The sequence below is a fragment of the Lissotriton helveticus genome, chromosome 10, assembly GCF_964261635.1.
Source record: "Lissotriton helveticus chromosome 10, aLisHel1.1, whole genome shotgun sequence".
NCBI lineage: Eukaryota > Metazoa > Chordata > Amphibia > Caudata > Salamandridae > Lissotriton > Lissotriton helveticus.
The window spans coordinates 691,681,314-691,825,492 of NC_136071.1; the positions used below are offsets into that span (position 1 = coordinate 691,681,314).

The 144,179-nt window shown below is 43.5% G+C and overlaps 1 protein-coding gene across 1 annotated transcript; it reads left to right on the top strand.

The window, feature by feature from the left end:
• Positions 1 to 43,635: 43,635 nt before the first annotated feature.
• Positions 43,636 to 85,654, top strand: LOC144784082 (uncharacterized). Its single transcript, XM_078662771.1, has 2 exons — positions 43,636 to 44,419; positions 85,515 to 85,654. The coding sequence occupies exons 1-2, from the start codon at positions 43,636 to 43,638 to the stop codon at positions 85,652 to 85,654; spliced, it is 924 nt and encodes a 307-aa protein (XP_078518897.1).
• The last annotated feature ends 58,525 nt before the right edge of the window (positions 85,655 to 144,179 follow it).

The window sequence follows — 144,179 nt, forward strand, 5'->3', positions numbered from 1 at the left end:
GACTTGCACTGCCTTGTGTTACTCCAGATTTACCTTGTCAAGCAGGTAGCTTTACATGGCTTGGTAAATTTGACTTAAAGATTGAGTCACGCAGGGTGATAAATCTGTAGTGTGTTTATCTAGGTACCTATATTGATACTCCTATTTCTGACCCTTGTCCGGTTATTAATTCACTAGTGTCCATACAACGGCACAGAAACCCGTTTTCAGATTAGGTCATAGCGCATGCTGTCACATTAAGCAAGCACTATCCCTCCAGCCCCCTAGAAAGCACACCGAGTTCTCAAAACAAACCAAACCTCCAACAGACCTGGGAAATCCCCCGCAGCTATTGTTTTGATTTCGCTCGAGAACTCCTGAAAAGAATGTAAGAACGACCAGTCCTTATGACATTCTTACTGATGTCTTATGTCCATCCTTACGTCAAACTCGGCACCTTTCAGGTATAAATATACCGACGCTGCCCTAAGCAAACACACGGTGGTGTCGAGCTTGGAGCAGCGCTACTTGCCGGAGAGCCCAGCTGATGCAGAAAGCCCACGGACGCTGCCCCTCCCTCTTTGACGCGCTGAGAGAGACGCTGCCTTTTCTCCTGCCGAGAAATCCAGCCTCCGGCATTTCCAGCCGCCCTCGTGGGTAACTGGGATATCGAGTCCTGAGACTGAGATACCAACCCTCCAGCCTTCTAAATCCCAGGTACTGAACTGACTAACCCCTTACAGAGAATTCTTGAGTCAGATCCTTAGCAAAAGAAACTTAACTTAAACTGCTACTTACTTACTCCCTCCCATGTATTAGGCTCAGGTCAGGTACACCGGGGTAGGCGTAGTTAGAAGCACCAGTTGAGAACGATCAGTCAATGTATATATGTATGTATATCTTTTATCCATTTTAAGTATCATATGGCTAAGAAACCATATCAATGCTTTTACAGTATTATTTTATAATCCTGTTTTTACTGTATGCACTTTACTTAACTATAAGTATTGCAATAATAGCGATTCATTTCTCTTGTATGAGAAAAGAGACTGATCAATAAATAACATCTTTTTATTGACACACGCCCATCTCTTATTTCTCTACAAACTGGTGAAACTAAGAATGCACGTACTGACTGAGTAAAATAGTTGTCTTTGGTTTTCACACGACTCTAGAGATATACTCTTGATCAGGGAGAGCAAAGTTGTCATGTTCTATGGTTGTCTTTCCAGGGAGGTTAAACTCCTCCTTGCCTATTCGAGAAAGTTTCTAGTGAACTCTGAGCTAGCTGGCACACATAACTTTAAGTCTAATATCGTCAGTAGAAGACCTAGTTAACCACAGTCCTACGTCTATACTATTGAAGATATTATTCCAATGCGCAGAGCTTATTGGGAAAATAGGAACTACACTACATGGCGCCCAACGGTTTGGATAGGCGATAAATCTAACGCAAGACATTAGATTAACTCAGTCGTGCTTTTTCACACAGACCCCTTTTTTCCCATAAATCTCCAAAGACGTCTGGAGTGGGTGAAAGGTTAAATCCGCCAAACTTAGTAGGAGGAGACTCCTATGTATAGTTTTTGGGTTATTCAACGTTGAAGGATACAGTGTTCCAAAATATTGTGCATCTAATCTTTGTTTCCGTGGAAAACCTGATCTGCAACAAAAAACCTTCCTGTCAGTAAAATGTCAGACGGTGAAGGAGATAGGGAGACAGCTAGATTAGCAGCTCAACTCCTAGCAGAAGACACAAGTCTCCTACAGCAAGACCCGGATGCAATACTCATCCTGGTCAGCATAAGAAAAACTATAACTTTAAAACTTATAGAAAATGGACTAACATCAAGAGGTGGTACAGTCATATTCGTAATTGAGGTACACGAATATCGGCAGACAGAGGTATTCTATTCATGGATAAACTTTCCAGCAGCAAACGCTGTAACAAAGGAGTTCCACTATTACAAAATAGAGGAACTGATAGAGATCGCAGGTCACCCGACCAATAATTTCACCACTTATGTTTTCGGGCCCATATACTTCAATTCATCATATACATTGATCAGATGACCTTACAATCTACTACCAATAATCATGAGTCCCTTTCGATTATTTCCAGTGTACCCGACTTACCATCCACCGTTACGGGTACCTATAACCACGATGGGTCAGGGAGCTAGCTGTAAAAGGAAAGGCAGCAAAGTACAAAACCCAACATAAAATTACTTTGATATTTCATCAAATGACCACGGACAACTGGGAAGTTTTAAGAATTTTATCTAGAATTCAGTTTCGGAAAATCATAATGTTTACAGTAAAAACAGTCAATAGTCAGAATTTATACTATGGAAACAGTTTTCATGAATATGAATGGGAAATAAGGAATCCTAAACAGCTATAGTAAGGGTGAAAAGTGAAACACGTTATAACTCTAGTAAAATACTTCAGTCAAAGTTATAAGAGAAAATTATAGACCACATCAGGAAATTGCAAACTGCAATGGAGAAAATGATTTCTAAAAGGTAGGGTAACATAGGAACACGCTATGAAATTAAATGCAAATAACTTTATGATATGCAATGGTTGCAGAAAAGCATGGAAAATTATCATATGCAAAGGTATGTCTTTATTGAAGCAAAGACAGAAAATAGAAAGGTGCAGTTTAGAGTTTTCGGCAAGATATTTACCTAGACTGGTGTGAAAACCAACCCTGGCCACGGGTCAGTTAAGGACAGGAAATACCCCAAGGAATAGCAGTCATCAATGGGACAGCAGGTGCAGAATGGACACCCCAGGACAGGACAGGAAACCCGGATTAGGATCAGGACAGGACCACCAGGATACGACCAGCACCCGCAGTTCGGAAGCAACGCCTGCGCTCCACCCTCTCTGCGGCTGTCAGTCGGAACCCTGATTGGGTTAGCGAACTCCCCAGCAAAGTGCTCCGCCAGCACTTAAGGTTTAGTAAAACCTTAGTCTATGGTCAAATTCGGACAGAGTGCTCCGCAGCGCTCTGTATATTCAGTCACCTATTGAGTGCGTTGGGTCAGTGACAGGTCAGCTATTCGGACAAGTCGGACAATTTCTCTAGCTAAACCTAGGCTAGATATACTCTTTTGGGTCAGTGTACCACCCCCAAATGTTGCAAAGTGTCAGAATCCCCAAATTTCGATTGGTCCTAAGGTAGGATGGGTTAACACACCAATCAGAACAGACTTTTCTAAGGCCTAATCTACATGTTTTGGTACCGCCTAGCAAGATTGGGGTTCTCATGAGACATGCCAGTGGAATATAATGAAATGTTAACAATTGTTTCAATATGGGTACAGACAACTCCGTCCTGCTGGGTCGCAGGTCACTTTCTCAGGAGCATCTTGCCCGTCTCTGCCAGCTGGCTGAGTTCCACTGTTCAAGGCTGAATTTCCCTGGCTGCATGACCTGCGCAGAAGGGACCTTCAAGATGGTTCTCGGCTCGGTCAGACCCTCCAGTTATCGTGGTACATGAAAAGTAAGCGAAAACAAATTAAAACATAGAAATAAATGAATGTATTACATATCATGATCTCACACTTCAGGTTTATCATCATAATAATATACTATGCGATTAAGGGTAAGTGCTACACATAACGACACGCTGAGCAACAGCACGAGCTTCACCTCGTTATCACATTAAGCTGCCATCTTATGGCTATTATGCATGCGCACCCTTTCCCTCCAGAACTACCTCTACGTAAAGTCATGTGAGTATGACTAACGCATGCGCAGAAGCGAAAATTCAAGCAGCGGCCATTTTAGGTACAAGGGTTAGTTGTATTAGTAGAACACTAGGCAAGCTTCACTAATATACACGCATATCAAAAAATAAAGGAGATTAGTAAAACGTACAATTTGTTTATAGGGTTACAACAGAATCGAGGTTCATGACTCGAGCAAGTCGCGAATGCGAAATCTTGCTCTATCAGAACCACCGGATGAGTACACCCCTTTCGAGGAGGTGGAAATACCACTCAAATACCAAGAGCACCTGCTCTGGTTTAAAGGCGCCCTAAAACATAATAATCACATCACCAGGCTCGGTCCACTAGGTTAGACCAGGAGCAACATGGCCGGTTCTAGCCGGCTACACACCACATCCAGACATTGAAAAAATGTCGAAACCAGAACTTTTAGCACAGCTAGAACAACTGATTAAAATACACAGACAATTAGTCCAATATGTAATGCGGACTTCAACAGTCCAACCAACTATTAAAATTCCACAGCTGACCCCTCATCAGGGGAACACAAATAAAATAACACCACAGAACATACAGTCCTGTCTAGGTAAAGTACCCATTAAACGGGAACAAATTCCATTCTGGTTAGCACAGAAAATCACTCAAATAGAGGCGGTATTTCCAGATACCACCCCTGTTGAGAAACACAGAATTCTGACTATCTGCCTTCCAATGGGGATCGTACCACATGTGGAGGACTGTGACACTTGGGGTACAGTCTTTGCTTCCATTTACACAAAAACACATGGTGTACCGTCCATGTCGGTAATACCAGAAGTGCTAAAACAGATTAAAATGAATACGGTCCAGAACCTGATTTAACTCTGGGTATGAAATTACTGAAAGACTTTAAGCAGGTCTCGGCAATATTACTAGCAAACATAAAGGGGGTAGCAGCAAATGTGGCAATCCGCCAAAGATTGAAGGAAACAGATATAGCAGACCAACCATTTGAACTTGCCAGAATCATAGAAAAATCCTATGAAGAACTAGGAAGAGATAGTTTGGGTGGGAAACCAGTGAAACCCCAACTAATTGAAAATCCTGAAAAAGTATTTATTAACAATAATCTAAACACTTCAAAAAAGAGCTGGGATGGAAATAAACAATCCACTCCCAAAGAAAAAAGATTCCAGTCCAGAGGAAGGTCTCCTCGGCGGAGAGAAAAATCTCCGGACCAAGGACACAAGTCTCCCCAGAGGGAGCCCTCTGAGAAAAAATACAACCTTAGAAATAGGGATAATTTGAAGAAACCTGATAGATTTCAAGATATTGATACACGTCCCTCTCGATCTTTTCAGACATCCTCGCAGAAATCGGAAAGAAGAGGACGTTCAGAACACAGGGAAGAGCACGTCAAGTCCAAAGACAAAGAACCTGCTCATCAAAGTAAAAAGTTACAATTTCCAAAGAAGAAGGTAGCCAGCATTAAAATAATCAAACATGCCGAGGATCCTGAGGACTCAGCTGAAAAACGGAGAGTGGGCTCAGACAATGTTAGACAGCGCAGCAGAAGTGAGCATAGCTCGCAAGATCCTGATGAATCATCTGGAGACAGTGGACACGAATGAATACATTCAAGTGGAAACTGCAGATACCAGAGTTAGCAAACCTCATAAAATATATGAAATAACTTTACGTATAGAGGGAGATAAGACTAGGAAAATAAGGGGTCTATTTTGGGATAATCTCTCCAAGGGCTATGACATCCTTCTAGCTGAAAAAGACTGGCCACCAGAGTTTGTCAGGGAGTGCCCTCATGGCGAAGAAATGATTATGCCTGCCGCCTTCTCAAATCATATTCCAATTCATAAAAAATATACACTTGCAAGAAAGTGGGCAGTAGCCCAAGCTCCTGCATTATATAAAAACCATGTGGGATGATGGGATGAGGACTCTCCTCCTCACAAAATCCAGTTAAAATCTCAACCAACTGCACAGAGGCAGTACCCAATTAAGCAAGAAGCTAAAAAACAGGTCAGGGAGATCTTAGATCAACTTGAATACCAGGGGGTGATTGAAACATGCACCTCACAAATGAACAATCTTTTGTTTCCTGTCTCCAAACCAGATGATTCATATCGTCTAGTTTTGGACTACAGACACCTTAACTCATGCTGCAAAACGTTTGCAGTACAAAACTCACACAGTGCAGCACTAATGAATAGCATAGTGCGCAAAAAATACAAAACAACATTAGACGTCTCTAATGGATTCTTTTGTCAAAATATAGCACCTGGAAGCAGATATTTGACCGCTTTCTCAATAAATGGCTCGCAGAACAATTTCTGTTGTTTGCCCCAAGGGTTCAAGAACAGCCCAAGATTATTCTCAGCGAGAGTAACAGAGATACTACAAATATATGATGATGAGGCATTATCTTATGTCGACGAAATCTATCTAACAAATGATGACTTTGATACTCACTTGAAAAGAGTGAACACCATAGTACTTGGGTTCGCAGCAGAGGGTTACAAATTCAACTTCAAAAAGTCAAGAATTGCCCATCTGACTGTCCTATTTTTAGGATATGAATTATCAAGTGAAGGCAAAAGCCTGGCAGACAATTTCCTGGAGAAATATGCTGTAATCCAAGCACCAAGAACGCTGAAAAACTTACAATCAATTCTAGGTTTCCTAAATTTCGGAAGAACTTACATTATAAATTATGCAGAGAGGGTTAAACCCCTCTATGATCTAATAAAACCAGATTTTAAAATAATCAATTGGACTCAAAAACACACAGAAATTTTGAGATCTTTACAAACAGACATGTTAGTTAAAACAAAACTACAAACACGCGATAACACACGCAACCTTGTAATCCGAGTCATCCCAGGAAGAGAAAGATACCAAGCTGGCGGAAGACGGATTACAGTCAGAACAGCAGAATCAGCCTTTGAGGCATTAACAAGCCCATGTAATTTACCTACAATGGCACTAAATCCTAAATGGATACAATGGGAAGATTCTCTTGCTACAGACAGAGTGAAATACTATTTTTACCCGGAAATGAAAAAATTGAAAAATCTAGAATATGAAAGTGAATATCCTCTGCCAATCGACATTCTGCCCATACGACAGTACGCCTGTATAATACATACAGACGGACATGCTCAACCCTCAGTTTGGGGAGAGCAAGCATACAACGCCACATGCGAGATTGTAAAAGACATTTGGCGAGGAGGTAAATTGAAACCTCTGTTTATAAAAACACACTCAGTGGAAAATAATTCAGAACAACAAACTGAAATAATAGCATTAAAAATGGCGCTAGATAATGCCGATCGCGAATTCCCGACACTAATAGTGTGCGATTCGTATTACTGCGTCAACGATTTACAGAAATGGATTCAAAACGGTTACAAAGATGACACAGGTGCAACTATAAAGCAAAAATCGCTTTGGGAACAAATAGTTCTTTTAAAGAAAGAACTACCAAAGACTCACGTGATACACTCACTGAGTCATCAGCGTGATGGCGTTCACGTTGCAGGGAATTCATTGGCTGAGACAGCCACAGCGGAAACAACTAAATCGGCTTCCGTAGCTACAAAAAAGCGTTCAGTAAAATACATTGACGGGGAAACAATGCTGGCGGTAAAAACGTCATCAAAAGGCGACTGCTCATCGCTACCCATCATGTATCCACTCAGTTATACATACATAATCGATGCAAACTCCGTTCCTTTTGCTCGAATCCCTGGAGTGGGGGATAGAGTAATTCCAAACATGAACAGGAGAGTCTTGTTAATAGCAGACGCACATATGGGTGAGGGTCTTAGACACCTTAAACTTAAGGAATCTCTGGAAGAATTACAATCAACATACTGGTGGCCAGGAATGAGCCTGGAACATCACCTATTCGCAAGAAACTGTCCAAACTGCAACAGAGATCGCAGTGGTGACCGAGACGGTGTATTGCCATGGCGTTTCGCTCAATAAAGGATTAGGCTATCGACATAAAATACCCAGTATGAATAATGCGTCATATTAACATGTAAAGACTATTTTCACTTAAAATTTAGACCACTGGTAACTAAAACACAATCTCTAGGAGATTGTACAGCTCAGCGAGCTGAACTACTAGCATTCAAGATGGCGCTTGAAAATACCGATCGGGAATTCCCCACACTCATAGTGTGCGATTCATAATATTGCGTTCAGTCTTACAATGAATACTTGCAGATCTGGGTTCTGAACGGTTTTAAAGATGCAAAAGGTGGCACAATCAAGCATAAAATGCTTTGGGAACAAGTGGTTCTTTTACAAAAAGAACTACAAAAGACTCACGTGATACATACACTGAGTCATCAACGTGATGGCGTTCACGTTGCAGGGAATTCATTGGCTGATGAGGCCGCGAAGGCAGCTGTGCAAGCGGCTTCCGTAGCTGCCATCACCCGGTCAAAAACAAAAATAGACAGCGAAATATTACAGACTGTCTGCGCTACGGTAAAAAATGCGATAGAAACACTCCCGAAAGGCTTTCCAGTAAAGTACTCATACATAACTGATGCTAATAACGTTCCATTTGCTCGAATCCCTGGAGTGGGGGATAGGGCAATTCCGAACATGGAACATAGGTTAGGACTCATTATAGCGGCACACGAAGGGCTTGCTTCTGTACAAGCTGGCGTTTCAGCCACAGTATCATTATTAAAACAGAGATACTGGTGGCCACGAATGAGGAGACAAACTAGGAACTATGTTCTAGAATGTGAAATATGTCAAAGAATGAAGGTATCAACAGTGAAACGACCAGCCCAGACACCCCTTCTAATCTCAGATAAACCATTAGCCTGTGTTTACCTGGACCACTGCGGTCCCTTACAAAGGGACGGCAACTATAAATATATCATGGTCGCAGTGGATTCATGCACGAGATTCATATGGATGTGGCCCCAGCGATCGGCTGACGCCAGAACTGTTATAAAAGATTTGCGAGTCTTTATCGGCACATACGCAATTGGCATGCTACATTCTGACCAGGGTCCTGCTTTTAGCTCTCGAGCTTATAGGGAGGCCATGACCAGTATGGGCATTGGATTGCGGTACTCTTGTCCCTTTCATCCTGAGGGAAACGGAATTGTGGAAAGAAAAAACCGTGACATAAAGCAATCTATAACAGCAAAGGTATTAGGTTCGGGAGCTGGGTGGGTCAAACATTTAATAAGTGTCCAACGTAGTCTTAATAATCTGCCAAAAAATTCTCTAAGAGGTCTCAGTCCGTACGAACTATTGTTTGGGACTAGAATGCTAATCCAGGACCTCGATAGTCAAACTTCAGTGGTTAAAGAAAAATGCTTTGATATCAAAGATCGTTTGGCTATTTTACAGGACTTAAATGAAACAAGAAAAGACCTGAGCAACATAAAGTTGAAACAACAGCCAATAACCACTGAAGAAAAACCACCTGTCCCAGCAAGGCCTGTCTGGATTCCAAAAATCGGGGATCTGGTCAGAGAGAAGATGGCGGTGAAGAAGGAATTTGGACCTTCTTACAGAAAAGCAGTTCCTGTCTTGTCTGTCAACGGGACAAGATCAGTAGTACTACCGCCCCTTGCTGGTAAAAAGGAGAACCGAGTTGTATCCATCGACCTGGTTAAACCACAACCATGTGGCCAATAACAAGTAGTAGGCCAAGTGGACTCCCAAGAAGTAGCAGAACACCAAAGTTTGCTACAATCACAGAGGTTCGAACTGAAAGACTAATCACACCTGATAAACCTACAGTGATTCAACAAGGACTATGCAACAAAGCAATGGAACTTAAACCTCTTGAAACCCAAATCAAAGCTTTACATCAAGAAATTCCATTCTACAGTGATGTAACCACATACTATGCTAATGAAACAAAGCAAATACCTAAAGCAAAAAGGAATCCAGAAGCAATTGAAACAATTGACAGAACAGCATCCGGCTACTTCATCAACTTCGATGATTTTTCTGAGGATCTGAGTGAACCTGAGGAACAGCCGACAACAAAAACTTTTAAAGACAAAGCAAAGGAACTCTTTCATCAACTAAAAGAAACCTATCTGATTTCTCCATGGATTGAAATTTGGGTGTCACTAGGTGTATTTGTCCTCATACTTTGGCTCATCATGGTACTATGCTTGGGACATTTCATTGAGGGAAAATATGCTACAATGGACACAGCAAGTCAGAATATCAACTTGGTCCTGAAACCACACAAGTCTTCACACATCGAGAAAAGAGAACTTTCTTCAGTGAACTTCACAGCCAATCCTATACCCGGTGGGGTAGCATGGGACAAAACTGATTACGAAATATATGGTCCGGTTGAGCTCCTGAAGTATCCTCATCAATTCAAGATTTCATTGAGTGACTTTGTAAAACCAAGCACATTCGCTGATGATTGGGACTTTGAAAGTATTAATGATATGATGTCTGATCTCGTGATGTCAGCTAAATTTACAGAACATGATTATTTGCAAGGTTCATCTAATTACGATCAAATGTTTTGTTACAACCATTATGGTAACCATTATCTGCATAAATCTACTCAACCTAGAAATGTTTTACATTTTAACCAATGGGAACATTGTGCAACTCCACCAAAAGGCAGTTCAAAGACATTTTTTGATAAATATTTATACTTTTCAGGGTTCAACACAATTAATGCAGAAACATTTTATTTCAAATTGTTAAATAAGACAGGAGTGAAAACCATGCTTACAAACACAAAATTGATATATTCGGACTCATTTTTTGAAAAAATGAATACATTCGGTTTTGATTTCTGGAACAATAACATTGAAACAAAAACGATCTGGGGCACAAAAGATTGGCAAGTGCAAGGTATAGAATCATTATTTAGAGCCTGCATGATCCCAGAACAAATTATATTTTTGAATGACACAATTCAACAGACTACCTGTCTTGGCCTAGCAAAGATCAAAGACTTAAATAAACCGTCTGTTCCAAAACCAGCACCTAACTGTAATAGCACTACGGATGTTGAGATAGACGTATCCCATATTTTAAACCAAAACAGAACACATCCTGATTGGAAACAATGGTTGATCTGGCCCACAGACACAAATAACTGTCAAGACAGATTCCTGAACAAAATACAGGGGTTCACATTGACCAGGCCAGACCCAAGATACTCCCAGAGACAACATCCATGGATTGTAACTACTTACAGTGTGGGGAAACTCTGCCTTCAATGGCTACATACATCCACACTGTCAGAAATTAAGCAACACTTAACTTTACTAAAAGAAGGTGCTGACTTGCGTGATTTCATCATGGGACCACGCAAACAACGTCAAAAACGTTTCATAGCGGCCTCTATATATGCAGCTTACAACGAAGCTTGGAAAGATACTCAAATTGAGACAGCAGAAAAAATACGGGAAATTGACCGTGTTAATTTGGAAAAATCACTTTCTGTTGTGGACAATGGGTTAATGACTCTGTCTTCCAGAATATATTCACTGGACAGTATTGTATCTTCTGCAATCGATATAATAGAACAAGACTTACTGATGTTGCAACACGGTCAGTCTCAATTACGTTCTATTGTACAGCTTGGCTGGACGTTACAAAATCTGCGTTCAGGCTATGTGAGTTGGCGTTTAATCAACACAACGTCACTATTTAATATCTTTAACCTTACTGATAAACAAATCAGTTTGGCACAAAAGGGTGCTGACTATACAATTCTGAGCATTGAAAAACTTGAGAGATTACCATTGACAATGTCAGAACGACCTGTCATTGAATGGATAATACATGGGATAATAAATATTCAGATAACAACTTTCCAGTTTCGATACTGCCAAAAATATATACAGGCAGGCCAGTATGAAAGGTTGGGTAAAGGATACGTTAAGTCAACATGGAACTTGCCCTATACACACACATGTGTCAGTAATAAAGGACAGAGTGTATTTCTTAGTGGTAATAATTGTGAAAAATCACTAAGTGGCATACTTCTGTGTCAGGGTATAAGTTTGCATGGGGCCTGTGAAGGGACTTCAAATAACCTTTCATGTCACCAGTTAGGCACACCTACAACACAAATAGAACCATTCTATAGAAGACTTTCGAACGGGAGTTACATTCTAATTGTAGATCACAGATGTTGTGGCCTGCCAGGAAAACCTTATCTTGTAAGCGTGACTTCCAGGGTCATGTGCTGTGAAAGAGTATTGTTCCCGAATGATGCTCCAGACAGGGAGGGAAGGTTATGGCCCAGTTTAAAAATCTCCTACAGACGCCAACCCAGTTGACGTCATCAAAAGAAATGTATGATCTCCAAGTTGCAAGGACAACGGCAGAGATTCATTCAATGTTATCAACAAATTGCCCCCTACACTTCGCAGAAATGCTGAACGAAATCTTAAATATTTCTGATACAAGTGGTATCGCAAGTGTATTTAAGACAGTTTTTTCAGGAGCTTTAACCCCATTCAAAGCGATCCTGGGTATTTTTCCAAATTTCGTCCATTCCATCTTTGGCGGACTTCCACTCCTGTTGGGACTCGTAGCAGGCATTTTATTCTTGCTACTCTTGCTTCGTTATGGCAAGCCATGTCACAGACAAGACTCCAGCAACAATGGAAGAAACGATCCTAGCTATCCGCTACCGGGACCGCATAACTAAAGTCCTTGGCTTAGCCCGGCTACGAGATCTGAATATGACCTGGTTTCTTTCATTCAGACCCATCTGGCAGAATTGTGTTATGCCTGTATTAAGGTGCATGCTATGCGGCGAAGAATGCGTGTTGGACACCTGTCTTACACTACAATCGGAAGTACCATTGGATGCAGATACTTTGTTGGGTCCAGTAAAGGCTCATGCATTGTGCTGTCCCCAGCGGCTACCTATCCTGATGACGGCATTCGTGGAGACTTCACCTCTACGATTGAAGGGTAGTGAAGTACAAGATGAAAGCAGCATCGACCAAGTACGACCTTCTGTAAGTAGTTCTGATCGAACCATCATTGAAAGCAATCATGCGCATGACTGCATGGTAGCGACATTTTCCAACCTAGTCGAACTTTCACCAGAAGCTGTAGACTGTTTTTTCGAGAGTCTGTCTGAAATGATGTTTTCACCGGAACAGAGAGAATGACTTTAAACAAACTTGCACACGGCGTTCCCAGAACTCTGAATTTGGCCTTCAGTCTTTTGAAAACAAAGTGACTGTTAACTATTTTTTCTCTTCTCCCCTGAATAGCAAAAACTTTTTTTCCAATTGCAAAATATTTACCTTTTTGGCACTTATCTTCTGCTTAAAGTAAAACTATTCTTAGAGAACAGAGCTTCTATTCTTAGGAATTCTAGAGACGTTACATTACCTCAACCTCTAGCTTATATGCAATTAACTGTATTTATATGTGATGAGATGGTCTCGCAATTTTTTCTGTATCAAGAGCCATTTCATGTGTAATTTCGCTAATCAATCATGCTGATATAAAATTTGCATCTCCTTTTTGAATGATTATACGGCTTGAATGCATACAGTACCTATACTCATTTCGTGCATTTCGTGCATTTCGCATACGCCATTTTTTCAAATTCAAATACAAAAATTTTTTTTTTATGTATTTTGGGGTGGTTCGGTATACACATGCACTGTTAGTTATGTTTACTACTGCTTAGGTTAGTAAATATGTACATAAAATCGTGGAGTGGGTGTAGTGTGTTTATCTAGGTACCTATATTGATACTCCTATTTCTGACCCTTGTCCGGTTATTAATTCACTAGTGTCCATACAACGGCACAGAAACCCGTTTTCAGTTTAGGTCATAGCGCATGCTGTCACATTAAGCAAGCACTATCCCTCCAGCCCCCTAGAAAGCACACCGAGTTCTCAAAACAAACCAAACCTCCAACAGACCTGGGAAATCCCCCGCAGCTATTGTTTTGATTTCGTTCGAGAACTCCTGAAAAGAATGTAAGAACAACCAGTCCTTATGACATTCTTACTGACGTCTTATGTCCATCCTTACGTCAAACTCGGCACCTTTCAGGTATAAATATACCGACGCTGCCCTAAGCAAACACACGGTGGTGATGAGCTTGGAGCAGCGCTACTTGCCGGAGAGCCCAGCTGATGCAGAAAGCCCACGGACGCTGCCCCTCCCTCTTTGACGCGCTGAGAGAGACGCTGCCTTTTCTCCTGCCGAGAAATCCAGCCTCCGGCGTTTCCAGCCGCCCTCACGGGTAACTGGGATATCGAGTCCTGAGACAGAGATACCAACCCTCCAGCCTTCTAAATCCCAGGTACTGAACTGACTAACCCCTTACAGAGAATTCTTGAGTCAGATCCTTGGCAAAAGAAACTTAACTTAAACTGCTACTTACTTACTCCCTCCCATGTATTAGGCTCAGGTCAGGTACACCGGGGTAGGCGTAGTTAGAAGCACCAGTTGAGAACGATTAGTCAATGTATATATGTATGTATATCTTTTATCCATTTTAAGTATCATATGGCTAAGAAACCATATCAATGCTTTTACAGTATTATTTTATAATCCTGTTTTTACTGTATGCACTTTACTTAACTATAAGTATTGCAATAATAGCGATTCATTTCTCTTGTATGAGAAAAGAGACTGATCAATAAATAACATCTTTTTATTGACACACGCCCATCTCTTATTTCTCTACAAACTGGTGAAACTAAGAATGCACGTACTGACTGAGTAAAATAGTTGTCTTTTGTTTTCACACGACTCTAGAGATATACTCTTGATCAGGGAGAGCAAAGTTGTCATGTTCTATGGTTGTCAGAAACTAAATCCCTTCTTGTCTATCCAGGGAGGTTAAACTCCTCCTTGCCTATTCGAGAAAGTTTCTAGTGAACTTTGAGCTAGCTGGCACACATAACTTTAAGTCTAATATCGTCAGTAGAAGACCTAGTTAACCACAGTCCTACGTCTATACTATTGAAGATATTATTCCAATGCGCAGAGCCTATTGGGAAAATAGGAACTACACTACAAATCTGGGCCACAATGTCCACCTTTTGTATCCCAGCCTCCATGGTGCCTTGACAACAGTCACAGTGGGCAGCACTCAGCAGTAACAATACACTGTTAAGGCCTCTTTATTTATTTATTTATTTATTTATATCATTTATAAAGCGCACTGTTACCAACCGGTGTCCTGGCGCTGATGTGATACTCCCTATGTTACAAGCCTCCCGTCTAGAGTGTGAAGAGCCATGTTTTTAGATTTTTTCAGAATGCCAGCAGGTTCGTACTTTGTTTTAGGTCCTAATGACGCTTCGACCCCCCCAGCGTACCCTCCTGATGCGGGCTGTCTTAATCAGCCCCATGCTAGCCGACCTAAGTTGTCTACCTGGCTTATACCATTGGAACTGCTGCTGGAGAAACAATTTACCCAGTCCATCTCCTGCCTTGTAAACTATGCACAATGATTTGAACATAACCTGTTTCTGCACAGGGAGCCAGTGCAACTTCTCCAGTTCCCGGGAAACAATGCAAACTTGGGCAGTCCAGCAATGAGACGGGCAGCAGCATTTTGCAGGACATGCAATTTATTAAGCAGCCCCTGTTGGGCCTCCAGGAGTAGACTATTGCAATAGTCAAGGCGGGAGAGCACTAATGCCGACACTACCGTCTTTTTGCAACCCTCCGGTAAAAAATTGAGGATCTTCCTAATGATTTTCAGGGTCCAATGGATAGAGGAAGTCAGCGCCTTTACTTGTGGTATAAAGGAAAGTTGATTCAGAAAAGGGGGTGGTGATGAACAGAGTGTCTGAATTAAGCAGACCACTCTTACCCAGTCCAAAGATCAGGGCTTGATCCATTGCCGTTATTTAGCTCACTGCCCCATCCCAGCTCAGAACCTGGCTATATGCAAATTAGTCTGTCCCTGGCCCAGTGCATCATGGGAACAGGGCAGACCAAACTACCAAGCCAATTCTTCACCAGAAAGGAGACAAGCTTCCGGGGACCGGTTTCTGCCATTTCAGGCGTCGTCGGCCCGGCTTGCTTGAATCCTGATGGAGCAGTGAGCAAGGGACTCATGTCTGAGTATACCCTTCCACGCTTATGGTGGACAAAATGATTCAGAAAAGGGGGTGGTGATGAACAGAGTGTCTGAATTAAGCAGACCACTCTTACCCAGTCCAAAGATCAGGGCTTGATCCATCACCGTTATTTAGCTCACTGCCCCATCCCAGCTCAGAACCTGGCTATATGCAAATTAGTCTGTCCCTGGCCCAGTGCATCATGGGAACAGGGCAGACCAAACTGCCAAGCCAATTCTTCACCAGAAAGGAGACAAGCTTCCGGGGACCGGTTTCTGCCATTTCAGGCGTCGTCGGCCCGGCTTGCTTGAATCCTGATGGAGCAGTGAGCAAGGGACTCATGTCTGAGTATACCCTTCCACGCTTATGGTGGACAAAATGATTCAGAAAAGGGGGTGGTGATGAACAGAGTGTCTGAATTAAGCAGACCACTCTTACCCAGTCCAAAGATCAGGGCTTGATCCATCACCGTTATTTAGCTCACTGCCCCATCCCAGCTCAGAACCTGGCTATATGCAAATTAGTCTGTCCCTGGCCCAGTGCATCATGGGAACAGGGCAGACCAAACTACCAAGCCAATTCTTCACCAGAAAGGAGACAAGCTTCCGGGGACCGGTTTCTGCCATTTCAGGCGTCGTCGGCCCGGCTTGCTTGAATCCTGATGGAGCAGTGAGCAAGGGACTCATGTCTGAGTATACCCTTCCACGCTTATGGTGGACAAAATGATTCAGAAAAGGGGGTGGTGATGAACAGAGTGTCTGAATTAAGCAGACCACTCTTACCCAGTCCAAAGATCAGGGCTTGATCCATCACCGTTATTTAGCTCACTGCCCCATCCCAGCTCAGAACCTGGCTATATGCAAATTAGTCTGTCCCTGGCCCAGTGCATCATGGGAACAGGGCAGACCAAACTACCAAGCCAATTCTTCACCAGAAAGGAGACAAGCTTCCGGGGACCGGTTTCTACCATTTCAGGCGTCGTCGGCCCGGCTTGCTTGAATCCTGATGGAGCAGTGAGCAAGGGACTCATGTCTGAGTATACCCTTCCACGCTTATGGTGGACAAAATGATTCAGAAAAGGGGGTGGTGATGAACAGAGTGTCTGAATTAAGCAGACCACTCTTACCCAGTCCAAAGATCAGGGCTTGATCCATCACCGTTATTTAGCTCACTGCCCCATCCCAGCTCAGAACCTGGCTATATGCAAATTAGTCTGTCCCTGGCCCAGTGCATCATGGGAACAGGGCAGACCAAACTACCAAGCCAATTCTTCACCAGAAAGGAGACAAGCTTCCGGGGACCGGTTTCTGCCATTTCAGGCGTCGTCGGCCCGGCTTGCTTGAATCCTGATGGAGCAGTGAGCAAGGGACTCATGTCTGAGTATACCCTTCCACGCTTATGGTGGACAAGATGATTCAGAAAAGGGGGTGGTGATGAACAGAGTGTCTGAATTAAGCAGACCACTCTTACCCAGTCCAAAGATCAGGGCTTGATCCATCACCGTTATTTAGCTCACTGCCCCATCCCAGCTCAGAACCTGGCTATATGCAAATTAGTCTGTCCCTGGCCCAGTGCATCATGGGAACAGGGCAGACCAAACTACCAAGCCAATTCTTCACCAGAAAGGAGACAAGCTTCCGGGGACCGGTTTCTGCCATTTCAGGCGTCGTCGGCCCAGCTTGCTTGAATCCTGATGGAGCAGTGAGCAAGGGACTCATGTCTGAGTATACCCTTCCACGCTTATGGTGGACAAAATGATTCAGAAAAGGGGGTGGTGATGAACAGAGTGTCTGAATTAAGCAGACCACTCTTACCCAGTCCAAAGATCAGGGCTTGATCCATCACCGTTATTTAGCTCACTGCCCCATCCCAGCTCAGAACCTGGCTATATGCAAATTAGTCTGTCCCTGGCCCAGTGCATCATGGGAACAGGGCAGACCAAACTACCAAGCCAATTCTTCACCAGAAAGGAGACAAGCTTCCGGGGACCGGTTTCTGCCATTTCAGGCGTCGTCGGCCCGGCTTGCTTGAATCCTGATGGAGCAGTGAGCAAGGGACTCATGTCTGAGTATACCCTTCCACGCTTATGGTGGACAAAATGATTCAGAAAAGGGGGTGGTGATGAACAGAGTGTCTGAATTAAGCAGACCACTCTTACCCAGTCCAAAGATCAGGGCTTGATCCATCACCGTTATTTAGCTCACTGCCCCATCCCAGCTCAGAACCTGGCTATATGCAAATTAGTCTGTCCCTGGCCCAGTGCATCATGGGAACAGGGCAGACCAAACTACCAAGCCAATTCTTCACCAGAAAGGAGACAAGCTTCCGGGGACCGGTTTCTGCCATTTCAGGCGTCGTAGGCCCGGCTTGCTTGAATCCTGATGGAGCAGTGAGCAAGGGACTCATGTCTGAGTATACCCTTCCACGCTTATGGTGGACAAAATGATTCAGAAAAGGGGGTGGTGATGAACAGAGTGTCTGAATTAAGCAGACCACTCTTACCCAGTCCAAAGATCAGGGCTTGATCCATCACCGTTATTTAGCTCACTGCCCCATCCCAGCTCAGAACCTGGCTATATGCAAATTAGTCTGTCCCTGGCCCAGTGCATCATGGGAACAGGGCAGACCAAACTACCAAGCCAATTCTTCACCAGAAAGGAGACAAGCTTCCGGGGACCGGTTTCTGCCATTTCAGGCGTCGTCGGCCCGGCTTGCTTGAATCCTGATGGAGCAGTGAGCAAGGGACTTGGATCTAGCCCTGATCTCTTGACTGGGTGAGAGTACTCTGCTTAATTCAGAGACTCTGTCCATCACCACCCCTTGTTGTAAATAATTTTGTCCACCCTAAGCGTGGAAGGGTATACTCAGATGTGAGTCCCTTGCTCATTGCACCATCAGGATTCAAGCAAGCCGGGCCGAAGACGGCTGAAATGCCAGAAACCGGTCCCCGGAAGCTTGTTTCCTTCCCAGTGTAAGAATTGGCTTTTGTAGTCTGGTCTGCCCTGTTCCCATGATGCACTGGGCCAGGGACAGACTAAGTTGCATACAGCCAGGTTCTGAAACTGGGATGGTGCAATGAGCTAAAAAACGGTGTTGGATCTAGCCCTGATCTCTTGACTGGGTGAGAGTACTCTGCTTAATTCAGAGACTCTGTCCATCACCACCCCTTGTTGTAAATAATTTTGTCTACCCTAAGCGTGGAAGGGTATACTCAGATGTGAGTCCCTTGCTCATTGCACCATCAGGATTCAAGCAAGCCGGGCCGAAGACGGCTGAAATGCCAGAAACCGGTCCCCGGAAGCTTGTTTCCTTCCCAGTGTAAGAATTGGCTTTTGTAGTCTGGTCTGCCCTGTTCCCATGATGCACTGGGCCAGGGACAGACTAATTTGCATACAGCCAGGTTCTGAAACTGGGATGGTGCAATGAGCTAAAAAACGGTGTTGGATCTAGCCCTGATCTCTTGACTGGGTGAGAGTACTCTGCTTAATTCAGAGACTCTGTCCATCACCTCCCCTTGTTGTAATTAAAGAAAAATTGGTCATCAATGAGAACTCCTAGGTTCTTAACCTTAGTTACAGGGGAAGGAGGAGTTCCCATTTCTTCCGGCCACCACCTGGGACTCCAGAAGTTGACGTTTGAGCCAAAAAGTAAGACCTCAGTTTTGGAGGAGTTCAATTTTAGGCAATTTTTTGCCATCCAAGTGCTGACAGCTGTCATACAGTCCTGAAACCTGGCTGCAACAATTTCTTCTCTTCCCGGGAGCAACGATACAACGATCTGAATATCGTCTGCATACGATGTTAAGTCAAACCCGTAAGATCGGATCACCGGGGCCAGAGAAGAGACATAATTATTAAATAAAGTGGGGCTTAGGGAGGATCCCTGCGGGACCCCCCCCCCCGGGAGTTCGAAAGGTCTTGACTCAAAATCTCCCATGGCCACAACCTGGACCCTATTCACAAGGAAGGCCTTAAGGATTCTTAGAGCTTTCCCCTGAATCCCGCAGTCCTCTAAATGGTCCACTAGGATGCTATGGTGTACCGTATCAAAGGCCGCGGATAGGTCGAGGAGGACCAGGGCCGCCCGGCCCCCCGCATCCATTGCCTTCCTGATCTCCTCCGTGGAATTAATCAGGGCGGTCTCGGTGCTATGTCCTTCCCTGAAACCATGTTGAGCATTATCCAGGCCCTGAGAGGATCGCAAAAATGCGCAGAGCAGGGAGTTCATAACCTTCTCAAAAAGTTTGGCTGGCAGCGGCAACCTAGCAATGGGCCGATAGCTGCTGGGATTGGCGATATCCAGAGAGGCTTTCTTGAGCAATGGGACAATGGATGCCCGTTTCCAGCATGTAGGAAAATCGCCGATTTCAAACATATGGTTGAAAAGTTTAGCTAGGGTATCGGCTATTGGAGTGGCTGCCAGTTTTACCACTGACGCCGGGCTGGGATCGAGGGACGATCCCGATTTTGTTGAGTACAGCAGTCATTTGATGTCCTCACAGCACACTGAACCAAACACAGAGAGTTTTACCTCCTGTAGGTTGGCAACGGCGTTTCTATGAGAGCCATCACGTAAACACTGTTCGACTTAAGGCTCAAGTGCCGTGAAAATTAGTTCCACTTTGATTGAAAAGAACTTAGCTAGGGCCTCACAGAGTTCCAAGCTCGGTGGAACGATCACTGACTTGGGGGTGGCCAGGCTGGAGACTGTATCAAAGAGTTCCCTAGGTGAGTTCCTGGCCCCCTCGATACGATTGGTAAAATATGAGCACTTAGCCTTCCTTATCATGTCTTTGTAAGTTCTTTGGCTGGATTTAAGTATGACTTTATCCTTCTCATGATAATTTGTCTGCCAGTTCGGCTCAAGCTTCTTGCAAACTAACTTGCAATCTCTAAGTCATCAGTGAACCAAGGAGCTGAAGGAACCGTGCGGGTGGTGCGGCATTTTTTTGGCGGGGCTACTATGCTACATGCCTGATCAATCCAATCTGTGTACATGGCGGCAGCTCTATTCACATCCACTGGCAGAGCAGTCCTAGAGGATTCCAACAAGTCCTCCAAAGCCTTGCCATCCACTTTTTTCCAGGCTCTACACGTCCTAGCTATTTTCCTGTCCTGTCTTGCCTTATGCAGCGAAGGGCACAAGATGTTAAAAAGCACAGCGGCGTGGTCAGTCCAGGACATGGGTTCAGTTTTAACAAACCTCAAATGCGGATCGTTCGTAAAGACCCCATCCAAAGTGTGTCCTGCGAGGTGCGTTGCCCCTGTAACCACCTGAGTGAGTCCCACCCCATGCATTACCTCATATAGTGCTAGAGTATCCGGGTCTGAGCTGCCCTCTAGGTGGAAGTTAAAGTCTCCCAGGGCTATAAAAGATTTGCCACATAAGGCTTCCTCCAAAATATTGCCAACCCTTTCGAGGAACTGGAACTTTGTACCGGGTGGTCTATAGAGGAGGCAACCCTTAAGGGATTGATGATTGGACAGCGTAAGCTTAAACCCCAGGGCCTCGCAAGTCTCAGAAGCCACCGGCTGAAAAGACCCTTTGATAGAAGCATGGTAGATAATCGCCAGATCACCTCCCCTTTTCCCAGGTCTATCCAGTACGAAGCTAAGATAATTAGGTGGGATAGCTTTCACTAAATCAGGCCCAGACGCAGCATCCGTCCAAGTCTCAGTGATAAAGGCGATTTTTATCTCTTTATCCTGGATCATATCAGCGCACTCTACACTGTGCTTTACCAAGGATCTCACATTAATCAAAAGACAGTTAGTATTGCTCGCCCCCCCCCTCCCCTATAGGATGGGGGATGCTGGTATAGGCCTTAACTGATCCACAGAGGATCGCTGGGAGACCAGACTGACATGCCAGGCACCACCGGAAACCTGCCAGCATATCCCTGTCTAGCCTCAGACTAATACAGTTCCGCTTCCTACCTCTAGCATTCAAAGTCAGCAGTTGGTCTCGGCTGTAGACCCTACAAGGCCGGGGTCCTATGGCTTGTCAGCCAGGGGTAGTGCCGCTGGGCGCGAGTCCGGCGTGGACGGGCGCAGACGGGCTCGCCTTTGGCGCGCCTGCTGCGCCCGCCGCGCGGACGGAACCCCGTGGCCATTTAAGGGGGCGGGAGGAGGGTGGGAGGCTGCCGACAACTAGTCCAACGACCTGCCAGTCCCCCCAAGATGGCGCTTCCCCGAGGCACCTTCCGTGTCAGCGCCTAGTCGGCTGCACGGGTGACAGGGGTGCTAGCAATCGGATAGGTGAGCCCAAGAAGAGTGGTGCAAGTAAATAAAAAAATCTGGTGACTGCAGATTAAAATCAGCAAAATACACAACATCTTTTAAAAACACAGACTCCCAGCCTAATCCCCCGGCTTTCTGCCTCAGGGGAGTATCAGAATGAGCGCGGTGTTTCGAGCGCGTTTTAAGTCCCCGGGAGGGCCGGAGGCTGCCGACAACTAGTCTGCCGACCTGCCAGTCCCCCCAAGATGGCGCTTCCCCCTGGCACCTTCCGCGTCAGCGCCTAGTCGTCTGCGCGGGTGACAGGGGTGCTAGCAATCGGGTAGGTGAGCCCAAGAAGAGTGGTGCAAGAAAATAAACAAATCTGGTGACTGCAGATTAAAATCAGCAAAATACACGATATCTTTTAAAAACACAGACTCCCAGCCTAATCCCCCGGCTTTCCGCCTCAGGGGAGTATCAGAATGAGCGCGGTGTTTCGAGCGCGTTTTAAGTCCCCGGGAGGGCGGGAGGCTGCCGACAACTAGTCCGCCAACCTGCCAGTCCCCCCAAGATGGCGCTTCCCCGAGGCACCTTCCGCGTCAGCTCCTAGTCGGCTGCGCGGGTGACAGGGGTGCTAGCAATCGGATAGGTGAGCCCAAGAAGAGTGGTGCAAGTAAATAAACAAATCTGATGACTGCAGATTAAAATCAGCAAAATACACGATATCTTTTAAAAACACAGACTCCCAACCTAATCCCCCGGCTTTCCGACTCAGGGGAGTATCAGGCCTCTGACACTGGCTGGCCTCTGGCGAATCTAGCAAGGGCAAGAAGGGGAGAATGTAGGGCTTATTCTGGCTTCACAGCCATAATGCCACCAGCTAAACCGTCCACACTGTCTAACATTGCAGCTGATTTCATAAGGTCCTTGACAGTTGAATGTGGCATGCTGGAACCAAAGCAACCCCTAGGGGCCTTAGAGAGTGATGGCAGTGGCAAGCCTAAAAACCCTCTTCATACTTCAGGCCCACTGAAGCAGTTGTACAGTGATATATGCTTTGGAATGGTTTGGATTACAGACCAATAGAGCGCAAGACAGAGTGAGTGAAGGTGCAGAGAGGGTAGAGGGCATCACTAAACCCTTGCCAGCAATAGTCACATCAACTGCATGCCACAATTTCATGTCTTTAACATATAAAACACTTTTTCTGTCATTTTGTCACCTTGAGATGCACTTTACTGTCAATTACAAACGCGATGCATATGAAATACACCAGCGTAGGACACATTTTTTATATCCAAGTATATTAAACAATGAGGATCATCTTTCTCCATTATGACTGTAAGTGTTTAAAGTATGAATTATTTATCCGTTTCCAGGCACCATGCACATTTATTTGTGGTGCTGCGCTGGGCTGAATAGATAAAACATCTTAGATACATGCTTTACATATGCCAGAGATTAACTTGACAAATTACGTGGTTGAATTTACAGAAATAAAACTGTCTGTATGATACAGCAGATTAGGAAATAGATTTCCATGCAGTAAGAGTTAATGATTATCCAGAAGACAAAAGTAATAAAGTAGAAAATGCATTATATTTTAGAGTGGTAGAATTGACTATTTCCACTCCAAAGAGCGGAACAGTACGGAAAGACTTAGACTTCGGAGGGGTAACATTTATAATTCCACTCCAGTCTGTGCAATAATAGGGAAAGCGTTGGATTTTGGAAGGGTGATATTTACTATTCCCACTCCAGTGAGTGCTACAGAAGGGAAAATGTTGGACTTTCGAGGGAAACTACAAGAATGCTGCAAAGGGAGGTAGTAATTGCCAGGAAATGGATAGTTTCTCGTAGTTCTGAGCAGGAGAAAAATTTCCCTAGCACTGTTTCCAGTGAATAGAAGAGATAAGCGCAAATGTGCTCATCACGATATATACAAAATGACTGCTGGGGGCATAAAATAGAATACAAATGGGATAAATCTGAGGCCCTATCATGGCTCAATCAATTTTGAGTGGGAGAAGAAGCACAAAGTGAAGCAGAGTTATTTGGTATTTCAAAGAATAATTCAACTATCTTGGAAAAATAAAATTAACAAAATAGTAAATAATATATTTACAGGTATCACTCCTTTTAATTTGGAATACCACTTTTGCCTCGATTTACATACCTGAAAAAAATGGGGAGTTCCTTTGGATTTTCACCCAACGATGATAACATTCTAATTAAAATGGGAAAAGACATGCATATTTTTTTGTGTACCATATTGGTTTGATCGATATACAGACAATACAAGCCACTGGGAAATGACACATGCGTATGAAACTAGCAACAATGGGTACCCTAGAACAAAAAAGGCACTGGCAGGAGGGTGGCCTAACTACAAATGCTACGGTAAGCATGGATTTGTTTCTACGTAAGGTATTGTATTGTATTGTAATTGCATTTATATTGCACTTACTACCCCTGACGAGGCGTCAAATCGCTTTCTCGGCGAGTAGCACGCTACTCCGGGACCGATTGAGGATTAGTGTTGAATTAGTATAGTGAAACATGCAAGTACATTTTAAGTGGTGGATAGGTTGGTCAGTTATTTGGATTCGGAATGATAGCAGAAGGATAGAGGAGGACAAAGGTTTGTATTTATATAGCGCTTGTTGACGTATGCTATTAAGGAAGCCTACAAAGGATTAGTGGTGAATTAATATGGTGAAATATGAAGTAATTTCAGTGGTGGATAGTAGTCAGTTACTTGGAGTGAGAAGGATAGTGGAGGGATAAAAAGGGGAAGAAAGATTTGCATTCATATAGCACTTGTTACCCCTGATGGGTGTTGAAGGACTACTGTTGAAAATTAGTATAGTAAAAAATATGAAGTAATTTGAGTAGTGGATATGTTATTCAGTTATTTGGGTAGTATATTAGTATAGTTTAATATGGAATTTGAGAAGTGAACATGTTAGTCTGTTGATTTCGATTGAAAAGGATAGTGGCGTGATAAAACAGTGAAGGATTTTTTTGTTTGTTTTTTAGGTCTTAGCAGTAGGAGGAGGCTTTTGGATGAGTAAAAAGGAGTTTTGGAGGGGAGGACTCAGAGGGAAGAGTTGAGATAGGTTTGTTTTAGGAGATCGGTATAGTAAAAGAGGTGTCCGATGATGTAAGGAGGGGTAGAGTAGTAGAGAGTCTAGAAAGGGTTATTTTGGCAATCATAGCAGTGGTATGGGGGTTTGGGATAAATGAGAGAGTGGATGTAGAGGATATATTGATAGATGTAGCGGATGAGAGATAGGGTAGTGCATTGGAAGGAGTAGTAGAAGAAGTTTGAGATGAGTTAGAAGGTTGGGCTAGAAGATATATTGAGCGAAGTATAGGCTGAGAAATAGGGTAGTGCATTGGAAATGCTAAATTAGAAGAAAGTGATAAATGTATAGATCCATAATTACATTGAAGTATATAGATACATAAAGGAGGTAAGTATATGTAGATTAAAGATATTGATAGAGGCACAGGATGAGAATAGAGTAGTGCATTAGATATGGTTTTTCGGGAGAAAAGTAACAGACACACAGATCCAACTACATGGAAGGTACATAGATGCACAATGGAAGTATGTACATGTAGACAAAAGATTATTTTTATTTATTTAGTACTATTATTATTATTTTTTCTCTCAACAGCATAACTATTTTACATGTTTATACAAAGTAATACACAAAGATAGGTACATATCTATAGTGAAAACAAATGCTTGGATAGAGAGGTATATGCAGTAAATTTCTGTTTGCATATGGTGCTTATGTGGGGAAGAGCAAAATCTTGAGTAGTTTTCTGAAGATAAGGTGGTTGTCGGTGGACCTTATGTTGGGGGGTAAAGAGTTCCATAGTTTGGCTGCTTGAACAGAGAAGGATGTGACCCCCATGGTTTTTTTCTTGTATGGTGGGATTTTGAGGCAAGATGCTCCTTTTGAGCGGAGGTTCCTTTGTTGAATGTGTTTGGTGATTTTATTCCTGATGAAGAGTGGTCCCATTCCATGTATTGCTTTGTTGGTGATACAAAGCAGCTTGTACGTGGATCTTCTGGCAATCGGTAACCAATGCAGGGCTTTCAAGGCAGGGGAGATGTGGTCTCGTGGTTTGATATGCTAGAGTAGTCTGGCAGCCGAGTTCTGAATCCGATGTAGTATTTTCATGGTCGTTAAAGGTGATCCATGGTAGAGGCTATTGGCGTAATCAAGTTTGGACAGAACAAGGGAGATGGTAGCTTGGACCTTGTGTGGAAATCCCAAATGAGGGAAAATTTGTTGCAGTGTTTTTATAGTAGCAAAGCTTGATCTTGCTAGTTTATCCACTTGGGTATTCATCGACAGCTTGGAGTCCATGGTCATTCCGAGGTTTCTTACTTCCTTCAATACTTTAGGCAGTGATCCCAGTTCATCAGGCCATGCGGCAAGCGGATTGTAATGTTTCCAATCGCCACATGTGAGTATTTCAGTTTTTGAAGCATTCAATTTGAGATGGCTCCAGGTCATCCACAGATCCACGGCTCAGAGTCAGCTGAAAATTGGTGATTTTCCAATGTCTTTGGGGAATTCCAGTTGAAGGAGTATTTGTGCGTCATCTGCATAGTAATAGCACGTGAGGTGACATTTATTGATCAGTACTGGTAATGACTTCATGTGGATGTTAAACAGCATGGGCGAGATGATAGAACCTTGAGGGACACCTGCTTTAGTGGAGTACGGTTTGGACGAGAAAGGTGGGGTATGGATGACATTAGTTCTGTTTCGAAGGTAGGACGCGATCCAGTCTAGAGCAGTTTCCTCTATTCCGGCTTCATAGAGTCTTTGTTTCAGAGTGTCATGGTCAACCGTGTCAAAGGCAGCTGAGAGGTCCAAGAGGAGTAGCGCAGCAACCCCATTGTGGTCAGCTGTATTCTTTAGGTCATCCCAGATGGCAAGAAGGGCAATTTCAGTGCCTCTTCCCGGAGGGAATCCTGTTTGGAAGTCTGAAAGTATGTCATTCTTTTCAATGAATTGTGACATCTGGGCAAACACTGCTCTTTCTATCAGTTTGCCCAGGAACAGTCCATTTGTAATGGGTCTGTAGTTGTCAGGGTTCAGCGGGTCCAAGTTATTTTTCTTCAGTAAAGGGCGTATGTATGACTTTTTTAGTTCTTCTGGAAATATTCCAGTAGTTAAGGAATTGTTGATGATTCTTCTTAGTGGAGTGGCAGCAGAGGTTGTTGAAAGAATTGTCTTGAAAGTTTGTGGCGGACAGGGGTCAGAAGGGCTGCCAGCAGGCCTGCTTGCTTTGACCAGGTCCATAAATTCATCGTGTGAGATGTGTTGGAAGGAACGGAGAGGCTTGATTAGAGCCTTCTTGGATTGTTCTTTTGTACAAGGGTTAGTGCTGGTGCTGTGTTTCTGTTTTAAGTATGATTCCAACTTGTCTGCTTTGTCCATGTAATGAATTGCCAGTTTGTCTGTGAAATCTTGAATAACAGGATGAGTTCCTTCTAGGCAATTTGATATGCGAAATTCATTGAGTATTTTATAGAATTTTTTATTTGCACAATTAGCGTTTTGAATTCTGTCTGAATAGTACCACAGAATATGTTTCATGCAATGGATTTGATTGTGTAGTATTGTTTGTGAGAGAAGGTTGCAATGTAGAGGGGGTTTTCTTAGCTTTTTTGATAGCCGACTTGTATAATCTGTTAATTTTCTGTAGGTGAAGTTTGTCTTGTTTGGCGTTTATTTTGAGCCAGGTCCGTTGCAGTTCTCTAATTTGTTGTTTTATGTCTTTTATTTCTATGTTTCTCCAAGGCGCTTTTTTATGTTCTTCTGTTGTGTGGTTTTGAGTGGTATCAGGATGTCAAAAGCTTCCTGTAGCCACTCATATAGATTTTGAACATAATTTATGGTTTCCAGATTTGTACTGGCTGTTAGTTGTGTTTCCAAGTGTTCCAAATTGAGTTTGTTCCACGGCCAAAAGGTGGATGGATGTAAGGAAGTTTTAGGTGAGTCGCTTAGCGTTGTTTTATGTTGGAAGGCAAGCAAGTGTTGGTCTGACCATATGACTGGAGTTATAGTTTGAAAGGTAACAAGTTCAGTATTAACAAAAATTACATCTAGGATATGTCCAGCGGTGTGTGTGGGATTGTGGACAATCTGATGCACGTTCAATGCGTCTAGGCCGGTGATTATAGTTTTTTGGATGGGTCATATTGGGTTTATCAAACCAAATGTTAAGGTCACCCAGAACGCATAGGTTGGAGTGTATTGTTATCAGATTTGAAACTGTGTCTGGAAGTGCATCTGGGAATGTTGCCTTGCTAGGTGGAGGTCTGTAAAGGAGCTGGAAGTTACAGGAGGAAGACGGTGTAGGATTGCATCTTGTTAGAAGAGCCTCACAATTCTTTATGAAGATGTTGTCAATTTTAGTGATATGTATTGTTTGCCTGAATACAACAGCTAGACCACCTCCTTTTTTGGCTATACGATTTTGGGTGATTATTTGATAGCCTAGAGGAATGGCTTCATGCAGGACTGGAGCCATATCTTCTCCCAACCATGATTCGGTTATGAATAGTATGCCTGGTTTTGCATCGGTGAGAAGGTCGTACATGTGATGCTTGTTTTTGGAGAGGGATCGAGCATTTATTAGTAGACAGTTTAGTGAGTGGCATTTGGTGATAGTGGGGCTTTGTTTCGTAGAAGAGTGATCAGTATTGTGTGGGTTTGTAGCAGGTGTGTTTTTAGTGCTGGTATTAGCTGTATTAGCTGTATTAGGATAGCAATCGTGTAGCTCTTCTGTATCGTGTTCCTCATCCAGCATGCTAAGAAGGCATTTTGATGGGTCTGCATGTATATGTGTTTGTGGATGTGGATGGTGTGGGCTGGGTATTGCTTAATGAGAAAAAAGGCAGCATGTCTGACCCTAGTCCCGACCAGTCTCGAACAGGCTTAAACAGGCAACTGCCCTTGTCCTCTCTGCCCCTAGCCTCAACGCCCGGGCTGAGACGCCCTAACCCTGGCCTTTTTTATAGCCCTAGTAATCAGGTGACCCCTTCAGCCAATGGGAACCCTATCTCTAACACTATCCAATCACAACACTAGCCCTAAAATCTAGAACCAATAGGAGACCAGGACCTTACAGCCAATCTTAGCCATAGTCCAAGCACCCAGTCAGTTTAAAAACCCTGATCTCTACGTCCAATAAAGTCCCTAGCCCTACCAGTAGTCCCAAAACAAGTCCATGCAACCAATGGCCAGGTAGCCCTAGTCCCTACTTCCAATAGAAAGCCTAACTCTACTCTAAGACCCACACCTAGTCCAGCAACCAATCACACAGAAGCCTTATTCGCTACTTCCAATTAAAGGTCTAACCCTAGCCCTAGTCCCACCCTACTCCCAACAACCAATAAAATAGGAAGCCCTAGTCCCTACTTCCAATAGAAATCCTAACCCTAGCCCTAGTCCCAACCCTACAATGATTAAATCACAGACACAGAAACCAATCAGAAGCCGCAAATACCCAACCAATGAGGACATTAACCCTAATCCAATAGAAACACCAGGTACAACCACCATTCAGTGTAGACATGTACCAATCACTAGCAGACAATATAGGGTCCCAGCAACCACAGACAAGGTTTGCTGGCCAGGGAGTTGGAAGCTGCTTCTCCTGTTCAGAATCTCCTAGGAGACAGACAGGCTCAATCCACACTTTGGACTTCAGCAGGTAAGATTCTGCTTCCATGTTGATAGTCTTGTTTTTACCTTCAGTGTTGTCTGACCTATATACACTAATCCCCATGGACAACAGATACTGTAAATGGCGGTACTAAAATCGAATTAGTATATTGTCTAAGCAAGAGTGTTATGGTGCCATATTTAAAGAACTCCTTACAAATGGTGGTAAAATAATACATGACACAATACCCATATCGTAAATGACCTATTAGGCAGGACAAAAGTTGTGGTGGGCTAGCAATTATCTACAGGGAGTCGCTGAATTGTTGCACGGCTCAACAATGCAAATTGTGAGAGTTTGTCCTTTTCACTAACACTGTTGTCCACCTTTTCCCTATCTGAAATTTTGTTCATAGACCCCCAGGCTCATATGCTTAATTCCTTAACGCTGTGCCAGAAGTGGTGGCAGAGCTAACTAGAGATAAAGCCAAATTCACCATACTGAGTGATTTTAACCTACATGCAAATGACACAAAAGAGAGTGCCTCTAAAACTCCTTTACAGGATATGGCCTCATCACAGCTAGTACAGCTGATGGATGGTCCCACACACGGGAAGGACGATACCATTGATTAGGTGATCAGTAACATGGATACTCTCCAGCTTCAGACCCCTCTGCCCTTATTCTGTTTGGTAAACAGAATCAAGAGACGTGGTACTGCCCTATGTATTTGGGTTAAAGGCTCATACGGAGTCCAAACATTTTCTTCAATGAACAAAACTCTGAGCTCACTTTCAAATAGGGGCCATTCAATGAGGGTTCAAACACAAAATACAAAAATACATCATTTTATTTTCATATATGATTCTCAGTCAAAAAATATTTTTATACAAAATTTGCGATAGTTAGATCACATAAAATTCAGTGACGCGCCCCAGGTATCCCATTCATTCTTCCATCCTTTTCACATCAATCTTCTACACTTTCATCACCCATACAAACACTCATACCTTCTTCTTACATCAAGTACACATCATAAAATAATACACTGGAATTGTCCTGCAACATCAACTCAGTGCATCGCTGGGAAGAATGTTGATAGTAGTGGCAGGATCGAATATCAACACGCCAACGCGCGTTTCAGTGCTCGGCCCGATCTATGGCCGCACCTTCATCAGGGCATATATACAGTGGGACACAGGCAGGGACTACGACAATTCAAAGAAATGGCCACTCTCAATGAGAGCAGTCACCGAGAGAACAGTCTGGTACACAAGGTGGTTCTTTTAATTCAACAACAACCGATTTCGTCAGGTAAGTAGGGTTGAAAGGGTAAAACCTAGTAATCAGTACGAGAAAGGACTTTACAGAGCGTAACTAGCTAGCACCAGCAAGGTCTCCGGCTAAAATGAATTTGTTTTCTTTTTATCCTTTTTTTGTTTTATTTCACCTTTCCTTTTTTTGGCAGAATAGTATTTTTAGAACCGTCACATCTATAACACGGTAATCCGGGCTGCAGTAGGTAAAGCAATTAAAGGCAGTCACGGCTGGATAAATACCGGCATGCGAGCGACGCCTCAGGAAAGGTCTCTGGTCGGTTTTAAGTTCTCACATAAACGGAGCGTCAGTCCCCGGGTGTGGTTTCCGCTGCGAGCTTATTCTGTTTGGACCATTTTACGATCTTTTTTAGGTTCCTAATGCCCTTATCAACTCCATCTTTCCCTTTAATCAGGCGATTAGATCGCACCTGGCATAATCTTAATGCAGAAGAGTTGCAATATGCCTTGGGAACCTTATCACCAGTCTTTATAGAAGATGCCACTGTAGCAGCTTATCATTTTAATTGATTGATCACTGATTCTATTGATAGAGTTCTCCCAAGTAGATGGAGAACAGTTGCAAATCGGACACATAAATCCCCCTGTTTCAATGCTCACTTATTGTCTCTGAAAAAAGGATGTAAACAGTTGGAGAGAAGATGGAAAAAGACTTTTAATCAGTCAAGTAAAGTGGACTTTAGGAAGTCTGTTAGGCTTTACCATATGTAAATCAAAAAGGCTCAAACGACTTTCTTTTGCACCAAACTCACTAACTCCTCTAACTCCCCCAAAGGCATTTTTAAAATTCTTAAATACATCACAGTGCCACCTACACCATGCTGAAGGGTGAATGCTTCTGTTGAGCATAGTAATGATTTGGCACACTCCTTTCAGGGTAAAATATTGGACATCTACTCCTCTTTCCCTGATAAGACTCACTCGAGGGACGTTTCTCTTCATAAATCTCTACCTGAGCTGAAAGCCGGACATCTCTCATCTCAGAGAACCTTGTTACAGAGCTGGTAAATATGGTAAAATCAGGTACACCCAATAACAAATACAAGGTGGTGAGTTGCACACCTTCACTTTTGTGAACTCCCATTTTCATTGTATACCTTAATAATCGTACTCTTTCAATTCAACATTGTAGACGTGCTCGCTTGCTCCATTGTCCATCCAATTGCGCAGCAATATAGTAAGAACATTGGAGCACCACATTATGATCCCCATCAAACTGCACAGCCAATCTCAAAACAAATCCACTTATTCCGCAATTTTTTCCATTATAATTCATCCACTTTATCCTTTGTTTTCTTCAATTCATTTTACTCATTTTTTTTCCATTCAGTATTATTCAAAATAATCACAGGAATGATGAATGTTTCCACATGTCACGCTTTATTGGACATCACCCAATGCATTTCGGGAAAATCCCTTCTTCAAAACAGCTGTTTTTGCCGATGGAATAAGCAGGAGCATTTTGCTGTTTTTACCGCGAAATAGAAAGGAACATGGTGAAATGCAAATGGCAATTTTGATAAGCGGTTCACTTAGAGACAGATTAGTACATGTCACAATATACCCCTGAAGAAGTGATTTTCCTGAAATGCATTGGGTGATATCCCAAAAAACACGACATGTGGAACATATTATTCTACCAGTCTTCCCTTCAGTTCTGAAATGCCTCAGGATTCTTACCTAAGCCCCACTCTCTTTAATCTGTATATGCTCCCTCTTGCTAATCTCTTGCAATCGTTTGGATTGTCATTGGTGTCTTATACTGATGGCACCCAGCTGGTCATATCTATCTTACCTGACGAGACATCTAACCATTTATCCCTGACTTTGTGCCTTCAGGCAGTAGCCAGTTGGATGTCCAGCTGTAAATGAAAACACAACGAGTACAAGACAGTAGTTATGGTGCTGGACAACAATTCTCGGGGCAGTCTCCAGAGGCCCATTCTAGAGTGTCAAAGTAAGCTGCCAACCCCCACAGGCCCAATAAAGAGCCTGGGGGTATGGCTAGACCCCAAGCTTACGATGGAGCAGCAGGCTAAAAAAATCTCTGTAAATTGCTATGACATCCTAAGATTACTGAGGAAAGGTCTTAAGCTCCTCTCTTTGTTTCTGCAAAGCCTGACTCTGTTTCCAGGAAGGAATGAAGAACATGGCAGCCTGCATGAAAGACAGCTGCCTGAAGCTCAATTCAGAGAAGACCGAGGTCCTCATCCTCGGACCCTGCACCTCTGCCTGGGACAACACCAGGTGGCCTTCCGCCCTCTGCAACCCACCCACCCCTAAAGACCATGCACGAAACCTCGGCATCATCCTCGACTCCACCCTCTCCATGAACGGCCAGATAAACCGTCTCCTCCACCAGTTTCAACTGCCTACGCATCCTCCACAAGATCTTCAAGTGGATCTCCCACAACTGCAGAAGGACCGTCACCCACGCACTTATAACCAGCAGACTCGACTACGGCAACGCACTATGTGCCGGAATCAACTGAACCCTCCTACACAGACTCCAAACCATCCAGAACACCGCAGCCAGACTGATCCTTGGGACTCCGCTCCTGGAACACATGACCCAACACCTACAAGACCTCCACTGGCTCCCCGTGGAGAAGCAGGTCACGTTCAAACTCCTCACCCACGCCTACAAATCCCTCAACAACATCGGGCCCAAATACCTCAACAAGAGAGTATCCTTCAACTTACCCAAGAGGAGCCTCCGCTCCACCGAAAAACGCCCCGGCAGAGATCCCCCGCACGCGCAGAAACAGAACTGGCAGAAGAGCCTTCTCCTACATTGTGGCCAAGACCTGGAACAACCTCCCTGTGAACATCAGACGCTCCACCGACCCTGCACACGTTCAGGAAGGATCTCAGGACTTGGCTCTTTGACTGATCCGGAGCTGCTCCCCCCTCCCTAGGGCCTTGAGACCCTCATGGGTGAGTAGCATGCTTTATAAACCCCTGAGTGATTGCTTGATTGAAAGCCTTAAAGACCCGGCTATTTAAGCAATAGTGTCATACCTGGGCTGTTCTACGGTAACTGTGAAAGCGCTGGGAGGCCTATTGGTAGGCATGCGCTATACAAAAACTGTAGAATATTACTTTATTGCGGTCCCAAAGGGAGGTGATGTCCATTGGTCTTGGTTGGTATATGTTTGCGTGTACGAGATGATCCTTTTAGTTATTACTTTTCATGATAGAGAACATCAAATAGACCTGTAGGAATGCCAATAGATTATATCAAATACCAATGCTTGCAAATCATTTTTAAAACGGAATTACTTTGAGTACAATAAGGAGTCACACACTATCCTGTTCATTTCCTTTTTGTTTCTGTGATTAGTAGCTCCTCACCAGGGAAATACCATGCCCTTTCTATGGCCCTTCTGACTGTTAGACCTGGCATCATTGGCGTAAGTCTCCCTTCCATTTTTACTGATTGCCTCCTCTGTTTTTGATATGTTTTGCTGGTTATATGCTTTGGGCACTGTGCCACTGCTATTCAGTGCCACAGTGCAAGTGCGTGCTCCCTATGCTAAATTGATGTACTGATTAGTGACTCCATGATTGGGTTATTTGATTTACTTGTTAGACCCTAGTACAGTGCACAATGTGTGCACAGGGCTTATAAATCAAATGCTGCTGGTGGGCTTGCAGCACTGGTTGTGCCACCCACAGAAGCAGCTTGTGAAGTGTGTTTCAGGCCTTCCATTGGAAGGCCTGTGTGCAGTCTGTGACTGCCATGTCGACTTGGCAAATGCACCCACTTGCCAGTCCCTAAACCTTCCCTTTTCTTCATATCAGACACCCCTAAGTAAGGCCCATGGGCAGGGTGCATTGTAAGTATAAGGTAGGACATGCTCTGGTGTGTGTAGCATGTCCTAATAGTGAATTACAGCTATTTTAGGTTTTCACTACTGCAAGGCTACCTGTTCTCCATAGGCCAGAATGGGCAGTTAGATTATTACATCTTATAATCCTAACTGACTCAGGGAACATGGTAGAAATTCGAATTTAGTATGCCTGAACTCAGAATGATAAAATACATCTTTTAGTAAGTTGGTTTTAATATTCTGTGTTTGAAAATACCACTTTTAGAAAGTAGGTATTTTCTTGTTAAACTATCCTGGTCTGCCTCTGCTAGGTTGTGTATTCCTTGTCTGGAGTTTGAGTGACAGGGATGGGGGATTCCAGGAGGCATAATGAGTCAGCCCAGTGGTGAATATGGAGATTTGCATCTAGATGGAAGGGAGGAGTTGCACCTGGGGCCTGAATAAGGCTGGGCCTTCCCTCCACAATGCTGGCTCCACCCGCTGGGGTGCGGCTGATGTCTCTGCCCTGCACTGTGAAAGAAGAGAAGGAATCATGTCAACAAAGTGCTCCAGGACTGTGCTTTCGCTCCACAATGCTGGCTCCACCTCCTGTGGGGCGTCTGATGTTTCTGCCCTGCACTGTGAAAGGAAAGAAGGAGTTGTAAACAGAGTGCTCCAGAAATGGTTTGGACTGGACAAAGGCCCCTCTGCCTTCAGAGAACAAAGGGAAAACAGTATAAATATTGGGACCCAGATTCAAGAACTTTAAATCACTTCTGGGAACAAAACAAACCTTTTGCCAAGGAGAAGAACCAAGAAGCTGCAGGAGTTTGGACTGCCCCTCTGCCCGTGTGCTGTTTGCTGGGTTGGCCTTCATCTCCAGCTCCCCTCTGAATTTCCTTGCTGAGAATTCTAACTGCCGAAGCCTGCGTGTTGCTGGGTGCTGGAAGCACGAACAAGAAGAAGCGTGACGCCTCCGCAGCTGAAACCGTCGCATCGCTGGAGAAGCGTGCCACCGCCGCATCTCCCAGGAAGCGTGTCTTCGTCGAAGCTGCCTGCTGTCGCATCACCGGAGAAGCGTGATGCCATCGAGAGGGTCGCCATCGCATCGCCGGAGGAGCGTGTCGCAGGGCCTGTCGTGGCTCCAAAGTACAGAGTCTTTGCAAGGCTGCCATGGCACCTACGCATCATCGTCGCATCGCCGCATCAAGGGCTACATCTTCTCGCATCGCACCAGGATTGTCACATCGCATCGAGGCGCCATCTTGCGCATTGCAACCGGGCCGCAGGCCGAAAACCTACGCATCACTCCCGCATCAGTAGGGATCTGCACAAGCATTGAGGTGCGACGCATCATCTCCCCCGGAGGACGGAACCGACGCATCTCCCTTTGCGAGCCTCTTGTTTATTTTGCGTTACGCATCCAGGTACTTTTGTGAGAACTGTGTCGCATTTATCATCAACTTGAACTAAGCAACTTTTACCATCTTTAAGTCAATCTTAAGTACAGTATTGTGGATTTTTGTCGTTTGTGTGAAGTCTATATAAAGAATACTTATTTTTAGAAAACCTGTGTGGTGTCCATCTGTAGTGTTTTCACTGTATTACTCTGTATATTCACAAATGCTTAACACACTGCCTCTGAGATAAGCCTGTCTGCTCATGCAAAGCTACCATGGGGGCGAGCATGGGTTATCTAGGAGTGTAATCCCCTTATCCTAACTTAGAAGTAAGGGTCCCTATTTGGACAAAGGTGAATACCATTGCCAACTAGAGACCCCCAGATCTAACACTGACCCTTTTACGTGGATAACTGCATTCAACTACTTTTTGACTCAATATTTCGACTTCCTTAAAGTAGGCATGCTTCCATTTGCAGTTCCTATGGATGCATATTAAATGGTTATATAGTAAGCCATCCTTGAGTGACTTAGGATGCTAACTGTAATATTGCATTAGGGTATTGTGCTCTGTTGGCTTGCCTAACAGTACTGTTCCTAGATGACCCTCAATGCATACAACTGTCAGGTCCAAGTAGGGAACCGAACTTCTGCTGTATTTGGATGTAATTTGTAAATCTGGTGACTTTGGGTCTAATTATAATGTCGGCGGTTTGCAGTCTGTCAGACATCTGAGGCTGCATGCCGACCGCCAGACTAGGATAACGGTGGTCAGAGCGCATCGGGTGGGGGGAAAGACCGCCACCTCTGACAGGCTCAAGGAGCCCGTCGGGGTGGCTGTAGGAATCCTATTCCCTACAATGGGGCGATGCCTGCAGAGGCACTGCTGTAGGGATTAGGATGTTCCTTTTCCATATGCCTTTACATGGCGGTCTGACTGCGATGTAAAGGCAAATGTAAAGGGAATTTGCGGGCACCTAACAGGTCCCTCCTCCCCTGTCGGCCTTTGCTATAGGGCCTGGTGGACACATGCGGTGCCCCTCACAAACCTCCATGCACCGTGTGCCAGGCACCACATGGTGCATGGCACACGGTGTATGGATGTTTGAAAACATCCCTTTCTCTATAGCGGTTTGTGCTGTTGCCCTTCTCTGAGCCGCAGAACAAGCCACAATAGAAACAGGCAAGTTTATGACCACCTGCATGCCAGTCGTATCTGAATTGGGCTGTCGGGACTGCTGACTCCTTGTCGGACTGCCCCGTGCCCAAAACAATGGCGGTCGGACACTCGTCTGACTTCCATCATAATGTAGACCTTTGTGTTGGCCCAAGTAGGAATTTCATATAGGTTTTAATAATCCTCTTTTAGGATATAAAAAATATCATCGATAAATCATTGACATACATGGATATCATGCATTAAGGAGCTTCAGCATTGTAGAATAAATCAATACAAAATTGCAAAGTTCAGGGTGAAAGAAGTCACAATTGAAGTCCACTCAAACTTTTTTTAATGCTAGAGCAAGCAGAGAGATCTTAAATTTAGTTGGCATAAAATCAGGTGCTGTTCTAGTGTTCAGGATCACAGTCATAACTTCACTGCCTGTAGTCAGGGGAATAATGGTATACAGAGATTCAATGCCCATAGATACCATAAAGTCCTATATGATATCAAAAGGCATGTCCTCGATAGTATTGATCAAATCACGACCTTTGAGGTATACTCAAAGAAGCATTTGTTCATTTATGCAATTTCTATCTTTTGGGGTGTCTCCTTCTTCGAAACTTCTTCTCATCTTATGCATTTGTTGTTGATTCCCTTAGGGGTACTGTTAACAGACTCTTTCCCTTATTTCCCACTTGCTTTCCTCTGTCATATGTATAGCTCACTAGCATGGTCAAAATGCCAATATGGTAATTGTGCACCCCTTATTACCAATACCCTAAGTAATGGTAATTTCAGAATGTGGAATTTTAGTTTTATTCCAAGATATCCCCTTTGGAGTCTAAAGTAACATCACAGATCAGTGCTTCTGCATTTTATTCTCAAATTCCATGCTGAACTCTGGGGACTATTCTCTCCAGTTCTAACAGGACATATTTGTCACCAGAAACACCTTCAATAGATCATCATGTGGTAATTCCGCATAAACAAATACCTCATTCGTTATGATATTGAGGTGTTTGGAAATTATTGTCCCTACCCAAATCAGTATTATGAAGCCACTCAGAATGAGAGCTATAGTCTGAATTCCACATTCATTTTTCTTCAACATAGGCAAATGTCAACTCGTTGTCTCCTCATAAATCTTTAGTGCTGCTGATGTTGTGTGTGTCTTCACAACTCTCCTTTGATCTTTCTTTATGTATTACCACCAACTTATGTTGAAAGAAAGCAAAACTATGGGCCTCATTTACTACAAAATGACGCAGCACAACGTCACAAGCCATTTTGCTACGCCGAGCTACATTATTTTAAAAGCAGAGTGATGAATTGTATTAACAATAATACAACGCATCCGGGTGCTTTCCTCTGCATAGTTGCACAATTGGATGCCATGCACCAGCACAGGCACCCACGCATCATGTTGCAAGGGTGCCTGCATTGCAGGGGTGATTGCTTTTGTGCAGGAAGGGAAACCTGGAATGCCCTTAGGGCATGTCTGTGTGCCACATGGCACACATGCCTGTATTTGGGGTGCTAGAGGGTGTCAAAGTGACACCCCATGCACCCTTGTTGGAATCGGTATTTACCGAATCGGTAAATACCGATTCGGTAATGCCCATTGATTCCCCTGGGCTTCAATGCCCATAGGAATCAATGGGCATTACCGAATCGGAATTTACAGAATCGGTAAATGCCGAATCTTAACGATTCGGTATTTACCGATTCTGTAATACCTACATCCCCCCCCCCTCTATTTTACCACTTCTTAAATACCGAATCGGTAAAATTCGGTATTTAAGAAGTGGTAAAATGAAATTACCTACATCTAGGCCTTAAGGGCCCGATGTAGGTAAATCTTTTTTACCACTTCTTAAATACCGATTCATACCGAATCGGTATTTAAGAAGTGGTAAAAAAGAGGAGGGCAGGTGTAGGTAATTAATTACCGAGGAATCGGTATTTACTGATTCGGTAAATACCGAATCGGTAATGCCTATTGATTCCTATGGGCATTGAAGCCCATAGGAATCAATGGGCATTATCGAATCGGTATTTACCACATCGGTAAATACCGAATTTTGCAAGGGTGCAGGGGGTGTCACTTTGACACCCTCTGGCACCCCAATTACAGGCATGTGTGCATGTGGCACACATACATGCCCTAAGGGCATGTCTGTGTGTCACATGGCACAGGTGTGCATGCACATATGTGCATGCACACCTGGATTCGGTATTTCACCACCCAATTGGATTGGGTGGTAAAATACCGACTCCTAAAGGCCTGTGGCACTGTTTGCAGTGCCACCTACATGTGAGATTTACCGAATCGGTAAAATTACCGATTCGGTATTTTACAGAATCGGTAAATTTACTGATTCTGTAAAAAAGGTCCACTACATCTCAGTGACCCATTTACCGGTCGGTAACGGACGAATTCGGCCGTTCCGACCGGTAATGGTCACCTACATCGGGCCCCAAGTCTGCTTTGTCTGGCCTGCACTGGCTTCATGCCACAAAGACATATTTGTAAATATCTCTGTTAGGACCATGAGTCAATTTATTTCACTTGTCCTCTTTCTTTAGCTAAAAGAAAATCAAAGTTCCTCACCACCAGCATTATCTGACATCTCAACAATGGCAGTGTAATTTTTTCCAAGTCAAGAAAAAATCAGTTTAAGCCCAAAGGCTTTTGTGCAGCTACCACTAAACCATGGAACTCATTTCCGCTTGAGCAGAGATAGAATTGCCATATTATGCCCTTCTAGACACAGCTCAAAGCCAGACTCTTCCGATGTATTCAGTAATCAATCTGAGTTTGTGTATACATTCTCTGCGTACTCACTATAGTGTCATGATGCCTTGGTATACATGCACCAATAAATAACTCCTATAAATGTAACTAACTCTTTTATTTCATTGACATATGCCTTCAACAAGACTAGAAGCACTGGAATGCCTTTAAATTAACCTCAGTAAAAGATTTGTGAATTCCTAGTCCACAGCTGACTGAGGTTCTACTTGAAATCAAGCCTACATATTAAACGTAAATGTTATAATTCGCTCCCAATGGTGAGTCATTTATTTAACTAGGCTGTGATCTTCAGTCTATTGTAAAAAGCGGGAGCAAACACATAGATAAATGGAATTGATGTGCTATATTATTATTATTGCTTAATAATATTTCTTCACTGTTTACTGTTATACCAAACATTACAGGATGGAGGAGTTATTAACAGGCCAGTATCAATACGATTTTTATCAAATGATTTCTGCTATTGAACAATAGCTAAATATTTAATAAGACATCTATTCCCCTCTCACACACCACTGATAGTCAGTTTTTCTGTGCTCATCAATTATTATGCCTGTTGCCAAAGGACAAATTATTGCAAGTTACAAGTCACTTCAACACGTCTTATTTGAATATGTGCAGCATGTTTCCTCGTACGCCTGGACAAAAAAGTTGACTTGCTTTTAACACATGAGCTCATAAAGTGCCCAACAGCAGGATACAAAGATTTCAGCAACAGTATGCCAATAAACCTCAAAAGCAATGTTGGCAGGAAATTAAACAATTATCACTCTCAACAGTAACAAGCATTGGCAAAGCCACTAGGTTTCGCCTATGCAATATCTACTGGCTTGCAGAGCGGTGCGAGCCGCTGTGCTACATAGCTTAAAGTTAAAAAAAAAATATGATGTGGCCTGAAAATGCGTCACAGCTCTTTCTTTTTAAATTATTATTTTCCATATAATACATATGTAGTTTATGTTCTTGAACAAATGCCCATTACAGGTACCAGTGTGTCACAGTGTAGCTAGTTGGAACACTGAGCATGGAAATGCTGTGGTGTTACAGCCAGAGCCACTGACTTTGGAGCTGGGAAACCAGGTTCAAGTCTTAGTACTGGCTCAACAACCTGTGATTCTGGGCAAATCATTTCATCCCCCTGTGCCTGTAAACATTAATGTGTCCTTGTGTAATGTAACTGGTGCTCATGTACAGCACTCCAAGTCGTTCTGGTTGACTTTGAGCTATATAAAACAAGGTGTGTGGGGTGGGGAAGGGGCATGCAGAGACAGGAGCGAGGTGGTGGGAGGGACGGGCAAGCAACAAACAGAATGCAGAAGCTGGAAAGTAAAAACAAAAAATTCACAAGTACAAACAAGGTAAATTTGTTACTTTCCCTGTGCTTAATATGCAGTTTATGTTCTTGAACAAATGCCCAATGAAGATAACATCATGTCAAAATGTAGCTAGCTGGAACACTGAGCATGGAAAGTCTGTAGGGTTACAGCCATAGCTACTGACTGTGAAGCTAGAGAACCAGGTTCAAGTCTCAGCGCCAGCTCAAAATCATGTGATTCTGGGAAAATCACTTAATATCCCTCTAAAAATTAATGTGCCCTTGTGTAATGTAACTGACGCTCGTGTTAAGCACTCCACATCTTTTGAGTCTACTTCGCGAGATATAAAACAAGCTATGATGGAGGCAGGTGGGAGGCAACTAGTGACGGGGTGGGGAAGGGGCATGCAGTGACAGGAGCGAGGTGGTGGGAGAGACAGTCCAGCAATGAATGGGGAAGGGGCATGCAGTGACATAAGTGAGGTGATGGTAGGGAAGAGCAAGCAACAAAAAGAATGCAGACCCTGGAAAGTAAAAAATAAAATAAAGTATTTTACAAGTGCTCGGCAAGTGGAAGTACACAGGCCACTGGAAGCAGTACTTGGGCCAAGCTCAACAGCAAGCACTAGGACATGAAGCCGAGCAGGAAGCTGGAAGCAAGAACAAGCGCTGACCAACAGGAAGAAAGGAAACAAGAGTGACGTGGGAGCCAACCAAGGGTAAGAAAAGGTAAGGAATGGGCAGGCTCTACGATTCTTTTTTTTGTTAGAAGAGATTTTACAAGCAAGGCGGTAGAGTCATGTCGGCAAACCCCAAAAAGGACCCAAAGCAGAATCACCAATGCTCTCAGCAAGTAGTTTACAAATTTTCATTTGTGCCTCAATGGTAATTCTTGAAATTTGAATTTTATGGCAAGACCGGAGGCTCCTATTATGCATTTCTTATCTTGCAAATTTATTACAGCAGCCAAGATAAGTGAAACCACAGTTCCCAGAGGGCCAGGCGACAACTGGGCCATGGGAACGGGAAAAAACGATAACTCAGTAACCAATCAGCATTAGGAACATAGATAAGAGACCAAACTGACTGCGCAGCTTCCTCTTTTCTTTCTGCTCGCAGTCAGATAAGTGTCTCTTATCTTTGCTCCCAGTTTTTTTTTATAACTGCGTTGTACTTAATAATAATTTTACTGTGCTTACTGCCTGTTGTATTTGGTGCTGCGCTGCTTCGCCTTGTGTCTAGCGCTTCACGCGCTCCTTTGTTGCTCTTGCTACGTATTTCGCAGCCCCCCTCCCCCCCTCGCCCGGGCTGGTGGTTTCACCCGGCGCTGTTGCTCGCGCGCGTTTTGCGCCTCTTTCCCACCTTTCTCTAAGGCTTCCGCGCTCGTCCTCTTCGGAGCCCGTGTCTGCAGCCTGCCTTCTTGCTTCCTGGCTCTTCCTTTGGTGCTCGACCCGCCCCCGTCCACGCCCCCCTACATGCCCCCAGTGCTCCTTGTTCATTTTAACCCCTGCCTACCTTGTTTTTCTCTGTGGCTATGGAACGTGACAGTTCCTCTGAAGAGGTCCCTTCCAAAGAGGACGGTGAATCTTTTAAACAAGATTTGAATACATTTATTAACAATTCTGTGGAGCATGCGGTTGAACTGTCTATGAGACGCATGTCAAAAACTATGGAAAATACCATGCTCAGTATGATGTCCAATGCTCTGGCCCAATCTGCGGAGGATAGCAGAAAACGCAAGGTGGACAACTCTGCTTCAGTTCGTGCTCCTAAGAAAGCGTCATTTTTGACCAGCGAGTCTCCCTCGCTTATGACTGAGGACTCAGTGCCTCCCAGGCCTCCTGGCAAGGAGGGGTTTGTTGGCTCTGAGGGCAAGAGAAACAAAAGTCAAAGCGCGCAGAGTCACCAATTAAAAAATTGGTTTGGTCCACCGTCTTGGACACGGATGATGATATGGCTGACGCTGATGATTTGTTTGACCTTTTCGATGTTGTTGACCCCCCTCCACTCCTTCCAAACTTGCCAAGTCTGATTCCTTCACTTTTGAACCTGTTTTCGACTCTGAGGGCCTCCCCATGTTTGATCCCTCCTCCATTCACCACCCCAATTCCACTGAATGGCTCCCCTCTCACCACGTTGGGGAATATATCTTGGCGCGCCTGCGCCTTCCCCTGGAGACCGAGGTTCGGTCCAGACTCAAATCTGAATGTCCTAAACCAGCCCTTCCTGATAAAATCACCTTGGTTCCCTCCATAGATCATCCCCTTCTCACGTTCTTCTCCAAATTTGGCAAGGACCCCCGTAAAGGGGTAGATAAGGCATGGTCCACGTGCCAGGACAAACTCTTGGATATTGTGGGTCCTCTGGCCCGGATCTTTGACATGGCGGAGTCCGCCCGCTTGGAAGGTTCCGACCTATCTGCTGACGACATATCGTTGTGGGCGCAAAGGGCCTTTTGCCTTCTAGGTAACGCTAATTCGGCCATTACTCATGAGCGTCGTAAAGGCCTCTTGACTAAGTTGGATCCAAAACTCGCCAATCTTGCCCCTATGGATCCCGGCTCCAAAGCCAACGGTCTTCTTTTTGGTGACAACCTGGTTCGTGACCTCAGCAGGTTAATTTCTACCTTTGCCTCTTTGGACAAAGCCCAACAGTCCATCAAGAAGGTCTTTACTCCTCGTGTTTTTGGACGGGCCGGACGAGGCAGGGGCCGCTCTTCCGGCTGTCCTTATAACCAAGGCTCCAGAGGTTCCTACGGTAACAACCAGGATTACAAGCCACAATTCTACCCACAGCGAGGCCGTGGCTTCCGTGGCAGAGGACAAAAAGGCTATCGCAACTCCAACTCCAACCAGCAAGGTAAGCCCTTCTTTTTCCCCTCCTGTAGGGGGTCGCCTTAAACTCTTTCTGGCAAAATGGCACACTATAACTTCAGATCCTTGGGTCTTAAACACTGTTCAGGGCTATCTTATAGAACTCTCTTCTCCGCCTGTCCAGAACTCTTTCCCTCCTCCTCTCGTCTTCTCCTCCCTTATGGCCGATCTAATCTCAAACGAGGTCAACTCTTTACTTCTGAAACAAGCCATCCGCATTTTCCCCTTCGACTCCTCAGGCTTTCTAAGCTCCATTTTTCTGGTACAAAAGAAAAACAAGAAACTACGTCCAGTAATCAACTTGAAGTGGTTCAACCAGTTTGTGGTGTACCGTCATTTCAAAATGGAGACGATTCTTCATCAACGGGACACTCTTCGCTCCGCGGATTGGATGGTTCGTTTGGACCTGCAGGACGACTATCTTACTGTTCCTATTCACCAGTCCCATTGGAAGTTTCTGCAATTTCATTGGTCAGGAGTGACCTACTGTTTCACCTCTCTTCCCATTGCTCTATCTTTGGCTCCATGGTGCTTCACAAAACTATTGAGGCCAGTGATCGCCTTTCTTCGCTCTCTCGGGATCAGACTCATCATCTACTTATCTAAACAACAGAAGAGAAAGGGCGAAGTGAAATACTCTCACACCCCTTAAATAATCAATCGAAACAACTAGAGAGTATTGCAATCTATAAAATACTTAATTTTGATAGGAGAAACGGTGTGATTAATCACCTACACCCCTAGGTGCCACATGCAAATCTAAACCAGTGTGTCAACAGAAAGGTAGTGAGTAACCCAGAAGGGAAAAATGGGGACCCTCAGGCACCCACACTAGGTAGGTCGCCGTTTGTCTTCATCGGGTACCCATCGTTAGTATATGTAAAATTACTACAGAAAGTGCAAATTTAAAATGAGAATTGATCACTCCCTCAACCAACAATTTTAATGGAGAGGTGATTCGAACTCAATTAAAACCAATGTGCTTAAACGGACAGTGCAGAGTTTAGTAAATTTGAAACCCCGTGTCCTAGAAAACGGTCGACATGTTTCAGCTTTTATGGTCTATTTCGACCCAGCATTCCTCAGGACCAACAAAAGAAAGACAAAGAAACTCACCCAGCGAGGCAGTACATCCCCTAAAACTGCCCACTCACGTTGGGTGGATGTTCAAAAAACGCGTTTTTACCAACTTATGTCCGTTGTTTAGGTAAAAAGACTCAAATGCGTTACCTCTGTTTTCTAAGGATTATGGAATTCTTTTCGTATTCCAGTCTTATCCTACGTTTAGTGAAAGACAGATTTTCTCAATAGGATATTGTTAATCCTACAGGAAAAACCCCATGAGTCCGTGGTGGAGGACTTCTTCACGTCAGCGTTAGATTGCTGATGACACCCCGCACTTCCACCTAATTCTGGCACAACCACGGCTCGAAGAACAAAACAACGGACATAAGTTGGTAAAAACTTGTTTTTTGAACATCCACCCAACGTGAGTGGGCACTTTAGGGGGTGTACTGCCTCGCTGGGTGAGTTTCTTTGTCTTTCTTTTGTTGGTCCTGAGGAATGCTGGGTCGAAATAGACCATAAAAGCTGAAACATGTCGACCGTTTTTTAAGACACGGGGTTTCAAATTTACTAAACTCTGCACTGTCCGTTTAAGCACATTGGTTTTAATTGAGTTCGAATCACCTCTCCATTAAAATTGTTGGTTGAGGGAGTGATCAATTCTCATTTTAAATTTGCACTTTCTGTAGTAATTTTACATATACTAACGATGGGTACCCGATGAAGACAAACGGCGACCTACCTAGTGTGGGTGCATGAGGGTCCCCATTTTTCCCTTCTGGGTTACTCACTACCTTTCTGTTGACACACTGGTTTAGATTTGCATGTGGCACCTAGGGGTGTAGGTGATTAATCACACCGTTTCTCCTATCAAAATTAAGTATTTTATAGATTGCAATACTCTCTAGTTGTTTTGATTCATCATCTACTTAGACGACATTCTGATCTTGAACTCAGACAGACAGTGTCTGCTGTCAGATTTACAGACGACTCGGTCTCTTCTCCTAGACCTGGGCTTTCTCATCAATGTCGAGAAGTCGGCTCTGACTCCATCTCAGAACACGGAGTTCTTGGGTTTCCTAGTGGACTCAGTAGCTGCGTCTCTCCGCCTTCCTCTTTCCAAGGTTTCCAGAATCAAAGCGGAGACTGCTTCCGTCCTTCAGTCCTCTCTTCTGTCTCTCAGGTCCCTGGCCAGGATCGTTGGTCTTCTCTCCTCTTCCATTCAAGCCATCTTCCCAGGTCCTCTCCACTATCGTGCTCTCCAAAGACTAAAAATCAGACATCTTCGCCAAGGTCTTGCCTACGCAGATCTCGTCGCCCTAGATCTCGAATCCCGCAACGAACTTCAATGGTGGATAGACCATTTAGATGCGTGGAACCCGCGCACTATCTTCGCTTCGGCCCCAGATCTTGTGTTAGAATCCGATGCCAGTCTATCAGGTTGGGGCGCCCGATGTGGTCCGATCTTGACTGGAGGTACATGGTCTTCAGAGGAGTCCAAATTGCACATCAACTGTTTAGAGATGCTTGCAGGTTCCTTTGCGATTCAAAGCCTGTCAAAAGACAGAATCCGTTGTTCCATCCTCCTGCGTATGGACAATGTTTCTGCGGTCCGGTATATCAATCATCTTGGTGGGACCAAATCCAAACCCCTAGCGGATTTAGCGAAAAGCCTGTGGGAGTACTGTCTAGCTCATCAACTTTCCCAAACAGCAGAGTACCTCCCAGGAGACCTCAACTCAGTAGTGGATTGGCACTCAAGGTTCCTCCGAGACTCCAGCGATTGGAAGCTTTGTCCCTCCGTTTTCCTTTCTCTTTCTCACAAATGGGGTCCCTTTTCTATCGATCTATTTGCTTCCCGGCTCAACTCTCAATTGCCCCGGTTCTTCAGTTGGCGGCCGGACCCTTTGGCCCTGGCAACGGATGCCTTCCTTCAGGATTGGTCTCGTCACCTCAACTATGCCTTTCCCCCTTTCCTCATGATCAGCAGGGTACTTTCTCAGGTTCGACGACAGTCCACCTCACTATTGTTGGTTGCTCCCTTTTGGCAAGCTCAGATCTGGTTCACCTCTCTTCTAGAGATGGCGATAGACTCTCCAGTTCTTCTCCCATCTTTCGAGGATCTTCTTCTCAATCCCCAAGGCGATCGCCACAATCTCATCCTGGACAACTCCTTGACTCTGTCGCCCTGGAAAGTTTCCGGCCTTCCCCTTCTAACCTCCTCATTTCACAAGAGGCTGCTCTCTTTATCAGCCAAGCCTGGGCTCCTGGAACTTCCAAGGCATACAAATCCGCCTGGTCTCTTTGGGCAAGCTGGTGTTTGGAAAGGAATATCGATCCCCTTTCAGCCCCTTTGAATTTTATCGTTAATTTTTTGGCTTCTGAAGCCAGTGCCGGCAAGGCTTATTGTACTGTCAACCTCTATCGTTCAGCCATTTTGCTCAACCACGCCCAGATCGATGGCAAACCAGTTAGCGCTCATCCTTTGATCTGTCACCTCCTCAAAGGTGTTCGCTGCTCCAAACCTCCATTGGCTAAGTATACCTTTTTATGGGATGTTTCTGTGGTGCTTAAACTGTTTACGGACTGGCCCGAAAACTCTGCCTTATCTCTCAAAATGTTATCTGCTAAGCTTACTATGTTATTATGCTTAATATCCATCAAAAGAGTTTCTGATGTTAGAGCTTTAGATGTTTCTTCTCGTCAATTTTCCCCTACAAGTGCGTTGTTCCAGATTCGCAGACGAACCAAGACTAATTTAGACTCTGTTTTTTATCCTTATTTTCCTGCTCACCCCCAGTTATGTGTAGGACAGTGTTTGAAGGTGTACGCACAGAAAACAGCTGATCTCAGAGCGCCCTCTTGTTCCCAACTCCTTATCTCTTTCCGAAAGCCCCATCTTCCTGTGTCCTCCCCTACCCTTGCCAGGTGGGTCTATTGGGTGATGTCCCTTGCCGGTATTGACGTCTGCGTTTTCGGAGCGTATTCGGCCAGGGGAGCCATGGCTTCCAAGGCCTTTTGGCCTGGCTCCCGCTTGGAGGACATCCTGAGATCAGCCGATTGGTCCAATGACAGTATTTTTCGTATGTTTTATTGTAAGCCTATTCATTCGGTAGCTTCTGATGTTATTGATATGCTTTGTACAAGCATAATAGGAACCTCCGGTCTTGCCATAAAATGTAGATTTTCCTAGTTGTTATGACGGAAAGTCTTAATTTTATTAAAGACACGGGGCGAGTATTATCCCGCCACTACACTACTAACATGTGTTCTCCCTCCCTGCAGCGAATCCGGCCTTGCCACCTGCTTCATCATAGGAGGTCTTCTCTCCAGCTGTTTCGTTCTTCACCCTCTTGGACTGTCCCTCCGGCTCTTCTGGAACCTTATGCGGATACCCACGTTGGACTGATGCCCTGGCTCCTTTTGGTTCAAGATGTCTGTTCCTGGACTTTGGCGTTTTCTTTAATTTTGGCTGTTTTTCCTTTGTTTTCGAATGTTATCTGACAAGCTCGCCAGCAAAAAGAGGAAGCTGGGCAGTCAGTTTGGTCTCTTATCTATGTTCCTAATGCTGATTGGTTACTGAGTTATCGTTTTTTCCTGTTCCCATGGCCCAGTTGTCTCCTGGCCCTCTGGGAACTGTGGTTTCACTTATCTTGGCTGCTGTAATAAATTTGCAAGATAAGAAATGCATAATACTCGCCTCCGTGTCTTTAATAAAATTAAGACTTTCCGTCATAACAACTAGGAAAATCTACATTACCACTATAAAGAGGGGATACAAAGGAATTGTGAACTGACTTCACGTTGCCTAGGAGATCACCCAGGAATTCCAACTTTTCCCTCCTCTCAAACAACCTTTTCAAAATACAGATGGATCTTCTATTTTCCTGTTACTTTCTCTTGCACTCTCACGTGGACAACAAGCAAATTTAGCTTTGTGTCACTGGAAGGAATGCAAAATTGGTGCAGTGTCAGATAACCTTACATTAACTGAATGTCTGTGTACAATTGGATGAAACATAAGCATCTTTATTAAAAAATGTTCAACACAACCACCTATCTGCATTGCGCTAGTAGGAAAGAGCAGTGCAGAGCCTTATTTACTAAACATGGCCTGCAGCAGTTTTCTTACTATGTGGTGGCACACAAATAGGCTGCCTAGCATCACACACACACCTTTGCAGCATAGTAAAGAGGTGTGTGCATGATGTCTACCACAGGTTTTGTGCTGGATGGATAGCATATGGTTAGACATTTTTTTATAACATTTCAAACATGGAATTTGTGCTATACAGTGCATACATGTAATTTATGAATTTTCGGAGAATGTAAAACATTTCTCCAACTTTGCGCCTGCCTTAAGAATACATTATGTTTAGTTGTAAACAAATGTCTGCAACCAGACCCATGAGAGGTAGCATCTCATTGGCAGCACCAAAAACTCAAGTACCACTCATGGAATGTCCCTTGACACAAAGGAGCACAAAGCACTCTTGGGGCATATCAACAAGGGCCTTATCTTCACTTTGTTGGCTTTAAAAGCCAAAAAAGCGGAGATAAAACTATCGCCCTATTTACAAGTGGGTGCTAACATGCGCTGATGCATGTTAGTACCCACTTGTAAATAGGGCCTTTTTCCCGACGCCTCGCTTTGCATCTCTAATGAGATGCAAAGTGGGCATCACTGGGCAGTACTGCTTGTAAATGATCGCTGATGTGCACATCGCGATATTTACAAGGAGGCCCACGCATTTTAGCAGACGTTGGATTTTGGCGAAAAGCTTGGTTTTTGCCAAATACTAACGTCTGCTACAATGCTGACTTACATATACTTTACATTGGGGGTGGATTATGCTAGTAAGACCACAGGGTCATATCAGCAAGGTTATCGCCGTTTTCCATGGAACATCGCTGGAAAACCAGAGATGTTCCATGGAAAACACCGCTATCGCTGAAATAATTATCGCCATTGCGCTATGCGTTGTTAATACAGTGCTAGCATGGCGATAATTTCCAGCGATAGCTAGCGATAGAAAATCTCACGCCAAGCGAGGCCAGTGATAATTATCACTGCCGCTTGATAATATGCCATTCTTATTTGCTACTTTACGAGCACTTTACTGCGCAAAAAAAGTGTCACACTTGAAAGTAAATATGTTGTGTTGCTATGTATCACTTTGCATGACTTTGCAGCAGTGCAAAATCTTGATAAATCTACCTCTAAATGTTTCAAAAGCCAGCGTTCTCCTGCTAACGCCAGAGCAGTTAATGAACTCGTGATAAATAACACTGACAAAATCCCTGAATGTTTTGACCAAAGGCATAATTCGCAGATAAGTAAAAAATCCCAGAACTTTTTTTGTGTGATATGGGAATTAATTCTCAGACAGAGATCGTAGACGAATATGTTTTCCAAGAGAGTTAGGTGCACTTAAAGTCCAACCAAACCACAATGTTGCGATTGAGTTACTTATGAATTCTAAACTGTATTCTGGCAGTGTAACTATGCTAGCCTTCCATATAACACAGTTCAGCAGCTGCTAGCCATCTAGTACTTTCCGACTTCGTTTTCGGAAAGAACATTGGGACTCTGTTACCCTTTTTTAACAAAGAGTGCTGTTGTTTTCTGTTACCTCTTGAAGGTGGTTTGTGCTATGTACAAATATGTCCCCAAACTGGTAACCACCAACTTCAGTAAATAAAGTCACTGACTGTATACCAGCACACACTCTAAAGTCCACTAGTCAGTTTCACTTACATGATTCTAAATTTAAATGCAGCGGTTGAGACGACCACATATTGTCATTTCAAATAACTAAGGTTTTACTTTTGCAGTGTTTTTTTTATACTGAAGTTATCTGTGCCATTACAGAATTTACTTTGATATGTTCTCCATATAAATCAAATATGACATGAAATACATATATTTCGGCATCTGTGCATAAGATGATTTTTCTCATAAAATATTGCTTTTTTTCATCTGTAGCAACACAGTCTTTTAATTCAAGTCAGTCCTTTACAGTTATAAAGACAAATGTGCTATTAATTTTCCTTTGTTTACTTGGTTCCATAGCATAATTGAACATCTTGCCTGTAGACACGAAACTCATCTTGGTATGGATGGTCTAGAGAGAACCTCCACTTCGAAAGAAGTTTATCTATCACCACTCTGCTCTGGATCACGTCAAACTCATGCTCTTCATAGGGGCACATTGAAAATGAATGCTGCCTGGGGATAAAGGACATGAAAGGTCCCATGTAGTTTTTTATTCAGTGATGCCTTGTGTTTGAGTATTGTGTTAGTGCATGGGTCATTGGTACCTCTTAAACATTCATATACATTGAGTATTTCCTTAGCCCTGCTGTGCAGTTCGCTGTGTTTGTGATAGTGGCAAGTCCTTGTCACTCCACTGTGGCTGTGCATGAGATGGGAGTCTTTCCTTCCCGTCTCATTCAATTTAAGTTGCCAGCTTTGTAATCACATTTTAGAGTGTCTAGTGACTCATGCCAAGACACCTATAAGTAGTGCAGGTGTTATAGTTAAAGCTCTGGCGTTGTGCCTGGCAAGATGCGCTGCTCTACCTCAGCAGCCTTTTCCTTTGTTCATTCACTGGCATGTTGTTAACTGACAGAGTGTGCCACACCTCTTTAAAACATACTCGGTATCCTGTCCTTAATGCAGAGTGTGCCCTCTGCCTGTAATTATATTGTGGCACCTGTCCTTAACATATTCTCTGCTCTCTGGCCTTCATGCATTCCTTGCCACCTGTGCTTATTGTAAAGACTGTGCTTAAAACAGCTTTTCCACCTTCCCCTAATAGATACTGTGCCTGCCGCCCCAATACACAGAGTGATCTCCCTCAATAGAGAACTGCTGCCTATCCTGAACATGCAAGCTGTTGTGCCTTTCCCTATTGCACACTATGACATCTGTAACACATATTAAAAAATGAGCACAAACTTAATTAAGAACATTTAATGAATAAGTGAATATAAAAATATTTCTAATTAAAATATGATCTAAATATATAAATAACGATGTATACAATCATTTTCAATAAGGTCTCACACTAACCCCCTTCAAACCTAACAAGACACATCTGCAAATTAGTAAATAACTGTAGAACATTTACATTACATATTAAAAGTCACACAATAGTCTTAAATAATTTTTGGAAAAAAATCAATTACATTATTACATAGTTAAAAGCCAATTAAATATTTATTCAACATAAAAAATAATTTAAAAACAAAAAATGATCATTAAAATACCTTCCTACTCTATTCTCCTACAATGCGAACAGCCTACTACTAAATTATGCATTATTAAAAGGTACAAATGTAACTCAACATTAAAACTTATAAATTATACAAAAATTTAAACATATATTACAAATATCGAAAAATAATATAGCTAATATAAAATACATTAATTAAAAGACAATATGTAATGCAACTACTAAATGATATATACACAATAGTTTACAAAAATATGTTATATATACATTAAAAACAATATTCTTACCTTCTATATTGTGTCCCTTCAAATTTTTTCTTCGTGAGTTTTTGACAAGATATTGTTTCACCACAATATTTTTTAAACAATATTTTGGTCATTCACCTGGTGCTATGAAGCCATAGTGAGTCTCACATGCTTCTCCCTAGACTGACAGCCATCTTGAGCACAGTTTATTTATATAAGCTGTGTGCAAACTGCAATCCCTGCTTGCTGTTCCATATTCCTGAGTACGTGGCGTCAGAAGAGCCAATAATTGAGTGTTTGATTTTGTATCCGAGAGGAGCAGCCTTCCAGGGCAAGACCATTTATTGAGGAAATGATTCACGGATTATGGTTTATGGTGATTTTGAGGATAGAAAACATCAAAGAAGACTTAGATTAGGTTGTGACTTTCATAACAATTGTCAGCACCGTGGTTAAGTTAGAGAAGCATACTTTTGGTGTGCAACGTTGGACCACATCAATGTGATTTTGGAAACAATTTACAAGTGTGACTCCCGACATAGAAGTCAGACATCATTGTGGGAGGATGGCATATTTGGAAATAAGTGTGAATTCTGGCAGGCATGCACTTCACACTATAATGAGACTCTGTCCATCAAACCTGGAAGTGCAACACACATACAGTCTCCATATTTTTCAGGTCTATACAAGTAAGAATGTCAACAGAAGTCACATAGAACAGATAAGTGAGTAAGAATTATAAGTTAGATATAAACACACCCTGGCATAAAAACAAAAATGCTTATATGTATTTTTAAAAGTGGCAGTGGTAATAGAGTGTATATATGTATCTATGTTTGTTTCTCCTCATTAGTAGAAGGCGTAGAGGGACTCCATCCCAACTCTCTCAAGTGCAGGCAACTCACAAGGAAGAGTGTCAGATATTTTTTGCAACATTCAGTTGCACATGGTCCAATGCTTATTTATGTCAAGGAGTGCTAAAATGTTTAAGTTCCTTGATCCACATCCTTAGCTCCAAAAAATAAAATTTCCCATCCAGGCCTACTAGAGGGCTTTCTATCTGAATGATCAAAAGCTCCAGTGTTTTCTTCTCATCCTATTATCCTTTCACCCATCAGTCACCCCCTACATCGCAGAGGGGTGGACTTTTCAGACTGGTTAGAGGTGTGGGTTCGCTGCATCGCTCCCACAAAGCCAAGACTCAAATACAACAGGATGGCAGAATGCCGCCCCCGTTTCACCTAAAATTATCAGAAATATTTAATTAAAAGAACATATGATAATGAAAATAATTATACGTAAATGAGGATAATTAGATCAAGGTATCATAAATATTAACTATTAAGCATCCTCACACAGGACGTGCTACATTCTGAATGGCCCATGCCATGAGAATAGTCCCCTTGATTTCTATGACTGGTTGAATTTCTTTTGCAGGTATTAACGATTATGTGAAGAATGTTTTGTCCAGTGGATTCAATATACTTTCACAGATATACTGTGCCTTTTACTTTTCTGTTTATTTTGTTTAATCAAGTGACTTTCAGCGTTTCAATTTTTCACTTTCTTTTATGCTGCATTTCCTTTTGCTTTTATAATCATGTTTTCTATTTGCCCCTTTTACTTCTCGTTTGATTGCTTTGGAAGTGCTTGGAAACGTTAGATTCCTGCACCATTTTCCTCCTCATGTTTTGTTTACTGTTTGGCCATGTTATACATTTTTTTTCATGCCAGGACTTGTTTCATGCCATGCTTAGGATAGTGGATTCAGTATTCAAGGGCACGTCCTCCTGTAGAGTTATTGTTCTTTTCATCTCCCTTCCTTTTAAATTATCCTTTATCCATGTTGAGCTTACTGCATGTTTGAAACATCAGAAAAGCCATCAATCACATGCAGATTTCTTCCGGCGATCCTCTGAACACAATGGCGGAATATATGCAGCAAATTACACTGTATTCTTATGGTTGCCATTTTATATACAACATGTATGACATTCTTCATTAGGTTTTATGACCATGGTGGAACATTTCATTCTTCATGAATGAAGAAATATGTTTTCAGGCTGCTTTACAGAAGATAACTACATTATCGATTACTTAAAGTGATTAAAAAAGGTTTCTATTACACTCATTTAGTTTATTGGTGGCCATACCACAATTTAAGTAGTAGTAGAGTGCCGAAGGTCCTATTATGTACCAAACATTGCTAACAATCTCTATGCATAAAATCCAGAGTTATTTTGAGATTCAATAATTAGTCACTCTAGATGTTTCTTTAGTTTCAAGCATGTTGCTGAAACTTGACAAATGTCTTATTCCTAAAACACATATCAAAAATCTATGTTATGTTATGTTATGTTATGTTATTCAGTTTTTGTATAGCGTACAGCTACTCACAGGGAGTGTCCCGACGCTTTCCACCCTCAACTCATAGGAAATAACACAACACAGCTAAAAACCAACAACAAACAACGCAGAAACAGTGAAAAATTAAAAACCAGACTAAGAGTTAAAAAGCCAGGTCTTCAGGCCCCTCCTAAACTGGAGCAGATTGACAGTACTCCGAAGAGAAAAAGGAAGCAGATTCCAGAGCTGGGGGGCTCTGCAGCCAAAAGACCGCCCTCCCGCACGGGCCTTTCTCACCCGTGGGACCACCGCTTTAAAAAGAGCTTCCGAGCGGAGGGAACGAGCTGGACGATAGAAAGATAATCTCTGCTGCAGATAGCCCGCTCCTGAACCATGCAAAGCTTTATGCATCAGGGTCAAGGATTTAAACTGGATCCTCTTCCTGATGGGGAGCCAGTGAAGCGTCTGGAGCAGGCCAGAAGCTCGTGCTCGTCTCCCTAAGCCAAAGATCGCCCGGGCAGCAGAGTTCTGCACCACCTGTAGGCGCTGGACCAGATAGTCAGGGAGGCCGAGAAAGAGAGCGTTGGCATAATCTAGCCTCGAGCCGACCAGAGCCTGCACAGTAATCCTCCTGTGCTCCTCAGATAACAAAGGCAAAAATTTGCGGAGCATTTTCAGTAATCCGTAGCAAGTGCCGGCCAGGCCAAGAATGTGAGTTCGGAGCGACAGCTGATTGTCTAGCTTGACGCCCAAATTTTTGGCCACCACGGAGGACTGTGCCGGAGGACTCATGTCGGGCGGCCACCAATGCTGCCACTCTGGATCGGCAACGCAACCAAAAAATTAAATCTCGGACTTGCCTGAGTTGGCCCTCAGACCGTTCCGTTGGAACCAGTCGAAGACCAGCGCCAGGCAGTCCCGGATTCTCTCTCCCACAAACTCTTGATCTTTCCCGCATGTGAAGAGGAGTTGCGTGTCGTCGGCATAGGAGACGATCTGGGCCCCATACGCCTCCACCAAGGCGGCCAAAGGGGACATAAAGATGTTGAATAATGTGGGGCTCAACACAGAACCCTGTGGAACCCCAACTCCCAATGGCGGCATCTCGGCGGAGCTCTGGGAAACCCAGACCGTCTGGCGGCGGCCTTCCAGGAAAGAAGTAAACCACCTGAACACCGTCCCCCTCAGGCCGATGTCATAAAGCCTGGCTAGAAGCGCCTTATGGGGAACGGTGTCGAAAGCCGCCGAAAGGTCTAGCATGACCAACATGGCCCTTCCGCCGACATCCAGAGTCTCCCTAATGATCTCAGTCACCTCTAACAAGGCTGTTTCCGTACTAAAATTAGGACGGAAGCCCGACTGAGATGGATGGAGCAGATTATTAGCTTCCAAAAAACTAGAGAGAACCCCATGGGCATGCTTTTCCGTCAGCTTCGCCAGTGCAGGTAGCAACGAGATTGGCCTGTAGTTCGCCAAAACTTCGGTGTCAAGGCCCGGTTTTTTTAGGAGGGGGATCACCATCGCTCTTTTCCAAGAGCTGGGGACCCGTCCCTCCCTCAGGGAGGCATTGAGGATGAAGTTGACCAGAGGGTTCACCACTGCCGCCATCCCGGCCAAAAATTTAGCAGGGCAGGGGTCAAGTGGCGAACCAGATTTAAGGTTGGCCAACAACGTAAAAGAGGCCTCACTGGAAACAGTGGGGAAGTCGAACAGCACCGCCACCGAAATCTGCGGCAGTCCACAATCCAGCCTCACACCACTACCTCCATCCGGTTCCTCCGCAAAGGTGGCCTGAATGGCCTTGATCTTATTTGTGAAGAAACCAGCGAGATCGCATGCCCAAGCATCCGCCGAAGCTGGTGGGGGCGGATGGGAGCTGGGGATCGTAAACTCCCTCACAATATTAAAGATCTCTTTGCAGGAGTTCGCAGATGCCTCTATCCTCCTAGCCAGATAATCCCTCTTGGCACCGAGAATGTCCCGATGGTAAGTCTTCAACACTGCCTTATAAGCAAGTTTGGCCTCCCCATCGTACATCAGGCGCCAGGCCCTCTCGGCCACCTTGCACTGCCTACGAGCCGCACGGAGCGCCTCCGTAAACCACGGGGCCGAATGCCGGGCCACCGAGGACCGGGGGACAACCTTGGGAGCAAGATCATCCAACCGATCAGTAAGCCAACGCTGTAGAGTCTCCGTGTCACTCTCCAGGTCGCCCGAGAGAGGACAAGGGTGCTCCAACAGCGCCTGCTCAAGCAAGGCGGGAGTTATTCTGTGAAGCGCTCTCGAGGCCGGTCTAAGCGAGGTAGGCGCTCTGTGAACCGGACACGCACGTTCCAGCACCAAAAAACTAATCAACCAGTGATCAGTCCAGGGCATCTGCAGAGTAGCAACCTCCAAAAGTGGAACCGATGAAAACACCTGATCCAGGGTGTGCCCCTTCTCATGTGTAGGCCCTGTCACGCATGGAATAAGACCAAGCGGAGATGTAACATCCAGCAGTTTGGCCGCATCAGGGTCATCCGCCACATCCAGGTGGAAATTAAAATCACCGGCCACAATGCTGTGCTGGGTGGGCCTCATTTATGAGGCTGTGCGTCACTTTTACGCCGCCGGTGCGTCACTTTTTGTGACGCACCAGTGGAGTAAAAATGTACCTTGTTGCGCCATATTGACAAAGTGACGCATCTAGGTAGATGTGGCACTTTGTAAATCCCTGCGCCACGTTATACCTGCGCCAGGTATAATGTATGCAAGGGGGGCGTTTTGACGCAAGAAGGGGTCATAGAAGTGACGCAGTGAAATCTATAAGATTTCACTGCGCCATTTCTTGGCCGCTAATGCGTCAAAATCTTACGCCTGCTTCATGGCAGGCGTAAGACTGACGCAGGCACTAACAACATGGGACTTGCCCATGTGAGAGTACACATTGCTGGAGTTGCGTCACTTTTGTGACACACCCCAGCAATGCGTCACTTTTGCACCTACAGATACGTCAGAAATACTGACTAATCTGTAACTCCTTGCGACATGATGCGTCATATTATAAATATGATGCATCAATCATGTCGCAAGGAGTGCGCACTGAGAAGTGACGCATCGCTGCTTTCACGCAGCGATGTGTCATTTCTCATAAATGAGGCCCTATGAATGGCAGCTTTCTGAACCCTTTATCTTCAGAAGATCTCAAAACGGTGGCGTAACAGTTAGTTTTCTCTCACATTAATTATGGTGTTGATTTACCAACTGGCTTGCCCAGTAAATATCAGACATCACTGAAAGAAGTCATGTGCACTGTCAAATGATTTTGTCTCCAACGTACACAAATATGGCAACATCACACCCATCTGAAATGGCTCATGATTTTTTTTTTCTAGAGTTTTGTATAGCAGCGAACTAGACCTGAGACATCGGGTATCAGAGCGCTTTACATAGCACCAGTTTCGTTACAGAAGGACGCATTCATTTTTGTTCGGCATGGGGAGATTAAGGGGCATATTTACAAGTTCTGGCGCATCTCTGCAAATCAGCAGGGATGCGCCAGAACTGATGCGTCACCCAATCCCCTCTTTGCGCCACCACAGATGCGCCGCATTTACAATGCGGCGCACCATGGTGCAAGGAAGGGCAGATGCGTGACGCATCTTGTGGCGTACGGGCGGCGCATTGCTGGAGTCGCGACGCAACTCCTGCAATGCACAGGGGCCACCCATGCATAACATGGTGCGTCACTCCTTACACCTGCTTCAAGCAGGCGTAAGGATTTGTCGCAGCAGCGTCGTAAAACTGACTCAGTGAAATATTGTAGATTTCACAGCGTCAGTTTTACGGGGCTTTCCTACGAGGGAACACCCACCCTGCGACAGAACGCCCACATGAAACCTGACGCAGGTTTCATGTGGCGCAGGGCTTTACAACGTGACGCATCTGCCTAGATGCGTCACGTTGTAAATAAGTCGCAACATGGCGCATTGTTTACGCCGCCGCTGCGTCACAAAAGTGATGCAACGGCGGCGTAAAAGTGACGCAAGGGGCTCGTAAATCTGCCCCCTGGTGATTTGACCAGAATCACAGGATGTTGCGCGTCGTTGTCGAGACTCGAACCCGGTTCCACAGGTCCGAGGTCGACTGCTCTAGCCGTAAGGCTACATATTATTGAGGTAAGATATTCACAGGAAGCAGCCTGTCAATCATATAAGGCATTACACATTGCACTTAAACATCTCATCGTGTTTATCAAGTAAACAGGCTATATGAGGAGGCGCCTGAATGGTCAGATGCACATAAAACAATTGATTATTCCCCCATCTTCAAGAGCACATTTTCCAAATATCAAGCTTGCTCAGGTAGCAGCCAAAATATCTGGAATACGTTGCCTTTGTCCAACGCAAAATACGCCAACCACTACAACAAGAGAGAAAACGACGGGGGACTAATGCTTCTGCACCTCACGCTAGTTTCAAAATATGGTACAAGTCCAGCACAACAAGCAGGGGCATCAGTCGTCAGGTGACGCCTCGGTGATATCTATCCAATACGCCAACCACATTTACTTAAGTGCTCTCTAATAAAAACTTGATGTCTCAATGGGAACAGGGAACATATTTTCCGGAAAAGATTGAAAACCTGGCTCTTTCAGCTCTGAGATTTGCGTACATCATGACCCTCTTCTATAGTGCTTCTTTCCTTCCAGCCTTTCTGGTTTCTGGACAGTGGTGTGAAGTGTGGGGAACCAGTTGGTGTAACCAGACACTTTATAAGTGGTTTTAATATTATTATTACAAAGAGTGTGTGCAAACTGCACACAAAGTTTTGTCACAAGCCCACCCACCATTTTGTGATGCAACTGCTGTACTATTGAGTGGCATCTCAAAATGCACATTCACGGGAGGCCACACATCCTGCTGGTTTATAAACACTTATGAGGCAGGGTAGGATTTTACAACCCAGGAATGGCTTTGAATGTAGGAATGGAGGGGTGCAAGGAACAGCAGGCCTTCATCCCTGTGTTGCAGTTGTGACAGGAAAACTCTTTTTAGATGGGCAAAAGGCTCTTTTTTTCTTTCTTTTAAAAAGATTTTCTGTTGAATTATTTCCGCAGAACATACAGTGGTTTTCCCCTAGGATGGCAGTGATGCATCCCAAAGGGCAAGCAAATTAGAAATTACCCTAAGTTAGATGTTGCTATCTGATCAATGAATTACATCTGCAGTAACAGTCTTAAATTATTGATACATACCATTGTCACGCCAATATAAAAGGCTAACACCTGTTCTTTGCCAACTTAAGCCCCTTTTGAGAATCAGAAAGACTTTTCTGACTTAGGGCCATATGTATCAAGCTAAATTGCAGCGTTTGCGATCGTAATTTAGCTGTGTGCAATGTATCACACAAAAATCCACTCGCAAAATAAGGAATAGCAAAATTTGTGATTCCCAATTTTGCAAATGTATTGAAGGAATCGCAAATTGTGAATCCTTAAATGCAATGTAAGAGGCACCAAAAAAGTGGGATCTGGCCTTAAGGAATCGCAAATTACCACCAACTTCAAGTTGGTGGTAATTTGCGGTTTGCTTTAAAAAAGCACTTTTTTGATTTTTTTAAAGTGCCATATGTCGCACATACATGCCTTAGGGCATGTATGTGCGCAAAATGTGCACAAATGCATATTTCAGGGGTGCAACAGTGTGTCCTCTTGGCACCCTTGCAACTTTGAAATTGCATTCTCAATTTGCGATTCTCTAATTGCTAATCGCAAATTGAAATTGTCTTCCCATTCATTCCTACAGACCTCCTAGCCTATAGGAATGAATGGGAAGGTATTTCTTATTTGCAAATCTCAATTTATCTCGCAAATAAGGAATATGTAGGATTCGCACAGTTTTGAGCAAATCCTACATACATTGCATTTTGCGATTCTCTAATTGCGCTTTGCAAAAAATCGAAATTAGAGATTCGCAAAATTCGTTTTTGATACATAAAGCCCTTAATCTCTACACCATCTTTTATGTTTTATCCATTCTATCCTCTGCTTCACTAACCATTTTTGTAATGCTTCCTTTAATTTTAATTCCCTACATCTCCTGTCTCTGCTATCCCCTGTGCCTCATCACGTGACTCTCTTCGCCCTCTGCCATTCTTTAGAGTTGCAATTGCTTTGACTACAGATCAGTGAGGAAATATTAAGGGGCAAATGGGTAAATACTATACTATTTATTCCACTCAGGATAGAATGGGTAGGGTATTTATGTCTTTGGTATAGTGGATCCCTATGCATAGGAGGTCTGTGGGTGAAACTGCAGTGGGGGCTCTATCAGATGCCTCTAGTAGTTAGCCAGGGTCAGAAAGGGAAACCCAACCATATGGTCATCTCTAATGGCTTACTTCTGATGCTCTTGCCCAGGACCACATAGCTCTAGGCAATGATGTTCTTATGGTCACAACACAACGTACACCAAAGCTAGGCCCTCAGAAAGCACAGCCACCTCAAGGGTTAGACTTAAATTTGTAGCAGCTTCTTTAACTGAGGGAGGTCGGGTTCAGATGTCGAACAAAGAGGGAGGAATTTCATAGTAGGGCTGTTGCTGTTGAACAAGCTCTGTCTCTCATATATCCTAAAGAAGATGTTTTAGGTGTGTTTTGTCTGGCGTAATAGACTTTTGTTTATGTTAAACAATACACACCTGCTTAATTAATCACTGTCCAGGGCGTATTGGACGATGCATGCATTTCTCAGTCAATTGATCAACCAAGAGTGTTTGTGGCACTTTCACTGGATATATGTAGGAACGTAATTACAGCATATTTGTAATATAAGTCCTGCAATAGGATTTTGTGATAAAAAAACATATAATTCCCCCAAAATACAGACTTTGCAACAGAAAACCCCAAAGTCTCAATGCATAAAATGGACATTGTTGAACCTGGCCCTTTTTGCAGGGCTACCCCCAAACGTTTTCCCTTCCTCCTTCTATTTTTGTGGTCCTCTTTTGTCGGCTTCAGGTCCCTGGGCACTTTACCACTGCTAATCTGTGCTAAAGTGCATGTGCTCTCTCCTTTAAACATGGTGTGCTGGGGGCGTGGCTAGCGCCCGACGACGATGGCGGCTTCTCCTTAGCTCTCCCGGGAGGCGCAGAGAATGGAGAGCCCGGCGTGACTCCTGCCAACGTTATTTGCCCCGAATGCTACAGATTTGGACGTCGGATGCTATGGTGATCTAGAGGGGCACCCTTGGTCATCCTGCTGCACCCTTTCAAGGACTTTTTATTACAAGTGAGTGATGCGCTGATTTTCGGAGTTGCGGCCGCCATGTTATAGAACCGCCGACGGAGCTCTGCTCCTAGCGGTTCTACACTGAAGCAAGACTTTCCGAATTTTATTATTGCCGCCTTATTCTCCTGCCTGCGCATCGTCATGCCTCACTCAATTGCCCCAAAAATAAAACTTCGCTGAACTTAGCGCTTTCCTCATGCGCTATGGATTCTTTCTCCTCACGACACTGCGGCCATTATCTTCTCAGCGCTGAAGCAGCTTACTAACCAGCTTCACTGCAGTTGCTCCTTCTCATGGAATAAGCGCTTGTTGGTTTATTTGCTCCTTCTCAATAGAGCTTATTTTTGCTTCACAAGTGAGTGTTGCGCTAGGTTTTGGAGTCGCTGCCGCCATTTTGTAGATCCGCCGACGGAGTTCTGCTCCTAGCGGTTTTACATTGTAGGGAGACTTTATACATTTAACTACTGCCGCCTTATCCTCCAGCCTGCGCGCTGTCATGCTTCACTCATTTGCTCTACTAATATGGCTTTACTGAATTTAGCACTTTCCTCATGCACTCTGGATACTATCGTTTCAAGATGCTGCAGCCATTTTCTCTTCAACGCTAATGCAGCCTAATAACCAGCTTCACTGAGGTTGTGCATTTTTCCTGAAATAAGCGCTTGTTGTTTTACATTTACTTTTCAAGACTGCTAGGGTTATTGTTCCTCAAGTAACTTTCCTGTCATGGTGGACATATTGACGCTACCCTATAGTGCATACTTGTTCTCAAAGTTATCTACATAAATATTTCTACCCTAATGTTTTAATAAGCTTAACAGAATAACTTGCCTTATTATATGTTCTCTTCATGTAGTGCTTTTCTCTTTTATATCGGCTGCCATGCATTTAACTGACTTCTATTTGTGGTTCACTTAATACTAACTCTATCCTACAGCATTAAGTTCTATTGTAATCGTATGCCTGTGATGTTATCCTCCGTTCTGAGGGTATTTGTTTCTTTTTGGCATTTGTGAGCTACCACTTCTTTCTTGCAGGAGGTATTTTTGAATTCACTAGCTCTATTTTGGTGGCACCTTTGCCTTGGTTCCTAGGTACCATTTTTGCTGTCATGCTCCACTCATACTTATGTTTTCATTTATATTAGACAGCCTCATTTGGTCGCATACCTGTTCTAATATTTCGTAGTTTACTGTGTTTGTAACTGTTCATTTTTTCTCTATATTCTTGTACTTATTCATTTACTTTATGGGTAGACTATCTAAGGATCTTTGTAAGCCTCCTCCAACTCCACGTAAATTTCTCCTTCATACAAGTTCTAGGTATCAGTGTCTCGAGATGGATGACTCCCTCGACACCTCTTCTAAAAGCTCCTCTTCACCTTCAGCTCCACAAACGGGTGGAGCTACTAAGGGTTCAATTAAAAGACTGAAAAAGGATACGCCTTCTCCTCCCAAAGGAGGAGGAGATTAGGGCCCTGCGCCCCTTCATTGAGGAAACTAAAACTACTCTTCAGTTGTTATCTGACAAGTGGTCAAATGTCGATGAACGTGTTACTCTTCTGGAACAAAACGTTGATGCTCTTACTTCCTCTGTTTCCAAAGTTGATCCGCTCTGTCCACAAGTTTCAGTACTTCACAAACAAATTGAAAACTTGGAAAACAGAAATAGGAGAATTAATCTCCGCATTTACGGCCTTGCGGAAAATTCTGAAGGTTCCGACGCCCTTGCTTTTTTCAAATCCCTCTTGCCGAAAATTCTTCAGTTACCGGATTCCACCGACCTCAACATACAAAGAGCTCATCGCTTAGGTCCTCCTCCTGCTGGGCTATCTAACCCTACTGTCAAAAGGCAGAGAGGTGTCATCATTTACTTCCTCGAATATACAGATCTACTTACAGTTCTGTCAGCAGCCAGAGCTATTCCTCGAATCACTTGGTCTGGAAATACTCTTTTCTTCTCGCAGGATTATGCAAAATCCACTGCTGATCGCCGTAAAGAATTTATTTCACTTAAACCACAGTTGCTTTCTATGGGAGCAAGATATGGGCTCTTTCATCTCTGCCTTTTCAAAGTGACTTTCAACAACAAAACTACTACTTACAATGATCCACTAAAGCTAAAGAGTTTCCTTTACTCTCATGGTGATGTTACAATGGATACTGCTGCTTCATCAAGCTTTAAATGATTATCTTTACATGCTGATCTGTATTATTGCATTTCTGTTATATTCTCTATTGTTCTATATGGTTGTTATGTTTAGACATTTTATCTAGTTATTTACTTACACCATTTTTATATTCTTATTGTTAAGTTTCATCCTTTTTTCCCCTTTTACACAGATTTTCCTACTCCACGTTATATCCCATCCTCTTGTCCTTGGATTCCGTTGCGGTCGTCTTCCTTCCCTGCCTTTCCTTTGGAGCTTAGGACCCGTCATTGTTCTATGTGGCCTCCATCCTTCCTCCCCTTTGTATGTTCTCAACAATATGTAAGTTGTTCACTCTTCTCATTATGCTATTTTGTTCTCACATTCCTTTCCTTTTTTCATGTTCCTCCTGTTCTCAATTTTCTTCTTACTACATTGTTCTTCATCTTATTTTCTATTTCTTTCTATTGCTCCAATCTTCTCACTTCCCTTCATATTCTCTTACTTTTTTCCCTTACTTTTCTTTTTTTCTTCTCAGTTTTTCCCTTCATCTTATAACTGGTTTCTACTTTGTTTTCACCTTTGTTTTTCATGGAACTATTTTCTTTGGTTTTTGATGTTTCTTCTTCTTAAAATTCCTATATGCCTCAATTGTTTTTATTCTTCAAATTTGTACCTTAACTGTTTTTTTATATATTTTGCTAACCTTATTGTATGCATTTAAAAATATTATCTTGGAATGTTAGAGGTTTGCAGTCACCAATCATACGACAGAGAGTATTATCTCACCTAGCCAAGCTAAACGCAGATATAGCCTGTATACAAGAATCACACCTATCAGCTGATGAATCTGTTAAACTGAAGAGGGGTTGGGTAGGTGAGGTCTATTTTTCCACAGGGGATGGTAAGCGTAACGGAGTCCTGATTTTATTTAGAAAATCTCTTCCCATCAAGTTAATAACGCATTGTACAGATAATTTAGGTAGATGGGTGTTAGTGAATTTTACTCTAGATAATGTCCCCATTTCAATTTTAAATATTTATGCTCCAACGACTGGTGATGCCTCATTTGGGACCTCATTAGCACCGCACATTACCCAACATTATGTTGATAACTTTATTCTTGTGGGTGATTGTAATGAAGTTTTTGACCCATTTCTGGATAGACACTCGTCTAGCGCTTACATCCCTCACAAATCACAAAAATCTTTCACACAACTCATTGCACAATATAAGCTTATTGATGCATGGAGACTCTGCAATCCCACTTTGCGAGAATACTCTTTCTTCTCACCTCCTCATCAAACTCAATCCCGATTAGACTATTTTTTTATTACGCATCACCTTACCAGTCCCTTATTTCTTCTGACATTGGCTCCATCTTAATTTCTGATCATGCGCCAGTCTCTATCAATTTGGATGTATTACAAAAGCCTACTTCCATTGAAAAATGGCGTTTTAATAATGCTCTCCTTCTTGACTCACAGTTTGTTTCTTCCTTTACATCCTTTTTTCATGAATATTTTTTGTTCAATCACACTGATGAAATTCAATTTCCTGTAGTGTGGGACGCTTTCTCATAATCAGCTAGAGACTTTAACATTAGCTATGTTTCTCGCAAACGGAAGAAAGCTCAACAAGCCACTAATGACCTTCTTTCTAAAATTAAACGATTAGAGCACTCATATTATTATACTTCCAAATCTAAAGATTGCTTAAATGACCTCATTGCCACTAAACTTCAATTTAATAAAGATTCCACATATAACCCTTCCAATTTTCTTTTAAAGTCTAGCGCTAAATTTTATGGTGGTCCGAATAAGGCTGGGAAATTATTGGCCAATTATTTGAAGGTAAAGCAAAATAAAGTCAATATTGACTCCATTTATGGTCATGATGGATTACTAAAACATAAGAATGATGAAATCCTAAAAGAATTCCTACATTTTTATGAAACATTATATTCCTCTGAATCAATTTCCTCTGAGCAATCCATTTCCCAATTTTTATAAAAAATGTCTTCACCTTTCGATACTCTTCCAGATCTTTCCTCATTAGAATCGGACCTTACACAAAAAGATCTCCTTCAAGCACTTAACTTTCTCAAACATGGGAAAGCTCCGGGCCCAGATGGTTTTACTGTTGAATTCTTTTCCTATTTCTCAAAATTACTTATTCCAAAATTACATACTCTTCTCTCCACTTTTGTTCAAGCTGGTTCTGCTTCTGGTACATTTTCTGACGCTCTCATTTGCATTATCCCGAAACCAGGTAAAGATCCACAGCATTGCAAACATTATCGTCCTATTTCTTTAGTTAATATTGATTACAACATTTTTTTGAAAGCGTTAGCCTTGCGTTTAGAATCATATTTACCCAATCTTTCAGGAAAAGAACAATCTGGCTTCGTTAAACGCAGACTGCTGGCGGATAATACTAGACTATTTTTTTATATTCTTTCTAAGACCTCGCATTCCTCTCATCCCCTTGCAGCCATAGCTTTGGATGCTGAGAAAGCTTTTGATCGAGTTGAATGGTCATATCTTTTTAATACTCTAAAGTGGTTTGGTTTTGGTCCAAAAATTTCCACCTTGATTTTGCTTTTATATTCTCACCCTAGAGCGGCAATTTCGGCGAATGGCGGCCTATCTTCTTATTTTTCCCTCAATAGAGGGGTTAGACAGGGATGCCCACTTTCACCTTTTCTGTTCAATCTTGCTCTAGATCCTTTTTTATTGAGAATTCGTCAAAATGATCAAATACATGGTTTCAATTTTCATGAATCTGATATTAAGATGGCAGCATATGCTGACGATGTGTTATTATTCCTCTCCCAACCTAATACATCCCTTCCTGCATTTTTAGATGAAGTTAACTCTTTTGCACAAGTCTCTGGCTACAAATTAAATAAAGATAAATGTGAATTCTTACCCCTTACTAAAGTTACTTTCAAAGATTACTTTTCTGCTTCGGGTTTTACTTGGAGTCCCAACTCTATTAAATATTTAGGTCTTCATTTTACATCTTCTCTTTCGGGTACAGTTACTAGGTGTATGGAAGACGGTATACAAAAATTAACTACTCTTACTACCAAATGGCATCCTCTATATTTGTCATGGTGGGAGAGATTAGATACAATCAAGATGATGCTCTCTCCTATTGTCTTTTTTACAATTTTCAATATACCATTTGCTATATCCTTGAAACACTTTAAGAAAATTAATTCCATTTGTTCTTCCTTTTTGTGGGGACATGAAAAGTCTCGTATGTCTTTATCCAAATTAATGCGTCCTAAAAGAGAAGGTGGGGTGAATTTTCCAAATTTTTCCTTTTATCATAAATCCTTTTTATTAAATCAAGCGTCAAATTGGATTTCAGATTCCACCTCATCCTCTCCCCTCTGGTTGACTTTAGAACAATCTTTCATATCTCCTTTTTCATTCAAGGAGTATCTTATGTTTTCCCGTAAACCTCAATCCTTATCCACTCCCATCCTTAAATATACTTCCAAAATCCTTCCTAGCCTTCCCATTACATCCTTTTTTTGACCAGCCTATTTGGCATAACACATCTATTTTAATTAACAATAAACCGATTATTTGGAAATTCTGGAGATCACGTGGCCTTATTTGGGTGCACCAATTATTCCATCACAATCAGACCATTTCATTTTCAATTGTTGCCACTTCTTTTAATGTACCTCCCACTTTCCGTGTTAAATACTCGTTATTGGCACTTTCACTGCAACATGCTTATGATGCTTTTCTTGTTTCCTTTCCTCCATCATGTCACATGTTATCTGATATATCTTCACTAAGATCTTTACTTCTTAAACATCCCAAAGCTTCAAAAATGTACGCATTTCTTCAAACTTTACCCTCACCTCGCATGAAAACCAAAACAGAAGAAGCATGAGAAGAGGATTGAGAGGTTTTTTGGCCTATTGAGTTATGGGACAAATTGTGGTTGAAGATTCGTAAATCTTCCAGAGCTGCTAATACAACTCAGACACTATTTTTTATTCATAACCGTCTATTATTACCACCACTCATTCTTAGCAAACAATATCCAGACACCTCTGACAAGTGTTAGTCCTGCTCCTCACCATGCGCAGACCTATTTCATATGCTTTTCAATTGTCCCCTTGTTCATAGTTTCTGGGTGAAAGTTTGGTCTCAAATTAACAAGATTTTTTCTTCCACTCATTCCTTTTCTATCCCTCACATTTTCTTGGGGAGTGTTTCTCCTATTTGGGATCATTGTACTTTCAGGGTTAGAATAATTGACTTATTATTGGCAGTATCATTTTAACAAATTACCAAAAATTGGAAAGATTTTACTAAAATATCTTATCAGGCTTAGTGGTATGCTGTTTGCTACATTCATAGATTAGATACGACTTTTGTTTATCCCTTGATTCTCGCTACAAAAAGAAGAGAATTGTGGAGTCCAGTTACATTATTTTTTTATTTGAGTGCTAAATGTTCTCTGTCTTTATTCCCGTTGCAACAAGAATCTCCTAAACCTCCATAACTTCCTGTAACTTATTAAATGTACTGCTCTTATTTTTAAATTTTCTTTTATCTATACTGTATATTTGTTATGTCCTTCATTTCTTCATAATATACCAGTTGCCAGTTTTGTTTACAATCATTCTCAATATTTGGTGTTTCTTTTTCTATCTTGTATTATTACCACTATTTATCTTCATGTATGATCTTATTTGTCATTTTCTTTGACTTATTTTGTAAACTTTTGTTTTATTCTTTCAATAAAAAAATGTCTGAACTTAAACATGGTGTGCTCCTGTTTGGCACATTTAATGTACTTGTCAGTCCCTTATGCAGTGGCATCCCATATACACAGGACCTGTAAATTAAATGCTACCAGTGGGCCTGCAGATCTGCTTGTGCCACTCACAGAAGAAGCCTTTCAAACCTGTCCCAGGCCTGCCACTACAGGATCTGTATACACAGTTTACTGCCACATTGACATTGCATTTAAAACTACTTGCAAAGCCTCAAACTCCTCTTTTGCTGCATATAGGTCATCCCTAAGGTAGGCCCTCGACCACCTTGGGCACAGTGCTGTGCAAGTTAAGGGAAGTACATGTGCCTTTATTGTGTGAAATGTCCTGGCAGTGACAAACAGTCAATGTTGTTTCTCACTGCTGTGAGGCCTTTTGCTCTCATAAACTAGCATGGGGAATTCCTTTATATGTATTTAATGGAAATTCCTGATCTCAATGGAGTAGCGTTGCCATGTTTGGTATGTTTAGAATAGTGGTGATAAATCCTGAATACTGGTGGATTTGGATTTTTACCACAATTTATGAAATACCACATTTAGAAAGTGGGCATTTCTCTGTGCTTATGATTCTTTGTGCTTGGCAGCCTGACACCAATCCATGACTGTGCCTGGTTGACAGTTACACATTGTGCATACTTTCCAGACAGCGATCACACAGGAAATGTTGGGTGTGACAGGGTTACATCTGTATACTGATAGTCTTCTTGGGCTGGGAGAGAGGGAGGCACTTTTAGAACTGGGACTGAACCTTTTTCAGAAGTACAGCTGCGCTGCTCAAAGGAATCATTTGGACTGCTCTTCTGCTGTTGCCCTGCTGCCTACTACTTGCTAGGCGGCCTAAAGGACTTGCTGGATTTCTGCTTGTTACCCTGCTCCTCACTGGCTTAGTTCTACCAGGGCACTGCAGTGCTGCCAGGAAAGATCACCATTAGAACCACTTGTTTTATTGTGCTGGTCTGCCTGCCTACTTCTGACTGCTTTCTGTCCCTTCCAAGTGTTCTCCTGGGTATGGGATGCCTCAGAATTGGCAATGGGGCTCTGTGTCTGGCCCTTGCAGTTCCTACAACTAGCACATGGTGAGGGCTTCACTCTTCATTCTCCCTCAGCGCATATCGAGCGCCGTATAATCAAGGAAAGCCGGTACACACAGACACTAGTGCCAGGTTCCTCCTGATTATGATCCGCTGTGAACAGTTGCATTCTTGATACCTCGGAGTCAGCCACGGCCGGCAGTGGGAGGAAATGCAGGGCGGTGACGTGGAGAGAGGGAGAGGCAGGGTGGGGGGTAGTAATGTATGGATTATGAAGCTTTACAGGTAAGTAAACATTTAAATACATAAAACGAATATCGTTGCGCGCACTGCATCGCATTTTGGGATGCAGTGTACTCAACGAAATTCGTTTTATTTATTTAAATGTTTACTTACCTGTAAGACCCAGTAATCCATACATTACTACCCCCCACCCTGCCCCTCCTCCTCCCCACGTCACCGCCCTGCATTTACTCCCACTGCCGGCCGCGGCTGCTCGGAGTTACTGCTCTGTGTTATGTGAAAATGGACGGTGATGCGCTGTTAGAGGCTCTGACACCACAGTCAAGCACACTACTTTAGTGAACCCTAGCTGCGCCGGTGCCATCCCCAGTGATGTCCAACTACGCTGTAGTGTGAGGGCTCTGACACCTTTTTCCTGCATTACAGTGAGACCTGGGAAGATGTTCTGTTGTGTTGGATCTCACCAGGTCTGTCAGGCCCCTGCAGTCAACTGTGCCTTGCCAGAAGTCGGTGGCAGCACCAGAGCCAAAGACTAGAGTGTGCCCTCATATGCTGCCAAGTAGCTTGCCAGCATTATTACCCCAACTCCTGTAACTACGGCAGCTGCCCTCTGTGCTCTTAGGCAGCTTCACTTGGAAACCCTGCATTTGGAGAAGTCATGGAGCATGTGCCCCCAATGCATTTTGGCCAATCCTGGGAGGGCCTGCACTGTGGCTCGTTGTTATGGGTTGGGTCTTCAGCAGAAGCCCCGTACGCTACCAGAGAGTGGGTCTGCTGTATTCAAGGACGGATTACCATATTATTAATAGTAGGCACCCCGTGCTAGGGCGCCCTACTTCCCTACTTGTACTGAGCTCTAACAATTATCGTAAACCCACTCATAGTGCCTGCATGGGTTTGCCATTACTGATGGGCTCAGAGGACCTTTTTGGGGGAGTTATTTACCTTCAGTGATCCCTAGTGTTGTTGTTTTTAGATGGTTTGTCCTAACCAAACTGTGTCATTACATGCCCTGATGTAGTGATGTATTTTTGCACTGACAAGATAACAAATAACAATTCAGTAATTGCACATATGCACAGTATTTTATGATTTATGTCCTTTTGGTCTCTGTTTTGCACAATACACTATATATTTGTTTTCAATACTTTGTGGTGTATTCCGTATGATTCTGTGTGAGTGTGTCGTGCAACCGCTTTACACATTGCCTCCGATGATAAACCTGACTGCTCTGCACCAAGCTACCAGAGAGTGAGTACAGGTTATCTTTCATGCATAACTTACTTGCCCTGACTAGAATGCTGGGTTCAGTCTTTCTTAAGTGCATGTTCCAACCATCTAGAAACCACATTTCTAACATCTTGAGTCACTAATGTTATTTCAATTAGCATTATACACATTGTGACTCAATATGAATTGTTAGATAAATGAGGTGTCCAACAGTACCCCTTTCTGTCAATTCACTATACAATGTATCAATAGTTTGAGACATCAGTTGCAATTGCAAACCACTGATTGGATAATGATAGGATAAGCAGTGCATAAGGGACAGCTTCCAAACAGTGAACACGGGCTGCACAAATTGAGGGAAGAACACAGGGGCACAGGGAATACTGCAGACTCCCACCAATGCCCTTCGCATCATGGCATTTTAATTTGCAGCTCCTGTTTCTTTAGGGATAGAGGCTACACTGAAACCAGTAGGCATTCTGTGAACGCAGAAATGGAGGTATCTTCAACTCCAGAGAAACCGAACATCATTCTAAGAATATTATTAATAAAAGTCAGCCATGGAAATGTAAAAGCGTAATCCAGAGTTAGGTAGTCCTGTGTAAGGGCCCTTGTGAGTGTGGCTTCATTTTTGGTCCATAAGGAGCACCATAGGGAGATTGGTTTTAGTGATAACATGTCATGCAGGTGGTTGAGCCCTACCTCCCTGTGCATAATGATAGATGAAACTGAAGTGAGGGTGGGTAGCAGATGCCTTGGAAAATTGTTTTCCTCAAACTGTAAGAGGTTGCTACTCGCGTATTCCCACACACCTCCACCATAGGATGCGGCAGATAGAACTTTTACTTAATTGATGGTAACCATGTCTTTGATGGGTTGGCTTCCGAGATTACTAGACAATCTAAACACCCCCTTGCAGACTTTTTTCATCTTGAACCTCATATTATGTATATTGTCGGCCCAAGAACTAATTGCAGAAAACATGCCGAAAAATAACTCGTGTCACAAACGAGTCTGTGCACAATAGGCAGTATTTTGCAACACGAAAATAACACTTCATGCCTATAGTTTTCAAAGGGTTAACTGTTCCATCATTTCACAATTCAGCAGCGGTGCTCCTATTTCTCAAAATGTAACCATAGTCGGTAAACTTGAACATAAATATATGGCACTATTGCACCCATTTTCTTTTAGTTTCGCCTGTGCAAAACTTGGTTTGTGTGCATCCATCAAGCAGTTTCGAAAGTATGTTCTTTTCTCTACACTCTTACTTTAGTTTCTAAAACATGAACAGCTTCCTGTTTCAATGATGCTAGATCAGCATGTTTGCACCAGTAAGGATGCAAACTAAAAATTAAAGACATATAAAATATTTGTTTTATTTCATTCATTTTTAAAATGTCACTTACACTGTTTATGAAACATTTGCATTTTTTATGATTTCAGCTGCGGTATTCCCTATGTTAGAAGGTAGACATGTTTTCTTATTGATATTAATGACACCGGAAAAGCCAAAAAAAGTAGATGTTTGTTTTTAATGATGCTGTGCTGCTCAATAGGAATTAAAAACTTTTAATTACTTTTTATGCTGATTTTAAAAAAGATTTTCAAACAACAGTTAAGTTTAAATCGTGCATATAGATGGTCCAGAATCGTTTTCCCTCTTATGGGGGCATATTACCAAGCTTGGTGATAGTCGATTATCGCCGCTTTAGCGGCCGTTTTTGGCCGCTAAGTGGCGATAATTATATCGCCCTATTAGCAAGTTGTCGCTAACTGATGTTAGCAACAGCTTTTAGGCGATAGCGAGCGATTTGGGGCCCGCTCTTTGCATGTCAGCGATATTTATCGCTAATGACATGCAAAGTGGGCGTACCCAACCAGTTAGCGACTGAAAGCAGTCGCTAAGGTCGCTATTGCCTATTAGCAAGGCAGGCGTAGCGATGGAAATATTTGCGCTAAGCGCGAATATCTCCAAAAACTAACGCCTGCTCAGACCAGTTCTTAGCCATTATATCCAATGGGAGTTGGATATTATGGCTAAGTCCTCATTAGCGACAATGCGTGAATATCACCGGATTACCAGCGATATTCTCGCATTTCGCCGCTAACGCCTGAAATGTTATCGCATTTGAGATAAACGTTGCTAATAGCACGTTATCTCTGCGATAAAATCAGGCGAAGCACGGCGATAGAAAAAATGTTGCTAAGCTTAGTTAGCGATCATTTTCGCTAGTTGTTGATAATAGGCCCCTTGGTCTTTTTCCATCTGATGGTGTTGTTTGACCCTTTCAGTAGCTAAAGCTGCAGCTATTCGAACAGCAGTCAAAATAGACCGGATTTTTGCAGTCATTGGGTACTTAATTCTCGTTGTGTTATTTAGTTAAATATTTAGGGCAGATTTACAAGCCCCTTGCGCTACTTTGGTGTCATTTGTAACATGGGAAAAATGACGCAAAAGTGGCGCAAGGGGCTTGTAAATCTGCCCCTTCGTTTTTTAAAGTAGTTACATTGAAACAAAGTTATTTATCAGTCAGGAGTATCTATTAATTAAGGTCTAAGTAGGTTGGGCACTAGAGACAGAGTGCAGGAGCTAAATACCAAAGTGTGGTCGGTCTACTTCCATCTTTTGTTATTAATTTCGTTGATTCATATGTTTAGTACGCTTCATTTGGAGTCAACAGTTATTTTTTTTTCCCAAAGAGATATTTTCTCAGAGGTTGATCAAGTTCTACACTGTCTAAAGAAATATCACATATATAAATCTCAAAGTACATCGTAAATGGCATTACCTATATCAAAAATGACACTATCATTTGAGGTAGAAATGGGGTCTCTAGTTGGCAGAGGTATGCACCCTCTCCAAGTAGGGAACCGGAGACCAGGTCAGGGTAAGTGTTGTAAACGCTAAGTTTTTCTGTGCGCACTCTCCAGTAGCTTGGCTCAGAGAAGTCAGGCTAAACTAAAGAGGCAAAGTGTAAAGTATTTGTGCACACACACATACACAGACAGTAACACAGCGAAAATTCCACAAACATAATCCACTAGAGGTTAGAAAGATAGCCTATATTTATCTTAGTAAGACAAGACAAAAATTACAAATATCCAACATACACAAGTCAAGATGTGAATTTTCAAAGATTAAATGCAGTTATATCACTTAGAAACACAACAGCTCTATTTTGGGCTGTAACAATGTGCTTGATGAAGCTGAATCCAAAGGTTCGGGCCAACCGTGAAGGAGAGCGATGCTGGCTACGGAGTTGTACACACCCCGGTTACAGTAGCTTGGAAACGATGACGAAACAAAGACATTGCAAGGTGATTGGGAGGTGAGGCGTTATTGGGGCAGGTGCAGCAATGGTTCCTTATTGTCGGTGCAGATCATAGGCACATTGGTGCTCAGGATGGTGTGTTGCACAATGGAAGTGAGGCATCACTGAAGCAAGTGGGCCATTGGTTCATTTAGGCAGTGCAGTGTTGTTGAGCCACTGATGCCTGGGACATTGCAAGACACAGGGGAGGTGATGCAGCATTGGTGGCGAGGCGTTGTCTCTGCTGGTGGTGCAGGGTCGGTGAATCATCAAAGGTCAAACCACTGGGCCACAGGTGCTGTGGCGGATTCAGGATTAATGGATTTCAGTGACACAGTGCTCGAGACTCATTCGGTGGCTGATCTTTGGAGGATCTGCCGAAATGTTGTGCATGTGTTATAAGTCACGGTCATTGCGTTTAGCGGGGACCATGGCTCCAGTGCAGCCACCAGTGCAGTGTCGAAGAGTGGCACAGGCTCCAAAGTCACACTCAAAGTCGATGTACTGGTTTCTTCTTTTTTAGCACAGCAACTCACTTCAAAGGGCCCAGGAACTGGATTTGGCACCACTTGGCAGAGTAGGGCTCTTGGCCGAGTAGCCCAGGTTTTACAGATGAAGTCTTTGATAGCCCTAAGACTTCCAACAGGAGGCAAGCTTATCTTAAGTCCTTAGAGAACCTTGGAAAGCCGGCTGCATAGAGCAACGTCCAATGCCTCCCACTCCTAGAACAGAAACAGCAGGCAGTAGGCCAACAAAGCAAAACAAGCATCAAAGTGACAGTCCCTCCTGGCAGCACAACAGCTCTTCTTCTTGACAGAATGGATCCAGACACACTGCAGGAGGGTATGCAGTCCTTTGTGTGAGGACAGGCACAGCTCTATTCAGGTGCAAGGTCCAGCTCCTCTGCCCACTCTTGCTCAGGAAGACCCATCAGCCTGATGATGGGCCATCAGGATATGCAGAGTACCCCCTCAGCTCCCTTTGTATGTGGCAGTCTAAAGTAAATCCACAAAGCCCAACTGTCATCTATCCCAGATGTGTACTCTAGTGATAGGCAGAGGCACAGAATGGCTAATTAAGAAAATGTCAACTTTCTAAAAGTGGCATTTTCAGACCTGCAATTTAAAAACCAATTTCCCTACATGTGAAAAAAAGGGAACGTTTGGGTCAGTGTACTTAGCAAACACAAGGAGATGATGGACGGAGCACTGAAACTTTTCAGACACTCACCCCCAGTCCCAGATCTGGGTTGAATCCATCATCATTCTTTAGTTCACTTTGCCACCTCAGTTCAGAAACAGCTATTTGCAAAACAGTCTTGACCCTGTGCCTCATGGGAACAGTCCAGCCGAACTGCCAAGCCAGGTCTGAACTGGAAACAAGCATCCTGGGACCGTTTTCTGGGTAACACCCTTCATCAGCCAGGCAAGCTTGATTGCAATGGCAAAGTGAGCAAGGGATCCACTTCTGGGCACACCCTACCAACTTAGGGCGAACAAAGCAAACACAAGGAGATGATGTACTTGACAGGTAGACATGGCAGTTAAAACTGCACATACAGGCTCTTCAGTGGCAGACATGAGATGTTTTCAGGGCTTCTCTTCTGGGTGGCACAACTGATACTGCAGGCCCACCAGTAGATTTTGATACACAGGCCCTAGGCACCCACAGTTTATTGTACTAGGGTCTTATTAGTAAATCAGAGAAGTCAATCATGATGAAACCAAATGCATTACAGTTTAGACACAGAGCAAATGCACTTTAGCACTGGTCAGCAGTGGTAAAGTGCCGGGAGTCCTAAAATCAGCAAAAACGAAGTTCACCACACAGTCAAAAACAGGAGGCCAGAAGTAAAAAGACAGGGGAAACCACTTCAAAAGATGCCAGTTCTAACAAATGGTATCATTGATGCCTCAAGGGGATCGATAAGAACACACGTTTTTTGCACATTACAACACATTTAATTTACTCTAGCCCTGCACCCCCCACTGACCCCGTCCCCCACTGACCCCACCCCTACCGGTGCGGCCCTCGGCCAAAAACCACACTGTTATTTTGACCCCCGACAGAAATTTTGTGAGTACCCATGCTAAAGGTAGAGTCTCAATTTGTCATCCGTGATGTCATACATGATGTTATTGGTGACCTCATCTGTAATATCAGTGAAGACAATGATGTCATTTGTGACATCTAATATGAGGATATTAGCAGTGTATGTATCTGCTTAGAGATCACCCAATCACTCACAAAATACTGGTCACAACATACCTGTTCATTCTATTTATATCTCCATCTCTTGCACTATGTCTACTTCTCCATGCCTCTTGTCATCTTCCACCTTTTTGCTCTTTCCTCGTTTTTTCCTTCTCCTATTACCTTTAGCTCCCTCCCTTCCCACACCTTCCATCGTAAATACTGTCAATTTATTTCACTCACATTTTCAGTCTTACTCTCTCTTGCTCACACTCACTCGCACTTATTTTTTGGCCCTCTCACTCATTCATACTCTAGCCCAGTAATTCGCTCTCTCAGTACATCCCGCATTTGTATTCATTCCCAATCTCTCTTCCTCTCTGCCACCCATCATCTCACGCTTCTTAATAGACTTCCTTTCTCCCTTCGCCATATGCACTGTCTCAGACACACTCACTTTGTTGCTCATTTTGCCTGTTACTTTATCAGAAATAATCCTGTATACTTGGCAGCAAAAGTAATTCAGAGACAAAAATCACTACCACAGTTGAAGCTCAGCACAGTGTGTTGTCTAATGTTTCAGTCTCTGTATTATCACAAATTAGTGCTTTGCAAGATTAAATATATTTTTCATACAGCAATGTTTTGGAGGCTGTTAATTTGTTGAAGGCAGGCTTGCTATAATAACAGTAATCAGGGAACAATAAAATGCATGTTCATAATTTAATTGTAAAGGTCAGAGGCAGCTTGTTCAGCAAAGCTGAGCTAGCAAATGAAATTAAACGTTTATTTCACAAAATAAATCACTGTAGTACAGGATAAGGGGCTGCACATCGAGACTGCAAAAGCATCAGCTCCTGCAGTTCTGGGCTACTGACTGTAATGTCATAAGGTAGACCAGGAGTCAGTCTATTTGCCCTTCTGTATCAGCAACTAGATATTGCAGGGCAGTCTCAGGTTGAAAAGTGCCCATGTATAGGTATGAATGTGAAAAGCCACAGCAAGAAGCTCAAGAAGGCGTGGAGGGTGAATGACTGAAAGTAAAGTCTTCAAGACAACTGGGCTGTCAAGGAGAACCACACAACCTGAGTGTTAGCGTCTTGAGGATCAGAGGAGAGAGAGCCTGAGCAGGCATTAATAAATAAGCATTTTCAGAATGAACAAGCATCTGGTTGTGTTCTGTTCAAAGTAGGGTGGTGTTGCTGTCGCCTTGCCCTCTTTTTTGCTTTCGGATTCTGTCTCAGCATAGTTCACACAGACATCCCTCTCTTGATCAGCATTCAAACAGGTCCCCTATATAACTTTGTAGAGTGTGTGCCCATGCCAGGCAGTGTCCATAGAAAGCTTTAGTATTTTTTGACGCCCCACACAACACACATGACAATCATGCATGTACGCTGAGGTCTTTTCGTAAAGTGAAATAAGAGGAGCGTTGAGGTTATGAGGGCCCACAAAGTACTCCTCCTATTCGTAGGAGAGTGAGTGCTGTCATCTCCCCAGGTCGAGGACTGAGAGTGGTAGCAGAGAAATGATGATAGTGCAGGGCAGTCCTTTTACCCTGTTACCTGCTTTGGGTGGGAAGCCTACCAGCCTCTCCAGCATTTGAAAATGTTGTACCGGTCTCCATAACCAGGTCCTTCGCCCATCTATAGGAGGAACGGATTTTGCTTGTGTGTGTATTTCAGATGTGCAGATGTTACATTTGTATGTGATACTAATGTGTGAACGAGGAGAGCTGCAGCCTCTGTGTCTTCCATTTTGTATCAGGCATACTATATATGGTACTTAAGATAAGGCTTGGAGGAAGAACTATCCAGCAGCAAATGTACATTGCAAGGCATCCCGCCAGAGCATTCCAAGGATCTATTTTAGTTGATGAAGCAGTGGAATGTTGCTGAAATTGTGAAAGAGGGTCCCTTTAAAGATTGGGAGTTACCCACTCCCATTCTTACCACTGTTCCCTGGAGAGGCTACCCCCCACAGATAAATGGGGATTTGAGTGGGGCAGCCTGTCTTGTCTTCATGCTCTTGTTTTGGGTTGCTGTTGACAGGGGTTTCCCATCTTCCTCTGCCTTCCTGCTCGCACTTGTCACAGAGATCATTGCATGACCAGTTAGTGTAGAATTCACAAAAATGCAGACCTGGCAAAGCCGATCACACCACTGAACCACTGGAAAATACAAGGACTGTCTTTACCTTGGGCCCAATTGGTGAGGCAGAAACCTTTAGTCAGTGTACCACTTTTCCTGACCAGAGGCCCTAAACCAGTGTCAACTTGTAGATTCCTTTGATCTCCAGGATTAAGGTACTGACTACCAACTCTCATTGGATGAGGGCCTGTTTAAGCTATTGTTTTTTGCGGGAAAAGCTCAGAGTGGAAAAAAATTAAATCTTGTGTCTAGGGAAGTCTTCTGGTCCTCTGGATACTTTTTAATCCTTAGCCCTGTCAAGATTTCTGCATTCAGACTTAGTCTCACATTTGGAGCTCAGAATCCTCCAACAGCAAGGATGCAGGCTGTATCAGGCAATGAGTTCTACAAAGCTGGATACCGTCTCAACAAGAGCCCTCTGAAACACATTTTCTGCTACGGGAAGCTCAAAACAGGCTAAACTTGTTTCTTCAGTACTTCAAAGTGACGCCTTGGGCTGATTGGCTTGAGTGGTGGGTCTGGAAATCCATTCATTTGTTAAGTGACATATTTTCAGAGGTGTCATGGTGAATCCAGTTAGATAAAGTGAACGGTCCCAGGAACCGAAGGAATGCCCATACGAGTCAAGACTCACTCCAGGATAGAACACCAAAAGCAGTACATGTACTTAACACCTTCGCTGCTGGGCGCATTCCCCCACTGTGCTGGGGGGAGGGGGGGCGCACACAGCGCCCCCATGCTCATGAGAAGCTCAGCTCGTCATGCGGCACAGTGCTCATGTGCTCATGCTGAGCTGAGCTCGTCATGACCACACCCGTTTTCATAGAACGCTCGCACAGCAAGGGAATTAGCCCAGCATGCGAACGTTCTAACGGTCATGACGAGCTCAGCTCGTCATGAGCACACGAGCACCGTGGCTCATGACGAGCTCACCTTGTCATGAGCATCGAAGGAGTTAAATGTGTATGTTATCTTTGTGAGTCAGGCCCATTAAATGTAAGATTATGAATACATAGAGAATACAGTGAGTTGTGAGAGACATCAGGTGGCCTACTTGTATTAAGAGGTTGTCATTAGTGTACAGATTTGAATTAGTGATTGGGGTGTAAGAGTGGGGAGAGGGTGAGTCAGTTATTGTAAGAGAGGTAGTGTTTGTACTTAACAATCGCCACTCCACTGTAATTTTTAAAGTGCCTTCAGTGTGCAGTATTGACAACACCTTTTACTCCCAGGGCATGAGGTTGAATGGAATGGGAGACCCACCACCAGTTGCCAGGGTGCCTTGGAAGCGAGGGAATAGATTCTCCCCCTCAGAGCATTCCACCACTTGCAAACGTTCCCCCTGTGAGCATCTGTGCAGTGGAGAGCTTTCACCGTTTCCTTGCTTCTGGTCCACATTTCCCTTCTCTGGCTCATGGTTGTTGTCTGCACCAGTACGTACTCCAAAGAATTGGGGTTCAGCCCTAATTATATCACCCACAATCACAGTTACCTCATTTTCAGAGAGTCTGGGTTGTCTTCTTCCTCCAGACATTTTATCAAATAATCATGATGTAGGTCTGCTGCTTGTGCCCTAAAGTAACTTTAACTTGAGTCCTCACCATGCATTGCTAATTGCCTTCCATATTACATCCTCATGACATTTTGTAGGACATCATTGATAACATCATTATAACATCTGAAATGACATCATTGATGAGACCAGTATGCCTGGCGGGGGAGTCAGTTATAGTTACATTAGGGCATGAATTATAGTTACTTGACATAACTATAACTGGTACATTTCAGTGGTTTTGTTAATTTAAAACAGTATGCTTAAACTGACATTTGCACCTGACTATAACGTCCCTTTAACCTTTGGTTTATTTCAGTGAATTTACAAGGTCTTTTTTTCAATTTAAAATAGGATATAATCACAATTCTAACTATAATGTCACTTCAGCATTTGTTTTTCCAGTGATTTATATATATATATATATCTACATAGACATATATTTCACAGCACTGCAGCGCCAGAGGGGAAAAACAAAGGTACCTGAGACTATAAAAGTATGAATAGGAAAGCTCAGCCACCTATTCCCATGAAAACATGTATGCCTGCAACATGGGTTTGCTTGACTTCTCTCTCACATGAATCTCATGGTCCTCACATACATAATGCACAGGACCAGTAGCCCTGGTCCCTCAATTCATTAATAAATGTAGATAGTTGAACAAGGTAATCTCAGGTGTGTGTCTACAATTCGAATACTCTGCGTACATGCTGTTAATGCTATGTATGTTTGTGCATGCTTGCGTGCATATATGAATTTCTACATGAGGGTGACTAAGCCAATGACTGGGCATCCCTGGGAACAAGATGGAATAAACTTGGGCCATATGTATCAAAAAGTCATTTTGCGATTCTCAAATAGCGATTTTTTGCGAATCACTTTTTTAGAATTGCAAAATGCTATGTATGTAGGATTTGCAGTATATTTGGCGAATCCTACATATTCCTTAATTGCGAATCGCAAATTGCGATTGGCAATTAGGGAATACCTCCCCATTCATTCCTATGGGCCTAGAGGCCCATCGGAATGACTGGGAAGACATTCTCAATTTGCAATTAGCAATTAGCGAATTGCAAATTGAGAATGCAATTTCAAGGGTGCAGGGGTGTCAAAAGGACACCCTGTTGCACCCCTGCAATAAGCATGGGTGCACATGTGGCGCACATACATGCCCTAAGGGCATGTATGTGCTTCACATTGCACTTTGAAAAATGCAAAAAAGTGCATTTTTCAAAGAAATCGCAAATTACCACCAACTTGAAGTTAGTGGTAATTTGCAATTCCTTAAGGCCAAGTTGCACTTTGTTGGTGCTTCTTACATTGCATTTAAGGAATCGCAAAATTTGCGATTCCTTTAATGCAATCGCAAAATAAGGAATCGCAAATTTTGCCATAATACATACCATTTGGCAAAATTGCATTCGCAAACGAGCGTTTGCAAATGCAATTTTGCTTGATACATATGGGCTTTGGTGATTTCTGATTCTGGAATCAACTTACCCGTCAAGCCACAAACAATTAGCCCACTGATCTTCAGTTTAAAGTAAAAAGTACCATTTATATTACATTTGACATGTCGGATTATACTTTGCAAATGAATGCACTGGATAAGTAATCCTTGAAATAGCAGGTCTTCTTGAGTGGTTCTTTTCTTATGTTATCCATGCCAGGAAGTAAAATGTACATGCGATTAGCATAGACAAAGAGAAATCAGTGATGAAATAAGGCACACCTGCTACCACAAATACCTTGCATTAAAGTTTAAAAAAATCAATAGCTTACTAAATGAAACTCTGACTATCGAGGTGAAAATGACACACTGAAAAGCACGAAGGAAATTGTGCTATAAATAGTCACTCACCTTTACATTCTAGGAAGGTTGAGTGACAAGTAGGGGTAATGAATTTCTATTTATTCATGTTTTTGCGGACGAAGAGCAAAATGCTAATTGGTAACAGGGGCACGCAGGTAAAGAGATGTGATTTCTGATAGGAGCAGACTAAAAATCTGGTGACAATGCAGTAGTAGCAGCATGGGTCGCTCTGTCAAGGTCTCAGTCTCATCAGCTGCTGTCCTACAACGCTGCCGTATCCACAGTGACAACATACGCTTCTGATTGGTGGAGGCAGGTTCATGGATATCCACTTGCAAGCTGTCCCAGGCACTAGAGATGTCTGCACAGCTATAGTGCAGTGGAGCATACCAACTCAACCAGTTCTACTGGACATCTGCCCTTAGCACATATTCTACAGAAACACTTTCTCGTAATTGACAGCGTTGTGATTACTAGCAAACGAAGCTGGTGGTCTATAGATCACGCTTTTTTTTACTCCTTTTCTCTTCTCTTTATCATTTTTTAATTGCTCTGTCTCTTTCTCTTTTTGTCCCTCTCTTCTTATTAACTTTGTGCTTCTTTCTCTCTCTGGGCCCGATGTAGGTAAATCTTATTTACCGATTCATAAATACCGAATTTTACCGATTCGGTATTCATGAATCGGTAAATAAGATGTAGGTAAAAAATTCGGTAAAAATACCGATTCGGTAAGATTCGTAATTACCGATTCGGTAATTACCGAATCAGTATTTGCCATTGATTCCTATGGGCCTTGCAGCCCATAGAATTCAATAGCAAATACCGATTCGGTAATTACCGAATCGGTAAAATTACCGATTTTACAAGGGGGACAGGGTGTCACTTTGACACCCTGTTGCACCCCTGTTTGTGGCTTGTGTGCCATGTGACACACATACATGCCCCTGGGGCATGTCTGTGTGCCACATGGCACAGGTGTACATGCACAGATGTGCATGTACACTGGAATTCGTTATTTAGCATGTAATAGTATTACATGGTAAATAACGAATCAGTAATGGCCTGTGGCGCTGTTTTCAGTGCCATCTACCTCTGTATTTACCGATTTGGTAAATTTACAGATTCGTTTTTTTACCGAATCGGTAAATATACCGATTATGTAATTATGAGCCCATCTACATGTCAATTCCCAAATACCAGTTGGTAACGGCCGAAATCGGCCGTTACCGACCGGTAATTGGCGACCTACATCCGGCCCCAAGTCTCTTGCCCTGTCACTCTCTCACGTTCACTCTCTCTCTTTTCCTAGCTCTCTTTTTTTTAAAATATTATTTTTTAATATATTTTTATTGATATTCAAAATATCCATAAGCACAGCTTCAATTTAGGAAAGAATTGAAGGCACACCTCTTTAAAGATTATTACATCACATGCAGCAGCACTCACCAGCTAACTCTCCAATCACATGTTGACTGTATCCTTGGCTTTGATCTAGTGCAAAGCTACACTGTCTTTTGGCTTGGTTCGTGCTATATAAATATCACATAGGGCACGATTCAGGCCCGGACTCTCCGTAGTGGTCATCAGGGGTTTACCTGGGAGGCTGGAAGGGTGGAGGCCGGTTTTGCAGAACTAGGGGGCAGTTTTATCTTACTGGGGGACGGTTTTGCCCCATGCTGCGATATCAGCCCCCAGTAACAAAAGCAGCAGTGCTTCACACTTGCCCCCCCCTTAATCAATATGACGTTTGGCCTCCTAGAACCAGTGATCATGCATATCAGACACCCCCTCATCACTAGTGCCCTACTACATGCACCACTATCATGGGAAATCTTTGTCTTCTGGAAAGACTGGCAGGGGCTCAGTCAGACAAAGCCTACATAGGATCATTGACACTTTGAGTATTGGTGGTGACAAATCCTTATCCTCTCTGAACTCTTCAACAACATCAACAGAAGACCAGAAGATGCCTCATCAGACACTTCATGATATCATTTGTGCAGGTTCTATATCAATGTTGCTTATTCCATGTAATGAAGGGTTTGTTCTTAATGTCTGTGCCCTAATAGATGAATAGCACTATGCTTCTGAGATATACAGAACTCTACCTTTTGGCCTACTTTCTTGAGAACCTGCTGTTTTGATTGTCCTTTTCCTGAGGGAACCTGTATGGGTGCGCACACGTCAAGTCAAGTCAAGTCAAAACCACTTTATTCGATTAGTTAAAATCATAAAAGTATTCTAGACATGTTAAACAGTTAATACATATTAAAATCAATTAATACCGAATTAAACATAGCACAGGATAAAAGACAGGTAAAAAAAGGTAATTACAAATTCATTTCAATTTGCGCTCAACGTACAATAGGCAAGAATTAATTAACTTTCAGCATTAGAGATCCAATCTTAACCGTAGTCTTTTACTTCTTACAGATGCAGCCAGGAAACTGGCAATACAGAACATAATTACAGGTGAATCCAACATCTGTAAATATAGCAATGCAGGCTTGTACTGCGTAAAACTCAACTCCTTCAGCAATGGTTTTAAGTATCGCATCCGCGGTTCACCATAAAATGAGCATAAAAACAAGAAGTGCGCATTGTCCTGGGTGGAAAAACCATCACATTTACAGGTGGACGACTCCTCTAGCCTACACCAATCTTTCTCGTCCCACAGGACTATGTACATTTGGTTAAAACGGAACTTGGTTAGTAGCCACATATGAAAAAAATTTGTGACCACTGACAAGTAAGGAGCCAGCTCAAAAGATGTAGTTATCAGTACGTGGGCCCTCACAGAGGATTTGCGTAGCTCCACCGTTTCTCGCTCGGCCACCCTAAGCCTAGTAAAATTGGTCTTCACCCACATTAGATCTGCTTTACATAGGGATTCTGGGCTGTCAAAGATCTCGGGACGTCCCAGCTTTGTGGCCAAGGACTCCACATAAGACAGCCATTGGATATCCCTCCTGCGGTGTAAATTAAGACAATCTTTTATGATCTTGTGGTTAAGGCTAAGGTTCGGATTTAGCCAGAGCCTGATCCACATCAGAAGTGGGGCTAGATTTAATATGTCAAGAATGTAACCAAGACCTAGTTCAAGGTGTAGGGAATAGGTAGCAGTAGACTGAGGTAAACCCAACACCAATCGAAGGAATTTATTTTCCTCAATTTGAATACGGTCTGATTGTATATATCCCCAAATTGCAGCCCCGTATCTGGCAATAGCGGCAGTCTTGGCTTTGTAAATAGCCAAGATAGCCTCGATGGGTTTTCCCCCCAATCTCTTTGCGAACCCCAGAATTGCAGAGGATGAACTTCTCACCGCGTTTGCTTTAGATGTCAACTGCGGTGACCAAGTACCCCTTTGATCGAAGATAACACCCAAGTAGGTGAAAACCTTAACACTCGTAATAACCTCGCCATCACAATAGAAGGTTTTTTCTTTATTTTTAGAGGAGCCTACTGACATTGTGTGGGATTTACTACTATTAATCACCAAGAAATAAAATTTCCAAATGAATCGAGTAACTTTTGCAGGGCTATTGGGGTCCTGGCAATTAACACCGCATCATCGGCATAGAGAAGCACTGGAATTGGTGCACCCCCCATGCTCGGGATATCCTGCGTGACTGCCAATAGGTCATCCTCCAATGAATTCACATATAACGTGAATAACATTGGGGCCAGTATACAGCCCTGACGGACCCCTCTGGTTGATCTAAAACTTGCCGTACATTTCCCTTCTGTTGTCATTCTAATGCAGGCTCTCAGATCTTTATGGAGCTCTGCCAGGAAATGTACCAGGGAACTATCAAGACCCAACTTCAAAAGCATTGCCCACAGCCTAGATCTATTAACAAGATCAAAGGCTGTGGACAAGTCCATAAAGCCTAAAAATATCATTCCCCTTTTTGCCTTTGTATATTTGGAAATTATCAGGTGAAGATTGAGGCATTGGTCCTCTGTACTCCTCCCTGACCTAAATCCATATTGTGCCTCGGATAGAATATTGTTCCCTTTGGCCCAAGATGCTATTCTCGCCAGGACAACCTTCCCTAAAATTCTAATCGAGGAGTCCAGCAGAGATATAGGTCTATAGCATCTGGGATCTCCTCTCTGCCCTTTTTTGAATACTGGGATTATCGTAGCTGAGGACCAGGTGTACGGGAATCCTACTACTGCAGCTGCGTTAAAGACTTTAGTTAGGATATTAGCCCAATACAATGGGTTTGCCTTAAACATGTCCGCTGGGACCCCATCGGGACCCGGGGCCTTTCGTCCTGCAGTATCCTCCACTGTTCTTAACACTTCAGCTATATCAAAACTCACAGGCTCCATGGGGATATCAGACATCGGGGGCTACAAAGGATTCCTGCTCCATGTTGCTGCCGTATATTTGTTCAAAATGGCTAAGCCAATCTACCTCAGAAATATTAAGTTCCAGCACAGTATTTTGGTCACCAGAGAACAGCTGAGTATTGACAATTGACCAGAATTTTGCACTGTTTTTTAAGGTGGCTTTGTCCATTAATTCTACCCATGCATCACACTTTATTTCATTTTTACAAGTTTTAATAGCCTTTGTATAGTCCTTTCTTAGTTGCACTACTAAAGCTTTATCCCTCGGGCGAGAATTGAGTGCTTTCTTCAGCAGGTTATGGGCTTTACTACAGTTGTTGTCAAACCAGCCCTTCGCCGGTTTACTTTTACCCCCCTGACCTTTAGCTGTTAGGTTTATAGCCACTGACCGACAGACACCTTCGAAGGAGGATATAGCCTCCTCCCTCCTAGAGAGGGGATTAGCAGAAACATTCAGATCGTCAACGGCCAAAGAAGTTATGTTTGAGAAAAAATCTTCAGGGACTACCTTTTCCCATTTAATTCTTCTCCCCTGATCCTTAACCTTTAGCGGCAATATAACCTGAGGGGTAACTGATGATTTTAACTTCAACAAACCGTTTGCCAGCTCCATCCCCACGGGATTATGATCACTCAGTGGCATACAAATAGCATTGTAAGAAAACACATACTTAAGAAGACCTAAAGATACGAAAATAAAGTCAATTCTCGAATCACAAGCCCTTCCCGTGTATGTGGCAACCCGTGTCCTATTATCATAAAGCTCTGCCTCATACAGTTCGTTTTCCATTAATAGATTTTCAAGGACCACTCCCTTCTGGGTATGTTCTAAATGAGGGGGGGAAACACTATCAGGCCCATCAGCATCCGTTAGAGCACAATTTAAACATAAATGTACATTAAAATCACCCATCAAAATAAAATAACAATAAGTGGTTTGCTTTTCCTTGTAAAGAATTAAAAAATCTGCTAACCATATTAGGTGCACAGTTTCAGGATAGCCATTCGGTGCATTATAACAATTTATAAGAAGCATTTTGCTGCCATCATCCAAAATTATCTCTAAAACAAGAAAATTTTGATTGGCACAGTCAATCATTGTAGTTTTGCCCTTAATGTTCACCGATACCAGCGTCAGAAGACCTCCTCTGTTCCGGCCTACTGGGGAGGGCAAGGCAGGTACTGAATAGGAAGTAAAACCGTCCAACCAATAATCACACTCCATGTCCCAAGTCTCTTGAATGGCAATAATATCATAATACTTTACAAAATTCAACCAGTTCGGGTCACCCTTCTTTGACCGTAAGCCGGCAATGTTCCAGGATAACAACCTAACCATGGCCCCTTTTATAGGACTGACCTCAATCGGGATGATACCCGCCTCACCGGGGGAAGGTACAGGAGTCACAGAGATAGATTCCTCTATAACTTCGTCCACTATACCCTCTCCGGCCCCCGTCAATCACAGAGGTCAATCCCTGGATAGGGCATCGAATCTATTGTGTGTTACAATGGGGGGTCCAAAACTGAAAAAATTATACCTTCTCTGTCCCTGGCTTTGGCATGCAGACCTGGGCCCAACTGGAGTAAAGGGACTTAGACCTTGTCTAGGGGCAGAGGCTACAGTAAGGTGGTTATAAAAATACCCCAAAGGTCGCACTTGGATACCATTGTCATCATTCAACATTGATGCTGCCCGTAGTAAGACTGTGGCCACGTGTTGTGGATATCTAAAATTTACTACCACACAATCCCCTCTACAGGTTTTTCTCGAGGGACCGATCCAATTTACCCTCCTGGTGGTGATGATTTCTACAGTAAATTTTGTAGGATAGCCACAATTTGAACTTAGCCAAGCTGCCACTTTATTTTTGAGAGAATCATGAGATTCCTCATGAGACTCGGTTATGTCTGGGTTATGAGGCGGGACATTTGTCAGCACGATTACGTAGGGAGCACAGTCCGGAGGTAAAGTAATAAAATTGCTTCGCCTACGTATCATGGAATTGAGGTTTTGAGCGGGTCCTGGCTTAGGATGTATAACAGAGGTATCTACTGGCAAGGGAAAAGGAACCGAGGGAACAATGGGGTCAGTAACAACTCTGCTGACCTGTCGGGGTGAATAAGATGGATTAGACACTTTGGTGTTATTTTTCCCAACATCCTCTACATTCACTGTGCTAGTTGGAAGGGGCGGGGGATTAACCTTATCCGGATGGGCCAGCTGTTGCTGTTGCTGTATCAGAACCCCTAGTCTTTTTATTTCTGCGTTGGCAATATCCAGTTTGGCCGCTAAAGAGTTAAGGGATACCTCCAGTTTTAATTCAATTTTGGCTTCTATAGATTTAATTAGCAAGCCAAACTGCTCAGGGCTCAAAATTACATTTGCCTCTTTTTTACCCTCCTTGCTCGAGGTCGCCACAGGGGAGATATGGTTATCAGGTAAATAAATATCCCCCCTTCTCTTGAGTGCGATCCTGCCCCCCGTTTGTTTTGCTGCTTTCTGCAGGTTCTGACAGGTCTCGTGCTTTTATACTCTACTATCTCCTCCTCCTCAGAGTCTGAGGATGACTTATCGGAGATTACTGTGTCGGGTGCCTGGTGGATCTGAGCTTCTACAGCACTAGCTACTCTGATTTCACCCGTCCCACAATCAGTACTAATTTCGTTCTCTAGTGGAACCTCCATTGAGGTTAAACCTACTATAGAGAGATCATGATCTGATGAGACACCTTTACCCAGTGAGGCCCTTCTATCATTGATGATTTTATTCACCTTTTTTACTAAGAAATTGTCAAGAGGACCTGCCCCCGTAGAAGCTTTTTCTTTCTTTGATCCCGACATAAGGCTGATTTGTATAATGTTTATTTGGGCCGAGACGTAGATATCACAACCAACTCCGGACCCAGTTTATCAATAAATACACAGTAGATCCTCAACACTTGTCCGTCACTTTACCGTGTAGTTTGTATGGGCACCATGGAGTTCACTCAGGGTTTCTAGCCCGGCCCGGCCTCTTCGTGCCTCTGACGGCCTCAGACGGCCCGCCCTCTGCCCGGGCTCCGCCCGCGCGCGTCCGGCGACGCGGAGGAAGCGTCCTGCTGAAATACCGGCAAACCGGAAGTCGCCGCTAGGCTCCCTGGGAGCTGTAGTCTCCAGCCGCGGGCCGCAAGATGGAGCTGTGCGGCGCGGCGAGACTACAGCGTTTGGGCACCAGGAGTCGGTGTCCGCCAGGTAAGTGGAGTCCTCAAGCCCTCCGTTCCTCTGTGCGCTTACTCAGCTCTCCCTCTGCGCACACATTTTTATACTGAGATACTTGATTGCAGCATACCTGGTAAGTCAGAACTATTGATTATGTGAATTCTTCATATTTATCTCTGCTTTTGACATTTTGTGCACTTCACTTCCATAAGCTTGGAAGCTGGGAGTATGATCCTTTGTTCTGTGGTTGGTCAGCCATATTTTGTCCAAGCCATGGTTTGCTTCCCGTTTTTATTCACAGTCAGATTTCGGTGAGGGCTTCAGCCTCACCTGTTGGCAGTCTAGGTTTCGCGACATACCACACATATGATGCCAATTTAGAGGTGTGGGCTGCACCTCCTGATTTTTTATTACCAAAATAATTTTTCTTTGCGCACATATCTGCAGTTACAAGGTCACCATATTACTTTGAATATTTTTGTTAACTATAGTGTGACATTGTTTGTTTACTTCTGTGACCATTTAAATTGTGAGCCTGTCTTTTTTTGTGTCTGCAGTTGGCTGGCGATACTTTCATCCGCCTAGGAGTCAGAGGCATAGCTTCACTTAGTGCAGCAGGTGCAGTGGCACTAGGGTCCAGGGCCATGAGGGGTCACTGAACTCCAATTTTTGCTCAATTTTATCATTCAAACCGCAGCCTCGGGGCTCATTTCCTCCCTTGCACTAGGGCCCATGACACACTGACAATGCTACTGGTTGTAGTCTGTTTACCCTCTTTACTACTGACCATCTTGTGTTAGGGTTTCTGTCTCGCTAGTGTGCATTCTAGAGATCAGGTTGCACCACACTTATGTGACCTATTTTAAGGCAGCAGCTGCTTCCTTCTGAGTTTTTGCAAACAAACAAATACCTGATTGTAGACATGCCTTGTTCTTAGGAGTCACTGTTTTAAATGGATTCCATTTGCTATCCTTATCTCTGGCTGTGACATTTGTGCAATTTACTTCTTTCATTGTATGAAATGTGAGCCTGTTTAGTTTTGTTTCTGGGGTTGGTAGGAGATATTTCCACATGAATTGTACTCGTTTTTCTCACTTTACTCCTGCAATTTACTTCTTTCATTGTATGAAACGTGAGCCTGTTTAGTTTTGTTTCTGGGGTTGGTAGGAGATATTTCCATATGAATTGTACTGGTTTCTTCTCACTTTACTCCTGGCCATTTTGGGTGACTGCTTCCGTCTACCGAGTTATGGTCTGGGTTTCGGGGTGGGCTGCACCTTCGAGTGGTTGTATTGCTGCTCTGTCAGTGCTCTGAAGGCATGCCAGTGGCAAGCCCATTATTGCTCATCCAAACCCAACCGCCACCCGCCACACTGCCTCTCCATCGCTAACACAATAGAAACTATCAAATGCTCAATAGGTATGTAAACTCCTGTCCAAGCTTGTCCTAACATTTTATGTAGGGATGGCAAAGGAAACAATTATAGCTATAACCATACTTGCCTTTTTTGCCCATACTACAGACTATAAGAGGAGTTAAAATAACTTTAAAACAGATGACTCACTTCATTATGTTTTATTCCATCTGTTCTGTGAAAACAGTTGATACAAACATGCAATATCAGAACAAAGTTATGCTTTTTAATGTTGGGTCAGAATCTAAACATTATCTCTGTGAGCCATATGATCTTAATCTCTGTTGTTTTACTGTGATCTGGTTAATTGACAACTATAATTAGGATTTAGACCAACTTTTTCCTATAAAATATTCTATTATGAGATCAGATCATTATAAGTAATTGGGGGTGGTAGTGACTCCCTACGAAAAAAAAATAATGTTAATGAACTGATTCTCGAAATTTCCATCCCAGGCGAAACATAACCAGCACATTCATAATGGGTCCAACTAAAATACATTTCTTACTTATCTACCATCCCCCACAAACCACGGCCAGTAATACTGCTCTCCTATATGTGGATGTTGACAATTATGTCCTCTACAATGAACTTCCTCAAGTTCTTGGAACTTTAATGAATCATTAGAAGAAAAAGGGGCATCCTGCCACCTATTTCCTTAAAGATGTGGAAGTCCTTAATTTAAAATGAATAAAGGATGCACTCACAATCTAGGACACCTTCTTGATGCCATCCTAGCCATTCTGTGCATCATTTGCAGAGCTAATCCACTGATTCCTTTAATCTTTAATATGGTCAGGTCCTCTTGGGGTCCCTTTCTTTTCACAGTGCCTAAACTCCAAAAAGAATCTTTTATGAAAATGTTTCTATCCGAAACATGTCAGTACTCCTTAAATTTCTCGGAAGGCTTAGCTCCAGCTCTTTCTTTCTTTCAGCCTTACAAAGCACCTGACCCTCTTCCAGATGTATATACGTGTCTTGAAAACTTTAACCAGGATATGACACGCTTTCGTGGTACCATACTTTCTGGAAAATTTAAGAAAGCCAGCCATTAGTCTTACTTCAAAACACAATCCTTGGCTTACTTCTTGTCTAGCGGCTGTTACATTAGCGACCAAAAGGGGTGAAAGGTATTGGAGATTAAAATATACATAGGTAACCAGACAATTTTACTCATCTGCACTCTGTGTCTAAAAAATACAGATTTGTGCAGCCAAACATGACTATCATATCATGCAACTACTAAAAATCCCCAAACACAATGAAGGATTTATTTAGAGTACGTAGAGATCTCTCCACCCTAGGGTCTCATGTGTTTCCTGGTCTTCTCACAATCAATTTGCATTGAGCTTTCCAATTTTTCCACCCAAATAATGAAAACTATAAGATCACTCATAGATGAAAGGATTATGGAATAGGTTAATCCCACTCTCATGAGTCTGCCTTGACCTACATGTGGGATTACATATAAAACAATTTGGAATTGGAAACTGGGGCATTGGAGACTGAAAGGGTTTGAATACTTGACCGCTAACCTCAATGTCAGCTGCAGCTTTTGCCCACTTCCTGGGTCTAAGACTCTTCCAGGGCATAAAGGATAAAGTCAATATTTAAGTTTCTGGAAAACATGGAGCTACCACCTACAACTCATGTTTTGACTCTAAGGGGGGCATTAGGATGACGGGCGCACTTAGTCCGCCCGCCATCCTATCGGATAATGGGACCGCCCGCCATAAGGGCGGGGGTACCGTGGGGGGAATTAGGATGCGCCCGCCACAGTGGCGGGCGCATCCTGCATTTTTAACATTGTGGCGGGCGGTGCTCTCAGCACCGCCCGCCACAATGCTAAAAATGCATGTATGCAATTTGCCCGCAGGGGGCCCCTGTAGTCAAGACCGCCTGCCTTTCCGTGGTGGCATTGCCGCCGCGCAAAGTCATCTGTTTTGGCCCATGGTAATATGGCTGGCGGTGTCTATCACCGCCACCATATTAAACCTTTTCCGCCCCGGTCGCAAGGCGACCGGGGCGGAAAAGCGGCGGACGGTCTCTCCATCCGCCGCGGTCCCCCCCAACATAGTATTAAGGCGGGGGGGAAATGGGTGGCGGGCGGGTAAGGATGTCTGGCGGATCGCCACTGCCCACATGGCTGTGGCGATCCGCCAGACATCCTAATGGGCCCCTTTGTGTCTTTCCAGCTCACACCCTTTAATTCATTCCCCAATTTTGTTATTTTGCTCCCTTTTAGTTTCTTTGTATTTAGGGATTCGCTATCTCTTGCCCCCTTCAGCCCAGTGTGTCTGGATCCCTCTCTTGGAGCTCCAACAAGTAATCCCCAAGTGAGGTTGAGCACCTCTCTATGAGTGTCTATTTTAAAATCAACTGGTTAAGACTATGAAAGTCATTGGCTTCACTCACTTTCACCTCCTCACTGCAATCACACAATGCTCCATGAACGCAAGAATCAATTGGTACACCATAAGCTTGATTTCTGTCTTTAAACCTTTGCAGGTACTGAGTTGGCTTCTATCCCAACCTTCCGATTAGAGCTTCTTTCATTCCTTGTACACCATTTGCTCTGCAACAGGCATCCTTCAAATGACTGCATTCTCTTCCAAAGGCAAGTGACTCCAAGGAGCTGCTGCTCTAGACATACAATTGAAACACTGACTCTTACAAGCAATCTCAAAACCCACAAACCATTCGACATACATGTGCACTAACTCTTTTGGAACCTTGGTAGTAACTCCTCAAGATCTGGAAGTGGAATTGCTTCTCTCAGATGTAGCTGTCCATCTCCTTTTCCTGCCTTTCCCTTTCCCCTTGTCATGCTTCTGCTTTCTCTAATATTGGGCCCTTTTATCCTATCTCTGCCTCTTGCTTTCCTCTTGTTGCTGGTGAACTAATTTTAGTGCTTCGCTCTCAGGCACACTGGCCTTCTCCTTTTCCTCAGCCTTTGTTGTCTAGAGAACTGGCTACAAGTTCGAAGTCTCAACAAACATAACTCTCCCATGGATATCACTCCTGGAGTCAGTGAGAACAATATTCTAGAAAGTGGTGGTGGTGATTATCTCAGTAATGGTTTGAAGCAGATATTGGGTTACCTCCAGTGTGTAGGCGAGGGAAGCCTCTGCTAAAGGGCCAAAAGAGCAACCCTTTTCAGTTATCCAGCCTGGGTTTTCTTTCATGATGCCTCTTCAGAGTCCACCAAACAATGAACCAAGCAGGATTTATAAAGCACGGCTAATCACCCTTGAGGGTATCCAGGCGCTGATAGCCTTGCTGCTTCCACACCAGCGCGGGCAGCCGCAACATTGGCACATTGAATTAAAGGGCACAGTGAGTGCCCAGCCTTCATTTTAGTTCACCGCTTCCCAGCAAGTAGTGGGCAGCTGCATCGTTTAGGCCAGAGTGCTTTGTGGGCATGTCCTTTTGTAGTTAGGAGTGAGATGCATTCCGTTTGCCCCCTTTCCTTCACAGATGAGCTGCACCGTTTAGGTTTGCGCAATGGAACAATTGGATTCAGCTTCTAGGCAGCAGCCCTGACATTCTGGACACAGGGCGTTTGAGCCCCTTTGAGATGGCCAGTTGGCCAGGGGGACGGGGAGGTAAATAGGGCGCCCGGCCCTAATGTAATTTATGCCTCTACTATGGTCTTTCCTAGGAGACTATGTGCTAAATGTGATCTATGTGGTGCTAGGAAATGTGATTCATGTAGTATGATTTACGCACCTTGTTTTATACCTCTACATGTGGTTTTTATGATTATGAGGTTGTTTTGCATATCATGGTTTATGCTAGGGAGGTTAAGTTCCACTGTGAGATTTGTGTCCCTAATGTGAGTTATGCTTAGGAGGTTAGGGTCTAATGCGTTTAGACTTATGAGAGGATTGCATAAAGTGTTTATGCTGGTGAGGTTGGCGCAGAATGTAATTTGTGCCTAATGTGATACTGTGCATAATGTAGTTTATGTTACAGGCTGATGCTGTACAGTGATTACCAGGTTGTACGTTCTGACAGTGGTCCAGTGGGCCCTGCCATGTGTATATAATCCCTTGTAGATATGATCCAGTACCAGGTGGCACCATGTTTATTATGTGTTTACTATTCTAATGTGTTATGAGAATACAAAGGCTATTTTTGATATAACCTTGTATGGAGTTCCTTTTGTAGTGTGCCTGGGAGTTGTTGGGGTGTGCGTGCACAAATGCATTACACATGGCCTCCAGGATCAGCCTGACTGTTCGTACCAAGCTACCAAGGGGGTGAGTAGGGGTTATCTTTGGCGTGTAACGCCCTTGCCCTGACTAAAGTGGTGGTCTCTGCTTTGGCGCAAGCCTTAGCCAACCAGAGATCCCATTTCTAACATTGGTTGTCAGCGGTGAGGATAGGACTCGCATTTGCGCAATACCACAGCGACAACTGGCTGCGTTACAAAGCTCTGCATTTTAGAGAATCACATGGAAAGGGATTATTGTGTCTAAGTTTGTTTTAAATGTCATTTCCTTGGAAATGTGTTTCATGTGCACTATGAGTTGGGTGTCCTGCCAAGGGCAGAAACCAGAGAATCTGGAGGAGTGACTGCCCTTGAGCCATTGCGCTGGTTCTTGGGTTGGCCTACAGTGGGGACTTAATTGGCATGGAGTAACTAGCACGGGAGGGTAGATCATCCCCTAAGTGCAGTGAGAGTTATCTGGATTCACCACTAAGGGTGGGATCCAGTGGTGGCAGCAGAAACGTGTCCAGTGTATGAAGTCCCAGTCCTGTTCCCAGAGTATGATTCCTGGTGCTCAGTAAGAGGGGTGCAGGATGAGATTCAGGGGCCGTAGATACTATTTCACCGGTCTGGGGGGGGGCATGTGCGGATGGATGGGTGGTGTGTTGCACTGGACGATTGGGTGTGAGTTCTCTGAAATAAGGAACTTGCACGGGAGAGGGACCCTAGAGGAATGGTGCAGGTGTCTCCCAACCCGCATGGCGGAGATGGTTCACAGGAACCCAAGTAGATGATGTTATAGTGAGGAGGTTACAAGGCCTCACATCATGTCCTGCGAGGAACGTGTGAAACTGGGCCGTGTTCCGTGCCTTAACCTCAGTCTCTAGTACTAGATGGTTCTTAGATGGAACACCAGGAAAGGAAACTAGTCTGTCCTGTTGGACTGTTCTTTGTGGGGGATCTCCCCGTGATAGAGGATCTGAAGAGGCATTGGGGAGTGATTCCAAAAGGAGTGGCTGAGGTGTCTTCCAGACCAGAGTGATGGAAGAGGTTCAGAGTAGCCCAGCTAGGTCCCTGTGTAGTAGGAGGGGTGTAGGGGCTCACGTCTTGTCTCAGAGGAGAAGGAGTGATTGGGACTGCGTGTCTCCAGGTGCCTGAAACCCCGTCTCAGGGCCTGGATGGTTCTTCAGGGACACCAGGTTGGAAGACTACGCTGTACTGATAGACCATTTGAGGAGGCTCTCCTAGTGTCTGGAGAACGTGGAGCATCTGTTAGCAGAGCTTCAGCAGTTCTGGTGTCTGGCAGTACCGCTCCAGTTGGAAGGGTACAGAGGTCCAGAGTGAGGGGTAAGAGGAGGAAAGAGTCCCCAGTGGTAACCAGTGGGTCAGGGGGCAGCCAGAAGGGCTGAGTCGCCAATGATTGGCCATGGTAACACCACTTCTGTCCTGGGGGATCTGCACACACTGTCAGTTGAACAGGAGGTCGTGAGATCTGCGCCAGGCAGACTGTCACATGACACATTAGGTATTTGTCACCCTCGTGAAGTACTGGTTCGCCAGGCATCTGACCAAAGGGTAGCATCCCGAGGTTAGGGAGGCCAGGTTCAGGTTCAGCTTGACTTGGAGAGAAGTGCATCTGTAATCAGTGTCCTGACCGGTTTGGCTTCCAGGAGCATGGCTCCAAGGTGGGAGGGTGTAGAACTCTGGAAGGGGGTGCAGAGGGAGTGCGTCCTTGCCTCTGACCCTAGTGCAACCTGAGGGTTTAGACTCTAGGTTGGGAGATTAGGAAACTTCCAGGTCAAGAAGGAATCTCTGCCAAAGTAGATCAGCTGAAGAGACTGAGGAGGCTGCCCTTGCTGTGTGTTCTGGGGCTCACCTGCAGTTTGTTGTTTCCACTGAGGAAGACGAAAGGAGACTTTGCTGTGTGCTGTGTCGCCCCGCCTGCTTGAAGAGCAACTGTGATGTGTGCTTTGTACCTCCGAAGTGAAATAGTCACCAGATCCCAGGTGGTATACCAGTTGATGGAGAGAGGTCCTGAACTGGTGGGAGCATTGTGTTCGGGTGGTTGCTTCCCTGGGAGGGTGCGGAACCCCAGAAGTAGAGGTAGGGTGAAGCAACTCTTGCCCGTGACCTCTGGTCAGCCTGAGGGTGCGGACCCTAGGTTGAAGGATCAGTGGTGGTTTTGAACTACACTGAGTGAGAGAGAAAGTGGAGAATGGCTATTATGTGCCAGGGGTTACTGCCCCCTACTCTGTGATTTGGCAAGGACGCATGACATCTGAATGGCCTAGGCCTGGTCCTGGCTGTGGACAACTACGGAGTACCAGTGGGGTAGCCTAGGTGAGCCAGAGAGTTCTTTTTCAGAGGGAACCACGTGGGTTCAGAGTGGCGTAGAACTGGAGGGTGTCCCTGCAGTTGCGGGCCCACGTCCCCGTTCTATCGCCCAAAGCAGGGAAGCCCATCAAGGGAGTGATTGGTCTACCCTGCGTTTTGGCTGGATGGGGGTTGTGTGTTTCACTTGGCCTTTTTGGCAGGTTCACCCCAAAACTTTTTTGCATTCTCCTAGCCTTTTTCTGTAACCTGGTGTCGTTGATTTTAGGCCTCTGAGCACTTTAGCACTGTGGTCCAGTGTAAAGTGTGTGCGCTCTCTGTGTATGTGTGGTGAGATGGGCCTGCCCTCCCCTAGGAATGCATATCTACATGAGCCCCCTCGCCACCATCGCACGCAAACACAACATCAACATCATCTCCTACGCCGACGACACCCAACTGATACTCTCCCTCACCAAAGACCCTCTCACCGCCAAAGCCATCTTCCAGGATGGAATGAAAGATGTCGCAGAATGGATGAAGCACAGCCGCCTGAAGCTCAACTAGGACAAGACGGAGGTCCTCATCCTCGGACAATACCCATCTGCCTGGGACAACTCCTGGTGGCCCACGACGCTGGGCCCCGCACCGACACCCACGGACCACGCACGCAACCTGGGATTCATCCTGGACTCCTCCCTCACGATGACCAAGCAAGTCAATGCAGTCTCGTCCTCATGCTTCAACACACTGCACATGCTCCGTAAGATCTTCCGGTGGATCCCCACGGATACCCGAAATACGGTCACCCAGGCCCTCTTCACCAGCCGACTGGACTACGGGAACGCCCTATACGCAGGAACCACAGCCAAACTTCAGAAACGGCTTCAGCACATACAGAACGCCTCAGCACGACTCATTCTCGACATCCCTCGCCACAACCACATATCCGCCCACCTGAGAAACCTGCAGTGGCTCCCCGTCAGCAAGAGGATCACGTTCAGGCTGCTCACCCACGCACACAAAGCACTCCACAACATGGGCCCCGAATACCTCAACACCCGCCTCTCGTTCTACACCCCCACCCGTCAGCTCCACTCGACCAACCTTGCCCTCGCCAACGTCCCACGGATTCGCAGAGCCACCACCAGAGGAAGATCGTTCTCCTACCTAGCAGCCAAGACATGGAACTCCCTCCCCACACACCTACGACTGACCAAGGACCATCTCACCTTCAGGAGACACCTCAAGACCTGGTTATTCGAGCAGTAGTGGCACCCCCCTCCTTTCAGCGCCTTGATACCCTCACGGGTGAGTAGCGCTCTCTACAAACGTATTGATTGATTGATTGATGGGGGATATGTGTGTCCATGGTAATTCCTGGTATGAGATGAGTAGCAGGGGCGAGTTTAGTATGTATGAACTTGTAAAAATAAATGCTGCGCAATGGTGTGCACAGATTTATGGTGACTGGTGGAGAAATGCCACTTTTAGAAGTTGGCATTTCTGTGTACTGTGTGTCTGCCTGCCTGATGTGAATTACATGTCCGGCTTGTGATTGAAAGGAGCTGGGAGATGTGGGTGGCTCCAGGAGACAGGGGGAGTCAGCCCAGTGGTGAATAGAGAGATCTGCATGCAGATTAGAGGGAGGAGTTGCACCTGGGGCCTGAATAGGACTGTGCCTTCCCTTCACAGTACTGGCGCCGCCCCCAGTGGTGTGTCTGATCACTGAGCCCCCACCTGACAAAGTAGATAGGAGCTGGGCAAAACAAAGTGCTCCAAAGTCCCTCTAAACCAGACCTAACTGGTACCCCCAAGCCCTGTGCTGTGACACAAAGGGATTTGCTAATATAAATATAGGGGCTGAGACCCCATGATGTAGTGCTGAGCCTGGTCCAAAACCTATGGGGTGTGCTGCTGCTGGGGCCCAGGAGGACCTGCCAGGACGGCTGCCTCCCTGGGCCCAGCTATGCCCCTTTTTGCTCCATTTCTTTCCAAGGACTTTTAACCTAGCGCTTTATTGGCTATCTGTGCAGACTGCTTTCTTTTGAGGAGGAGCGCTTATGTGGTCCCCTTGCAGCGTGGGGCTGCGAGCGCCTCGGGGGAATCCCGACGTAGGGAGTCCCCCGCAATTCTGATTTCGTAGAGGGAGCCTATCCCTCATTGCTGCTTTTTTTGTTATGCCTAATGCGAGTGCCCACACCGCTATTTGGTTTTGATGGCGGGTGCCCACCCCGCATTTGGCCTGCTTCGTGGGTGTCCACCTCGCTTATGCTTCATGTTCGTAGAGGGAGCCCACCCAGCACTTGGCCACAATTCGTTATCACCGCCGCCGGCCCCATCACAAACAGAAGTCAGGAGCGCCCGCCTGACTCTGGCCGGGACCTCGCCAATGTCATTTCTACCTTCCCTCAGCCGGGAGAAGGCGACGCGGAAGACTGTCCATGCCTCGCAGGGGTTCCCGTGAGTTGAGGGAGCCCAGTGAATTTCCTGAGAGTCCCGGGTCCTAGGAGGGGGCTCGGTTGAAGATGAAAGGCTGCGATGCCAAACGGGGCTCCTGTGGTGAAGAGGGAGCCCGTGGGCAGCCACCGTGTAGCCGGGCAGAGCAGAGACCGCGGGGAGCAGCGCAGAGTCCCACGGGGAGTCGGTGAGTGAAGGCTCGATGTGGGGATGCTTTTCAGGGCATAGTGTTGGTGTCAGGTCTCGAGCTGCCCCGCCTCCCAGAGGGCCGCTCCAACGGTGGGCATGTTTATTTTAAGAGCCAGTGCGCTCCAACGCTTGGGGGCCAATTCTTATCCGGGCATATTTGTTTAAGGAGAGCCTGTGTGCTCCAATGTGGGGGGAGCAGTCTCTTTGGTACATGAGAGGGACCCACTCCAACGCCTGGCGGCAATTCTTATCGGGGCATATTTGTTTAAAGAGAGCCCAGAGGGCACAGTAGTTAAGGGGCCCCGGGGGGGGTCCCGAGGGCCAGTGGTGCCCATGCCTGCATTTGTGTTGATCCTCAGCTGCACAGCACCAGCGCGGGCAGCTGCAACATTGGCACATTGAATTAAAGGGCACAATGGGTGCCCGGCCTTCATTTTGGTTCACAGCTCCCCAGCAAGTCGTGGGCAGCTGTATCGTTGAGGCCACAGTGCTTTGGGGTATGTCCTTTTGCAGTTAGGAGTGATATGCCTTCCTTTTGCCCCCTTACCTTCACAGCTGTGCAGCACTTAGTGGCAGCTGCACCGTTTAGATTTGCACAATGGTGCAATTGGATTCAGCTGCTAGGCATCAGCCCTGACATTCTGGACACAGGGCGTTTGAGCCCCTTTGAGATGGCCAGTTGGCCAGGGGGATGGGGAGGTAAATAGGGCGCCAGGCCCTAAAGTAATTTATGCCTCTACTGTGGTCTTTCTTAGGAAACTATGTGCTAAATGTGATTTATGTTGTGCTAGGAAATGTGATTTATGTAGTATGATTTACGCACCCTGTTTTATACCTCTACATGTGGTTTTTATGATTATGAGGTTATGTTTTGCATATCATGGTTTATGCTAGGGAGATTATGTTCCACTGTGAGATTTATGCCTCTAATGTGCTAAATATCATTTATGTGGTGCTAGGAAATGTGATTCATGTAGTATGATTTATGCACCCTGTTTTATACCTCTACATGTTTTTTTTATGATTATGAGGTTGTGTTTTGCATATCATGGTTTATGCTAGGGAGATTATGTTCCACTGTGAGATGTATGCCCCTAATGTGAGTTATGCTTAAGAGGTTAGGGTCTAATGTGGTTAGACTTTTGAGAGGATTGCATAATGTGTTTAAGCTGCTGAGGTTGGTGCAGAATGTGATTTGCGCCTCATGTGATACTGTGCATAATGTAGTTTATGTTACAGGCTGATGCTAAGTACAGTGATTACCAGTGGTTACTGGTTGTACGTTTATGATATGTTTTACTTGTACTAAGTTCACTCTGTGATGGTCCTGACAGTGGTCCAGTGGGCCATGCCAGGTGTATATAATCCCTTGTAGCTATGACCCAGTGCCTGGTGGCCCCATGTGTATTATGTGTTTACTATTCTAATGTATTATGAGAATACAAAGGCTATTTTTGATATAACCTTGTGTGGAGTTCCTTTTGTAGTGTGCCTGGGATGTTGTTGCTGTGTGCGTGTGCAAATGCTTTACAAATGGCCTCTAGGATAAGCCTGACTGCTCGTGCCAAGCTACCAAGGGGGTGAGCAGGGGTTATCTTTGGCGTGTAACTCCTTTGCCCTGACTAGAGTGGTGGTCTCTGCCTGGCTTTGGCGCAAGCCTTAGCCAAACAGAGACCCCATTTCTAACAGTCATAGTTCAGAAGTCCACCATAAGTCATTCCATTGGGGTTGTTGTTCCCAAAGGTCAGCTCTTCCATTTTGTCTGTGTTGAGGTTTAGGCAGTTCTTAATCACCCAGTCCGTGATGCTCGTCATGCACCTCCGGAAGTTGGCCATCGAGGTGGAGTGGTCCTCTATAGCGACAGGATTCGCTGGGTGTCATCTGTGAAAAATATGATGTTTAGCACATGGGTTCTGACGATATTGGCTAAGGGGGTCATGTACCTGTTGAACAGTGTAGGTCTGAGAGATGAGCCATGAGGGATGACGCAGATGATGCTCTTGGGTTCAGAGGTGCATGGTGGTAGGCAGATTCTCTGTGTTCTTCGGTTGAGGAAGGAAGTAATCCATTTGAGAGTAGCTCCTTGGATTCCAATGTGATGAAGCCTATTGATAATGGTGTGGTGGGATACAGTATTGAATTCTGATGATAGGTTGAGGAGGAGGAGTACTGCCATTTTCCCCGGTCAAGGAGGATTCTGAAGTTTTCGGGGGCAGCGATCAGGGCAGTTTTGGTGCTATGGTTGGTGTGTAATCTGGATTGGGAGATATCCAGAACATTGGTTTTTTCCAGGTGTTCTATGAGTTGGCAGTTGATAGACTTTTTGAGGACTTTGGTGGGGAAGAGGAGCAGAGAGATGGGACAGTAGTTCTTGAGCTCGCTGGGGTCAGCAGACAGTTTCTTGGGAAGGGGTTTCTCTTCTACATGCTTCATTCTTCAGGAAAGGTGGAAGTGGTGATGGATGCATTTAAAATGGCAGTGAGCTTGTTTCTGATCATCTTGTTCCCAAGTTTGAAAATGGGATCAGGACAGGGATCCAGGGGTCCACCTAGGTGAACGGTTTTCATGATGGCTTGGAAGGGGGGATGATGTTTTCCGTAACTGAGGGGTTGGAGAACTCTCTGACGATGTGGAAGAGTTCTTTGATGTGTTTAGAACTGGCTTCGATGTGGTCGGCTAGGGTGTTCTTCTTTGTTTCTTTCAAGAGTTGGTGGTATTGGTTGAGGAATGTCTTGAAGGTGGTTCAGTTTGTGGGCTCCTTGCAGAAGAGTCATTTCCTTTCTTGTCGCTTGCAGTTGTGCTTCGTGGTTCTCAGTTCAGTGGTGTACCAACTGACCTGTTTCGTGGAACTTTTGGGTTTGATGGGCTTGATTGGGGCGACGCTATCGGTGCAAGCTGTTATCCAGGTGAAAAAGTTATTGACAGCTTGTTCTAGGTTGGATGCGGTGTCAGGGTGGTGGATGCTAAGGGCGTTGGTTCACTAGCTGGCGCCGCGGCCAGGGTGACTGACTCCAAAATCTGGGGATCACGGTTCGATCCCCGGCAAGGGCGGCAGATTAGCCCAGCACCATGTGACTCTGGGCAATAGCTTGCTTAATCTTCCAGATGGCCCCCAGCGCCTAGAGACCCTTACGGGTGATTGTGCGCTTTACAAATGTGGATTATTATTATTATTATTAGCTCTCTGAGACTTTGTTCCAGCTCTGGTGTGATGTGTTGGGCAGCTTGGTAGTGGTGCTGGGGAATTCTGTGGAGGTGAAGAGGATGATCACATGGTCTCACCAGGTGAGCTTGGTGACATGGTTGTACTTGACTCTATCGTTGGCAGTGAAGATATGGTTGATGGGGCCAACATCAAAGTTTATTCTCTCCCCTCCAGTTTCTTTAACTGGCTTTTGGCATAATTCAAAAGGAATTCCCTAGCCTAGCTTCTGGGAGCCCTCCACCTTCTGTCCAGACACAGATCCCTCAACTGATCTAGGGACAAGATGTCAGGGTAGACTCCCGCAACTTTGCATTTGACATTTTTTGCTGTGTAGACTTGTAAAGGATTGACTTATTAATCTGTTGTTGCAAGTTGCAACTGGTCTTGTAGGACCTCTCATTGCTTGCTGCCAATCGTCATATCCCATTCAGGGGGCCCTATGTCAAACAGGGGCGTTTTGGACACAACTCTGAAGGCTGGTATCATTTGCGTCTGACATCCAGCGAACCATCCTACTATGGCTCAGCAAAGTATCAGGTATTCAAAGTCTCTTGGGGGATTACAGCCTCTCGGCAAGGATGCCACCTGTAGCTTCTGTGACCTCCCTCAGTCTAAAGCACCCTGTTAAAGTTTCAGCATGGGTGCAATATTCCTCCCTTTCGTCTCATAGGCACTTACAGGCACTCACTCTGTCATTGTTTTTCTCACCAACAGTTCTGTCCTGAAGTAAGCCTCACTCCAGTATACTGCACATCAGTCCTGGTTCCCTTATGGTGAAGCAAGATGCAACCACCTCAGGTGTATCAAGCAACTGCTCCATTCCTTAGGAGGAGACTTGCCCTGCACAATAGTGTCAGGAAGCAGTGCCAGGCATGTGGCTGTCTTTCGTTAGCTGTCCCCTTCCAAGCACATGAACTCAGATGGGCCTGCAGGTCACGTCATGGCCTCCCTTCTCCTGCACAGGGTGAGTCGTAGATTTGGCAGCGGTGGTTAGGGGATTGTAGCTGAGTCTCTTCAAAGTGCTTTTGTGAAGCAGTGCTTACTTGGTCCGATTGGGTGCATTCCGTTCAGCCACTGAGGGTCAAAGTGGCAAATGCCTAAAGACAGTAGTTTCACTTGTAGCAGCATAGTCAACACTGGCACACCTTGGACAATTACCACGGGCCAGCCACAATACCAGCCAATTTAGGCACACTTGCGGCACAGACTTATACAGGGCTCTTCTTCAGTAGCTCAGTCCTCTGGACACTTTGGGCTAGTGTGCCTTCTGTAACAACAATGTCAATTAAGGCGCACTTGGCAAGTACCACAATTTAATGATCGTCTCTTCGTCAGTGATGCAGACCACTCAGGCATACTCTCTGGTAAGTGCCATGGTTCTGATGCAGAGTCAACCGGGCGATCTGTTTGGGCATCCCTTGTCAGTGCAGCAAAACCTCCACTTCAGCTACAGTGACTGGCTCTGAGCTAGGAGCATGCCAGTCGTGCTTTTACAAGTGTCTGCCAAATGGAAACATAGTACCTGGGTCAAATGATCTGGCCCACAATAGTAGTCTACTCTTACAGCAGGATTGGCATGATCCTCCAGGCATTCTAGGACACAGAGCTGCTCCCCTCACCTCTGGGATGTTCCCTCACCTCTGGTAAGCTGGCTTTCAGGCAGACACCAGCCCTGGTTGCAGTTTAGCCCTCTAGGCACTCAACCAAGCACTGCTCTTGGTCAAAGAGAACTTGGAACTGGAACAACAAGTGGGTCAATAGCTCCTACTTATATACAGGTACAGCAGAGAGTGAATGTGTAGTCTCTATTTGCACTTTCTCAGGCTATCACCCAGACATAGCATTTGTCTAGAGTGATGCTTCTTACATCAGGGTTGTCTCCAACTTGGATTACCTACACCAAAGGCACAAAGAGGACGTGTCAGGATTCGGCACCTGGTTACCTAGCCACCACTGAGAGCGATCAGTAGGATAGGCAAAAGACAGACCCCCTACTAAAGGACACTGCACTCTCTAAGAACAGGAACTGATGCACCATCCTTCACCCCACCAACCACTAAATGGCAATATTTATGGAGATTAATCAACTGCTCACTGCAGCAAAAGCACCTTATTGAATTTCTTAGAGGAACTTGTCTTCTTTTTCCCCTCTAATCTCTGAAATTTCAAAAATACAAGTGTCTGGGAAAGTAATCTGACCTCCATCTTATGCTCATGAACATGTCAAAAACTGGCACACAGGTCTCCTTCACTCTAGTCCTCCCAGACATGCACAATGTATGTAACATGCAGACTACATACATTCATACATGTGCTTGGAATTTCAGCACAGCAATCTGGGTTGACCTGTAGCCGAGTACGCTTAAATGACTGGGCCAGAACGCCACCATACATATCTCTGACATACATGAAAATCTCTTATCATGCTGGGGTCACTAAAACAAAGTATACTGCCACAGCGGTGGTACAGTGTTCCACCTGCATCAAGGACAGTAGTCCTCTGTCACCTTTGAGTGCATTCTTGGTGCACCCCTCCTGGGTCAGGATAGGTACAAGACCAGCCTCTTGTTGTAACATGATTTCTCCTCTTCTTTCTTTGCACCATTACTCTTCCTTCTGTTCAACCTGAATGACTGTAGAATGTAGGATGATGTCCCGGATTGTTGGTGTGTGGTCTTGGTTAGAGTGTCAGTAAAAGATGAGAGGCTGAGCAGCAGGGAGGCTGCTCCTGGTGGGGCTACCACTGATTATCATCTTATTACTATCTACCATCCTTTCTACTACTTATCTTATTTCTACTTACCTGGAACTGGACTTAATAAATTACATCTTGGAACCTACCAATCTGCTTACATTTGGACTTCTTTACTTAATACACCTCCTATCACGTGAGAGGCCTAACCATCACACAAGACCCCATCTCCCCCTTGACCTGTGCCTAACACACAGAGCATTTGCAGGATGCAACTTGTTTGACTCCTCTACCCAGAGTGATATTTTAAGATCCGCATACCTTTCCAAATTATTGACCAATGCTGTTGCACTGTTAAATGCATAGTGAATGTCCACGTCGATGAGCAACACGGCGGTGTCTGACTTACTACTGTGAGACACCACAAGACACTAGGCGATACTATTTTGCTTTTGTGACATGGATGGAGTCATTAGAGTGAGTTAAGGATGTTTGGTTAACTTGCGTCCCCATTGTCTTCCCTCCTGTTTAGGGTGACCAGGCGTCCCAGATTTGCCAGTACGGCCCCGTTTTTTCACCAACTGTCCCGGCAGATTTCAAGAAATGTAGCTCATGTCCCGGTTTTTAAGGAGAGTCGACTGAAAACGGCGGGAGGTGTTTTTTATGTTAAACAAAACAATGATAGTTAGCAGTTATTTCAAGAAAACAATTTAATTAACCGGCAAACTACTGGGCTTAAAAATTGCATTATGTATGTTCTAACTGCCTGTTCTGTAATTCTCTGCTGAGGAGCGCTGTCATTCTGTGCACTCGCTTGAAGTAAAATTGTAGTCATTCTTCTATTTTTGTGAAATGTCCCTGTTGTTGGCTTTAGAATTCTGGTCACCCTACTCCTGCTAGGTTTAGTACCTGGGGACAGTTGGCCACGGTTCTGGAACCAGTAAACGGACAGATGTAAGCTCACACATAATGTTAGTTTGAATCTGAAGGCTACGCCTCCGAAACGTTTATTATAAGAACTTCTCCTCCCGTCAGGTAACAGTTGTGACCTTCAAGTAGCAGGGTAGGGGGGAGGCATTAAACAGATTACATTGGTGGTTATTGTTGTATGGCAGAGTCTGTGGCCCAAATGTGGGCTGGACGTTTGCGCAGGGGTGGAGACGCGCAGCATGGACGATTCAGCCACACACTCTCGGCCAGTCGGAAGTGACGTGCACGAGCGCAAGCCCTCCATTTATTCTGCCCCGCAGGCCACGCCTGGCCTGCGGATGTAGGGGTGCGTGCGTGCAGCAACTAGAGTGCTAACAGCACTACATCACTATCAAAATTATGCAAACTTTTCTTTCACAATGTCCCAACATTAAGTACTCAATACACTACAGCTTGAATATGATGCTCTGTACTTGCGTGTCCCTTGGTGACAGCTTCAGGGTCTCAGCTGACAGGCATAGTCCTTTAGTCTCTGACTTGGAGGTGGATTGGGCCGCAGATTGTACCTCGGGAGGTTGCCTCTGCCATGTTCTCTGTCGGGTGGTGTATTCCTGGTGGGGGTTTGCATAGCTGGGGATCCACACCCTGGCTCCGGTCCCACCTCTCGTGTCCCTGATGGTGAGCTGTTTGCATCCTCTTGCGTCATGGCTCTGGGTGATTCGCTAGCTCTGTCCAATACTTCTGGATTTTCCCTCAGCCCAGGGGATACCGTCTTGAACCAGGAGGTGTTTCTCGACACTTCCTCCCCCTCCTTTCGCGCAGGTACCATAGTTCCTTTCGTGGCTGTAACGGTCCATGGTCCCGGTTCGTAGCAGGTCTGGAACTTCCCTCCCGGGCGTCTATTTCGTATGACCACTTGATCTCCCGGGCACAGCCGCCGTGGCGTTGCTCTCCGACGCTGGCTTGCTCGCTGGTTGTTTTGTCGCCTCCGCTCCTGGGCCTCATCCATGTTATTTCGACCCGGTACCGTCCCCGGGGCAGCGGGAAGGAGATCTCTGCGTTGGCCTTGGAACATGAGGGCCCACGGGCTCCTCTGGGTGGTGCAGTGGGGGGTTCCTCGATATTCCCGTAGGAAGTCATGTAGTCTTTGTTCAGGATCAGCTTGTTCTACTATCGCTATCCGGAAAACTTATTGAGAGTTCGCATAAATCTTTCGGCCTCTCCATTTGCCTGCGGCCACTGGGGTGTTATGCGCCGGTGTGTGATGCCTCTGGTCTTCAGGAAGGTGGCGAACTCTGCTCCCTGGAATGGTGGTCCATTGTCACTTTTTATCTCTTCCGGGTAACCGAACATGGAGAATAGTTTTTCTAATGCCGGTCTCATGTGTGTGAATGCCGTGGAGTTAACTTTCTCAACGAACGGGTACTTCGAATATGAGTCAATAGCCACCAGAGTATGTCCTTCCCCCGGGAAGCTCCCGAAGTCTAAGCTGATTTTGGTCCACGGTGTCGTGCAGGCGTCCTCCGTGATGATCGGGGCCGGTCTCTCCGGATCACTCGTCAGTTGACAGGACATGCATCGTTTTACATACTCCTCCACCATAGTCTCTAGCTCAGGGAACCACACCTTCTCTCACATACGCGCCTTCATTCTCGTGGAGCCTTGATGGCCACCGTGGGCAAGCTGCGTGGCTCGATACCTAAGGCGCTGCGGTATTACCAGCCGTGTCCCTCTTAGCAATACACCTTTATCGGTGGCGCTGAGTTCATGGCGGACGTGCCAGTATTTCGTGAGGGCCTCTTTATCCGCTGCCGTCCACGTGTTGGGAGGATGTAGGTAGTTGACCCAGGTTCCCTCCTGAATGGCTTGCAGCGATCTCATGTACGGGTTGTCGTCAGCTGCCGCTTCTTTGATTTCACCAATGGTCATGCACTGGGGGCAGGACGTGAGTGCTATCCACTGGGCATATTCCTCACAGTCATCATCGGTGGACACCAGTTCCTGAGGTAGCGGATGGCGAGACAGATCGTCAGCCGGGTTTTTGGCCCCTGGTCGATACACCACCTCCATCCCGTATGATTGAAGCTGGATCACCGACCTCTCAATGCGTGGTGGTGAGTGCGGGGCCGTGCCCTTGAAGAGAGGTACTAGGGGTTGGTGATCCGTGACCATGACGAACGGGTGACCTTGTAAGTAGAGGTGAAAATGACTGCAGGCCCACTTGATTGCCAGGGCTTCCCGTTCGATTTGGGCGTACCTGGTCTCCGTCGGGGTCAAAGCCTTGCTGGCAAAGGCTAGTGCTGTCCATTGGCCCGGCTCGTGTTCTTGGGTCAGAACTGCTCCCAGACCCACCGGGCTGGCGTCGACAATCACCTCGGTACGCTTCTCAGGATCGAAATAGGACAACGTGGCGTTCTCCAAGAGAGCGTCCTTGATGCTCTGGAATGCTTCGTTTTCTTTTGGGCCCCACTGCCACGTGGCATCCGTTTTGGTGAGTGCTCGTAGGGGTTCACTTCTCGTGGCTAGGCCCGGTATGAATCGGCCACAGTATGTGGCCATCCCGAGGAAGCTTCTCACCTCAGTTGGTGACTTAGGCGCTGGGGCGTCCTTGATGGATTTGGACTTCCTCGGGTCGATCTGAATTCCGTCCTGGTTAAAGATGTAGCCGAAGAATTCAATAGATGATTGAATGAATTGGCATTTGTCTTTGTGGAGCGTTGCACCGTATGTACTCAATCTCTTCAGGACGTCCCGGAGGTGCTTGTAGTGGTCAGATGCGGTGGCTGAGTGGATTAAAATGTCGTCACTGACATTGATGACCCCTGGCAGCCCAGATAGGAGTTCTCTGATGGTGTTTTGAAACACCTCAGCTGCTGATGATATGCTGAAGTTGAGGCGTTTGTAACGCCGGAGGCTGAGATGAGTGCTGAACGTGGTAATGAACCGGCTCTCCTCCGCAAGGGGCAATTGATGGTATCCAGCATTGAGATCAATTTTAGAGAACCATTTTGATCCATTCACGTCAGCCACTATGTCATCCATCGTGGGTGTCAGATGTCTTTCCCTCCGGATAGCTGTATTTGGTAGCCGCATGTCAATGCACAAGCGGATTTCGTCCGGCTGCTTGGGCTTCTCAACAATGACCATGGGCGAGACCCACGGGGTAGGTCCCGTTACCTTTTCGATGACACCAAGGTTCTCAAGTTTCTCGAGCTCCTTCTCCACCAGTGGGCGGAGGTGGAAGGGTATCCGGCGGTGGCGCATCGCTGTGGGGGAAATAGATTTATCAATGTTAAGTTTGATAGGGTCGCATTTAATGCACCCTAGTCCCTTGAATAGCTCAGGAAAACGCTCCAGCAGTTCATCCACTTGGTGGGCTCGGATCCGGTTAGCGAATGCTATCAGTTTTAGATCCTCTGCAGTGTGGCTACTCAGCAGGGTGTCAGCTTCCCGGTCAATGATGTGGACTGTTGCCATTATCTCCGCCTCATCCGCTCGGATAGGTATCACGATTTTCCCTTTTAGAGGTAATGGTGTATCTGCTCCATAGGCGAAGATCCTCGTTTTGGAATGTAGGACTTCGGGGCGGGGCCGTAGCTTGTTGAATTGTTGCAGTCCCATGACATTGACGGTGGCCCCCGTGTCGATAATGGCTTTCACTTCGTTCTGCCCCATTTGCACCACGCATGTCGGCTGTGGCCGTCGTCTCTGTTTAAGTTCCCGGGCAAAAGAGACGACATACGCCTCCTCGTCTTCCGTCTGAATCATCATAGTTCGTGGGTAGATGTTTCTCTGTCTTCTCCGGGGCCGGGTCGGACAGTGACAGTTGGCGGACAGCTTTTGTGGGCATCCATGATTTCTTGGGATTCCTAGACTGGTTCTTCCTGCGGCACACTGATGCGAAGTGGTTTGGGATCCCACAATTCCCACAGGTTTGTCCCTGGGCTGGGCAGTCCTTGGCCGCGTGGGGTTCATGGCCGCAGTATCCACAGCGGGCCTGAGGTGATTTTCTTCGGTACCCTTTCTGTGCCTGACCGCGTGTCCAGGGTCGCACGGCGTCGGCGCGTTCAACTTTGATGTTTTCGGTCTTGACAGGGGTTTTGTGTAGGGCCTGTTCCATGGCCGTCGCTCTGACATCCCAGAGTTCGTGGGATCTGGCCAAGATGAGGATGTCCTCCAGAGAGATCCCTGGCTTGCGTAGAATTTGGCCTCTCAGGGTCTTGTCCCGGCACCCCTGGATTAGTTGTCTCCTTATGGCCCTTGGCTGGTCCTCGTCGGTGGAACTGGCCAACTCCCTGACACGTGTGTGGAATTGGTCCATGGACTCTCCGTCCCGTTGACGTGCCTGTCCCAACTTGAATACCTCAAAGTCCACATTCAATTGGGGATCAAAATGGCCATTGAGGGCGGCAACCGCAGCGGCATAGCTGGCTGCTGTGCCCGTGTTAGGGAGATTTTTGAAGAGTCTAAAGATGTCGTCCCCAGCGTAGTGGAGCAGTAGGGACCTTTTCACTGCGTCATCCGTCTCCCTCGTGACCACAAAGTAGTTTTCTAATCTTTCTAGCCAAATTTTCCATCGAGGTGAGGCTGTGGACGGGTCGGCTGCTTCGCTGAAAGGTGGTAGGACCCCGGCTGCAGCGTGTTGGAAGGGGATGTTGATGATGGGTGCTGCACCGTCTCCGTCCCCCATGGCGGCGACTTCTAACCAAAGTTAAGGTAGGCCCCTGGTACAGTCAGTCCCCAAAGGAGATCGCGACAGCACGTGTACCTGTGTCTGGATATGCACCACCTGTCCTCCTCACGCGGTGTTCGCTGTCTGCACCACGTGTCTCGCGTCTGGCTAGACGTGGGAAGATCGGGACTACTCCAGGGTTTCTTTCCGGGTCCCCGGGGCACTGGCAGTACCCCCTCCAGGCGTCAGCAGGCTCCTTCCGGCCTCCGCAGGCTGAAAATGCAGTGCACGCGAGATGCGTGAGACTTCGCCGGGCGTTTTCCCGCGTCACATGCGAGATGCGTGAGGATCGGCAGGGTTGCGCCGGTGACGCGGACCACGCGAGATGCGTGGTATATGGCAACCAGTCGCAGAATGCGAACCGGGGGCACGGCGGCGGTCAGCGGAGACACACACACTCCCCGTCGGGCAGCATCAAAGGAGGAGGGACACGTCCCAGCAGGCAGGCCGGCAGCAGGGGGGGGGCGCACCGGCTCCAATAAAAGCCGCCGTAGCTGTCGGGTCACACGCGGTAGGCACCGCGGAAAGGGAGCGGATTGCTCCGTGGGGTGCAGGTGCACGGGCGAGGGTTGGGCCCCCTCCGCTCGTCGCCAATGTTGTATGGCAGAGTGTGTGGCCCAAACGTGGGCTGGACGTTTGCGCAGGGGTGGAGACGCGCAGCATGGACGACTCAGCCACACACTCTCGGCCAGTCGGAAGTGACATGCACGAGCGCAAGCCCTCCATTTATTCTGCCCCGCAGGCCACGCCTGGCCTGCGGATGTAGGGGTGCGTGCGTGCAACAACTAGAGTGCTAACAGCACTACAGTTATGATCCACCACCATGAACATAACACCGCCCACACCCGTTCTATTTACCTCATGCCTGCATTCATCATACCCATCTTGGCCAAGATGCATTTTGCAGGATTTTTTTCTTCAGTCAACTGATGTAAAATTGCTCCGGTAAAGTGAAGATGTACAACTATGTTTGTTTTCTGGCGTGTTTTTATTATGCCATAGAGAACATGGTTTATATGCCGGATTTCCACCGTTAAAGGAGCTGTTTGTGCAAGCATACATCCGCCCGTTATTTCAATGTAATAAAAAAGTGTTATTGCATAATTTTCCATAATACACAACTGAATAAAGCATTTGACACATTCTCACTAGAGATAGTGAGAGGCAGAGCTCTGGCGTTTCTTATACATTCATTTACGATTATTATTCTGTCCAACCCTGACACGAATGTTAATGATTTTGAGCAGCATTTGCGTTTCAATAGAAAGCTAAAGCATTAAACCAGCGGGTTTTAACCTTTTGACCTCCATGGACCCCCAAATCACTACTGAAAGCAGGGGACACCCGCAAAAGCAATTTCTATCATTTGAACCTCAAAACACTATGAAAAAACACATCAACATTAAACAGATACTCTAATTAAGGAAATATTTATTTCAATAAAAAAGTGAACATTGAAATTGGGAATGTTGGGGATTGTCAAAATCTAGTTTTCGTTTTTTTTTAAAACGAAGCTGCTATCAATATTGATAATTGATGTTCTCGCACTGCTCCCACAAATCAAAATAAAGATACAAACTTGAATTTTAGCTTTCAGTCTAAAATGTCTCCACATATACTTAACGCTTTAAAAAAATTCTATTTATAGTCTGTTAGTCAGGAAATATTTAATTTCATGACCAGCCATGTACCCTTAGAATAGGTCCCATGGGGTCTTGGATCACAGATTAGGAACCACTGCATTCGACCATTGTTGCAAATTAAGCCCAACAGAAATACTTGCTGAACGTAAACTGCAGTTTAATGTCAACTCTGCAACACACATTCTGTAAAGAAACTTCTTTCATGGTGGGAAAGCCGATGGCTTCGATTTACATTCAGAACAGTAACTTCAAAAGCAGCCGGTAACGGTGTTTGATCTGCTATTCTTTCAGCTTTTTTTGCTCTTTATACCAACGTTTTTGAAACCCTTCAGCGTCCATGTATTGAGCAATATCAATAGCATTTTGAAGTTCTTAAACCCTGGCTGTTTTGTGGCTTTATTATAAGTTGCTCTTTTTTCTCCAGAGGGCTCGCAAGCTTTAGATCTTTTTTTACATGAACATCTCATAGTCATTTCATATTGATTGTTACCCGGTCTGTACTACAGCACTACTATTACACATGCAAAATGTGTCAAAGAAATGCTATTGATGAAAACTGTACATTTAAATACCGAACGTTGTTTTTCATCCTATATACAATACGCTTCTGCATTAAGCCATTAATAGCATTTTTAAAACCTCCCTTTCAAGCTTCTAAACTTTATTTGTGGTACCTAGTATATCATTTTGTCTATCATTTGAGGACACTGCTTACATGGTGATAACATTCACATTATTAATGATCTATCAAGCAAGATTATGAAAGAATTTGAGCAATTTTGACAAGAAGCAATCTACAAGTGATGATTACAGAACAATACACTAGGCACCATGTTCGAACATTTATTAGAACATTGGAATCTTGAAAGCTCCATTGAAAACAATGGAGTAGCTCCGGGCTTATAATGGCTGGTATAAGCCTGGAGCTCCAACATTTCAACGCTTCTTTGTGGCTGTGAACAAAAGCTTCAGGGAGCCTGAGGGGATTCCAATCCCCGTGCGCTCCCTGAAACCTTTGTGTAATTTGTTAGAACATTCTGCCCTCTAGTGGCAGAATGTTCTAATTGCCTTACAGCCCTTCGTAGTAGGGCTATACTGGCTATTAAAGTCCCATTTACTTGTTATAGTCCCTCGCCTTCCGCTCGGGCCTTTAACGTGGGAACGGGCCTTTAATAGCCGGTATTGCCTGCTACAGGCTATATTATGACATTGGAATGTTCAGCTCTCCATTGCAGGCAATGGAGTGCTTCAGGCTTCTATCGGCTGGTAGAAGCCCAGAGATCAACATTCTAGTGTTTTTTTCTGTCACATCTGTTGCTGTGAACAAAGGCCTCTTGGAGCCAGAGGGGAATTAAACCCCCTCTGGCTCTGAGAGGCCTCTGCATTTGCAAATTAGAACATTATTCCCTCTGGGGCAGAATGTTCTAATAGCCTTAGTGCCCTCGTAGCGGGCTATACCGGCCATTAAAGTCCCACTCCCATGTTAAAGGCCGTCGCCTTAAGCTCAGGCCTTTAACGTTGGAATGGGCCTTTAACGGCTGGTAGAGCTACGTCGGGCTCTAAGGCTATATTAAAACATTGGAATGTTGAGTGCTCTATTGAAGACAATGGAGCAGCAGCGGATTATATGATCTAGTATAGATCTGCTGCTCTCAACATTTCAATGTCCTTTCATGTCCTTTGCCTTTCTTTTTCCCCTGACTCTCCAAAATATATGGATGAGGCAGGGAAAAGCGAAGGCAGAGGATGTGCAGCAGGATACATGGATCCTTCTCTCTTCCCTCCTGAAGCTCAGTGTCCCTGGGGCTTCAGAGGAAGAGAGGAGTGAAAGCTGATCAGCTTCTGGGTCTCCCAGACTTGGTTAAACTGCAAAAGGCAGCCCAGACTATCCGGGGTGAACCAGCCGTGCCAGGCTGCTTTCACAGCTCTTGCTGTGAATAATCAAAAGTTAACAGCCATGGCCTTGTGTATGGCTCTTAACAGTTAAACATTTGCAGCAAGAGCTGCCAAACTAAGGCTTTGAAGCCACAAGGCATTGCAAACAGCTTGGTTCCTGATGCGTTTGTTTTCTCAATTAGGACATTCTGTCCTCCTGGGGCAAGTGTGTCATGGGGACATTAGGATCCTGTAGACAAAGTTCTCCAAGGTGTACAGCCAGGACCCCTGAGGCCATTGCCTGCACAGGAGACCAAACAGGAGGTGGGGGAGGACCAGGGGATTCCAGTTTAGAGGAGAGCAGGAACAGCATGGGTGAAGACAAGCTCGCCCAGAAGTAGAGGCGCAACAATGACAAAGAGGGTATCAATAATAAATGATAGACTAGTAATACATCAGTGTTATTCCGTTCATTTACCTGTGGATGCTGATTCAGGAAACATTGTCTACCTGATGGCAGCAATAACAAGCACTTCCCCGACAAGCACAGAACTGCAGCCTTCATCTGACGAGGCGAGCAGGTACAGAGAAGCAAGTGTTAGTGCAGAACAAGGAGTGGATACTCTTTCCAAGTTGCTCAGCTCAAGTCCTTACGCAGTGAGATGGTGTCATACAGACAGCACTACGAAACCAGAGAAATAGGACGCAGCAGGAGTTCAATGAGCTCCAAGAGAGTTGCATAGAGACTGCATTGTTCCCAGCAACAGGCTTCTTGCACCAACGCTACCCCACACAGACATAGTGTAAGTGTTGCCGGACAGGCACCTGAAAGGATGTTGGATCCGGTGGTGAGGAAGAGTGCTGTAAACCTGCGAGACAGGACAAGACTTGCAATGCCTGAGAAGATGCCCTGTTGCACTGTGTGGTAAGCGTGAAAGCCGACACAGGTGTACGTGTGTTGAGGTCCCCAAAGACAATCAGAGCGGCTCCTATCAATAAAGGACCTCCTCTGACCCATGCTTGGTGTTCATCCAGCAAGCACTCATGCCGGCAGAAACGGAAATCAATAGCAAAAGGTAGAGAATTCAAGGTAAACAAGATCTTGCATAAGAGGCAAGTGGCTATCATTTTAAGGTCAGGCACCCTCATTAGAAACTGTAGGTGCTGCCATTGTAAATTCATGCTCCTGTTTAAGCTGCTTATTACGAGCACAATGCAGAGTATGGTGGCCATGTTAGAACTCCAATAATACAAATATAACAAAACAACATAAAATGCAAACATAAAAATTATTAAAGTAGAGGAAATAAAAGTGCCATCGTGAAGAAAACAAGTGAAGTTGAAATTGTGACTATTAAATAAAGCATGAAATAAAAAATCAAACAAGAAAAAATTAATTCCATGAACAGCTAAGGGCAAGTGCAGCAGAAGAAACATATCTCAATCAGTCAAAACTAAATATAATAAACAGAATTGGCAGTCCACATAACACTGACGGTGACAAGCAAAGAGATCAGAGAATCATCAGTAAACAGAGAAATATATATATATATATATATATATATATAATATATATTTATATATATATATGACGCTCCAAATCCTCCCAAACTCGTGGAAGAATGTCACAGCACTCGAGGGTGGAGGGTTTCAACACGCTAGATTTTATTTAGCAAGGGGGTGCACACATATATATATATATATCCAGCTCAGTCCCCTGCAAGTTTCGAACTTTAAAATAAAACATCTTAGAACTACCCCCGGAGTGCGTGGTTTCTTTAGCTAAAGCTTGGTGGAAACCGTGAGCTGTATAAATATATATATATATATATATATATATATATATATATATATAAATATATATATATATATATATATATATATATATATATATATATACAAACAACTTTTCCTCCCAGTTTGAAGAAAATGCACAGACTACTCACGATGCTTCAGTGATTTATTTACACGAAGTCAGCAGCTCCCTACCGACGCGTTTCGCCACTTAAGGCTTGGTCACGGTGAATGTGGTCAGTTACAAAGTGCTATTTACATCTTAAATCATTACCATAAACAGAGGACTTTCGTTAGACTTCACAGACTACCTTGTAGTCGCCATCTTAGAGTGTGGAATAATTTCGTTTTTTGCCACCAAACTTTTCAAAAATTAAATTTTTCCAGCATTCTGCTAGTTCATAAATATTTACATGGAGTTAGCTTAATATCGCCCAAGTGGGCAATTCATTTTTCATGATACGCTATCAAATTTGTCAACAAATTAAATCACAATGCTTATACTCTTATTACGCCCCAGTGGGCTCCTGCTAAACATATATTTATAAATAAGCTTTATAATCAATAATCCCAATGTGGGCAGTTGCATTCCAACAATTCATAAAGTCAACAAATTATATCGCCAGATTTGGCTCAATTCATGCTCCAGTGGGCTGGTGTACCAAGTAACAGTTCCTGAGCTGATTTACTCCACAATTATCAAAAGTCTTGCCGCAGTGGGCTACTTGTAAGTGGCTCTCCTTGTATCCACAAAAATGTTACGTTTGTCCTCCAGATCTTGTTACATGTTCCTGCATGAAAAAGATGTAATTTTAAAAATTCATAAATTCGACATATTTACATGTTAAAACTGGAGAGAGATGTCTGAAACTGGTTATATTTACACACATTATCATAGGTGGACTGCCATTTCTTCACTACAATTCATCCCATTTGGATGTAAGGTCTCGAAGTCAATGATATATTTCGACTCGAGGATTCTCAGCTGTCTCAACCTATCACCACCCCTCACATTTTCTTTGACTGCATCAAGTACCACGAATTTCAACAGATTGTCATTCTGGTTGTGGTGTGTCTTGAAATGTCGGGCAACAGGGTAAAGTTCATTGTTATTTCTAATGGCCCGTTTATGTTCCAATATCCTGATTTTCGCCCTGTGTTTGGTGCTTCCAATGTAGACTTTCCCACAGGGACAAATTACTGACAAAAAACTGGCCAATTCTAACTACAGATAAATTCCTGAGCAAACACATAACAGAGAATCCCCAGATTACTTTTCGCAAGGGAAGATCTTTGAAAGACGATCTAAGCAAAAATATGGTTTCGTCTAGAAAGAAAACGACAGCCAGGAATAGAGCAGGATTTGAGTGTTGTATGAAGTGCAAGGCCTGTAAAGGAAGTACTAATTGTAAGAAAATACAGATGCCCAACAGCTCCAGGCCATTTTCTATCATGGGCAACTTTGACTGTAATACCGAATACTGTGTGTACTGTTTAATTTGTCCCTGTGGGAAAGTCTACATTGGAAGCACCAAACACAGGGCGAAAATCAGGATATTGGAACATAAACGGGCCATTAGAAATAACAATGAACTTTACCCTGTTGCCCGACATTTCAAGACACACCACAACCAGAATGACAATCTGTTGAAATTCGTGGTACTTGATGCAGTCAAAGAAAATGTGAGGGGTGGTGATAGGTTGAGACAGCTGAGAATCCTCGAGTCGAAATATATCATTGACTTCGAGACCTTACATCCAAATGGGATGAATTGTAGTGAAGAAATGGCAGTCCACCTATGATAATGTGTGTAAATATAACCAGTTTCAGACATCTCTCTCCAGTTTTAACATGTAAATATGTCGAATTTATGAATTTTAAAAATTACATCTTTTTCATGCAGGAACATGTAACAAGATCTGGAGGACAAACGTAACATTTTTGTGGATACAAGGAGAGCCATTTACAAGTAGCCCACTGGGGCAAGACTTTTGATAATTGTGGAGTAAATCAGCTCAGGAACTGTTACTTGGTACACCAGCCCACTGGGGCATGAATTGAGCCAAATCTGGCGATATAATTGGTTGACTTTATGAATTGTTGGAATGCAACTGCCCACATTGGGATTATTGATTATAAAGCTTATTTATAAATATATGTTTAGCAGGAGCCCACTGGGGCGTAATAAGAGTATAAGCATTGTGATTTAATTTGTTGACAAATTTGATAGCGTATCATGAAAAATGAATTGCCCACTTGGGCGATATTAAGCTAACTCCATGTAAATATTTATGAACTAGCAGAATGCTGGAAAAATTTAATTTTTGAAAAGTTTGGTGGCAAAAAACGAAATTATTCCACACTCTAAGATGGCGACTACAAGGTAGTCTGTGAAGTCTAACGAAAGTCCTCTGTTTATGGTAATGATTTAAGATGTAAATAGCACTTTGTAACTGACCACATTCACCGTGACCAAGCCTTAAGTGGCGAAACGCGTCGGTAGGGAGCTGCTGACTTCGTGTAAATAAATCACTGAAGCATCGTGAGTAGTCTGTGCATTTTCTTCAAACTGGGAGGAAAAGGTGTTTGTTTATATAGGGTGGCCGGTGATGGAGCGAGATAGAAAACAAAATTTTGTTTAAACTCGCAAAGTCACATTTCCATAACATGAATAAAATTATTAATGATTTGTGATATGTCGTGCTAATACAACTTAGATTAAACTTTACACGTGGGGGGACTAACATGTGTGCTCATAAACGTGCATAAATGTTGCATCTTTTTGTTCGTACAAAATAATAAAATAATTTATTGTTTTCGTTTTTGTCATTACTAATTGCTGCAAACTTAAAAGAAGCATGTGCTTGTTTTGCTTTTCCTTGTCTGTGTGATGTCATTTCTACTATTCTAGGTGCATATGGGTCTCATGGAAAAACGGAGACTGGTAAATATAAACGCTGCTTTATTTGTTTGCAATGGCTAGGTAACAATTTGATTAATCGGGTGGGTTAATTAATTAGTAAACCATGGGGTGGATACAGAATCTACTTTATTTCTTACATTAATACTTTTCTTGTGTTTGTTTTATACTAGAAAACATAAGTTGCCTGCTTTTGGGCCTAGTCATTTGAACCGCAGAAAAAGAGCTGACATATGATTCTGCAGAAAGTCACGAGACGCCCATTCTGAATTAAAACGTTTATTGAAGCTGCATTCACAAAGCAAAAACTGATGAGCTGACATCATTCTGTCGGACATGGCCAAGGTCGAAAGTGAACATTTTGTCAGTCCTTAACTTGGCATCCGCGGAAGTGTAATGAAAGTCTATGGAAGCTGCGAGGATGACTTAATACATAGTTGCAAACGCAGGAAGCTTCTGGCTTCACGTGGAAGAGACAATGGTCTTTATGAGACATGATTTCATGGAACTTTTTGAGAAACGGGTGACATGTCACTTGTCACTCTCAGCCAATGGGACGTCGAGGATTTCTGAAAACTTTCCTTTGCTAGTTTAGTTAGCGTAGAAAGGTATAAAAAGTCATGCCCTTAGGGTTGGGCTGGCTGCTGCTTTCTGACTTTCCGATGAGGGTGATGTGCTGCTGGACTTTGCGTGGAGCACGTAAGAATCCTCAAAGAACTTTACTTTAAATTCTATCTATTTAGCTTAGTTAGGGAATTAGGTTTTAGAAATGCTAAACTTTATATATTTTCTTTAAATTTGATTCACTTGCTTAAATTGTATTTTTCTCATATTTCATTACAATCATGCTTGCTTTAATGCTAATAAAATTCATTTATAAAACTTTCAACTTATATACCATAATTTAGTAAATAAAATCTTACTTTGACAAACAAGCTGGTCTTGGTTATTCAGAAGTGTAGGTTACTATTAGCTAGATCACGTCGCCTATGGTGGTCATTTAAATGGTTGAGTTTTATTCTAATGACAATATTCTTTCTGCAAATGTATAAAAATGTATATAGTTTGTAGATAATGTGTATATAGATTTATTCTGACCACCTGATTCAGTAGGCCCAAAATATATCAGGTTCATAAATGGGTCCATATTTAGTTTAGAATTTTGTTTATAGGTTATGAAGTTGGGTAGCGTAGTTTATGATATATTTTCTATAGCCCGCTGGATCAATTCTCTGGTAGCAGAAATTGATGGTTGCTAAGAGGTAACCAAGGTAATATGTTGGTTGCTAAGGGTTACATTATGGTATGGAAATAGGATCGATGTTTTAACACATGTAAAGTTTGTTTTTCGTGCCTATCTGTAAGCTATACCGGTATAGATTGTGTGGCGAGAAATTAGTCACGCAAGCCATCTGTTCCGTTTGTAGTGATATCGCCGAGTATCACAAGAGGTATCGCCGTGTACCATAGTGTTGTCGCCGAGCAGCACAGTTTTAGGGCTAGGTCTGAATCTTGTATAGTGAGGGTTTTCTAAGAAATCAAAGCAGCATGAGAATAGGGACAAAGCGCCTTCCATAAAACTCACTGTGATGAGAGTATTAGTTATATCCGAGCTTGAGTGAAGGGTAAAATTAACGTCGGTGCATGATTATCTATAAACAGGTTAGAGTCCTGTACGGGTACATGTTTCATATCTATAAACAGGTGAGAGCCCTGTACGGATAACGTCGTTATTTTGCTAACGGTGCATGATTTCTATAAACAGGTGAGAGTCCTGTATGGATTTCATGTGTGTTCGAAATTAGGGAATTTTCCGTGTAAAAGTGCGAGTTTGAATTGTATTTTATGTTCAAGTGGAACTCTTAGAACTTTCACTTCGCGGTGGGTTCAGAGCAAAGCGAGTTCATAATTATATGTGTTAGAAGGGTGGGGTAAGGTTACTCTACTGACAATTGAATATTATCCTTAGTGTGAATAGCGCCGTCTATTCCGAAGTGTGGATACTTGAATGTATGTAAACTATCCTAAATAGTGAAACGAACAGATGTTGTCTTTATAGTCATTGTTAAGAATTAATTTACACTGAAAAGTGTCCTTAAAATGGCGCTGTGAAAAGATTTTGTGAAGGAGGGGTAAGCGCCAGGAGTGAGAAGCGAGAAACCGCAGCTGCTGTGTACGTCACAGAGCCGCGCTGGGATTGGGTGACCTACGTCACAAGCTGTATTCTGATTGGCTCTTAAGTCTCTGACGGCCTGTGAGCTGATTGGTCGTTCGGAAAAACTCTAAATTTATTGGTTGAGCAGAAAAGTGACGTAGCTCAACTGTCATTGGCTTGTTGGTGTGTTTCGCGCACGGATTGGTTGTTTTGCGGAACATCCCGGAAATATTTTACGAACGATTTTGTGAATTAAATTTAACTTTTAAAAATGAGTTATCATTTTAAACATGTTGAGAAAAAGACAACATTATTTCAGAAATTCAAAAATTTATTTTCACCTGACAAGAAAATCGAAACGCGAGGTGGTAAACTACTTCATAAGTATAAAACACCTGCAGCGTACATGGAAGGTGAATATGGATATCATACTGTCTTATGGTTCGACAGTTGGAAACGCTATACTAAAAACGACGGTGTTTTAGCTTGGCCTGATGATGGTTCATTTAATGTAAGAGTTTTAAGAAATTTACGAGAGAAAATGAATGCTCTTGTTCCAAAACCGAGACCAACTCAATTTGAAGCTTTAGTTGAGTGGGAAGACGAGATGTATCAGTTACAAAGAGAAGCTAGTGGAATTAAAAGACCTTCTAAAAATCCATCTTGGAAAAGAGAAACTCATGAAGATAGATTGAGAATGTGGAGACAGGGAAACATGAGTGAAGGATTGTATTTAATTCATGAAATGGTAATGGGTTCTCCTACAGGGAAATCTATGGAAAGTGAATCTGAGGATGCAGTTATGGAAGAAATATATACAACTGCTAGAAAGAATCAGCCTAATCAGCCTTTGAGACCTCCTAGATCATGGTCTACTCCGGTGGTCTCTACTGAAACTTCACCGAGTGCACCTCCAATTAGTGAAGCTCCTAAACTTTATCCAAATAATTGTGAAATCAATGAAACTCCTAGAAGACCAGAATTCGAGAATGCTCGAAATGAAGGTAGACATTTTACAATGACTCCAAGAGCAAGGGAACCTCCAAAAGATTATACAAGAGAAACAAGAAATGTTGAAGATGTTGATTATAATGAATATTTAAAATCAAAGGAAGAATTAATAAAAAGAATGACAAAAGGCATGGAAGCTGTCACAGTTCCAGTAACAATTGGTCCTGTTCAGCCCGTATTTGAACCAAGAGAAACAAACAAAACTGGATTAACTATTCCTTTAAATACAGAAATTCAAAAGACTGCTGAAAAATTTTATTCAGATTTATCTGAAATAAACACTTCTAAATCAAGAATGCCTGATTTAACTTTTAATGAGGATTTATCTCCAAAAACACCAATGGGTGCTGTATCAGATATAGGGAGTCCTGAAGTCAGGGTAACCACACCAAAACTTGATGTGGCCAAATTAAAAGCGAATATCGAAGAATTAATAATTGGAACAATTGGCCCAGATAGTTTAAATTACTATCGGGATGATGAACTACTATTCATTTGCAAAAGCATTCAGTGGAAAACGAAAAATAAATATGATCAATTAGAGGATCTAGCTGCAGAACTTGAAATCGATGTGAGTAAACAAAAGAATTTTGCAAAGCATTACAGATTAGACTTTTCAGAAAGTGACATTGAGAGTTTGAACTCAATGGGAAGAATAGTTCACATTAAAGATTTGATTGTCTATATCAAAAAGCTAGGAGAACTGAATAAATGGAGAGTAAAATGGACGAAAAAGAAGGAAGATGAAAGATTGGATAAATTGTCAAAACAATTTCCAATGAGAGAAGTTGCAGGTGGAGGATATGTTCATGTCCCGTGGTCGAGACAGGACATTCTGTTATTCACAAATGACTTTCCAAAATTGAGGGAAAAACCAGTAGAGTGGTACAGGCAAGTTGATAGATTTATCAAAGTGTCAAAAGTTCTGTGGATTGATTTAGATGGATTTTTTGACATTGTAGTTCCATCTGATCTTTGGACAGAATGTAAAATATCTATTAGTTGGCCAAAGGCAGAACCTGAGCGAATTAAAGAAACAGGTGCTCCAAATCCACTTGTAATGGATTTTTATGAAAAAGTAATTGTTTGGATGAAAAACAAAATTCCACCCAAAGAAGTTGATTGGGTTAAAATAGAAAGAACAGAACAAGAAACAAAAGAATCAGTTCATTCTTTTTATGAAAGACTACTGTTAATCTTTAAACAATACAGTGGTTATGAAAAATTAGATGAAAAAGACATGAGTCATTTTATCTATAGATTTGTTTATGGACTAAAACCTGAAATTGGAGAAATGATCAGAACTAGTATTGTCGGATGGCAATCACTATCTGTAGATGATATTCTAAGAAAAGCAAAATATTGTAGCGATGAAATAGAAGTAAGACAGAAGAAGTTGAAGGAGAAAGCCATGTGGGCTCAGGTAAAGGTGGCTGAGCAACAGATTGCCAGCATGGGAAATAAGAACACTAATTTTGCTCAAACTGGAAATACAAACTAGATACAAGGAAAGTTTAAAGGTAATAATTTCCAAAAGAAATTTAGCCCAAAGATAGAAGAGCTGAAACAAAGATTACCTTGTTTTAATTGTGGCGAAATTGGACATTGGAGGGACGAGTGTCCTCATCCTCCTAAAAACTTAAAGAATCCCTTATTGAATCCACAGATGCAGAATGGTGTTAACCTACAGCAACAGCTACAGATGCAACAGGGGTTAAACGAGTTTAATATTCAGCGACAGTTACAGCAACAACAACAACAACAGGTGAATAATCGTCAAGACCAATTGCCACAACCACCTTTTCCGAATTGTGGGGGAGTTCAAAAATATAATCCAAACGTGGGATTTCAGGGAAGTGAACAGGTAATAAAACCACAAAAACAGCAAAAGCAGCAAAGGGTTCAAATGCAAAATGCTTCACAACAATTTTTATTAGCAGAAAGTCAAGACAGTGATTCTGATGATTATTGCTGACGGTGCCCGAGAGAGGAGGAAGAGTGTGTTGTTGGAGCCACTCTTGAGGTTGACCAGTCTGGTCCTTATGTAAACGGGAAAGTTAACGATGTAGACATCACTTTTCTAGTGGACACTGGTGCTACCCGTTCTACTGTTAGATCAGTGGAAATTGAAAACCTACCTCTCTCTGGGGATACCATCCAAGTTGTGGGAGTAAGTAATCAGCAAATTAAAACAGACTTAACTGATCCAGTACCAGTTGAAATTGGAAATTACAGAGACAAACACAGATTTGTGGTTTGTAATAGTAGTCCAGTAAATCTATTAGGCAGAGACATCCTATGTAAAATGAATTGCAGAATATATTGTTCTCCGGATGGAGTTGAGTTACAAACAATGGAGGAAGATGGTTTATACAGGATGACAATGATGATGATGGAAGCAGAAGAAACAAAATTGTTTCCTGCATTTGAAGAATAGGATTTACCTGAAGAGCTAAAAGAAACAGTGAAATCTGAAATATGGGATTTTACTGGGAATGAGATGGGTCTAATGAAAAACGTAGATCCTGTAAAGATTGCATTGAAACAGGGAATAGAATTTCCAAACACTCCACAATATAAAATGAAAACAGAAACAATTGAAGGTATTACACCTATAATTGAAAAATTAATCAAGCAAGGTGTATTAAAGGAAATGAAGAGTAGCTCTTGTAATTCACCAATTATGGGAGTTAAAAAGTCTAACGGAACATTTAGGATCGTACAAGATTTGAGAAAGGTTAATCAAATTGTCGTTCCATGTTGTCCTGTGGTTCCAAATCCAGCAGTAATTCTATTTCAGATTCCACATGATGCTGAATGGTACACAGTCATTGACCTTTGCAATGCATTCTTTACTGTTCCTTTACATCCAGACAGTTATGAAATCTTTGCTTTCAGATTCCAAGGTAAGACCCTTGGATGGACAAGAATCCCCCAGGGCTATACAGAAAGTCCTTCAATCTTTAACGAACTGTTAAAAAGATCATTAGAAGATTTAGACTTACCAGGTAGGTCTACGTTGGTGCAGTATATTGATGATTTGTTAATAGCTGCAAAGACAAGAGAAAATTGTGTAAGAGACACAATAATTCTGTTAAATCGCCTTGCAGTAGAAGGACATAAAGTGTCCCCAGCAAAACTACAGTTTTGCAAACAAGAAGTAAAATATCTTGGTCACAGAATTGCAAAAGGAAAAAGACAAGTAACAATAGAGAGAATAAAAATGATTCAAGCAATGTTACCGCCAAGAACACAAAGACAGGTCAGAATGTTCCTGGGAATGGTAGGTTACTGTCGACAATGGATAAGTGGATTTTCAGTAATTGCAAAACCACTACAAAGATTGACAAAGTCAGATGTAAAAGATCCAATTATTCTCAATGATGCTGAGATGGAATCTTTTGAGAACCTGAAAAAGAGCTTATGCCAAGCTCCTGCTTTAGGTATGCCAAATTATGAGAAAGATTTTGAACTGTATTGCAGTGAGAGAGAAGGATGTGCATTATCTGTATTAATACAGAGACATGGAAATTTAAAGAAACCTATTGCATACTTCTCTGCAGTTCTTGATCCAATTGCAAAAGCATTACCAGGTTGTTTGAAAGCAGTTGCAGCTACAAGTATCAGCCTCGAACAAAGTGAAGGAATCATTATGGGATTTCCTGTGAAAGTTTTTGTGCCTCATTCGGTTGAAATATTACTGACAAGAGGTAAGACTCAACATTTAACAAGTAGCAGATTGACAAAGTATGAGAAAATCATACTGGGAGCAGATAATGTTTCGATTTCAAGATGTTTGAATCTGAATCCTTCTACATTACTGCCTGATTCTGAAATTGTTGATGACATTGAGACAGAACATGAATGTTTAGATGTCATGGAATTCTGCACTAAACCAAGAAAAGACATCAAAGACAGACCTTTGTCTGAATCGGATTTTGTCTACTTTGTAGATGGCTCATGCTTAAGATCCGAAGGAGGTGTCTTGAAAGCTTCATACTCAGTTTGTACAGTTGTAGATGTTGAAGAAGCATCATGTCTTGAAGGAGTTCGTTCAGCACAAGTGGCTGAATTGATTGCTTTAATTCGTGCATGTGAAATATCAAAGGATATAAGAGTTACAATCATTACTGATAGTCAGTATGGGTACGGAGTTGTGCATGATTATGGACAACTCTGGTCACAGAGAGGATACATGACATCAACAGGATCACCAATTAAAAATGCAGTTTTCATTAGAAGATTAATTGAAGCAATACAATTGCCAAAAGAAATTGCCATTGTCAAGTGTGCAGCGCACACTAGAGGAACTGATTATATTTCCAAGGGAAATGCCTTCGCAGACGAAACAGCAAAGTACTGCGCAAGGAAAAATTATTCATACAATCGGGAGAGGAGTAAAGAAACTGATTCAAATTCATTAATGCTAACAACTGTTGTAGAAACATGGCATGAGATTAGAGATTTACAAAACGAAGCAGATGATGAAGAAAAAGACCTATGGTTAAGATCAGATTGTAGACCACGTGAAGAAGATGGAGTGTGGGTTTACAAAGATGGCAGAGTAGTCTTACCAAATTGCTTGATTGCTGACATGGCCAGATTATATCATGGTCCTGCACATCTAGGAAGAGATTCTATGGTCAGACTTTTTAGAGAAACATGGTTCAATACCAAATTCAGAACCATTGCTGAATCTTTTTGTCAAAGGTGTTTGTCATGCCAACAAATGAATCCAAACAGAAAATCAGTGGTGGGGACAGGAATAATTGGTCGAGAGGGTGGTCCCTTTACCAGGTTACAGATGGATTTCATTGAAATGCCCTTACACAACTGTTTGAAATATGTACTTGTAATTGTATGCTTATTCTCAAGATGGGTAGAGGCTTTCCCTACACGACATTGTGATTCAATTACAGTAGCAAAACTATTGCTCAGAGAAATCATCCCAAGGTACGGTTTTCCAGTCACTATTGAGAGTGATGGAGGAAGCCATTTTGATAACAAACTGATGAAATTAATTTGTGAAGCTTTGAGCATTGAGCAGAAAATACACTGTGCATACAGACCAGAGGCATCAGGTGTAGTTGAACAAATAAATGGAACAATAAAAAACAGAATTGGAAAAATGTGTCTTGAAACAGGTGTTAAGTGGACAGATGCTCTTCCACTTGTTTTGATGTCATTAAGAAGTACACCAGATAAAAAGACAGGTTTGAGTCCTCATGAAATTTTAATGGGAAGAGTTATGAGGCAAGCTTTTGTACCTGTAGGTAAACTGTTGAGCATAAATGACAGTGCAATTTTGGATTACTGTAAAAGGTTATCTGATATGGTAACTTCTGTGTCTAATCAGGTGGGAACTGAAGCTCAATCAAATGAAAAAGTTTTGACTCATGATCTGAGACCTGGCGATTGGGTCAGAACGAAAGTACATCGGAGAAGGAATTGTCTAGCTCCTAGATGGCAGAAACCTAGGCAGATAATCTTGGTCACTACTAATGCTGTAAAGTGCAGAGGATTGAAGCGTTGGATTCATCCTAGTCATACTATTCCAGTACCAACTCCTGAGAGTTCTGACGTTGAAAGTGATACCACAGATGATTCTGATTCTGAAGCAGAAGGCGAAACAGAAGGTGAAGTAATTCCAGATTCTGAAGATCGACAAGAAAGTCGACATCTGGAAACTGTACCAGTGAATGGAAATCTGACAAGAAAAGACTTAGAAATAATTGAAATAGATTCTGAAGGTGAAGAGAATCTGTTAAAAGGAAAGATAACTGAGGATTCGGTTGTCTCTATTGAAGACAAAGAAGCTGAACCAAAAGAAGTTTCAGACCAGGAGAGTATCGAAAGGCAGAGAACAAACTCTGAAGTAAGGAACAAAAATCCGAAATCTGGGAAGTTAGAGGTAATTGAGGAAGAGGAGGAGAACGAATTACCGAGTACCAGTGATGGAAGACAAAGTGAAGTTCCTGAAGGAGTGAAATTGCCGAATAGAGAAGTTCCTGAGTCAATTGAAATTTCAGACTACGAAACTGAAGAAAGTGACGTGGAAGGTGGAAGTGAAAACAGAAAGAAAAGGACTTGGAAGTCAGAATCAAACAATTCTGAACCAAAGAAGAAGTACGTGAGAAAAGCAGACTACTGGCCAGGTGGAAGATTGAGAGTCAGATTGATCAAAAAGCCAATAGAACAAGTAGAGGAAATAAGTAGTCAAAAGAGTCCAGGAAAAGAAGTTGGAGTTGGAAGAAAAATTGAAGTGATATCGAGAAAAGGGAAGAGAATAATAAAACCAAACCAAAAATACAAGTCTCCTGAGTGGACTTACTTAGTAATTCCACCTGTTATTGACATATATGATAGTAGTGAAGAAGAAAACGAAATCCAAGAAATTAGTGACAATGATTAAAGTACAGAATTATTAAATTGGCAAAAGGCTGAAGAAATCTTGTTAGTTGACACAAGGTCGAAGAAAAACTGTTTAGTTGAAGAAAACTTATGTATGACATAAGGTCGAAGAAATCTTGTTTAGGGTTATAAAAGAAAAATATATTTTAAAAGGGGGGTGTATATAAATTTTAAAATTTATTTTTATTTTTGAGGCTAAAACTAACCTAAAAATGCCTTATGTTAAGGAGAGCACTTCAAAGTGTTCTGTTTTCAAAAGATGCTGTAAGATGACTCTGGTGTGTCTGCTCATTTTAGTTCTGCTCTGGTTGGTACTAGCTGTGATTATCCCTTTAGAAATGAATAGAGAATTACACAAAGTTAATTTAACAAGCAAAGCTCTGGTTAGCCAAACTAAACATAGTACATCTGCAAAAGTTATTGATCATCAGCCTAACATTCATCAAGATAAATCGATAGGTGATTTTTCAAGTAATACATTCACAAAGCTATTGAGTGAATATGTAAAGGTAATGGATGCAAAAGACTGTTATGTCTGTGTTAAGTTACCTGCTTCTGTTTCTGAGGGAGTAACATATAATATGCTTCCTCTCACTTATGCTGTAACATGTAGTGTATTAACTAGTTTATTTTATCAAACTGGTCGTTTAGAATATTACTATTCAAATTATGATGAAATTTTTGCTAATGTTAAGATTGATAATGCTTTAAATAAGCATAAGAAAGCAAAACAAATGAGAGAATATTTCCTTGTTACTAACGAACTCACTTACGAGTATGCTTACAAGAATAATCTAACATGTAAATTAAGTGCTGAAGGAAAGAAATTTTTGAATATGGTTGAGGAGAGAAGAGCAATTTATAAGAGAAATGAATTAGTCAAGCAGACTAAGTCAGCTTTCTGGCAAAAAGAGGATGAGAAATTAAATGGCAAAATGCTTGAAAATATTGCAATTCACATAGACAAACCAGTTAGTGGAAAGCTTTGCATTAGAAGAGATAATACACTTTTTGATAATTATTTTGTAGGTGCAAGTAACTGTGAAGATACTTATCAGATTATGGGAGGTTGGGGATTTAAAGGTGGGAAAGATCCTATCTTTCCTGGGATTTATTTTGTTTGTGGTGACAAAGCCTACTACAACCTTCCAGACCATTGGTATGGAACTTGTTATGTGGGAATTGTTTTTCCTAAAGTGTTTCATGTTGACAGAGATTCAGAAGGATTGTTTAAAATTCATAATTATGTAAATAGAGCTAAAAGAGAAACTTTTACCGAAGTTCTGGGAGATATTTTTCAAGCTGTAATACCTTTTGTTGGTATAACCCTAAATGCAGGGAGAATCAGAAAATTGTCCACTATAGTTGATAGATTATCAACTGACACTGCTGATGGGTTTCAATTAGTGAATGTTGAAGTTATTGCAATTAGATCCATGGTAATTCAAGATCGTCTTGCTTTAGACATACTCCTAGCAAAAGAGGGAGGAGTCTGTGGCATTTTACATGTCCAACATTGCTGTACATATATACCTGATGAAAGTAAGAATATTGAAATGTATATTAAAAATATTACACAAATGCATTCAGAGATAATTCCTTTAGAAGAAGAAGATTTTACTGGGAAACTTTCAAAAAGATTTCAAGCAATTAAAAACTGGTTTCATAATATCGGAAGTTCAATTCTTGGCAAGATTCTGGCACCTTTGATTATAATAGTATTCATTTTTATTTTGACCAAATTAGGTTGTTTGTTACATAAAAGAAAGAAACAGTTGAGAGAAAAGAAAAGAATCTATAAACTCAGAAAAGAAGAAGAAAGGGAGATTGAATTGCAGGAGTTACATAGAGAGCGTCATGTTAATTGCAAAGATTATGCTGAAACAGACTTTTAGGTTTACTGATACAAATGAATTTGAATCGATTTCTTAAAAATTTAATTTACCAAAATTTTGAGTGCTGGTGTGGTGATTTGTTAATCACCAGATGAGGGAGTTGATGGAGCGAGATAGAAAACAAAATTTTGTTTAAACTCGCAAAGTCACATTTCCATAACATGAATAAAATTATTAATGATTTGTGATATGTCGTGCTAATACAACTTAGATTAAACTTTACACGTGGGGGGACTAACATGTGTGCTCATAAACGTGCATAAATGTTGCATCTTTTTGTTCGTACAAAATAATAAAATAATTTATTGTTTTCGTTTTTGTCATTACTAATTGCTGCAAACTTAAAAGAAGCATGTGCTTGTTTTGCTTTTCCTTGTCTGTGTGATGTCATTTCTACTATTCTAGGTGCATATGGGTCTCATGGAAAAACGGAGACTGGTAAATATAAACGCTGCTTTATTTGTTTGCAATGGCTAGGTAACAATTTGATTAATCGGGTGGGTTAATTAATTAGTAAACCATGGGGTGGATACAGAATCTACTTTATTTCTTACATTAATACTTTTCTTGTGTTTGTTTTATACTAGAAAACATAAGTTGCCTGCTTTTGGGCCTAGTCATTTGAACCGCAGAAAAAGAGCTGACATATGATTCTGCAGAAAGTCACGAGACGCCCATTCTGAATTAAAACGTTTATTGAAGCTGCATTCACAAAGCAAAAACTGATGAGCTGACATCATTCTGTCGGACATGGCCAAGGTCGAAAGTGAACATTTTGTCAGTCCTTAACTTGGCATCCGCGGAAGTGTAATGAAAGTCTATGGAAGCTGCGAGGATGACTTAATACATAGTTGCAAACGCAGGAAGCTTCTGGCTTCACGTGGAAGAGACAATGGTCTTTATGAGACATGATTTCATGGAACTTTTTGAGAAACGGGTGACATGTCACTTGTCACTCTCAGCCAATGGGACGTCGAGGATTTCTGAAAACTTTCCTTTGCTAGTTTAGTTAGCGTAGAAAGGTATAAAAAGTCATGCCCTTAGGGTTGGGCTGGCTGCTGCTTTCTGACTTTCCGATGAGGGTGATGTGCTGCTGGACTTTGCGTGGAGCACGTAAGAATCCTCAAAGAACTTTACTTTAAATTCTATCTATTTAGCTTAGTTAGGGAATTAGGTTTTAGAAATGCTAAACTTTATATATTTTCTTTAAATTTGATTCACTTGCTTAAATTGTATTTTTCTCATATTTCATTACAATCATGCTTGCTTTAATGCTAATAAAATTCATTTATAAAACTTTCAACTTATATACCATAATTTAGTAAATAAAATCTTACTTTGACAAACAAGCTGGTCTTGGTTATTCAGAAGTGTAGGTTACTATTAGCTAGATCACGTCGCCTATGGTGGTCATTTAAATGGTTGAGTTTTATTCTAATGACAATATTCTTTCTGCAAATGTATAAAAATGTATATAGTTTGTAGATAATGTGTATATAGATTTATTCTGACCACCTGATTCAGTAGGCCCAAAATATATCAGGTTCATAAATGGGTCCATATTTAGTTTAGAATTTTGTTTATAGGTTATGAAGTTGGGTAGCGTAGTTTATGATATATTTTCTATAGCCCGCTGGATCACCGGCACCCGCACAGACTCGCCGTAACTAGAGACTGGGAACAGCCGGGAATGGTTGTCGTATATATATATATATATATATATATATACATATATATATATATATATATATATATATATGTATATACATATATATATGCGGTATGTTCTCCTTCCTGGAAAAGAGAGAGCAGAGACCCAGGGGAAACGTTTGGAAGCTTTATTGCAGGTTTAGGCGGATGCATTTCTGGCTGTTGTTGTGCCGTCTTCAGCGCCTGAAGCTTCCACAGGATAATGTCACTCAGCTGTGGATTCCGCCTCTCATAAGACCCGGAGTAGCGAGTCTGCACCTCCCCCAGTTGCGATGGTAACAGCACACCTGTGCAGCATCCCGCGTAGTGGGAAAGACTACATGTACCAGAGTCCCTTGTTGGTGGGCTGATGAGATTGGTGCGGTGGGGGTGGAAAAATCGTGGGTTCCCTTGTGCTTGAGTGCGGATAAAAGCAGAGTGAGTCCATAAAACAAAACGAAAATGTGGTGTTTTGTTAGGCAGCTTACATGTCCACAATGAAGCCTCCTCAGCTCCCCTATGACGCCTCAGCCTCCAAATGCGGAAATCCATTAGACAGGGGCGACGAGGACAGTGCCTGAAGCCCAGAGCGAGGCTGGAATAACCCCGCAACTGCCGTTTTTCTTTCTGCATCCAGGGGCGGGTGACGGACCATCCAAATATCTTTGGTTCGACGAGAAGCTGAGAACAGCAATGCCTGTGATGTCCTAACCCAAGGTGAGGCGGGGCACTCTGCGGTGGCGTCTCAGGCTGACGCTTGAAAATGTATATATATTCACTGAAAAAACCATAGGTTTCAGGCCTTATATAGTTAGGAATTAGCATTTTTTAAAAACATTGAAATTGCTCCTATATAGTTAGTTGTACTAACTATATTTCGCGCACCCGCAATCCACTGCTGATGATGTCACATATTACATCATTCATGACATGGTCAGTGACACCACTGATGACTTCTCAAATGACATAAATGATGACATCACTGATGACATCATCCAGTGAATGTGGTTTGCTTCGATATTTAAATATGCATTATATATATAGCAATTTGCATTGAAGTATGAGTGGATATATAAAAATAAATATTTGGATGGAGGACTTTAACAATTTATAGTGTCTAACTAAATATAGTGGATAGTGACTAAACTGTGTGAATATCTGTATCACTTTGTCAGTTGTTGTGTAAAGTGGTTCTCCAGTTGGTTACTAGCTATGTGAAAGTCTATGTTAGTTATTGATTAGTTAACTGAGTATTTGTATGGGAGAGTGAATGTGTGTGTGGTTCGGTAGAGGGTGTGTGACTGCCCAAATATGTGTGAATAGTTGATTCAGTAGATATATGAAGTTAAAACTACATGTTCTAACAGTTGTTTGGGTGAATGAATATCTTTATGGGTGTGGTGATGAGCAAATATATTTCTCAATGGTACATGTCCAACAAACTTGAAAAATAAAAGGCAGTGTATGTGTCAGTTGTTGTATATAAATAAGTATACATAAGACTCAATGATTGTGTGAGTGACTGTATGGCTAACTGTATACTTGTAATAATGATTTTATAATATACTAAATATGACTTACTATCTAAATGAATAGATGAAGTGGTGTTTGTATAAATGTGTAGCTAAGTAAGTATGTAAGTATGATCCATTGTTTGCATAAGTGAGTAGGATAAATTCATATGTGAATATGTTGTGTGCTGGTGTGTAATGTCGGTATAGATGTGTAAGTATTTGTGATAGTGTTCTATTGTTCATTGACAGCATGTATGAGTGAATCTACAGGTAAGTGATTAGATGTGTGTATACATCTAGGAATCAATGAGTGGGTTTTTAAATACTTCTATTGCTGTGTCAATGGATTCAAATATGATACTCTGTATTTTACAAAGAGTGATGAAAGATTTTACTAGTGTATGAAAAGGTGTATGTGATTGTCACGTGGATGATGTCATCAGTGATGTCATCATTGATGTCATTTGAGATGTCATCAGTGATGTCACTGACCATGTCATGAATGATGTAATATGTGACATCATCAGCAGTGGATTGCGGGTGCGCGAAATATAGTTAGTACAACTAACTATATAGGAGCAATTTCAATGGTTTTTTTAAATGCTAATTCCTAACTATATAAGGCCTGAAACCTATGTTTTTTTCAGTGAATTTGCAATGTTTTTTATATGCTAATTCCTAACTATATAAGGCTTGAAACCTATGGTTTTTTCAGTGAATTCGCAAGGTTTTTTAAATGCTAATTCCTAACTATATAAGGCCTGAAACCTATGTTTTTTTAAGTGAATTTGCAAGGTTTTTTAAATGCTAATTCCTAACTATATAAAGCCTGAAACCTATGGTTTTTTCAGTGAATTTGCAAGGTTTTTTAAATGCTATTTCTTAACTATATCAGGCGTGAAACCTATGTTTTTTTTCAATAAATTTCAAAGGTTTTCTAAATGCTAATTCTATTAGCAGATAACGTTTAAATATGCTAATATCCTTGTGGGACCACCTGAGCAGCCGTAGGGGGTGAGGGCGTTTCTACCCTGCCCCCTTTTTGCATTCTACATGTTTGTTTTTCTGCTTCTTTTGTGCCTCGGTCTACCGAGCACAAGATGGCTGCCTAAACTTCCTGGTTTGGACTGTTCACAGCCAATCAATGCAGCCCATGCTCGGAAAGGTCTGCACGCACTCCTGATTGGCTGGCAGTTGTCTGTCAACATTCCAAACTGTCACCATCTTGTTTCTCAGGAGAACTGAGGCACAAGAGAGCCCAAAACAAGAGTGGAAAACGTGAAAATGGGGCTGGGTAGAGATCCCCTGACCCCCTAGCCCTTCTCAGGGGGTCCCAGTATCACCCCAAGGGCAATTGTTTTTTTTTTCTTTTCGAAAAATCACCCTTGGTGTTCTTCTGGGACCCCCTGAGAAGGGCTAGATGTCCTATGGAAAATTGCATGCTGAAAAATATGTTTTGGGACCCCATTTTTCACTGTTTTCCCCTGTGGTACGCTCAGGGTACGCGTACCTGTAAACACCCAAGTACGCGCACCCTGAGCTTACTCCGCTTAATTCCCCCCCCAAAAAAAAATGTTTTGCCCTTCGTGGTCCTTCTAGGCCCCCCTGAGAAAACCTAGGGGATCAGGGGGTCTCTACCCTTCCCCCTTTCAATGTTTTCCCCTTTTATTTTTCACCTCTTGTGTCTCGGTTCTACCGAGACACAAAATGGCGGACTCTCCGGACTGTTTCGAATGTTGACAGACACCCGAGAGCCAATCACCTTTCCGCTCGCGCACTTCCGTGGCGTACCGGGTGCGCTCCCCGGTACACGTACCGGTAAGCGCTCGAAGCGCGCATATAGATATATATGTGTTTTTGAAGTTAATTTTCGTAAAAACCACCGGAGCAATTTTCACCAAATATAGAAAAGGCACTTCTGCGTACCAGTCCCTACAATTTTGCAAAGTTTGGTGTAATTCCATTCAGCGGTTCGGGCTGTAGCCGTGTCTGAACGTCCTATGGAAATTAACATGGGGAAAACACGTTTTGGGACCCCCTTTTTTCTCGGCCCCTGCATGACGAATCCCCCCGAAACTTCCAGGGAAGGAGCGGAGCGGAGCTGGCCTAAATTTTGGATAATTACACGCAATTTCCTCAACCGGCGCCAAAGTTATTCACAAGAGAATGTTGCGGATTTCCTATGGAAACTAGGTCCTAACTATATATACCTACTGGCTATCGCCAGTAGGTAATATATATATATATATATATATATATATATATATATATATATATATATATATATATATATATATATATATATATATATATATATATATGCCCATCAAGTGTGACACATAAGCTATCTTTTGAAGACTGAGAAGAGAGACTAAACAAAAGTGCCACTCCAAAAGAAAAAAACGGAATAAATGACTTTAAACAGCCAAAACTCTGAGAGGACCGACTATTACATTCATCATTTTAAGGAAAGGAACCTGTACCCCACTTTAACAAATAAACGTTAAACAAGTACTGTGAAGGACAGGCAAAGAGATTCACTAATCAAGAGAGTGCAAGAATAGACCTAGCCGTAGTAACAACTGGTGACAAACAGTACAGCAGTCCTAGCCGACAGATATTTCATGGTTTGATATCAGTGAAACATTCATACAGCAAATGATCTAGTACATAAGAACCAACAAGTCATTACAGTAACTTAGTAAATTATCACTGCAAACTAATAAAGCAACTGCATGCTATTGCACTACACCATCATGCTAGGAAAGAAAGGACCACAAAAGGGCACTCCCAACATCAAAGTGCCAGCGCAATCATCCCGGCTGGTACCCAGATCTTGGGCCCCAAGTGGAAGAATTACTGTAATTGCTGGATGCCTTTCTTAAATAAGCAGGTGAATCAAGGGAGAGGCAAAAGCAACAGCTTCTGACTGATCTAGGAGGGCATGATGACAGACACTTGATTAGGACATTCTCAGCAAAGAAAACAAAAATATATGAAAAGTTCAAAGATGCACTGTGTGCGCATATCAACCTGAACAGAAATGTGGACCAAGAATACCACATTTTTATGTCAGCGGACAAGAACCAGGTAAACCATTAACAGCTTTTATTGCAAGACTAGAACATTTGGTATAAAACTGTGCCTTTAATAACTTTGCGAACAAAGATGCAAATCTACTGCGAGTCACCAAATGTTGTTTGTCACAAACATCTCAAGCAACCACTCTCTCTAAGGGAAATTCATGAGTGGGCCAAGGCAGATGAACTAGCTAAAGAAAAAGTATCACACTGAAACAGAAGTACGAAGAGATGTCTCAAATATCATCAAGGAAATTGCAAGTGACTGAGAGGGAAGCAAAGAGGAGCAAGAGTAATGAAAGGTCTCAGGGGGGCAACAATCAGTCCAAAATGAAGCAGCACAGGAGAAAATATGGATCACAATTCTATGGGTCAACAACATGTCATAAGAAGAGAGTGGATCATAGACATGGACAACTATGGACTGGGCCAAACGTTCCCAAGCACCATGACAATGCTGTCCATCTCTTAGGACGTCAAGCCTCTCAGGCACCTCAGATGAAGAGTCCAACAGTAGTACAGCTCACAAAACTGACATAGATAAGAGCATACCCTAAAGGAGGGAACAAGAGACAAGCCAATACAACCACACTGTGGAAATCAACACACCAATGAACCCTTGAAAGATGCAACAAAAGGGGAGAATTTAGAGGCATTGGTCAATATAACAAGACAAGACCAGGGGCAGAATACAACCGATCCAAGATGAAACTCGGTTATGATTCGTAATGTACCCCAATATAGGCCTGGGTAGTCACCTAACCTTTCACCTACATTTTCCCTGCCATTGTACTACATACCGGTTTTTTTACTGACCTTTTACCTAGTTAAGTGCTACATAAATGTTGTGTGATTTTCCCTGAAAACTAGCCTCATTTGTTATGCATGAGGATTTTAAGAATGACAGCAGGATTACCATCTTCTGTATAACAACTATGGATAAGGTTCTTCACTATCGTTATCCTCGGCCTATTTGACAAAGCTAGGTAGAACCCCTGAGGGTACCTTTTGGGTATATAAACACCATCTCTTTGCTCGGGCTGGCAGAGGAGAAAAAGATTTCCATGCTGACATGGCGACACAAAACGCATGAGGTTCGTGCACCCAGACACTCCCGCATGCAGTGGTCTGACATCCCTTGCGGAGTGGCCATCTCGAGACCAAGATGGGGTCCTTTGTTCTCTCATATCAGTTAATGGTGTTGGCTTCCATCCTAGGGGGGTTCTTGGCCCTACACCTACATACATTCTAGGTACATTTAGGTACATCTAGTTATGGTTAGTATCGTAAGAGTACGCATTATTACTGTCATGTATTTATATGCCTGCATATATTTATTGTTTTAGTACTATGGTAGATTTCTACCATCTATGTACTCTGTTTGTGCTTATAACAGTATACATCTTTTTCTGTCTTATCGTTGTTGCAGAACACATACTTTACACTAGAATGACGCTGGTTCAATTAAAACGCTTATTGAAAACGTCTCCATCGTTTATTCTGTGTATCTCTCTGAGACAAAGTAAGCACGAGTGACTGAGCGAAAAGTACTGTACTGTTTCCACGATCTCTGAGGGGACGGGGTTGTCATGTGCGATAGTTGTCAGAAACTATTCTCTCCTTGGTAAGAGGGCTTCATAGTGGCACTGTGAGCTGGCTGGTATACAGGCATGCATATCTGGTGGGGTGTCTCGAATCAGTCTGGACACCACTCCCACATTTATGTTGTCTAAACGTGCATATCCTATAAAGATTTGTAAGAACTATACGACAATATGGGACAGTTGCCAATTACCTCAACTACAGTTGTCATATAGCGATGATGAGGAATGTGAGCCTGCCAGACTTAAGCAAAACTCTCCAAAGATAAGCAACACCCAAGGTGAAAGAGTACAAGAGAATCACAAATATCTGTTTACTGGAGAGATACACAAAGATGACTCTGACTCAAGGAGCAGCTAACAGCATTCCAGTAGATCAATGAAATCACTTATCGCATCTCTGTGAAAAGAGTTTTCCTGTGGTTAACCAACTGAGGACATCTCAGAATTCAAGAGCATGTCAATGTAATCTCTTGGGCCAACAGAACTAGTCACACCAAGGGCAATAGAATAGCATTACAAACAAACAAAGGAAAATAGAATAAATTCAGTGGCCCCCTTTTGTTTTAAGGGCTCTCCACCACATTGTGATGAGACTGTGCTACCACCACTTGTGCATCAAAGCGTGCCACATCAATTGCACTGACACAAAAACATCAACATGAATATTATGCCATCCCCTGCAACAGGAGCCGCTTGATTGACCTAAGGAACTCACAGTTTACAAATGCATACATATGGAAAGTCATGCAGGAACATTTCCCTTAAGGGGGAGAAAATGTTATATCATCCTTTCTTAAGAAAAGTGGAGAGGTCATATCAGAGATGTGTCATTTTTCTCTAAGAAGAGGGGAAATGTTGTGTCATGGGGACATTAGGACTCCGCAGGAAGAGTTCTCCCCAAGTCCACAGCCAGGACACCGGACACCGCTTCCTGCCCAGAGGAGGTGAGAGGAGAGCAGGGTCTTAAAGGTTAGGGGAGAGCAGGGACAGCATGGATGGATCCAAGGTCCCCCGGTAGTAAGGGAACAACGACAACAACAAAGAGGGTTTAAATAATAAATGATAGACTAGTAATACCTCAGTGTTATTGTGTTCATTTACCTGCGGATGGTGACATCTGGACACAACAGGGTGGAATGTTCGCATAGCTTTATAGCCCACAATAGCTGGGCTATATCAGCCATTAAACGCCAGCTCCCTTGTTAAATGCTTGATTGGGCCTTCATTTGGAGGTATTGCCCACAATGGTGGGCTTTGACACAATAGTAACAGGATGCTTATTATGAATTTAGCTTATCACACAAAGAGACAGATTTATCATGCACTTTCTAGTTTACTTTCCCAACATTTCATAATAAACTCATGGAAACAAAAGGCACACACTTTCATGTTATCTATTGCTACCAAACTGGAGCTGTTAATACATTCATAATATGCTTGTAAAATGGCCAACCAGTTTCTCATAAAGAGCAAACGTAGACCAAACTCAAGTGCAATGCCAATCTGTCACCTTGCATCCAAGACGGACAGGAGAGTGCATTTCATGCTAAAACAGTTACATGAATTCCCACGTCGGGCAACACCAGTGAGTGTCTATTTTGAAGATTGTTGGCACCCAAAACTCCAGCCTGCTCTGGTCTGATTGTTTCCCTACACATACCACTCCAGTTTACTTTATTTACAATACCTTGCTTGGTTTTCTCCCCTAAGTGTCCAATTACCATCACCTTTCCCCCAGTGATTCCGACCTTTCGACACAGTAGACTGCATGGCTTGGTGTATTCCAGTGCAACCCCCAAAGTTCCCCAACAAACAGAAAAACTTTCAGAAAGTGAAGGAATCCAACCCACTCCCCACCACATGGACAGTAGTATGATTTCCAATGTGCGTATTGTGACCCATAGAAAAAACTGTACACACCGCCCCCCCTCCCTAAAAACACTTCAACATTGGCTTAACTGTCCCTGGGCAAAGGCCCAGTCCAGGCGTGTCTGAAAAACAAATGGTATTGTCAATTGGGCGCTGTGCAATGGCTCTTGTCCATGCATGTTCCTTAGATCACCTCACGCTGGCATCTGAGTTTGTAACACCTTGATTAGCAGTGTGTCAGGAATCATTGTCACCATACAGAGTGGCTGGGGGTAATAGGGAGGTGATAACCTGGTCATGACTGTGGCATAAGATCTGATATGCCCCAGAACTATGTTGATTTGAGATGATGATGATCAGGCAAGGGCAACTGATGCTCTCCCTGGGGCAATATCAAGCAGTCTATCTTAGTATGCAGCAGAAGCCAGTGTAGGGAGGTCCACGGGCATCTGCAACCCCATGCAGTTCACAATTGGAAGTAGACATGTGACCACTATTTCCAGGGCCCGCCTTCCCTTTTCCCCGCAGCTGCCTGCATCAGGCGCAGCATTAGTCAGCAGCAGGAGCCAGCGTAGGGGGACAATGGGCAGCCACCCCTGGCACTCCTTTCACCTTACAATGTTCGGCACACGATCCTCTAGACACTCATCCGCTGTTTCTTGGGGCCACCCCTCTCGCTCATGCATGAAATGGCTCCACACACTTGTCCAAGCTCTTCAGTATTGAAAGAGCGCATAGGGCGCTGGTGGCCCCCCTAGACCCGGAACGCCTCCTCGAGCTACCATTGTGAAGTTATTCAATATCAGGGACAGAGATCTCCTCCTCCAGCTTTCTCGCAGTGAACAGGGCTTTTTCTTCAAGGGCCATTCAATGTAGGTGTACCCGATTACACTCACAGAGTCCAGGATAGAATGGGGAGTTTGCTTATAGCATCTTATAAACATAACTACCCCTGGGAACCAGGTAGCAAAATAAAGTTTAGTATGCCTGAACTAAGAATGCTAGGATGCATCTTTTAGATAGGGTGATTTTTACATTCTGTGTTTAAAAATATCACTTTTAGAAAGTAGGTATTTTCTTGCTTAGCCATCCAGTGTGCCTCTGCCTGGATGTGTATTGGCTGTCTGGATTTGGTGTGACAGGGGCTGGGGAGGTGCAGTGGCTCCAGAGAGTTTGATGAATCAGGGCTGGGCTGAAGAGACTGAGGTTGCATTTAGAGTAGGGGCCGGAGATTTCCTTTCTTCTGAATGGGCCTGGTCTGCCTTCCACAATGCTGTCTCCACCTCAAGCAAGGAAGCTGCACCGCTGAGGACTCAACTGGTTCTGGCTGGGCACAGACACTCTCTGCCTTCAGAGAACAAAGGATTTTGCATATAAAAAGAGGGGCCCACACCCCTGAACTTTAGATCACTTCTGGGAATCAAGATGAATCTTTGCCAAGAAGAAGAGCAGGAGAAGCTGAGGAGGAATACTGCCCCTGTGCTGTTTGCTGTCTGGGGTTGGCCTGCAGTGGCTACTGGCTGCAAAGGAAAGGAGAAAGGACTCTGCTGTTTGCTGTGTCCCCTGCTTGAGAAAGATCTCCAAGGGCTTGAAGAAGAGCTTGTCTCCTGTTCTAAAGTCTCAGGGACACAAAGACTTCACCACCAGCTCCCCTGAACTTCCTTGCCGAGAGTTCTGTCCTGCTAAGAGGTGCTTGCTGTTTATATTAGACCTATGGAGGTTGTTTGCCGCTGGGAGATGGAAAAGTAATGAAACTTTGAGAAGTGTGACGTATCCACATCTGTTTCCGATGCATTGCCAAAGAAATTGTCGCAGCACCTGCAGCGGCTCGAAAAATCACTGCACGCCGCATCAAGTGCACCAGTCTCCAAAGTCCATAATCACTGCACTGATTCCAACACCAGGTCTGCTGTGCGGCTACAAGAAT

Excerpts from the sequence above, each read along its gene's own strand:
- LOC144784082 (XM_078662771.1), top strand. The coding sequence starts at position 43,636 with ATGTTTGATCCCTCCTCCATTCACCACCCCAATTCCACTGAATGGCTC. Across the intron at positions 44,420-85,514 it reads CTCCAACTCCAACCAGCAAG|ATGCAGCCAGGAAACTGGCA; the intron begins GTAAGCCCTTCT and ends TACTTCTTACAG.